Below are 144,179 nucleotides of genomic sequence, written 5' to 3' on the forward strand. Positions count from 1 at the left end.
ACTATTGTTATTTGTTAGTTATGTGATTGTTATTGTTAATTTACTATTATTATATTGGTAATGTTAAATATTAAATTGTTGTTGATGTAATTGTTAAATGTTAAATTATTGTTATTGTTATTGTTATTGTTTAATTAGGTTACACTAATTTTTTATTTTTTGTTATAGTATAGAATGATCAATTGCTGATTTGAGGATTTCTATATTGCCAGGTATAAATACAATGTGTTTTTTTTTTAAGTATAGAAATCCACAATTGTCTCATTTTTAACTGTCTATGGTTAGATAGATTGTAATCTCTTCATTTATTTCAATTTAAATGCATACATTTGTTCCGATTCGTCTCTCATTTTTTCTCTGAATATATTTCTTGTATTTAATTCTGTCATTAAATGTCTACACTTTGTGTAAATACTTGACGTTAGAATTAAATGCAAGATCAATATATCTGGAAAGATAATGGGAGATGTTGTTAGAATTTTGACGTGATATTTAAATTATAAAATAAAAGCATTACAATCTATCTAACCTTAAATAGGTGACTAATTTAAATAGTTAGGCTGGTCTAACCATTTAGGAAAGCATTACAATTTAAAATCTATAATGGGATGGTGAATATTATAATCTATCAAAACTTTTTCTTATAGATGACTAGTGAAGAAGTCTCAACTATCATTGGTGTTGATGCATCAGCCGCATCTCCTCTTATTTGGAGAAAGACGTATCTTTAACTATAACCAGATAAAAGAAAAGATTAATGGTGTGGGATGACTTTAAAGAAGTCGTGTTTAATGGTGCGGTGATGTAACTCCCTGAAAATCGGGGGTCGAGCAGGTACCCAACTCCCAAGTTCCAACGCATCACGTATGCAACATACATAATGATGATTTGATGTTGTCCATGTTAGTGCATAAAACATGAATGAGATTAAGCTAAATCAGCAGATCATACTCCAGGGACAGTTAAATTTACGCAAGCGGAAGACTGTAATCAGAGTATAAAATATATAAATCATTGTAGGTCCCCAAAGCATAAACGCATTGTCAGGTCGAATAGTTACAAGTACTGTTTCGAAATGCAAAATGTCAAAAGAGTAGTAGCCCTCTACAAGCATGAACCCTAAAGCCTCGTCGATTCAGAACGGTCTACGAGAACCCGCCTAAATACTGCATATATGAGAATGCCTCCTCATCATCCTCAAAGTCCTGCTCTGCCTCGTAGGCTACGTCATCATCTGAACCTATAACATGGTCTGGTTGGTGCGTATAACACCGTCCCGTAACGTGAGAGTGAGTGATCAACTCAATGAAACAATAAAGTAAAGGTTAACATGTTATCAATTCAGTCAAGCAGTAATGATAACGCAATACAAGCAAACATCCCTAAGTACTATGATTAATGCAAGAATGATATGAAATAATGATGCATGCCCTCACTTGCGCTCCTTCAGCGACTTCATCTCACGTCGCACATGCAACACTTCCTCAGTGCTTGACCTGCTACGCCAAATGCACACGTAATGCGGTGCATGAGCGTGATTACCAAGTTCTTATTAGTCCTTTTCATACAGCAGAATTGGGAAGCTAAGGTACCTCCCTTATATCAATTCCCAAACAATGATCCATTCTAGGGTCGTCAGTCCTAGCAAATCTCATACATGTTGCAGTTCTAGGTCACTACAAAGGGCTCGTCACCTTATTAGTGCAGGCCTAGCATATACTCTGGTTGCTACGTAAAGGCTCGTCGCCTCTACGTGGTCTTAGAATATGCTCGAGGTCACTACAAAGGGCTCGTCACCTTATCAGTGTAGGCCAACAGCTCGAATACAGTGCCTCATACCACCGTATTCAGCTCACGAGTTTGGGTTGCTCACTGGTCACTACGGGGAGGCTCGTCACCCTGGCGTAGGCTGACAACTCGACCGCGGTGTCCCATACCACCATGCTCCGCTCATGAGTCTTAGCAGATCGAGGTACCAAGGTTAAAGGGGTTCTTTCACTAGTGAGTTTAGTACCTTATATTCAAATAGTAGTGTCCATACATGGTGAACATACATCGGGTCAATCAGTTTACTTGACGAGCTCGACTAGTATGAGCGCACGTTGAGTTGATCGACATGAAGTGCATAAGCACTTCGTGTGGTCTAACCACTATCGACATCCCAAGTACGGCTCGGATTCATCGATCACATCCTATGTGGCGGAACAACCTCAGGCACCTAATCAGGATTTGTTACCGATTGTCTGGACTATATCATAGTCCCAAACATATCCAATTCCAACAAGTATTCGTATGAAATAGTCAAAGCAATAATAAACACATAATTCCAATCCTACAACCATTTGAGCATGTTATGAAGTACAACATATACAGGATTTCACACATGCGCATTTCATAAGTAAAACAGACAATATAATATAAGTTGCATGAAAAAAATCATACACATAGTCAAGATAGTTGAGAATCTTATCTCAACACTCATATAAAGTACCTAATGCCAAGTACTTGCTCATTCAGACATTTTTACGAACACTTAGATTACACCTTTTTAACATATACAACGTATGTTGGCCATAATATATACTGGGCCAAATCGTTTCACCAAAGAGTTGTTACACATACAACTAGTATAAACACACGATAATTAATCATGGCAAACACACTTTCAAATTTCATACGTATACGATCCTTTCTACAAATACATAGAATACACTAAACTCAATATAGTTCATATATATCTGAAATGCGAAACAAACATCGCATTTGGCATGTGAAATAGCACCCACATCAGTAATAAACCATTAACCGACATTGAAAGCCTTGAAAACCATAACATATACGTTTATAGTCTGCACCTTTCGTCGGTAGACTCGTAACAAACTCAGTTTAAAAGTTAAGTCTTTGTCTACGGTACCACAATAACCTATAACAGGGAATAGGTTAGCTAATTCATCTATTACACTAGTCAAAAACCCTAAAACAAGTTAGGGTTAGGTTTTCTTACCCAAGTACGGAGTCGGTAGTTAAGCCCGAGGAGCAATGGGATCGAATCCCAGGAGGAATCTCCAACTCTCTCACTTTCTCTCTCTTTCCTTTCCTTTTCCTCTACTCTCTTTCTTAGGGTTTTAGAATTCGTATGGAATATGAGAGAGAGAGAGTTTAAAGCCCTTATATAGGCCCAGAAATGATGGGAATGGCCCTAGGGCCATGGTATACTTAGGTTATATCCAAATACGGACTGTTCCACTCCAACGGAGCACTTCTGGAGCCCTATTTTCTGCGTGCGATCGGACTTAAGCTCCCTGACATTGGATCTAGGTCAAGCTGAGTTTTCGCTCCGATCGAGTTTATAGATCAGCCGTGGCGGACCAGTTTCAGTTCAACGGTCACCGTCACTCGATCAGGGCCACAAGTACATTGTCGTGTATGGGCAATTTCCCCTGATCCGAGGGTGTATTTCGGTCAGATTCTTACGGTCTGAACCCTTATATTTGGCCCGCAAACGACAGGACTTAGTTTACTTAAATTCGAATTTTATTTCTAAAGACATTCACGTTTCTCACACACTTTGTCCTGGGCTCAAGTTGTGCACTTCTAGACACAATTAAGACTTGATTTTCGAAGGGGCTGTCAAGTCCAGTAATGCCGTCATAGCCGTATGGTTTCGGGGTAATCGGACTTTCGACGTGCGGTCCAGATCCGATACGGAGTTTCAAGGTGCTCCCGAGAGCAACCGGGATTAGAGGTGGATTCTAGATTTCAGGGTAATGTAGCGTCAATGATTCTGCACGATTTGAGTCTTGCAGATCATATTTAAAATGATTAGTGCTAATTTCATAAGTACTCTAGTTTAACACTTGCTAATACTAGCCTTATTTTTAAAGGATTTGGTCCTGGGTGATTTCTGCCTGAGGTGGTACTCGGGTCTTTATACGGATTTTTCTAAGACGTTACAGGTGAAGATCAAATGTATTCATTACAAGTCATCATACAATAAGAATCCTGTAAGGGTCAACAACACATTTAAACAGACATAAGCAAATTTGTTCAAATAGACTAAGAATATCACTTCCAGGCCAACAATTGTTATTTACTAAGTCTTAAGAGGACGACTCTCATAAAAAAGTTTTCACTTATAAGTTTGAGAAGAATAAGCTGAAAGATTGGTATATAAGAAAAGCCTTTTAGAATGATAGATAACAAGATTTTTATGTCTTTTTATAAATTTCTTAACCTTTAAGTTGAGAAGGTCTCTCGTGTCATTATGAAGAGATAATACATGAAGATGTACGCAAATGAGAAGATAAAATTAAAAAAAAAAATTGGCATCAATCTCCCAAATAAGTTTGACGTCTGATTTATGGATGATGTCCAATCAAATAAAGGGATAATTTCATTAACCGCACACTACGTAAACGGATATTGAAAATTCGTTAAAAGAATTTTGAACTCCGCCACCTTCTTCCTCATATTGGTTTAGTCATCTCATATTGCATGTACAATTGTCTACGAAATTGGGGCATTGAAAATAAAATTTTTAAATAATTTTAGATAAGGCTTCAGTAAATGATAATGTAATTTCATGTCTACATAACTAATTAAAGGCAACTGAAAAGTTATTTTTTGATAGAAAAATATTTCAAATTAGGTATTATGTTCACATACTAAACTTGATTGTACAAGAATGATTGAAAATAATTGACAACATTATAAAGAACATAAAAGAGAGTGTGAAATATATAAGGGGGTCGTATTTGAGATTGAGTATATGGAGTGATATCATTCAACATTTGAATGTGCCATCTCAGAAAACATTGAAGTTAGATATATGTATACATTGAAACTCGACTTATAAAATATTGGATACGACCATAGAATTGGGTCTTGCATTTTCTGAATATGTAGTGCAAGACATAACGTATTCTTGGTTGGCGAGTGAAGATGATTGGAGCAAGGTAAAAGAAATTTATAAATTTCTCAAAATTTTTTATGATTGTATGAAGATTTTTTCTGAAAATAAATATCCAACTACAAATCTATTTCTTTCATCTCTTTGGAAGATTAATGATGCCATTAAAAAATGTCAGTAAAAGTTCATATTTTCTATGACAGATGGCAATTAGTATGCAAATGAAGTTTAATAAGTATTGGGACGAATATCATTTGTTGATGACCATAGTAATTATTCTTGATCCTCATTGTAATATGGACTCGGTTAGATTAATTTTTTATGAAGAATTATTCTTTTAAAAGGACAGTAATGAAAACCTCCAAAGTTCGTGATGCAATAGAAGAATTGTACAATTCTTTTGTTTCTACTTTACCCACAATGGGTGCTAAAGAAGTTAGAGCTCTAGCTAGATCTTCAAGCGATGATAATGCACTCAGCGAATACATGTCTTTCTTAGCATAAGAAGAAACAGACGATCGGACAAATGAGTCAGAGCTAGCTTTGATTATAAAAAAGTCAATTGTAAAGTGCTCGAACCAAGACTTTGATGTTTTGAGATGGTGGAAGATCAAAGTCAGTTAATGGAAATACCATACACTATTGGTGATGGCACAAGACATGTTGTCAAACCAATTTCAACAGTGGCATTAGAATCCCCTTTTAGCACAGGGAGTAGGGTTCTAAGTAAGAATCGAAGCTCACTTTCACAAAAATAGTTGAAACATTAATTTGTATACAAGATTGGTTGTGTCTGATTTAGGGAGGTAATATTTTTTATATTGAGAATGAAGAAGCAGAAGAGATATAGAGTCAAGATGAGACTACATCTGTAACAACAGGTAAATAGTGGTGGTTATAAATTATTTCTATTATGTTGAAACTTAAAAGTGGTGTAATGTGACTTTTATTTAATTTTCTTTACATTATGCTTGTATATTTCATTATCGCTTATTTACTTTTGTTTATCAAATTGCTTCTATTTAGCTCTTACATTAAGTTGTTCGTTTTCAATTTCTATTTTATTTTTAGAAATCTTCAACATACTATTTTTTTTCCAAAAAATGAATTGTAGATATATGTCATCTGACCCATTGCTCAATATTTAAGACAATGGTTCCTTAGTCAAATCCCAAAGTCTGGAAGAATGAAGATTGTGTGGGGTTTATGTGGGGAAAAGTTTGTTAACAAAATTATTCGGATTTGATTACACCTGACATGTCTTGGTGGTGATGCAAAACCATGTCCTAAAGCCAGGTCCTTCAAGATTCAAATAAAAAAATATTCTACTTCATCCAAACATTCTAGGAGAGTTGTAATTGATAAAAGTTTTGGTACACGGAGAATTATTAGGAAAGAAATAGAGGAGAAAGCCAGATTAAGAGTATTAGAAAAAGTGCAATTACAACTCACATTAAAATATAGTATGGAAGAGGCTTCTGGACACTATCGATATCTTCTAAAACAACATCATGTTAAAGTAGGATTGAGCATAAGCAAAAAAGAAGAAGAGTAATAAATCCAAGTTTCTCACCCGTCTTAGTAAATTTTACAAGGCGTTGAGTACTATATATAATTTTTCCTACAAAGAAAGTTTGAAAAAACTATTTCAAACTATACAAGAGAATGATAAAAACCTCTTTTCATTTCTAATTCAGAAGAGGTGAACCAATATGTATATGAAAATTTAGATAGCAACCCTAATGAATTGGACGACGAAAGTGATAGATGTAGTTCAGATGCAGGAGCCTCTAGTTATATGCTGGGAAGGCACTCCTCTTATGGAGGATATTAAGTTAATGTTATAAATACTATAATTGTAATATTTTCACTTTTCGTTTGTAAGTTTTTTTATTTTTACTTTTAGAATGGATTATATTTTATGCTAAGCTGGTCCAAGCTCAACTTAGTTCAAATAGGTGTCCAACTCTACTCGCGCCAGGTCACCCATGCAGCACCCACAACGGTCATGGACTGTTCATCACCATAAGACCACGAATGATCCGAACCATCCGTTAGGTCAAAACCCCCACAACAATCTTTAACAATTGCAATTTTCATTGCCATCGTGAGTTGTGCATCCCACAGTAAGCTTTTGAACAGTGAATCTTTGAGCCCTTATCTGATTCACCAAATCATTAACATGGACCTAACCTATCATCTTCAACAAAATTGAGAGCCTGCTCGAAACGGGACTCTCGTCCCTCTTCGCGTTTGCCGCAATGCTGCCCTTACAATCCATGTGAAGTGCTCTCCGCTGATCTAAGCCATCCAACCCTCCAGCGAACCTCCCCATTTAATAACCCTCTTTTAGTACACTTATTTGTGCACATTGTTTATCAATCACGTGAGTCATTATGTCAGAGAGTCAGTTGAGCCCTTGGAAGTTGAAGACCAAAGACAAAAGTAGACATAAGCATCAATGAACAAAGAATAGGTACATAAGGTGCCTTAGTGACCTTAACCCTTGACTCAAAACAATCTCAAACCTTTAGATGATCATGACTTAATAGGTAAATCTTGTTTGATCATCCCTTAGACTTAGGAGCCTAATTTGAACATGATAAATAAGGTTAGAAGATGTGTGAAGCTGTTATAAAATATATAACCCAAAATAATAGTTTTCGAGTGGCCTTCAATCTCATCGATAGACTATTGATAGGTCTCAATGGAATCAAAGACCGACTCGATTTGATTAAAGAAATTCTCCAGTAACCAAACAACCTAATTCTTGAATTTTTTTCAATGGGATCGATAGAGATTTTGATCCAATCGAAGGACCTTTCAATCTTATTGACATGCCGTTAACTAACCGTTATAAATCAGATTCTTATACAATGACATTTGGTTTTTGAACAAAATAAGAGATTTTTGGTGCAATAGAAGGCTAAGTTATTTAACATTGATATCTCGCTTCTTAAACCTCTAATCCCATAAGTTTCAAGTCATCTTAATGAACTTTAACATTCTAATAAGGATTCCAATCTCCTTTAAGAATATGAACTTAAACTCCACAATTTTTTTGAAATTAAACCTAATCGTCTTGGCATATCATTTGTCTAAATCCTCTAGAAAACCCTTAGAGATGAATTTCCTAAGATTTCAACCACTCCATTAGTTGTAGGAGATTATATCGACCTCCCATCACATTGGTCACCTCAATAGAGTATCGTATATAATATATTTGATCTTGAAGTTGAAGCATTAGTAAAACATCGACATCAATGATCGAGTGAGCAAAAGGGGAGCTGATTGAAGCGTGGGAGAGCACCGATCTAGCAACCCATGATGGCGCATCAAATGGACTCAATTCGACAAGTATTAATTAGTGAGTCCATACTCTCTTTCCTTATGTAAGATTATGGTAAGAATTTGTAACCCAAACTCGATAGGTTCTTAGTAGGACATACACTCTTGTGTAGGGTCAAATTCATCAGACACTAGTGTGTACGTGTTACTCTCCGTAAGAGCCTCTGGTGAGAGTAAACGTAGGTCAATAGACTAAAACTGAGTTTGTTGGTTAACTGGTAGAAAATCAACTGAAGTCTTTTGTGGGGAGACTCCAATGGGAGTATATGCTAAGTCCTTGTGTAGGCCACCGACACGGGTGAATACGTGGTAAGTCCTTGCGTAGGCCACTGACACAGGTGAGTACATGGTAGGTCCTTGTGTAGGGTTGTAAAGGTTAGATGTGAAGTTGATTTAAAACCTCTTATAGTGAAATCCGGTACACTAAGGGAGAGTGCGCCCACCGGGTGTGAAAAAATGAATATGAACCACTATATATGTTTATGTTTATGATTGTCATTTGAGCACTCTTTTAATTATGTTTAATGCGATTATTTTGTTGAATTATATGTTTGTATGATTAGATAAATGCTAGAATTTGAATAGTTCACACATTCCACTCACATGTACACTATCAATTACAGACTAGTTACATAATTGATACATCTTTAGTAGTCTATGTGATTGGACCCTCTATTGGCTTAGAAGCTTTAGAGTTAATTTCCTTCGTTGAAATTGACATATTAGGTTAAGTAAGCAATTGTATGTTAATTAATAAAATTTTATTTGATCCTAATTACCCTCTTTTAAGACATAACCTTCATTCTATAGTTCCGCCAAGCCTCCGCACATATTTGTGGTAGACTATCTCACCACACAATTACACCCTCTACTCTCCAACAATTTCCTTCGTCGAGCATCCAATGAGGATGCACTAAGCTTCCATCCTTCGTCTAGAAACCCGAGTCGAACGTGCGATAGACGACAACTTTAACGTAAAAATCCACCATGATTTTGAACCTAGACCATTAAAATGTGTGGGCTATAAGCTTTGTATTGTCTATCTGAACCATCCAAGGGCTTCAGATCAAGGAAACATACTTCCATTCCAAATTCACTATTATAAGGCCATCATCTTCTCCTTTCAGAACATGAACAACAGACTTTTGTATAGACTCGATTTTAGATCCAAAACCACCGGTGTGAGGCCTATCTGATCAAGGAATAATCACAAACATTTAATCATGATGCGACTTAACATGTAAAGAAGATTTAATTATAAACCAATTGTTGGTGGACGCAATTATTTAAATTTTGTTTAACATGAGATTTTATCTTTATTTGATAATGTGGATACATGGTTTCTAATTTTGTTAATATGTATTAACATTATTTCATTTAATGGTTGTAGATGCATTAATCACAAATATGTTTACATGCCAATTAAATTCTCGTCGTTGGATGTATTTCTTTCTAAAATGGATGTGAGTGTAGGTGTAGTTTATTATATCGAACTTGTAAATATATTAATTGATGGTATGTGTTACATGATGTTTGTCATACTTTAATAAAAAGTTAATGAATTAAAGCATGGGGTGCTTTTCCCAGGGTCATCCTGAAAGTATCATCACCGTACAGGTGCTTTGCCCAGGCATCATTACTGCACATGTGCTCTACCCTGATTAATTCTCTAAAAGTTTAGCATACACGAATGCTCTGCCTTAAGTTATACCCTAAAATATTATTACAGGTGCTCTGCCCTAGGTCATTCCTTAAAAGGATCAACATTGGTGCTCTATAGATGGTCTTTCCCTAAAAGGATCAACATATGTGATCTGCATTTGGTCATCCACTAAAAGGATTAACAATACATGGGTGCTCTAACTTGGATTATTCCAAAAATATTACGAAGAATTGCTACAATTAATTTGTCATTTTTATGAATTATTGAATGCCAATATTATTTGATTTATTAATTTATTTTTTACATTAATTTTATTTAATACATTAGGCTTACTTTTTGTACTAACATGAAATTTTCAATTTGTGAATGAAGTGATTCTATTGAGTTGTTATACTTACCTTACTTAAACATTTTAGGTATAAAGATGGAATATTTTAAAGGTGCTGAATATTATAATTGAGTTGAATCCATATTTAGATGTAGTTGTTTTCTTTCATTAGTTCTCTAAAATTTAAACTAGTTTCTTTTCTTATTAAAATTGATGTAAGGGCAGATGTGGATCTCGAATTATATATATATATATATATATATATATATATATATAGTTATTTAAATTTATATGTTATAGAATGACAATTAGTGATGAATGTTTGTGCATTGAATAAGCATGAATTTTAAGATAAAAATTCGGCATGCTGAATGTGGACATGATATTAATATATAATTTCATATCGCACGTGCTTGAGATTTGGGCCTTCATGTAACCTACTTGGATATTTAGATTTCAGGGCATGACACCAATTGTAGCAACTTCACTACTGACAATGTTTTTCTTTCATCTAAAATTGTATGACCTTATGAATAGGTTGAATGACAATTAATCAGTAGGCCCTAAAAAGGTTTATGTTTACACCTGTTCTGGTACAGTGCACGTTATCCAACGAGAAGCCACTACATATCGTCACACTCATTTAAATGACAGGAGTGAAATGTACTTGCACCAAGGAAGGCTACATGTGCTTATTTCTTGGTGACATGCGGTCTATTAAAAGGAACTCACATAGAGTCATATGCATGTCTACAACTGAAAAGGCAATCATCATTCGCAGGACACATGACCTATATACACCACACACTTGTGACTCCTAGCGTGTTAAGGAAGTTTTTAAAGACTTTTCAATGTCAGATTCCTCGTAATCCAACCTACGCACGGCATGGCCGCCTTGAATCAACTCGAAAATGAGAATTTCTTTAGGGACGTCCAAACTTTCTTAGAGACAATAAAGAATCAAGAGCAAATTTTGAAAAGTCTTCTAGGATTATTGTTATTTTGTGGACTTTTATTTTTTAAAATAGGGCTTTTGATTTTTTTCATGATTCACTATCCAATAAATGTCCACCAATACATAAGTGGTAAAATAGCAATAAATTGCATGAATTTAAGGCTAATTTGGGGCATAGATTGGTCCTTCAAGTCAACCCGAAATTGGCAACGTCATCTACCTGAATTTAATTTCATTTTTTTAAAGAACTTTTGGGAGAAAGATATTAAATTGTTAAGTATATAAATTAGATGTTTAGAAAATTAAATATATGAATTTTGTAGTCAAATTCAGGTTACCTGATTCAAAAATTAATCAAACAGTCTGATACAACTTCTAACCAAAGAGTGGACCGTTACACCACCATAAACATGTTCCAATTTATAAATGAATGCATATTTGGAATGTTTAGAATATTCCGGATTTAATCCATATTTTTTTGGCAAAAAAATAAAATAAAATTGCGCCGTTACGGCCCGTTACGGCCCCGTATCCGTATCGGTTTTAGAGGGCACCGTTACGCCAACCGATACCGATACGGGATACCTTGCTCATAAGGAAGTCCTATGCCCAAAATCTCACTTTTCAAGCAGTTAATGTTCAGGCTTGACACCGCCTCATTGCACCACACTATCTTCCTCATGTTCTCCACCAACACATATGCTGCCTCATAGAAAAGGATGGTATCATTGGCAACTACAAGTGGGAAATCAAGGGTCCCGAGCTCGAAACTTCGAATCCACAGATACGTGCCTCCTGGCCTTCAGTCAACATTTTGCTCTAAGCTTCAACCACCACAACAAATAAAAATGGATAACGGATCCCCCTACCGTAATCCTCTCAAAGCACTAAAGAATCCTTACAGTCCAACACTGAAAACAAAAACCTATCTGACACACTCGAGCAACCAAGCCCTCCATTTCTGACCATAGCCTAACCTCTCACGCATATAGTCCAAGAAACCCCAATCAACTTGATCGTAGGCCGTCTCGATATCCAGCTTACACGCCACCTTCGCCGAGCCTTCCTTATGCTTAGAATCAATGCATTCATGAGCAGTTAGGGCACTATTCACAATCCCCCCCCCCCCCCTAATGCACCTTGATTAACCAAGATGACTTTGGCAATTATCGCCCAAAATCTAGAAGCAAGGATTTTAGTGAAAATCTTATAGGGGCCCCCTATAAGGCTGATATGCCCGAAGTCCCTTCAAATTAACTTCGCCTTCGACCTTTGGCATAATAGCAATAAAAGAAGCTTCAAGTTCTTTCAACAGCCACACCTCTTGAAGAACTCAAAGACAGCTTACCAGATCTTTCTTCACCACGCTCCAAAAGACTTGGAAAAAAGCAGTCGGAAATCCACAGCTTCTTTCATTTCGTACTCGGCTACTAGACGTGCAAGAGCCCTCGCATCTATCAAGGATAGAAGATCAAACTGCATATTGTCATTGTCCAATCTTAGCTTGATCATCTTATCACTTTTCAGCAAGTTCTTGTAATTTTGTATGCAAAATGATGTCTCAAACTTGAGCCTTCTCCCTTGGAATATATGCTTGCTTCTCTCAAGCCAAATGACCCACACCGTGATTTGACACACCATCTTGTATAGAAACTTTTCCTACATTACTCCAGGCCATAGACGACCATCCAAAAACCAGCTCAGTTACCTTATTTAGCATTACCCGGGCGATGCCAAACTTCTACAACACTAGAGTCCAAAACAAGGAGATTGTTTCAACCCATATATTGCCATCTTCAACCTACAAACCTTATCTAACTCCCTGAGCAACAAACCTAAGTGGTCTCTCAATATGTGTCTCTTCCATGAGATCTCCATGTACAAACACATTTTTAACATCAAGCTGAAAAAATCGCAAACTATAATTAATGGCCACAAAGATTATAACACAGATGGCAATGTGTTTAGCAACAAGGAAAAAAAGTCTCTGTGTAGTCCAGGCCAAGAGTCGGAATATAATGTTTAGCAACCAAACGAGCTTATCAACCTTTCCACAATACCATCAGGCTGAAATCCATAGCACGCTTGCATCCATCTCTACTGGGATAGGAATAGGAGACTTCAATACAGGACTGAGAATTTTCCAACTCAATATATAACACACCACACAGGCATAAATATTACATACCGGACCCTACCCGACCACATTGCATAGCAAACGGTCTCCAAGAAATATATATATATATATATATATATATATATATATATATATATATATATATATATATATATATATATAATATTCAAAAAATCCCAAAATAAACAATAAATGTTCATCGGAAATGAAAAATAATTCATTAGCAGATATTAAGGGGCAAGAAAATACCTCTATCAAGCTCAAGAAGAGATCCAATCAATCAGAAAACTGAATATTTAAGCTTCGTAGTTATAGAGATGAGAAAAGGGGAAAATCTGTTTTTTTTTTTTCTTCGTTTCAGCTCCAATGCTCTTGAAAATACGGCAAATGGAACTTCTTGCAGGATCGATTGATCGGCCAAAATCTCCTCTTTAATGGCTTTGGAGATCGAAAGAACTGGAAAATTGCATTTAGGGCCAGAGGTGTGAGGGCATCGAGCTTTCGAAACCCTTAAAATTTTGTGGGAGTGGATTACGTGCGGCACCGGCCTTACCTAACACGGTGCGGCCCTGAGCGTGGGCCCACCTTGATGTATGTCTAGTATATCTACGCCGTCTATCCATTTTTCCAAATCATTGATCATGAGATAAAAAATGAAGCAGGTCCAAATCTTTGGTGGACCACGCTACAGGAAACAGCGGTGATTAACCATTAAAAATATCTGTGGGCCATAAAAATTTTAAATCAATCTAATATTTGTTTTTTCCCTTCATCCAGGTCGGTGTGACCTAATCAAAAAGTGGGATGGAAAATAAAAATTACGGTAGGCCCTGGAAACATTTAGGGCCTGTTTGGCCGGGCAGATCCCATGGTATTAGGAGGGATGGGATCAATTTTAAGGTAATGATAGTGGTGTTAGTGGATTGTCTTAAGATCCGTGGGATTGCTTATGTCTGGGTATGATTGGCACGCCGTGCATATCCCGGGATTTTACATTCCAATCCATCCAACCAAGGGATAGGATCAATTTTAAGGTAATGATGGTGATGTCAATGGATTGTCTTAAGATCCATGGGATTGCTCATATCCCGGGACAAGTTCACCAGATCTGCTTGGCTCGTCATGCCTATCCTAGGATATTGCTGATCCCATCCCTCCTAATACCTTGGGATCTGCCTGGCCAAATAGGCCCTTAATGGTGGCCGTTCAATCCCACTGTTTGCTGCAGTGTGATCCACCTAAGATTTAGATTTACTTCAGTTTTTATCGCATTCCCTCGAATGATATGGAAAGATGGACGGATAGCATGGATATACTGCATATCCATCAAGGTTGCCCCCCTCCCCCCCGATCACGGCCACACCGCCTTGGGTGAGGCTGGCGACGCACCTAATCTGTTCCCTAAATTTTTAAGATGTTTTTAAAAGTGCCTGTTTGGGAGCTTGGATTCGGAACCCCTGAATTTGGAACCGTGGATTTCAAACCCTTTGGATTTTGAAATCATCCTGTTATGTTTGGCACCCTGAATTCAGGAATCCATGCATTTAGAAATCTGCATGGTATATTTATAGGGATTTGAATTTAATTGCTAAATCAATTTTAATATCTTTAATTAGTGTAGTTATGTAATGTTTGACACAATGGTTGTAATAAGCCCATTGAAATATATACTTTGTTCGAAAATGGTGAATTCGAAGTCTTGGATAGGCCACAAGCACAAGATCACATCGGAGTGACTAACCAATAATTTTTAACCGTTGATTTACATGGACAATGTTTGAACGGCACAGATTATCATATTAAAGTAATTATAGTGATGCAATTGATAATCTAATTGTTTTGGGATATCATCGGTGGGTCATGTGCCCAATAGATTAATAGTCTAGTGACACATGTTACACATGCAACTCTTGAAAAGATTTTACCTGTAATCCAAGCTTTCATCTTGGATTTCAAACCCTCTCTTTAAGGGGAGTAAACCCTTTGGATTTAAAAATTAAAACTCTCAGTTATTTTATTGTGCTAAACATATCAGGGGATTTGAAATCCCCTTCAATCCCCCCCCCCCCCCGAAAAAAAAAAGAAGCATAGTGAGCCCATGGGCTATGCACAAAAGCTTGGCGGAGCTGAAGAATGATGGTTATGTCATAGGGGAAGATGATTAGGATCAAATAAAATTTTAATCAATTAAACATAATTGCTTAACTTCAAGCAATGTGTAAATTAAACTAAGTAAAGCAATTTAACATAAAGGCTTCCAAGCCATTAGTGGGTCTAACTACATAAACTAAAAATGATTTGACATTCATGCAACTAATCTATAAATGATAATCGCAAGCGCACAAAGCAAATCCAACCAGAGAACAATCTGCATTTATGTGGAATGTATATATATATATATATATATATATGGTGAGACCCATAAATGAAATGAAATGATGTTATAGTGTGGTGGGATCCATAAATGTCAGGGGTAAATGTTAAATGTATATTTAGTGGTGAGCTACACTTTCTTTAACCACATTTTAATAGGCCCCACTATATGTATACTAATATATATTTTTTGTGACATTTGAGAAACAGTTGTGAAAACTCTTAGAACCTCACTATATGATGGACCACAAGAGGTAATAATTATTTATGTGGGCCCTTCCATGGTCTATATAGAGGGAATGATTATTTATTTGGGGATGGATTTTTCGAACATGTGAGAGAGGCATGGAACTTATTAGAAGCACTTGCCCGTCTCTTAAAATGAGGGTCTTTTGGGTCATATATGTACTAATATACAAGTGTGATATAAAATGCACAATTGACTTGGATTGAAATTACATTTTTCCCCTTTAACTTGAACCGTAATAACTTGAGATTTCCATTTAAATTTTATTTCTCCATTTTATTTTTACACATTTTATATATTTAAGTGAGCATGGACACAAAACTATCATATGGGTTAGACATGGGCAACGCTTTAGCTGGTTTTTTTTTCCTTTTCTCTATTGGATGTAGGTTCTACTTGGGCTAACTTGGAGGATTTTGGGCTAGGATTGGGTAGTGTAAAGTAGTTAGAGGGCAGCGTAAAGCTAGCCCTTTAACAGCTCTAACTACTTTACACTAAGTGATAAGACTATGTTAGTGCAATGATTTTTACATCTTGTTTGTCAATCACATGAGTTCATATGTCAAGTAGTCGATTGAGCCCTTAGAAGCTGAAGAACAAAGAATTAAGAGAACACGAGCATGAAGGAGCAAAGAACATGTAAATGAGATGCCTTGGTGACCCTAGCCCTTGACCCAAAACAACCCCCGAAATCTCTAGATGATCCTTGGCCTTATCGGTAAACTTTGTTAATCATCTTTTAGCCTTAAAAGCTTAATTGAAACATGATAAGTAAGGTTGTTAGAGATACAAAGCTGTTGTGAATTTATATGCCCAAAACAACAGACTTTCGAGTGGTGCTCGTTCTCATTGAGCATATGGAACCCGACAGGTAACTCATATGTCTCCAGGAAGTTATGATTTTTTATTTGAGTTTCTTAATGGCATCGAAGACCCATCGAAGGGTCCCCTCGATGCCATCGAAGACCACTCGATGGAATCGGGTAGCAGTGAGGAAACTAATTAGCAACAATTCAGCTGAAAATTCGATTTTCTTAATGTCATCAACAGAGTCATTTTCTACTTATTTTTTACTATTAAAACTCAAACTTTATATATAGGGCATTCGGTTTTTGGGCATTTGGATGGATTTTTTGTGCAACAGAAGCATAGGTGATTCCATGATCATATCCATCATCTAAAGCCTCTAAGTCCATGAGATCTAATTTATCTTTCTTGTAATTCATCACTTAAAAGAGGATTTCAACTTCAATGTTGAAGATGAACTTGATCTCTACCTTATTTTAGATATTAAACTTGAACCTATAGTCAAATCCTTGTCTAAATCCTCTAGAACACCCATTTAGGTGAATCTTCTAGAATTACAATCTTTCATTAGTTATAGGAGATTCATCCAACCTCTCATCATCTTGGTCATCTCAAATGACCACCTCATGCAAGATATTTGATCATTGGAGTTAAAGCATTGGCAACACATCAGCATCATGATTGGGAGAGCTGGTTGAAGCACAAGAAAACATCGATCGAGCAACACAAGAAGATACTACAAAAGGAGCTCAATTCAACAAGCAAGTTGTCATTTGTAAGAAAACATATACTCCATATATATAGGATTGAGTGTAATAGTTTAAATTGACAAATTCAATTAAGTTCTTGTGTAGGACCTTGATTCTTGTGTAGTACCTAAATCTAAATCCTTGTGTAGGCTACCGAACATAGGTGTGTACGTGTTAGTCTTTGAGGGAGCCTCCCGGTGGAAGTAAACGTAGGTCTTTGGATTGAGTCCAAGGTTATTTGTTAGCCGATAGAAAATCAACTCAAATCTCTTATGGGAGCATCTGGCAGGAGTGTGCGCTTGGTAGGTTATTGTGTAGGACCGAGGTTTGTAGCGAGCTTATAAAAAGCTACATAAGTTTTTGAGGGAATCGGTCATTACGTAGAATTGTAAAGGTTATAGGTGAACCTGATTTTAAACCTCTGATAGTAAAATTAGGTACATACATGGGTTGAGTCCCACTTTCGTATATAATCATTTTAATGGTTTAAAGTAAGCCTTTGTGCATCTACAGTTAGATTTGAATATCAAATTAAGGTGTAAAGATCATGAATGAAAGTGAATGGTTCATCGTCGGTCACTAATCAGTCCCTATGTGTGATCACTGATTTATTTATTTTTTTAATTTTATTTATTTTATTTAAAGCAAGTGTTTGGTTATCTTAAGTTACAAGTTATTCCCCAAGTGTTTGATCTCTTCTTTTCTTTTTAATATAGATACTAAGAATGACATTAAGGGTAGTCTTCTTCTGCCTCCACCCTAGTGGATGAATCTTCAAATAACATCAATTAAACTTAATGGTACGAGTTATTTACATCACAATGGGCTACCTACATCAATAGAAGTATTTCTTACCAGAATTATTTCATACAACACAACACTTTGGGATCCCCCACCAAAGTTTCCAAATGGCCAGATTTCACTTCATTTTGGCGTAGATGTATCAATCGAATGGATTGGATGACATGTACACAACATGATGGCCCTCCATGTAGTAAAGGGTGAGAGGCCCTTCTCACATGCTCCCTGTGGTGTGGCCCACCTAAGTCATGGATTAACATCACGATCAAAGTGGATGTGACAAGTGTTGATAGTTTACCATGCAATTGAGTTGTTTGGGCATACCCACGTCATGTGTGCAATATCCAAGCCAACCATCAGATGCAACCTTGTGATTTTAGTTCCAGGGTCCAAAACTCAGGCGAATCCGTCAATCAAGTGGGCCACAAATTGGGACACCGTTGGGAGGGGACACCCACTTTTGACCGCACAGACCCACCTAAGTTGCAAAAATGGCTTGATTTTTAGCATGAACCTTCATCCAGGCCAAATGAACCCGAGGAATAGCCTAGATTTCATATACACAGCATGGTGAGGCCCACCTGGTCGATGAGTGGCAGGCCTAATTTTTGGGCTCAGAACAAATACATCCTGGAGCCTGCCTGACAAACACACCAAATCAATAACTCCGCATCACCGGCACAAGAGGGGCATTTAGCTTGACACATGCAGCTGCAAGTTGCACACCCCAAATACAAAAGAAGAAAATGATGATGATGCTCAAGATTCCTAACAAATGCAAAGTTTACATATGAAATTCTTTTGTGAAACTGCTACAAATCAGATAACATAGCTCAACTCAACTCCCTCATGGATATCAAAGCTAGGATAACAAAGACACAGAGCTGCAGCAAAACCATGCATGTTGTATAAGATCATGCTAGGTAACAGTTCTTTGGTGGCATCATCTTGAGATTTACTACACAGTTCATTAAGGGGGGAAAAGGCATGAGACAGGGAGCAATGCTCAGCCCACGCACGTGCAGCCTACCAGAACGGCATCACGAGGGTCAAGTAATTCCACGACCTGGCCCAAGAATCAAGTGTTGCACATTAACCAGTTGAGCTTGGGCCACAGTTACAAAAAAAACTTATATCTAGAAAATTAATGATAATAATAATAATAATAATTTGTTGGAAGATTTCCAAATTGTTTCTAACATTGTGGCCCACCTAATGCGCGGAACAAGCTTGATTTTTGGTTGAGAACGTCTAGACGGTTGGACCCACTTATTGGACAGACTGGATATTGCACCAGTCTGCCATGTTGGCATGGTATATAGATGCCAAGCCATGTACACATGCATGGGACAAGCAAACCTCTACGGTAGGTTCCTTTTAACGACGAGAATCAAAATGAGGATTGCCAAAAGGCGGAATTTTAGAATACCGAGACCAACACACCAGTTGGGCTCTTATAAGTCATCCAGGGCAATGGTTTGATGGGCCCCACCAAAAATCTCCCAATGGGGAGAGTCATAACCCTCCATTCAGTGCGTTGTAGACTGTTAAAAGATGCATCAAAGGGGCATTCAACAGGAAAAAAAACAAACGCATACACAATGATCAGATAGATCGCTAGGGTATTAGGCACTGCAGGGACTATCAGATTGATGGTCTGCTCTGGCTCGCTGAAACATGGGTTCCACTTTCATGGACCTAGTGCCCGAACCTACCATGCATATCCTATCGGAATTTAAACTTGATGAATCATTTCTTCATCAATCATCTAATAAACCAATTCAAGAAAACAAAAATGCCCCAAACAAAACAACAAGAACGAAAAAAAAAAAACTGCAGAATTATTCAGAGCCAAAAGATTCAAATATCTAAATCACACGCCAAAGTAAAATTGAAAGTTTCACTCAATATGAATGAAAATCATTTCTTTTCGGGTTCATCCTCTGTCTTTAGCCCATAACGGCGGTTGAACTTGGCAACCTGGCCAAGGCTCTGGGCAATCTGACGCCTCGCTCTAAAATGATAGACTTTACCCGTGTCATGTATTCACTACAACAAAAATAAGTATAAACAGCATTTGCGCTACTCTTTCATCGACGCTATGTAAGACCATCCGAAGGATATCTTACCATTAAAAAAAAAAAAACCCTAATGGCCAGCGCGACTCTCTCCTATTTCCTACCCCTCTCTCTCTCTCTCTCTCTCTCTCTCTCTCACGGCTGCTTTGGGATCTCTCCAGCTGCAGCAACCTACTTTGGGATCTCACCGTAGTATCTAGATCTGCTACTCTCTTGTTTCCTAGGGTTTTGGATCTATTTTCTGCACTTTGCAAGGTTTTTTGACTGGTTATGGTGGGGATTTACTAGATCTAGAACTAGGGTTTGAATTTCAGAAAATTCAAGCGAGAATATGCTTTTTCTTTTTCCATTTTTCATCTGTGAATTTCTTGTGTATTTTTCAGGACTTTCTCCTCTCGTGAGCTGAGAGAGTTAAAAGACAGATTTGGATCTCATTCCACACTCTTCCATCTCCAATTTAAGGTATTGCCCTTTTCCAACTCACTCACTCATTTCAAAACCCTAGATTTCTACTCCCTATTTCTCCAAATTTCTTCCAATATCCGGACTTCCCGACGAGATTCGACGATGTTACTTTGGATTTTGGTTTCGCTTTCCAGATTTCTGCAATTCTCTCCCCTTGATCTGATTTTTCAATAAACCTGCGTTTGCAACTGAATGGTTTTCGGTAGCAGTGGATCCAGCTCGGTTATCCATGCCATTTATCCGATGGGCCGCACTCTTGGATAGGGATGCCTAGAAAGCTCTTGGATTGGAAGATCCTGACCTTTTAACCGTTGTAATGTTTTCTGTTCGATGTGGACTGTTGCTGTACTCTCCGCTTCACAATCCATTCAAAGGCAATTTGTCAGAGGTTCAGGATCTTCCAATCTGGCTGATTCTTGTTTCTCAAGGTCTGCTTTCTGCATTTGGGGCCTTGTCCCTATCTTGACCCTTGAGTTCTCTTATAAAGAAGTGTGTAGGTCCTGCTGTATATTCTCTGCTATACACAGCCATGGGCTGTGTGTGGAGTTTGAGGATGTTTCATTTACATCTGCAAAACCAAGACAATAATTACCCTCTTAACTGTATTTTTCTCTATAAGAATCAACCAAAAATGAAGAAATGTCTCCAAAGCTTCCAAGTAAAAATATAAGTCTAATGCATATTTGCATTAACTCAATACAACTCCGGTATTATTTCACCACTCAAACTGAAAGCTTGTAGTAAAAATGACATGAAAAACGCTTATGACAACCAAATCACATCCCATGTTCATACAGCTAATGCATCAAAAATCCCCTGTTATACATGCAATTTTGCAATCCAAGAGCGCTGCAAATTGATGGTCACAATTCTTTCTCGATGATTTGTGGTGCAGATTCCTACCTCTTCTCATCTGTACTCATACAGCTTGTACAAGTGAAGACACGCACAAGGAAGACATACCTGCATTACATGCACCTTGGACGATAGATCTCTGCATTCTTCAATAAGTGCTCTTTCCCTAGCAACTACCCCAACAAGTTCTGAAATCACATGATCCACTCCTACTGCCTGTGTTCATAGAAACTCAGTCGAAATAGATATCCAAGCCAACCCAAAATAGTTGGGACAAGGCTATGGTGATGGGTTCAAAATAGATCCCCAACTGCCCAAATAGAAAAAGGCACCCATTCCTTCTACCTATATATTCACAATTATTCTTTAGCCAAAATAGATACCCAAATCTCATAATAGCTCGGACAAGGCTATTATGAAGATGGTGATGAGTCAAAATTGATAATCTGCTCAAACAGACAGTTGTAAGGTAGATTATGCATTCCTTTACACAAACTTTTACTTACAAATTTCCACAACCTTGCTGCAGGTAGCTGAGGTTTCATCAGAATTAAGATATTCCACAAGATATTGCACTGCAACATACACACGTTTCCAATTTCCTGCAAGTTGCAAACAAATTACCATTCCAAGCTTTCTGCAAAATAGTTTTTTTTCTCCAAGGTATGTGCATTAAGTAGAACATAATACCAGTTATAAACAAATTACTATTGCAAGCTTACCTGCATAATAGCTTTTCCAAGATTCCTTAGAAAGAAAGAGATGGAGAACATTTCACATGTATAGAGGAACTGACTGTTGTCTAGAATCAACCAGACTAGCATGTGCAATCTTAGAACAAGGTCAAGGTTGGGTTAAAATTTAATTCTTGTTTTGACTTAGAATACAAGACAACTTTGCATGTTGTAGACTCTAGAAATCAGAGATTTTTTTTTTTTTTTTTATGTCACAACATAAAAATTGTATCAAGGGCTTAGATGAAGCTATGGCCCTTGATAGAGTGGAATGACGGAACATGATTCATGTAGCCAACACCAATTAATCGAGAGGTTTAGATGATGCTGATGATGATGAAAGGATAGGAAGTGCCACAATAAGTGAAATATCATGTTTAACAAATTGAGTACAAGTGAGTATCTTTTCTTTCAATGCCATCCAGATGGAAGCCAGGGCTATAGGCAATGAATCAGAACTCCATAATCAATATATTTGAGAAGTGCCATGATTGCAAGTGGAAAGAAGAAAATTAAATGATTTGTTGGAAAAGTCCTGTTAGATACCAAGGGCAAGACAGCATCATGGTGGCCATCAAGACATCAGACAAACAGACTCCATATCTCATTAGAAATCAAGAAGCCACTCAAAGAATAACTAGAGATGGCCTCACAATCTATCGCAGACCAAATTGCTCATGCATCGAATCTATTTAGACAGTAACAAACCCTGGCCGCAAGGTGCACATGCCTTTAGACATCGAATCTATTTAGAAGCAATTTAGCCAGGTTTCCCCAAGATCATCAACCCCATTCTCCTGTATGTCCAGCTCAGTCAAATTCCTGTAACCCATATCAAATTTCAGGATCTTCAACAAACAGCGTAACTAGCAAAAATGTACTGTGGGACAATGTTAACCTTCCATTGTGGCCTTTGGTAATGACAAATTTTTAAGTGAAAAATAATCCACAATCTATGTAAATCATGGTGGCCCTAGAAGCAAACCCTTGGTTGACATCCCATCTCCATTCTTCCCTATGGTGTGGCCCACCTGAGTTGGGGATTATGAGTATATTAATGTGTATTTTGTATTGGATTGCACTAGCCTACAAACAGTACCTTTCAAAATGTAGCATATCACAATATGGGAGCTTGTAGCCTATATCTTTCATTCAAATGCTTCTATCTCACTTTTGCTGTCACCTTTTCTAATTTGGGATCTACCTTAACTGTTGTTTGCAAATTCAAAATGCAAGAGGTACTTCCACAACCAGCTGAAGCCGTCAAAGCTTTCCTGGACCGTGATGTAAAGTCAGCAGCAATGGTGGATACTCACAATCTCAAGGAGCTTTATCTGTTTTTGTCTCTTATGCATTCATGCAAATTTGATTAATTTACAGTTTATAGCTTAGTAGAATTGGCCATTCAAAGTGGACCTGAAATAAAGCAGGTATCTTTAAAGTAAGTTTTCTTATTTATTGTTTTTTAGTTGTTTGAGAATTAGTAACAACGTTTACTATGGTTGATATTTAGGTTGATACTCATTTTTAGGATTTGTATTATGCTCATGAGTTTCTTCTCTTTTGAGTCGTCTATTGAGAATTCATGTTCAAAATACACTGTAGTAGTGTCCAAGCATTTATTTTGAAAGAAATATTAAGAAGTGGCAGCAATTCTCTGTCAAAAGCAGAACTAATGGAAGCTGTGTCAAGGTATCTTCGTCAAAGGAATGTTTGTATTTCTTTTGTCTGAATATGCTTATTTCTGTTTTTAAATAATTAATTTGTTCCTTTCTTGTTCCCATCCTCTTTTTTTTTTTTTTTTTGCAGGCTTGGGCTAAAGAGGACCTTCTCGAGGAACAAAATCAAGAGTTGGCCACCTAACAGTATGTATTTGTTTTATGAAGCTTAAGTTGTATGACGAAATGTATATCATTGCACACCATGTATATTTGTATGTATTTTACATCTACCTGGCCATTATAGCCATATCGGATGTGGGTTTTTCAACGGCATTATAGGCTCTGCCTACTTTGTAAAAACAACCCTGCCAGTTGGGAGATATATTCGCCCTTGATTTCGATAAAGATAGTCAGTAAACATGTTTAGGTGGAAGGCCCAATGAAACAAGTCTATTCAATTTTTTATCAAAGGCATTTAATGTGTCAAGAATCATAGACAAACAAGATATGTGCCCAAGTACAAAACAGAAATTGAAACATGCATGTGTTACACAGTTACACAAACGGAAGCCTCACACCATCAATTGAAGCTCATGCAACTCATTTTGCGTGAGTTTTGGAAACTGCACTTGAGTTTTAACAAGGGAACCATAACATTGAAAAAGTTTTTAGACTTCCAAAATTGTAACTTGAAAAACTTAGTTTAGGCTATACACTCTATTGACAGTCAAATGAGTTAAAATAGAATATGAGGGTCAGGACTTGATAAACTCTTGTTCATGAGAGTCCCCATGTCTTTATCATATTGGAACAATTGAAGACAGTTGATTTCTAAATTCATTTAATTCTAGAACATGCTAGAAGTAGAGGTGGTTTAAACACAGATCACAAAGAGATTAGTGAGATCATGTAAAATAAAATCCGTGGAAAATACTATACAACCGAATCAGTTCTGTACTTCAATGATGATGATGATGATTATAATATTTTGGTAGAGAGCTGACCATGAATGTTCACTTCTGACTGTCTTCGAGCTTGCCAGACCAGTATTACTTTGCCTATGGGATAGATTGGACCATTTGAATGAGGAACCACTTTAGAACAGGATGAAAATAGCAATTGCCCCATGTGAAATGTAAGTAATGTTTGACATGTGAAATATCTTATTTTTCCAACTATGTTTCTAAATTCTTTGAATATCTTTTGCTCTTATGCTTATCTTTCTCCTTCAGCAAATATTTTGATTCTCAGGTTTTGAGTAGAAGGACTTGAGCGTCGCAAAGTCAATAACAGAGGAAGCCCGGGTAAATGGATCTCAAGCCCTTTTTTAACTCCACCAATGCTTTCAGCTTCTTAACCAAAGTTCCGGACTCTGCAGATTTGGGCACTGTATGCAAACGATTTGAAGACTTAAGGTCACAGCTTTCTTTACTATTGTCTGTAGTTCATGCTGTTTCTTTCTCTTTTTAGTTCTTATATGGTTCCTTCTCCAGTGATAATTGGTGCATAATGTTTTCTGCGTTTATGGGGCTAGCAAGCCTCTTTACATTTATGTCTGTCTGTCTATATGTATGCATTAATATTGCCACGATGGTTCTGCTAAGGAGGTTGTGTAATGTGTGTTAAATGGTGTTGGTTTCAGTTAGTGTGCAGGGAGAAAATGAATCTGTTCCTAGCAAGCAATTGCTAGGTTAGGAGGATGGGAAAATATCTTATACATTGTTTCAAGGTCATGCTGGGCCGCTTTATTCAACTACATTTAGTCCTCTTGGGGACTTTATTCTGTCTTCTTCTTCGGACTCAACAAGTATGTTTCTTCTCCTATCATCTTACTTTCTTTTCATGATAAGTGGACGAGCCTTTTTTGGGTCAGGTAAAAAAGACGGCTTGCATCTCGCACACTTGTGCCATGAGACTGTGTGCATGAAATAGGATTTACAGGCAAGTGAGCTTACAAAACTCCATTTGGGCTTCGCTATTGGTAATTATGTATGCTAATCTTTCAGGATTGGATCAAAGAAATGGCAGCTTATGTTAAATCCATAGACAGTAATCATCTATTGGAGGTGGGGATTGAAGGATTCTATGGCGAATCGATGCCCGACAGGAAGCAATTTAATCCTGGTTACCAAATTGGAACGGATTTCATCTCGAATAACTAGATTCCAGGAATCGACTTTACGACGATTCATGCTTACCCAGATCAATGGTAATGTATATTCTACTTAATATGGATCCATGAGACTCACTTGTGAGCAACTACTTAATATGAATCCTTGAGACTCACTTGTGAGCAACCACTAGTGAATGGGTCTATCTTAATTATACATTTATTGACCTTTTCCATCAAGATTGTTCAAACTCATACTAGCATTCTGCTCATGGTATCCTATTTTTCTTGTTTGATTGTTCACTCACAGGATACCGAATTCAAATGAGCAGGCCCAATCTGCTTTCCTTCAAAGCTGGATACAAGCCCACCTCCAAGATGCGAATACGGTCCTTGGAAAACCAATCCTCTTTACAGAATTTGGCAAGTCGTCTTGGATTCCAGGATATACGACAAGCGTAAGGGACAACTTCTTGGGGACTGTATATAATACCGTCTACGCCTCAGCAAGAAATGGTGGCCCATGTGGTGGTGGGCTCTTCTTGGATCCAAGGCAATTTTATTTTTTTTTTAAATTTATTATTATTATTATTATTATTTTTTAATTTCTTCCTAATTGTTTACTCAGAAACATGTAAGCATGTAGTAACAAACCATGATTAGCAAGTTTTTCCATGGTAGTAACAAACCATGATTAGCAAGAAAAAGAAGAAGAAGAGAATAATAAAAGAAAGAAATGTCAGACTTCAGTGAGCTATTTATACATCTAAACATGTAGTTATCTATGGATTTTCCACCAAACAACCTGGTTCATGTACTCGTCTCAAACATTTGATAATACCGGTGCATGCAAAAGCACATTTTCAAGGATTTACAATAAATATACTAGCTGAGCGTTAGAATTTCTAGAATTTTTATTTTTATTTCATACTGTGGAGGACAACCCACTCTTCTAGGCACCAGAGGAAACCATTAGGCTTGCTAACATGCCAACAGATCCCATCATCTTCTCCAACTCCTAATCTCAATCCAATTATATTTTGGAGCTTCTGCTCGAGTTCCTGTACCGAATTTTTTTTAATAAATCATGTTTAGAGCAAATAATGTAAAACCTCAATGTTGCCTAAACGTATACATCTTTATATCTATCTCGGTTACTTCCCATCCTTTCTATATGCATGTTTGGAACCCATCTGGTGAGGTCCTTGGAGATCTTCAAGGCTAGAACATTGAAGGGAATTAAACAATTAGATAAGTGAAGAATGAGGTAATGACAGAATAGAACAGGGTGATTATAAAACTACCCCCGCGGTTTGTATATCCTTGCACTTAAATTAGGACTTTCCACTTACCGCAATAGACACGAATGGGTTTTGTGTTGGCCTAAATGATTTCTTATTCCATTTTTGTTTTTTCTGATATGCTTAAAAATGATTTAGGGAATTCAATACCCAACTGAATCTTTGCATGTCAAATCAATCATCTGGTCCTGCAGTTTGGGTCTGTGCCAGCTGAGTCAATGCTTAGGGAAAAAGTTGGTTTGACGAGTTTTGAATTACCGATCTGCCCACTATATACTCCCTGCAGCATTTTCACATCAAGCTCCACCACAATAGTATTTCACAAACATATCACATCACTGTAATATCGTCCATTTCTAATTGAACAACAATATAACTGAAAGTGGTGGCCACCAATATCTAGGCTGCATGTACTACATTGTAGCTATCTGTATGGGGCCTTGGTGGAATGAGCTTCTTGCGGTTCATATGCTGTAGCTCGAGTTTTGTCTTGTTATCAATTAATTGATTTATTTCTTACTTTTAGATTATTTCTTTAATATTAAAGATTGGTAAATTTTGGCGCTCTATTGTTTGACACTGGGTGCTTGTTATGTTTTAAATCACTTGTCAGTCAAACTGCTTCTAAAACTTTTCGGATGTCTGCTGTTGTGCAAACATTTCTTATATATGGTGATTACTGATATGAATTACCAAACTAACTAGAAGATTCATGTATACCATTTTATTTATTTTTTATTTTTTTGCAGTTTGGCCTTGACCATACACTCACAACTGGTGTTATTAGGTAGGAAGATCTGTAGTTTAATATTCACCTCTCAGTTTGCTAATAAGAAGGAATATTCTGATTTACTCCGTTGTTTATGGCCAGGCAAGTAGGAGTTTTTTTTTTTTTTTTGAAAGATAATTTCATGAAGAATTGGCTGAAGCCTAAAGAACTACAACTCAGACCATGAAATGGGAAACAAAAAACTTCCACCTAATACATCTGATGCTGTGGCCCATTGCATTACATTTAGTTTTGCCCTATTGAACACCTCTGATACCCTCCCACACTTATTCCTGAAGCAACCACTATTCCTTCCCCCCCAAATAAACCATAGACCGGCCAATAGGAAACAATGGTGATCGAATATTAAAAAGTTCGCGTGGGCCACAAAAGTTTTGGACGAATCTATATCTTAGAGTTAATCATATTTATGTGAACACTAAGGACATTAAGGTAAATAATTATGGCTATTTTCCATTGTATGCACTTTTTAACTCTCAAGGTTCTGGAAACTGAACTTACGTGAGTAATTCCCGATTACAGGAGACAATCTACACATACATCATGCCCGAGAACATTTTGAAGAAGTTTATTTGCATAGCAGATCTTCGGACTCAAATTGCAGGATATTTGTTTGGCATAAGCCCCCCAGATAACCCTCAAGTGAAGGAAATCCACTATATTAGTTATCAATTAACATTAATATTTTGTAGCCAACTCATCAAATTGAAGATGTGTATTGTAATAAATATTATATATTTTTTTATGTTGTCAAGTAATATAAATTTTGTTTAATATTCAGTTTTATTTGTATGACATTAATTTTATGTTTCAAATATTTAAAAAATACAGGTTCCGATTGAATTATATATAATAAAAAAAATTACTGGCATGCTAGGGTCTTTCAAATCTATACAAAATCTTTTACCGGCGCTTTATCGTGAAAAAAGTGTTCAGAAACCACTTCTACTAGCGCTCGGAGAAACTTTTACCGGCGCTTATTCGCGTCGCGAAAAAGTACAATTGTTGGCGCTCAGACAAGCGCCGGTAAAACTCACCTAGTGCCACAAATTTGGGGCATAGATTGGTCCTTCAAATCAGCCCGAAATTGGCAACGTCATCTACCTGAATTTAATTTCATTTTTTTAAAGAACTATTGGGAGAAAGATATTAAATTGTTAAGTATATAAATTAAATATTTAGAAAATTAAATATATGAATTTTGTAGTCAAATTCAGGTTACCTGATTTAAAAATTAATCAAACAGTCCGATACAACTTCTCACCAAAGAGTGGACCGTTACACCACCATAAACATGTTCCAATTTATAAATGAATGCATATTTGGAATGTTTAGAATATTCCGGATTTAATCCATATTTTTTTGGCAAAAAAATAAAATCAATTTGCACCGTTACGGCCCGTTACGCCCCCGTATCCGTATCGGTTTTAGAGGGCACCATTACGCCAACTGATACCAATATGGGATACCTTGCTCATAAGGAAGTCCTATGCCCAAAATCTCACTTTTCAAGCAGTTAATGTTCAGGCTTGACACCGCCTCATTGCACCACACTATCTTCCTCATGTTCTCCACCAACACATATGCTGCCTCATAGAAAAGGATGGTATCATTGGCAACTACAAGTGGGAAATCAAGGGTCCCGAGCTCGAAACTTCGAATCCACAGATACATGCCTCCTGGCCTTCAGTCAACATTTTGCTCTAAGCTTCAACCACCACAACAAATAAAAATGGATAATGGATCCCCCTACCATAATCCTCTCAAAGCACTAAAGAATCCTTACAGTCCAACACTGAAAACAAAAACCTATCTGACACACTCGAGCAACCAAGCCCTCCATTTCTGGCCATAGCCTAACCTCTCACGCATATAGTCCAAGAAACCCCAATCAACTTGATCGTAGGCCGTCTCGATATCCAGCTTACACGCCACCTCCGCCGAGCCTTCCTTATGCTTAGAATCAATGCATTCATGAGCAGCAATGCATTCATGAGCAGTTAGGGCACTATTCACAATCCCCCCCCCCCAATGCACCTTGATTAACCAAGATGACTTTGGCAATTATTGCCCAAAATCTAGAAGCAAGGATTTTAGTGAAAATCTTATAGTGGCCCCCTATAAGGCTGATATGCCCGAAGTCCCTTCAAATTAACTGCGCCTTCGACCTTTGGCATAATAGCAATAAAAGAAGCTCCAAGTTCTTTCAACAGCCACACCTCTTGAAGAACTCAAAGACAGCTTACCAGATCTTTCTTCACCACACTTGGAAAAAAGCAGTCGGAAATCCACAGCTTCTTTCAATTCGTACTCGGCTACTAGATGTTCAAGAGCCCTCGCATCTATCAAGGATAGAAGATCAAACTGCAGATTGTCATTGTCCAATCTTAGCTTGATCATCTTATCACTTTTCAGCAAGTTCTTGTAATTTTGTATGCAAAACGATGTCTCAAACTTGAGCCTTCTCCCTTGGAATATTTGCTTGCTTCTCTCAAGCCAAATGACCCACACCGTGATTTGACACACCATCTTGTATAGAAACTTTTCCTACATTACTCCAGGCCATAGACGACCATCCAAAAACCAGCTCAGTTACCTTATTTAGCATTACCCGGGCGATGCCAAACTTCTACAACACTAGAGTCCAAAACAAGGAGATTGTTTCAACCCATATATTGCCATCTTCAACCTACAAACCTTATCTAACTCCCTGAGCAACAAACCTAAGTGGTCTCTCAATATGTGTCTCTTCCATGAGATCTCCATGTACAAACACATTTTTAACATCAAGCTGAAAAAATCGCAAACTATAATTAATGGCCACAGAGATTATAACACAGATGGCAATGTGTTTAGCAACAGGGAAAAAAGTATCTGTGTAGTCCAGGCCAAGAGTCGGAATATAATGTTTAGCAACCAAACGAGCTTATCAACCTTTCCACAATACCATCAAGCTGAAATCCATAGCACGCTTGCATCCATCTCTACTGGGATAGGAATAGGAGACTTCAATACAGGACTGAGAATTTTCCAACTCAATATATAACACACCACACAGGCATAAATATTACATACCGGACCCTACCCGACCACATTGCATAGCAAACGGTCTCCAAGAAATATATATATATATATATATATATATATATATTCAAAAAATCCCAAAATAAACCATAAATGTTCATCGGAAATGAAAAATAATTCATTAGCAGATATTAAGGGGCAAGAAAATACCTCTATCAAGCTCAAGAAGAGATCCAATCAATCAGAAAACTGAATCTTTAAGCTCCGTAGTTATAGAGATGAGAAAAGGGGAAAATCTGTTTTTTTTTTCTTCGTTTCAGCTCCAATGCTCTTGAAAATACGGCAAATGGAACTTCTTGCAGGATCGATTGATCGGCCAAAATCTCCTCTTCAATGGCTTTGCAGATCGAAAGAACCGGAAAATTGCATTTGGGGCCAGAGGTGTGAGCGCGTCGAGCTTTCGAAACCCTTAAAATTTTGTGAGAGTGGATTACGTGCGGCACCGGCCTTACCTAACACGGTGCGGCCCTGAGCGTGGGCCCACCTTGATGTATGTCTAGTATATCTACGCCGTCTATCCATTTTTCCAGATCATTGATCATGAGATAAAAAATGAAGCAGGTCCAAATCTTTGGTGGACCACGCTATAGGAAACAGCGGTGATTAACCATTAAAAATATCTGTGGGCCATAAAAATTTTAGATCAATCTAATATTTGTTTTTTCCCTTCATCCAGGTCGGTGTGACCTAATCAAAAAGTGGGATGGAAAATAAAAATTACGGTAGGCCCTGGAAACATTTAGGGCCTGTTTGGCCGAGCAGATCCCATGGTATTAGGAGGGATGGGATCGATTTTAAGGTAATGATAGTGGTGTTAGTGGATTGTCTTAAGATCCGTGGGATTGCTTATGTCTAGGTATGATTGGCACGCCGTGCATATCCCGGGATTTTACATTCCAATCCATCCAACCAAGGGATGGGATCAATTTTAAGGTAATGATGGTGATGTCAGTGGATTGTCTTAAGATCCATGGGATTGCTCATATCCCGGGACAAGTTCACCAGATCTGTTTGGCTCGTCATGCCTATCCCAGGATATTGCCGATCCCATCCCTCCTAATACCGTGGGATCTGCCTGGCCAAACAGGCCCTAATGGTCCTTTTCAATCCCACTGTTTGCTGCAGTGTGATCCACCTGAGATTTAGATTTACTTCAGTTTTTATCGCATTCCCTCGAATGATATGGAAAGATGGACGGATAGCATAGATATACTGCATATCCATCAAGGTTGCCCCCCTCCCCCCCGATCACGGCCACACCGCCTTGGGTGAGGCTGGCGACGCACCTAATCCGTTCCCTAAATTTTTAAGATGTTTTTAAAAGTGCCTGTTTGGGAGCTTGGATTCGGAACCCCTGAATTTGGAACCGTGGATTTCAAACCCTTTGGATTTTGAAATCATCCTGTTATGTTTGGCACCCTGAATTCAGGAATCCATGCATTCAGAAATCTGCATGGTATATTTATAGGGATTTGAATTTAATTGCTAAATCAATTTTAGTATCTTTAATTAGTGTAGTTATGTAATGTTTGACACAATGGTTGTAATAAGCCCATTGAAATATATACATTGTTCGAAAATGGTGAATTCGAAGTCTTGGATAGGCCACAAGCACAAGATCACATCGGAGTAACTAACCAATAATTTTTAACCGTTGATTTACATGGACAATGTTTGAACGGCACAGATTATCATATTAAAGTAATTATAGTGATGCAATTGATAATCTAATTGTTTTGGGATATCATCGCTGGGTCGTGTGCCCAATAGATTAATAGTCTAGTGACACATGGTACACATGCAACTCTTGAAAAGATTTTACCCGTAATCCAAGCTTTCATCTTGGATTTCAAACCCTCTCTTTAAGGGGATTGAAACCCTTTGGATTTAAAAATTAAAACTCTCAGTTATTTTATTGTGCTAAACATATCAGGGGATTTGAAATCCCCTTCAAACCCCCCCCCCCCCCCCCCAAAAAAAAAAAGAAGCATAGTGAGCCCATGGGCTATGCGCAGAAGCATGGCGGAGCTGAAGAATGATGGTTATGTCATAGGGGAAGATGATTAGGATCAAATAAAATTTTAATCATTTAAACATAATTGCTTAACTTCAAGCAATGTGTAAATTAAACTAAGTAAAGCAATTTAACATAAAGGCTTCCAAGCCATTAGTGGGTCCAATTACATAAACTAAAAATGATTTGACATTCATGCAACTAATTTATAAATGATAATCACAAGCGCACAAAGCAAATCCAACCAGAAAACAATCTGCATTTATGTGGAATATATATATATATATATATATATATATATATGGTGAGACCCATAAATGAAATGAAATGATGTTATAGTGTGGTGGGATCCATAAATGTCAGGGGTAAATGTTAAATGTAAGGTGAGCTACACTTTCTTTAACCACATTTTAATAGGCCCCACTATATGTATACTAATATATATTTTTTGTGACATTTGAGAAAAAGTTCTGAAAACTCTTAGAACCTCACTATATGATGGACCACAAGAGGTAATAATTATTTATGTGGGCCCTTCCATGGTCTATATAGAGGGAATGATTATTTATTTGGGGATGGATTTTTCGAACATGTGAGAGAGGCATGGAACTTATTAGAAGCACTTGCCCGTCTCTTAAAATGGGGGCCTTTTGGGTCATATATGTACTAATATACAAGTGTGATATAAAATGCACAATTGACTTGGATTGAAATTACATTTTTCCCCTTTAACTTGAACCGTAATAACTTGAGATTTCCATTTAAATTTTATTTCTCCATTTTATTTTTACACATTTTATATATTTAAGTGAGCATGGACACAAAACTATCATATGAGTTAGACATGGGCAACGCTTTAGTTGGTTTTTTTTTTTTATTATTTCTATTGGATGTAGGTTCTACTTGGGCTAACTTGGAGGATTTTGGGCTAGGATTGGGCAGCATAAAGCTAACCCTTTAACAGCTCTAACTACTTTACACTAAGTGATAAGACTATGTTAGTGCAATGATTTTTACATCTTGTTTGTCAATCACATGAGTCCATATGTCAAGTAGTCGATTGAGCCCTTAGAAGCTGAAGAACAAAGAATTAAGAGAACACGAGCATGAAGGAGCAAAGAACATGTAAATGAGATGCCTTGGTGACCCTAACCCTTGACCCAAAACAACCCCCGGAATCTCTAGATGATTCTTAGCCTTATCGGTAAACTTTTTTAATCATCTCTTAGCCTTAAAAGCTTAATTGAAACATGATAAGTAAGGTTGTTAGAGATACAAAGCTGTTGTGAATTTATATGCCCAAAACAACAGACTTTCGAGTGGTGCTCGTTCTCATTGAGCATATGGAACCCTACAGGTAACTCATATGTCTCCAGGAAGTTATGATTTTTTATTTGAGTTTCTTAATGGCATCGAAGACCCATCGAAGGGTCCCCTCGATGCCATTGAAGACCACTCGATGGAATCGGGTAGCAGTGAGGAAACTATTTAGCAACAATTCAGCTGAAAATTCGATTTTCTTAATGTCATCAACAGAGTCATTTTCTACTTATTTTTTACTATTGAAACTCAAACTTTATATATAGGGCATTCGGTTTTTGGGCATTTGGATGAATTTTTTGTGCAACAGAAGCATAGGTGATTCCATGATCATATCCATCATCTAAAGCCTCTAAGTCCATGAGATCTAATTTATCTTTCTTGTAATTCATCACTTACAAGAGGATTTCAACTTCAATGTTGAAGATGAACTTGATCTCTACCTTATTCTAGATATTAAACTTGAACCTATAGTCAAATCCTTGTCTAAATCCTCTAGAACACCCATTTAGGTCAATCTTCTAGAATTACAATCTTTCATTAGTTATAGGAGATTCATCCAACCTCTCATCATCTTGGTCATCTCAAATGACCACCTCATGCAAGATATTTGATCATTGGAGTTAAAGCATTGGCAACGCATCAGCATCATGATTGGGAGAGCTGGTTGAAGCACAAGAAAACATCGATCGAGCAACACAAGAAGATACTACAAAAGGAGCTCAATTCAACAAGCAAGTTGTCATTTGTAAGAAAACATATACTCCTTCATACATATAGGATTGAGTGTAATAGTTTAAATTGACAAATTCAATTAAGTTCTTGTGTAGGACCTTGATTCTTGTGTAGTACCTAAATCTAAGTCCTTGTGTAGGCTACCGGACATGGGTGTGTACGTATTAGTCTTTGAGGGAGCCTCCCGGTGGGAGTAAACGTAGGTCTTTGGATTGAGTCCAAGGTTATTTGTTAGCCGATAGAAAATCAACTCAAATCTCTTATGGGAGCATCTGGCAGGAGTGTGCGCTTGGTAGGTTATTGTGTAGGACCGAGGTTTGTAGCGAGCTTATAAAAAGCTACATAAGTTTTTGAGGGAACGGTCATTACGTAGAATTGTAAAGGTTAGAGGTGAACCTGATTTTAAACCTCTGATAGTAAAATTAGGTACATACATGGGTTGAGTCCCACTTTCGTATATAATCATTTTAATGGTTTAAAGTAAGCCTTTGTGCATCTATAGTTAGATTTGAATATCAAATTAAGGTGTAAAGATCATGAATGAAAGTGAATGGTTCATCGTCGGTCACCAATCAGTCCCTATGTGTGATCACTGATTTATTTATTTTTTTAATTTTATTTTATTTTATTTAAAGCAAGTGTTTGGTTATCTTAAGTTACAAGTTATTCCCCAAGTGTTTGATCTCTTCTTTTCTTTTTAATATAGATACCAAGAATGACATTAAGGGTAGTCTTCTTCTGCCTCCACCCTAGTGGATGAATCTTCAAATAACATCAATTAAACTTAATGGTACGAGTTATTTACATCACAATGGGCTACCTACATCAATAGAAGTATTTCTTACCAGAATTATTTCATACAACACAACACTTTGGGATCCCCCACCAAAGTTTCCAAATGGCCAAATTTCACTTCGTTTTGGCGTAGATGTATCAATCGAATGGATTGGATGACATGTACACAACATGATGGCCCTCCATGTAGTAAAGGGTGAGAGGCCCTTCTCACATGCTCCCTGTGGTGTGGCCCACCTAAGTCATGGATTAACATCATGGTCAAAGTGGATGTGACAAGTGTTGATAGTTTACCATGCAATTGAGTTGTTTGGGCATACCCACGTCATGTGTGCAATATCCAAGCCAACCATCAGATGCAACCTTGTGATTTTAGTTCCAAGGTCCAAAACTCAGGCGAATCCGTCAATCAAGTGGGCCACAAATTGGGACACCGTTGGGAGGGGACACCCACTTTTGACCGCACAGACCCACCTGAGTTGCAAAAATGGCTTGATTTTTAGCATGAACCTTCATCCAGGCCAAATGAACCCGAGGAATAGCCTAGATTTCATATACACAGCATGGTGAGGCCCACCTAGTCGATGAGTGGCAAGCCTAATTTTTGGGCTCAGAACAAATACATCCTGGAGCCTGCCTGACAAACACACCAAATCAATAACTCCGCATCACCGGCACAAGAGGGGCATTTAGCTTGGCACATGCAGCTGCAAGTTGCACACCCCAAATACAAAAGAAGAAAATGATGATGATGCTCAAGATTTCTAACAAATGCAAAGTTTACATATGAAATTCTTTTGTGAAACTGCTACAAATCAGATAACATAGCTCAACTCAACTCCCTCATGGATATCAAAGCTAGGATATCAAAGACCCAGAGCTGCAGCAAAACCATGCATGTTGTATAAGATCACGCTAGGTAACAGTTCTTTGGTGGCATCATCTTGAGATTTACTACACAGTTCATTAAGGGGGGAAAAGGCATGAGACAGGGAGCAATGCTCAGCCCACGCACGTGCAGCCTACCAGAACGGCATCACGAGGGTCAAGTAATTCCACGACCTGGCCCAAGAATCAGGTGTTGCACATTAACCAGTTGAGCTTGGGCCACAGTTACAAAACAAACTTATATCTGGAAAATTAATAATAATAATAATAATTTGTTGGAAGAATTCCAAATTGTTTCTAACATTGTGGCCCACCTAATGCGCGGAACAAACTTGATTTTTGGTTGAGAACGTCTAGACGGTTAGACCCATTTATTGGACAGACTGGATATTGCACCAGTCTGCCATGTTGGCATGGTATATAGATGCCAAGCCATGTACACATGCATGGGACAAGCAAACCTCTGCCGTAGGTTCCTTTTAACGACGAGAATCAAAATGAGGACTGCCAAAATGCGGAATTTTAGAATACCGAGACCAACACACTAGTTAGGCTCTTATAAGTCATCCAGGGCAATGGTCTGATGGGCCCCACCAAAAATCTCCCAATGGGGAGAGTCATAACCCTCCATTCAGTGCGTTGTAGATTGTTAAAAGATGCATCAAAGGGGCATTCAACAGGAAAAAAAAAACAAACGCATACACAATGATCAGATAGATTGCTAGGGTATTAGGCACTGCAAGGAATATCAGATTGACAGTCTGCTCTGGCTCACTGAAACATGGGTTCCACTTTCATGGACCTAGTGCCCGAACCTACCATGCATATCCTATCGGAATTTAAACTTGATGAATCATTTCTTCATCAATCATCTAATAAACCAATTCAAGAAGACAAAAATGCCCCAAACAAAACAACAAGAACGAAAAAAAAAAAAACTGCAGAATTATTCAGAGCCAAAAGATTCAAATATCTAAATCACACGCCAAAGTAAAATTGAAAGTTTCACTCAATATGAATGAAAATCATTTCTTTTCGGGTTCATCCTCTGTCTTTAGCCCATAACGGCGGTTGAACTTGGCAACCTGGCCAAGGCTCTGGGCAATCTGACGCCTCGCTCTAAAATGATAGACTTTACCCGTGTCATGTATTCTAGTCATCATAACCTGAATCAGTCTTCCACTCTGTGTCACATATGATATCCATTGCATCTGGGGGTGCAATCCTTTCCTCATCTTGAAATCTGAACAGCCACATTACAGAAATTTAACAATGAAAATAAGAAAACTCAACAATTGCAAGATGCACGTAGTTCCACTCATCATGTAGAATGGGTTGAACAATGGCTATAAGCTCACACAAGATACTTTAATGTCAGCTCTTTCAGCCAAAAATATAGAGGAGATTTGTACAAAAACAATTTAGGGTTTTCATTGCCGCATGTGCCAACTCTGAACAAGTCCAAGCACCCACTCGTTAGGTTGGCAGCACGTGTATGAACGAAAAATGAACACTTAGGGCCTGTTTGGTTTTCCAATTACAACAGTACATGGCTATAAATGGATAATGATTATTCACTCTTGTAATTGTATGGTGACGTCACTTTCCTTGATGATTTTGCCACATTGTTTGTTTCACCTAGAATCACTGTAAAAATGGTAGTTTTATGATTTGAAAATGTAAAGATTGCAATTTACTTTACCTACTTCTACAAGTGTATTTCACTCTCGATTTACGAGCCCTAACTCCTCTTTAAACAAACAGCCAGAAATGATATGATGGCTCATTTACTTTGCATTTCATAGGAAATTGGAAAACCAAACAGGCCCTTGGGAGAAATGGACCAACAGTCCAAATTCAGCATACGTGTAGTCGACAGACCAGCCTAATCATTGGGCCAGGAAATATTTGCAGTGGGCTCTAGATGAGTGACCTAGATATTGCACATGGTACATTGGCATTTGTGCCATGAAGAAACCTTTCAACCATCTTGGCATAGTTTGCTTAAACGCTCTCTATTGGAACCAGTGTTTTCAGTAGCGTACGCGTCGTAGCGTAGCGCTCCAAAAACGCTATGTAGCGTGTACAGTAGCATATATCCCCTGTAGCGCACGCTACAGGGGTCGTAGCGTACGCTACGGAAGCGTAGCGTGTATCACAGGTAGCGTGCGCTACTCTTTTTTTTTTTTTTTTTACACTACCGTAAATGGTGGTGAACTCAAACCACAGCGGTAACTTAAGTTTTTTTTTTTTTTAATTTAAAAAAAAACTATTCGAATAGTATTCGACAGCCGGCCCTAACCCGACACCCGACGCTGCTTCCTCTCCCCCTCTTCAATCTTGCAATCGAAAGGTCCTTCGAAGGGGCTTCTTTGGCCGATTGTTGGAGACTACAAGGAGCTCCATTTGGTGCAGTTTCATCAACAATGGAGAAGAAATGACAGAGAAATCGGATTTCCCCTATTCTGGTTGCAATCGGCTATGGAGCTTGAACTTTCACATATTTCATTAATTCAATCTCATCTTGAGAGAAAAAATAGGTACGCATGTTCCTTTTTTTTTTTTTGAATTTCTTTCGATGTACAATGAAAATAACTTGGCATTTTGAGTTTTTCTTATTTTTTCCCTTTTAAAATGCCGGTTACTGTGCGTTTTTTTAATTTTTATAATTTTTTTCATTTCTTTTTCAATATCTCTGTAGATGTAGATGTTTTTTTGTGGTACGGCCCACGTGGGGCCCACTGAGGTGCGTGAAGGGGTGGATTTGCATTGTTTTCTATGGTATGGCCCACGTGGGGCCCACTGAGGTGTGTGAAGGAGTGGATTTGCATTGTTTTTCTATGTTGTGGCCCACGTGGGGCCCACTGAGATGCGTGAAGGGGTGGATTTGCATTATTTTCTATGGTGGGCCCATTGTGGTGTGTGTATGTGTGCATTGTTTTTTATTGTGTTATTTAATATTTATCATATATATATATATATATATATATAAATAAAATAAAAAAATATAAGTATTGTGTAGCTTACGCTACACGCTACACAATTTCGCCATACGCTATAGAGGGTTGAACGCTACGCAACACGCTACTGCTATTTAAAACACTGATTGGAACATAAGAAATCTCCCTTCTAAAGATCAATGCAACATTTTTAGTCCAGTCATGCAATCAATGACTATGTAACAAGATTCATGGTTCTCTAAACAAGAAGAGAAACCCATCATCTAATCTGAACACCAGCTAGGCAAGTTAACCACCGTAACTCATCAGTTCCAGCTAGTAGTAAATGGCTTTTGATAATTGCTAGCACTGAAAATATGTATGTGATCAGATGGGGTGATTTCTCAAAAATAGGAGGGAAAAAACAGCATTTTCGACCAAATAGAACCCTAACTTGTTTTTATGGATATTCCAGGTGGCTCAACTCTACTTTGTGACATCAGAATAACATTATGAAATACTATATGTGGTTGTATACACCTATATTTTGATAATTTATAAAATTGGGTGTTTTTTAGTGCAATTCTCAAGTTTTTCCGACTTGCTTCTAAAAGCTCAATTGCCTTGCGCTCCTTCAATGAGACCGGCACATTGTTGGTAGAGACAGGTGCAAAATTCAGTCATTTTAAATCTGAATTTCTATGCTTCAAGGAGCCTGTCCATTGACAGGTCGACCACTCCACCTCGAACATATTAAGAATGCACCACCAAACCCCTGAGAGAATGATCAGTGAATTATGGGATAGCTAAAAGAATCCCCAATGGCAGACACTCCAAGAAGCTTCATATAGAGGACCGAACAGTAAATCCAAGTGATTTCCACAATCTGATTCTTTTATTGATTCCTGAAAACAGGATGAACATGCCTTCCCAAGAGAGAGTTGGGCAAAAGAAATGATCTGTTAATCACTATGATTCCTTTTCAAACAACTCCCCCCCCCCCCCCCCTTGGGGCACACACATGCATAGGACAACCATCCATCAAAATTACAGAGCGAACCTATAGACATCCCAAAGAGAAGTTGGAATGGGCAATAATCGCACCATGCTTCCTCCTAGAATAGAATTTCTAGGACCATTCCCTTCACCATATTCAGTTCCTTCATTGCAAAAGTCTCCACTTTCTGAATGGTTCTCCAAGCTCCTGCCGTTCTATAGGTGGGGCACGGGCAAGGACTGCACTATTATCCCTAAGGCTATATTCGGCCCTTGTAACCTACTTCCAGAGGCTATCTTCACCTAATGCAAACCACCAAAACCATTTTCCCAATGACACGTGTTCACTGTCTTCAGCCTTCTTGTGCCCAACCCTCACATCTTCCGTTCACATACTTCTTTCCATTCTACCAAATGATACTTCCCCATACCAATTACCATCCACAAACAAGAGATGAGTTACTTGAAATTTTACTTAATGGTAATTATATATTAGAGATCTTGATCTATAATAGATAATTACTGCTAACATGAACTTTGTATGTATCAGAGATCTTTATCTCTAATACATAATTACAGTTAACGAAAATGAGATGAACTCATTTTTATGCATCTACCAAACAGGGCCTAAGATGATAGTGGTGATGGTGATGGTGATGGTGAATGATTTTTTCCTTTTTTCTTTTTCTAGATTGACGGCAAGAATGAATGAAATGTTATTGAAAAGAACAAACAAAAATACCATAGCATACACACAATTTATGAATAATTGCATCATTTGAAACAATTTAGCATTCCCAAAACAGCATTGGCCTAGGCACTCTGTGTGCAGGATTTTGCAATGTGATTCACTTATTTGAATGTGTTGACAGGAAATATCCATTCTTTGACCACCCCAAAGCATCTACAACTTATCACAGAATTGGCCCCTCACTACTAAGCCGCCAAATGCATTAGTTAGACTACCTTTGGCTTTTTGAGTACCAGAAAGAGAATTAACCTAGAGTCAAACAACATGTAAGACACCTTAGCTACATCCCACAAATGCCAACCTCAACTCAACACCCAAGATCACTAAATCGGCCTTATTATTCAATAATTGGTTGCCTACCTGACATGAATCCTCCTTGCAAGGTAAACCTAGCCAAGAACTAGCTGGTGCATTGCTATGATACTTGTGTCATTATGCATTAAACTATAAATATATTGTAACAATGTCTTGATACAATGCGAATTCATAAATTTCATCATGCATATTATATATATATATTTATCTCTTTACTATGTTCAGAAATTTTCAATATCAGGTATGCTAACCCTCGAAGAGAGGGAAAAAAAAAACCAGAGAGAGAGAGAAGAAAAGAAATAAAATAAAAATAAAAAAGTAAGAAAGCAAGAAAGAAAGAAAGAAAATTTGATTTCATCTTTATAATCGTATGAATACCGCCGTGGACCCAAACCTGTTTCTGTATCCAAATTATTCAAGTTGTCGAGATGCATCATATCCATATCGATCCATATTTGTACCATTGTATCATCAAGTCCAATGACCATTGTTTTGATAAGCAAGAAATGTACAAACAACCACAAGAACTAGCACTTGTTATGGAGCAAAACAAGAAGAGAAGAAATAACAAGATGTGTTTGGATAGAGAGAAATCAAAACCATGGACGTAGAAAAGCAACAGGGAATCCTCACGAAATGGAAAGCTCATGAATTCCAACTCTAATTTTGTCGTTTGGTTTGGAGTGCAGTTTTCTATGGAAATGTCAAAAAATTAACACTCAAACAACAGCAAGAGTTGACACTCGTAACCTTGAAAATCTAGAAAGTTTTTTGATGGTCATCGTGTCCACATTTTCAAGTAAAACCTTGGAAATGGAAAACAGTTTCCATACCTCATTGTTTTCTCAAACAGGGAAATAGTAGGTTTCAATGGAAAATGTTTCCATTTCCGAAGTATTCGACGTTCCTAACATCCCTAAAGGAAGAAGAAAATAGGGAAGGGGGGGTTGTTTGTCCATCTATGGACCTAACAACCTGAAGAAACAAACAAAATTTGGGTGAGTTGAATAAACAAAAAGGTAAATTTTCCACGGGGCATGGGAGGCAATTTCAATGTCGTCCAGTTTTCTCATGAAAAACTGGGTTGTTTTAGAGTGCATATGAGCAAGCAGAGTTTTGCTAATTACATGAGAGCCTCAAGAAACCAATTTAAGCTCCTCTCAGTGGTCACCTAGTCATGTGATCTAACAATAGGAAAAAGACTGATGATATGTGAACTCAACCGGTTTTTCATCGTAGTTAATGAAAAGATGTACGAGAAAAAAGAGAGAAGAGAGTTGAGAAAGAGAATGGAAAAGGAGAAAGGGGGTTAGGGTTAGATGCCCTGCCCCCTTGCTTTTATTCACTTAAAAACCAAAAAATAAAAATACCCAAAATACCCATCACTTGTTAAAAATTGATTTATGCACCTTAGCACTCAAATATCCGCATCTCTCATACATATCATGCAAACATTAGGGCAAGCCAGAGACCACTTTTGCAGGTTACCATTGGTGAGGACCCGCTTCCTTCCAACCAGCCATACAAAAGCCACAACTCTAAGGGACACACCATATCTCCAGGAATAGTGAGTCTTGGCCTTCAATCCTGACTGTGTTTGCCGATTCAGACCATAGAAAGACCAGACAGAGAAGTAACCAAATTTGTGACTAAGCTAGACCATCGCATCCCGATTCCCTTCAATGGGGTGATAGTCTGTTAAGAGATCAAGAAGCCACACAAAATCTTCCAATTCCTCGTCTCGAAGACCCCTCCTACACAAGGGAGCCCAAACCACCTAAGCCCCACATTTATAGTAGCACTGATCAACTATAATGTTTTTCCTTGGGGAAAGACTCGCATAGATGTTTGGCTAGTTTTCCAATGCACAAGGGAAGGCTGAGATAAGTAGAGGGGAAATCATCCAGCATTACACCTAAAGACTGACACCAACCTCTTAACCTCCTCATAAGCAGGGTATCCCAAATCGGTTATGTATCGGCCGTAACGGTCGATACGTAACACTAACGGTGGGGCCCGTTACGTGATACGGGGGCGTAACAGGCAATGGGCCGATATTGTAACCGTAACGGCCGTTACGGACTCGTAACGGCTGTTACGGGCCTTGAAAAAAAAAAGTTACCTTTTTCCTTTCTTTTCTTCTTCTTCTTCTTCTTCTTCTTCCTCTTCTCGGACAGCTGCGGCTGCAACCTTCGTTTTCTTCTTCTTCTTCTTCTTCTTCTTCTTCTTCTCTCTCTCTCTCTCTCAGTTCTTTCCCTCTTTCCCTCTTTTTTCTTTTCGGTTTCCCTCTGTCCTCTATTATTTTTTTTTTGTTGCAGGTGTACCACACACCAGCTTAGTTGTTGTGTACGTGTCGCGCTAAGACGAGCGCTAACACTCCTCGAGCTCCGAGTTGTACGAACGGTTCAAAGGAGATCAAAGTTATATGGGCTCCACAGTAATGTATTTATTATATCTACACCATTCATCTATTTTTAAATATCATTTTAGAGCATTACCCAAAAAATGAATCGTATCCAAAGATCGTCTGGACCACACCAAAAATAGCAGCGGAGATGATGATTTTCACCGTTAAACAATTCGTAGGCCCACCATAACATTTATTTTCCATCCAATCTGTTCATAAGGTCAAAAAGACCTTAATGAAGAGGAAAAACAAATTTCATATTGATCCAAAAGTTCTGTGATCCCAAAAAAGGTTTCAATGGTAGGCGTTCAATCCCCCACTACTTTTTGCAGTGTGGTCCACTTGATAATTAGATCTGTATTATTTTTCGTGTCAAGCCTTAAGACGATCTCGTCAAATGAATGGATGGTTTAGATATAACACATTCATCACGGGTGGGGCCCAAAAAACTTTGACACGTGTGCAACACTTCACCATCCGAGTCCCGCCTAATTCGAGCCCTTAAAAAATTGTACACGAGACATGTTAACTTAAAATTTACCAATTAAATTATGAACTGCAATTGCTAACTCACAATGCCAAAATCAAATTATTTGAATAGTTTTGATTGTTATTTTGTGGACTTTTATTTTTTAAAATAGGGCTTTTGATTTTTTTCATGATTCACTATCCAATAAATGTCCACCAATACATAAGTGGTAAAATAGCAATAAATTGTATGAATTTGAGGCTAATTTGGGGCATAGATTGGTCCTTCAAGTCAGCCCGAAATTGGCAACGTCATCTACCTGAATTTAATTTCATTTTTTTAAAGAACTATTGGGAGAAAAATATTAAATTGTTAAGTATATAAATTAGATATTTAGAAAATTAAATATATGAATTTTGTAGTCAAATTCAGGTCACCTGATTCAAAAATTAATCAAACAGTCTGATACAACTTCTCACCAAAGAGTGGACCGTTACACCACCATAAACATGTTCCAATTTATAAATGAATGCATATTTGGAATGTTTAGAATATTCCGGATTTAATCCATATTTTTTTGGCAAAAAAATAAAATAAAATTGCGCCATTACGGCCCGTTACGCCCCCGTATCCATATCAGTTTTAGAGGGCACCGTTACGCCAACCGATACCGATACGGGATACCTTGCTCATAAGGAAGTCCTATGCCCAAAATCTCACTTTTCAAGCAGTTAATGTTCAGGCTTGACACCGCCTCATTGCACCACACTATCTTCCTCATGTTCTCCACCAACACATATGCTGCCTCCAGTGTTTTAAATAGCAGTAGCGTGTTGCGTAGCGTTCAACCCTCCGTAGCGTGTAGCGAAATAGCGTAGCGTGTAGCGTAAGCTACACAATACTTCTATTTTTTAATAAAAAAAGAAAAGAAAAATATGATAAATATTAATTAGTAAGAAAAAAGCAAAATATATAAAAGTCACATTCTTAAAAAAAAAACATGCATTACAGTGGACCCCACGCATGTGGGCCATGCCATACACACACCATAGTGGACCCGCCCATGTGGGCCATGCCATACACACACAACAGTGGACCCCACGCATGTAGGCCATGCCATACACACACCACAATGGTCCCCACACATGTGGGCCATGCCATACACACACCATAGTGGACCCGCACATGTGGGCCATGACATACACACACAACAGTGGACCCCATGCATGTGGGCCATGCCATACACACACCACAATGGTCCCCACGCATGTGGGCCATGCCATACACACACCACAGTGGACCCCACGCATGTGGGCCATGGCCGCGCATGTGGGTCATGGCATGAAACACCACAGAGGACCCCCACACGTGGGCCGTGGCATAGAACACTATAGTGGACCCCACGCATGTGTCCCACGTGATGGTTGGATGAGTCAAATCCATGCCATAGACACCACAGCCCCCATAAAAAGAAAAAAAATTGAAAAAAAAATGAAAAAATAACACAACATTTCAGTACAAATAAAAATAAAACTCATTAACAATGATTAAAGGGCTAAAACATGCCTTGAATAGAGATTTAATCAACTAAAAATTGATTTTTGGGAGTTACGTGTCCACCCAGCTGCGAAAAGAGAGATACGCGATTTCTCACTTGTTTGGGCTTCAATGCTTCTGAAATTCCAGCAAGATGATGCTCGTGTAATTCCGATTGAACTCCAAAAATCGGATTTGAGAAAGGGCTCTTCGAAATCTTGGAATCAAAGCTTCAAAAATGAGGAACCTGCAGCTGCTGCGGCACCGCAATGGGGCTGTTCGAAAGCCCTAATACGATTGTTTTAAGTTTTTAAAAAAAGTCTTATAATATGAGTCTAACACCACCTACTCAAAAGGAAAGATGCCCAGTCACCACCATTTAAAAACAAGTTTTTAACTAAAATGACTATTATTTTAAAATTCTTACGGTAGTCTTGAGGTGTACGCTATATACGCTACACGCTACTTATGTGTAGCGTACGCTACAGCCCTGGTAGGGCACGCTACTGCGTATTTATGCTATTCCGCATGCTACGTAGCGTTTTTTGTACGCTACGCTACGTAGCGTACGCTACACGCTACGCTACCACGCTATTTAATACACTGGCTGCCGCATAGAAAAGAATGGTATCATTGGCAACTACAAGTGGGAAATCAAGGGTCCCGAGCTCCAAACTTCGAATCCACAAATACGTGCCTCCTGGCCTTCAGTCAACATTTTGCTCTAAGCTTCAACCACCACAACAAATAAAAATGGATAATGGATCCCCCTACCGTAATCCTCTCAAAGCACTAAAGAATCCTTACAGTCCAACACTGAAAACAAAAACCTATCTGACACACTCGAGCAACCAAGCCCTCCATTTCTGACCATAGCCTAACCTCTCACGCATATAGTCCAAGAAACCCCAATCAACTTGATCGTAGGCCGTCTCGATATCCAGCTTACACGCCACCTCCGCCGAGCCTTCCTTATGCTTAGAATCAATGCATTCATGAGCAGCAATGCATTCATGAGCAGTTAGGGCACTATTCACAATCCCCCCCCCCAATGCACCTTGATTAACCAAGATGACTTTGGCAATTATTGCCCAAAATCTAGAAGCAAGGATTTTAGTGAAAATCTTATAGGGGCCCCCTATAAGGCTGATATGCCCGAAGTCCCTTCAAATTAACTGCGCCTTCGACCTTTGGCATAATAGCAATAAAAGAAGCTCCAAGTTCTTTCAACAGCCACACCTCTTGAAGAACTCAAAGACAACTTACCAGATCTTTCTTCACCACGCTCCAAAAGACTTGGAAAAAATCAGTCGAAAATCCACAGCTTCTTTCATTTCGTACTCGGCTACTAGACGTTCAAGAGCCCTCGCATCTATCAAGGATAGAAGATCAAACTGCAGATTGTCATTGTCCAATCTTAGCTTGATCATCTTATCACTTTTCAGCAAGTTCTTGTAATTTTGTATGCAAAATGATGTCTTAAGCTTGAGCCTTCTCCCTTGGAATATTTGCTTGCTTCTCTCAAGCCAAATGACCCACACCGTGATTTGACACACCATCTTGTATAGAAACTTTTCCTACATTACTCCAGGCCATAGATGACCATCCAAAAACCAGCTCAGTTACCTTATTTAGCATTACCCGGGCGATGCCAAACTTCTACAACACTAGAGTCCAAAACAAGGAGATTGTTTCAACCCATATATTGCCATCTTCAACCTACAAACCTTATCTAACTCCCTGAGCAACAAACCTAAGTGGTCTCTCAATATGTGTCTCTTCCATGAGATCTCCATGTACAAACACATTTTTAACATCAAGCTGAAAAAATCGCAAACTATAATTAATGGCCACAGAGATTATAACACAGATGGCAATGTATTTAGCAACAGGGAAAAAAGTCTCTGTGTAGTCCAAGCCAAGAGTCGGAATATAATGTTCAGCAACCAAACGAGCTTATCAACCTTTCCACAATACCATCAAGCTGAAATCCATAGCACACTTGCATCCATCTCTACTGGGATAGGAATAGGAGACTTCAATACAGGACTGAGAATTTTCCAACTCAATATATAACACACCACACAGGCATAAATATTACATACCGGACCCTACCCGACCACATTGCATAGCAAACGGTCTCCAAGAAATATATATATATATATATATATATATATATATATATATATATATATATATATTCAAAAAATCCCAAAATAAACCATAAATGTTCATCGGAAATGAAAAATAATTCATTAGCAGATATTAAGGGGCAAGAAAATACCTCTATCAAGCTCAAGAAGAGATCCGATCAATCAGAAAACTGAATATTTAAGCTTCGTAGTGATAGAGATGTGAAAAGGGGAAAATCTGTTTTTTTTTTTTTCTTCGTTTCAGCTCCAATGCTCTTGAAAATACGGCAAATGGAACTTCTTGCAGGATCAATTGATCGGCCAAAATCTCCTCTTCAATGGCTTTGCAGATTGAAAGAACCGGAAAATTGCATTTGGGGCCAGAGGTGTGAGCGCGTCGAGCTTTCGAAACCCTTAAAATTTTGTGAGAGTGGATTACGTGCGGCACCGGCCTTACCTAACACGGTGCGGCCCTGAGCGTGGGCCCACCTTGATGTATGTCTAGTATATCTACGCCGTCTATCCATTTTTCCAGATCATTGATCATGAGATAAAAAATGAAGCAGGTCCAAATCTTTGGTGGACCACGCTATAGGAAACAGCGGTGATTAACCATTAAAAATATCTGTGGGCCATAAAAATTTTAGATCAATCTAATATTTGTTTTTTCCCTTCATCCAGGTCGGTGTGACCTAATCAAAAAGTGGGATGGAAAATAAAAATTACGGTAGGCCCTGGAAACATTTAGGGCCTGTTTGGCCGGGCAGATCCCATGGTATTAGGAGGGATGGGATCAATTTTAAGGTAATGATAGTGGTGTTAGTGGATTGTCTTAAGATCCGTGGGATTGCTTATGTCTGGGTATGATTGGCACGCCGTGCATATCCCGGGATTTTACATTCCAATCCATCCAACCAAGGGATGGGATCAATTTTAAGGTAATGATGGTGATGTCAGTGGATTGTCTTAAGATCCATGGGATTGCTCATATCCCGGGACAAGTTCACCAGATCTGCTTGGCTCGTCATGCCTATCCCAGGATATTGCTGATCCCATCCCTCCTAATACCTTGGGATCTGCCTGGCCAAATAGGCCCTTAATGGTGGGCGTTCAATCCCACTGTTTGCTGCAGTGTGATCCACCTGAGATTTAGATTTACTTCAGTTTTTATCGCATTCCCTCGAATGATATGGAAAGATGGACGGATAGCATGGATATACTGCATATCCCCCCCCCCGATCACGGCCACACCGCCTCACCGAATTTGGAACCGTGGATTTCAAACCCTTTGGATTTTGAAATCATCCTGTTATGTTTGGCACCCTGAATTCAGGAATCCATGCATTCAGAAATCTGCATGGTATATTTATAGGGATTTGAATTTAATTGCTAAATCAATTTTAATATCTTTAATTAGTGTAGTTATGTAATGTTTGACACAATGGTTGTAATAAGCCCATTGAAATATATACTTTTTTCGAAAATGGTGAATTCGAAGTCTTGGATAGGCCACAAGCACAAGATTACATCGAAGTGACTAACCAATAATTTTTAACCGTTGATTTACATGGACAATGTTTGAATGGCACAGATTATCATATTAAAGTAATTATAGTGATGCAATTGATAATCTAATTGTTTTGGGATATCATCGGTGGGTCATGTGCCTAATAGATTAATAGTCTAGTGACACATGTTACACATGCAACTCTTGAAAAGATTTTACCCGTAATCCAAGCTTTCATCTTGGATTTCAAACCCTCTCTTTAAGGGGATTAAAACCCTTTGGATTTAAAAATTAAAACTCTCAGTTATTTTATTGTGCTAAACATATCAGGGGATTTGAAATCCCCTTCAATCCCCCCACCCGAAAAAAAAAAAAGAAGCATAGTGAGCCCATGGGCTATGCGCAAAAGCTTGGCGGAGCTGAAGAATGATGGTTATGTCATAGGGGAAGATGATTAGGATCAAATAAAATTTTAATCATTTAAACATAATTGCTTAACTTCAAGCAATGTGTAAATTAAACTAAGTAAAACAGTTTAACATAAAGGCTTCCAAGCCATTAGTGGGTCTAATTACATAAACTAAAAATGATTTGACATTCATGCAACTAATCTATAAATGATAATCGCAAGCGCACAAAGCAAATCCAGCCAGAGAACAATCTGCATTTATGTGGAATGTGTGTGTGTATATATATATATATATATATATATATATATATATATATATATATATATATATATATATATATATATATATATATGGTGAGACCCATAAATGAAATGAAATGATGTTATAGTGTGGTGGGATCCATAAATGTCAGGAGTAAATGTTAAATGTATATTTAGTGGTGAGCTACACTTACTTTAACCACATTTTAATAGGCCCCACTGTATGTATACTAATATATATTTTTTGTGACATTTGAGAAACAGTTGTGAAAACTCTTAGAACCTCACTATATGATGGACCACAAGAGGTAATAATTATTTATGTGGGCCCTTCCATGGTCTATATAGAGGGAATGATTATTTATTTGGGGATGGATTTTTCGAACATGTGAGAGAGGCATGGAACTTATTAGAAGCACTTGCCCGTCTCTTAAAATGGGGGCCTTTTGGGTCATATATGTACTAATATACAAGTGTGATATAAAATGCACAATTGACTTGGATTGAAATTACATTTTTCCCCTTTTAACTTGAGCCGTAATAACTTGAGATTTCCATTTAAATTTTATTTCTCCATTTTATTTTTACACATTTTATATATTTAAGTGAGCATGGACACAAAACTATCATATGGGTTAGACATGGGCAACGCTTTAGTTGGTTTTTTTTTTTTTAATTTCTATTGGATGTAGGTTCTACTTGGGCTAACTTGGAGGATTTTGGGCTAGGATTGGGCAGCATAAAGCTAGCCCTTTAACAGCTCTAACTACTTTACACTAAGTGATAAGACTATGTTAGTGCAATGATTTTTACATCTTGTTTGTCAATCACATGAGTCCATATGTCAAGTAGTCGATTGAGCCCTTAGAAGCTGAAGAACAAAGAATTAAGAGAACACGAGCATGAAGGAGCAAAAAACATGTAAATGAGATGCCTTGGTGACCCTAACCCTTGACCCAAAACAACCCCCGGAATCTCTAGATGATTCTTAGCCTTATCGGTAAACTTTTTTAATCATCTCCCAGCCTTAAAAGCTTAATTGAAACATGATAAGTAAGGTTGTTAGAGATACAAAGCTGTTGTGAATTTATATGCCCAAAACAACAGACTTTCGAGTGGTGCTCGTTCTCATTGAGCATATGGAACCCGACAGGTAACTCATATGTCTCCAGGAAGTTATGATTTTTTATTTTAGTTTCTTAATGGCATCGAAGACCCATCGAAGGGTCCCCTCGATGCCATCGAAGACCACTCGATGGAATCGGGTAGCAGTGAGGAAACTATTTAGCAACAATTCAGCTGAAAATTCAATTTTCTTAATGTCATCAACAGAGTCATTTTCTACTTATTTTTTACTATTGAAACTCAAACTTTATATATAGGGCATTCGGTTTTTGGGCATTTGGATGGATTTTTTGTGCAACAGAAGCATAGGTGATTCCATGATCATATCCATCATCTAAAGCCTCTAAGTCCATGAGATCTAATTTATCTTTCTTGTAATTCATCCCTTAAAAGAGGATTTCAACTTCAATGTTGAAGATGAACTTGATCTCTACCTTATTCTAGATATTAAACTTGAACCTATAGTCAAATCCTTGTCTAAATCCTCTAAAACACCCATTTAGGTGAATCTTCTAGAATTACAATCTTTCATTAGTTATAGGAGATTTATCCAACCTCTCATCATCTTGGTCATCTCAAATGACCACCTCATGCAAGATATTTGATCATTGGAGTTAAAGCATTGGCAACGCATCAGCATCATGATTGGGAGAGCTGGTTGAAGCACAAGAAAACATCGATCGAGCAACACAAGAAGATACTACAAAAGGAGCTCAATTCAACAAGCAAGTTGTCATTTGTAAGAAAACATATACTCCTTTATATATATATAGGATTGAGTGTAATAGTTTAAATTGACAAATTCAATTAAGTTCTTGTGTAGGACCTTGATTCTTGTGTAGTACCTAAATCTAAGTCCTTGTGTAGGCTATCGGACACGGGTGTGTACGTGTTAGTCTTTGAGGGAGCCTCCCGGTGGGAGTAAACATAGGTCTTTAGATTGAGTCCAAGGTTATTTGTTAGCCGATAGAAAATCAACTCAAATCTCTTATGGGAGCATCTGGCAGGAGTGTGCGCTTAGTAGGTTATTGTGTAGGACCGAGGTCTGTGGCGAGCTTATAAAAAGCTTGCATGCAATGACATCGCACAACAAGGATTCCAAATTCTACTAAAATACAATTGCTATGTGATTGAAAGATTCATATGAAAACCAAGAGGCTTATACACTGCCACCACCTCTCCAAGTCTATAAAAGTAACATCCGAATAAGAAGACGAGGCCCTCACCACAAGCAATTAATCTCTTTATAACTCAACGCTGCTCCTATCTTTTGGCCTCCATGGACCTTTATTAATTTAATTTCTTAACTTAGTCGTTCCACTTCTGTCTAGTTATGCTATAACAATTTCGGAGACATTAGATTAGTTTAGAATTGCTATTGTCTAGCACATCACTACAATACACATTAGAAGTAGGATAAATATCCACATCCTAGTCATCGGATCCTTTAGATTATCAAGTTTATACTTGATACGTTGTCGATCTCATCTTATTGACTTCACACCATGACCGTCTCATGATTGTCTGGTAGTTTCCATGGTCATTTTGCCAATACAAGCTATCGTAGGTATTTTATTTTTCTCTTTTCTTAGTTTTATTTTCTATTCACTGATTGTACTATTTTAACAATAAAATTGGCAATTCAGCCTTATTTTTAATTTTGTCCAATTTTATTGCTTTACTAACAAACTTGATATGCTATTACCTTTGAAAGAGAAGTCCTTGGTTCCAAGGCAAAAAGATCCCGTTCTGATGCACTAACCCCCCCATTCTAAAATTGCCTAATCAATGTAACAATTTGGCTGAATAGTCAAGCCAATCTTTACAAGTCTAGTCCTAATATGGCTAGTTTGTCGCCTGAGGTCACAAGCCTTTAATTGATTTGAGTCGAATATGACTCCACTACGCCCGACACTATATCTAATCATACATGTTTGACCAAATTTGGGTAATTCATAATATGTGTGGCCACACGTCTGAATTGAACAACAATGGTTTCAATGGTGGGTTTCATTATCACTACTGCTTTTTGTGGTGTGGTCTACTTAAGTCTTGGATTTGCCTCAGTTTTACTCATACCCTAAAATTATGGCAACATGGATGGGCGGTGTGGATAAAACCCATACATCACATTGGCCCCTTAGAGCTCATGCTCATTCCAAGCTTGGGATGGGCAAGGGTAGTAGTCAATTCGTGTCCCTGTCTCACATCTACTTCTATCAGGATTCCAGGACAGAATTCCAAAAATGAGGGAAGCATATTGGGTATGCTAGGGCTTTACTGAATGAACATAATTAAGGCCCTAATGTGGCAAAATTTGATTGGGCTAGCCACAACATGTGATGTACTCCACCCAACCTTTTTCAACCACGCCGTGCTTGGCCTATCATTGACAGTAGCACATAGCCCAATCAAATCTCACTACAATAGGCTTTCCCATGTTCGGTGAGGCTGCTCCCAAAAATGAGGGAACTGGATTTGGTAAGGGGAGTGAATTCAGTGAGGCCTAGTATGGCCCTGACGTGGCTAGGTTTGATTGGGTCACTTGCTATTTTTAGAGACAGGGCCATACAAGGATGTTTGATACTAGTTCAGTAGAATACGTACTCAACCGACATCACACCGGGTTAGCCCAATCAAACCTTACTGCATAAGGGCCTTACCATGTTTGGTGAGGCTAGTGCCTCACCAAATCTTCTCCCTTAAGTTTGGAAAAACATTGGGTATGGTGAGGTCCAAACGTGGTGAGATTTGATTGAGTCACGTATTGCTGTAAAAAATGAGTTCACACAAAGCATATTTGCTTTGTGTAAAAATGGGAACCAAATTTAATGAGGCCCTGGTGAGATTTAATTGGCAATGTACCGCTACGAGAGATTTAATTGGCCAGGCCATACAAAACATGTTTGTATAGATTTGTACCAATCAAATCTTGCCAGATCTGGACCTCCCTTAACTAGGGATTTTCCCAACCTCATTCAATCCAGTTTCCTTTCAAACGTGCTTTGCAGAACGATGAGGCCCCGGCCTCACCGAAGCCCTGACATGGTGAGAAATGGGGTAATGCAAAGCATGTTTGAAAGTGATTCCATCAAGTTCTCGACTGATGTCACACAGAGTGACCCAAACAAATCTCGCCTCACAAAATCTGGTTCTCATCTTTGATACATGGTCGAATCAAATCCTGCCATGTCGGGGTCACTATAGACATCTGTGGTAGCAGGGTAACCTCACAATGGATTACAAGAATGGCCTGAAACCCCACGCTGTGTGGGGCACTGTGAAGTCCAAGTTATATCCACCTCCTCCAGCGCTCTCTCCTATAAAATAGTACGGATGGAAATACCCACAGCTGAAACCTTCTTAAGCCGCCACAGAAGCTTTCGATAAGGTGATAGTTGTGTTTTTCCCTTCATCCGTTCTGTCTGGGATTGAATAACTTAACAGGGTAACTTTGGCTAACGTGGGAAACGATTGAAAGCACATGGAATCCATCCCCTTCCATCAGGTACGCCAACCTTTATTCAGCCTTTTAAAATCAGGTTGATTCAACACTCACCCAATTTGAAATTATATCAAAACCTCTAAACCTCCCACCTGAATTATAAAATACTCTGGTTTTTGGATAATCTTTTCATTCTGATTTAGGATGTCACATGAATGGATTTGGTGGAATATAAACACAATTTTCTTGGATAATCCTTTTATCCTGATGAGGCATATTAGATGAATGGATTGGATGGAATATAAACACAATGGTGGGCCCCAGGCAAAGCTAATGATGGGCATGCTATCTCAACTGTTTACTACGGTGTAGCCTACATTGAGTTTTGGATCATCATGACTTCTCGCTTCTAGGGTGAACAACAGGTAGGGCACCTGACTTCTCGCTTCTAGGGTGAACAACAGGTAGGGCACCTGATGGACAGGTTGGATCTTATGAAACTTCCACCCACGTGGTGGATGGCCAGACATCAGGAGGCATGCTAGCACAGTTCTTTCGTATGTTGATTGATCCTTAATGTGCCTTCCCTGCACCTAAGGCTTTCTGAATTCTCCAATCAGGCAATGGTCAGTCGACATAATGCAACTTACTGATAGCTTGGTCCCTAGCTACGGACCCACCTGTCAAATTGAAACCCTGTGCAGACTAATTCTTACCAAGCAACTAGCTGTAGATGATGCGCTCATGTAAACTAGTTTGCACGTGGAGTCACCACCTCAGAATGTATTAGGGTATCTAATGAGTACAGCAGGGTCACCAACCATGAAAATGGGGCACTATGCCAATCCATCAGGTGGACCATCCAAATTCACATGGGATGGGTGGATCATACTAATATTGGGAGACCCATTTTCATGGTCAGGTGACCTGCAGGATTGGTTGGGTGCCATACACGTGCCACACTAACCCCCCGTGTACCTCATTGTACAAACTTCCAAACTACACAAGATTATATTCAGAGGTGTACACAGTCGAATCGAGTCGAGCTTGGTGCAGCTTGACTCGGCTCGGCCACTAGCTGACCCCAGCTCGAACTTGGTTCGGCTCGGTCCTCAAGCCTGATTGGCCAGCTCAACTCGGCTCCGGCCAGTTCAAGCCAAGATCGATCCTCTGCATCATTTTCTCAAACACATGGAGTGCAACTTCAATTTCTCACGGAGTGTAAAATAACAGCATCGATTTACAGGTATTTCATCAAACACTCAGTAGGCAACACAAAAATCAAGATAAAAGGGTGTTTGTTTCATATCCATACCTTCCTCGCCACCAGCCAACACTTCATTGAGTCATTTCATCAAACACTTGCTGAGCAACATCAATATCAAGATAACCAAGTCACCAAACTGTTTGATCCGAGTTCGATTTGAGTTGGGGTTTGATCTGAGTCGAGTTGAGCTTGGACAGATTCGAACTCGACTCGAAATTTTTTTGAGCTCAAAAAATCAGCTCGACTCGGCTCGAACTCAGTTTCGAACCAAGTCAAATCAAGCTTTTTCAAGTCAAGTCGAGTGAGCTAACCAAGCTAACTCGGTTCATGTACAGCTCTAATTATATTATTGTATTTACCAAAATTAGTAATCCTAGTTTGAAAATCTCTCCTCTCTCTCACACCTTGCCTTTCACTGGGTTGAAATAGGACTTGGCGGATCAAGAAATGATTTTCTTTCTTAGTTATAAATGTATCATGAAATGTATAAATGATAATCATAGATTTGTAATAATATAAAAGGATCGATAAAAATATTAAAAAGAAAATATCACACAAAAAAAAAATAATAAAAAAGAAATCCATCATCATCGTCATCATCATCATCCAAGCCCCATATATCAATTAATTGGGATTGGGTACTTGAATCCTGATCTGCCATTCCACTCTATTATGGGCCATACCTTCAGTTAGGCATGACATGCAGCAACGGTTCTTGACCATCAAGATCATAGGTCTGATCTGAGATGGAACATAGCCACAGAACACATTGATCAGGTCTTCTTATTCTTCCATTGAACACGCATTGATCATCCTTCTAGCTAGGCTGTGAATATTCAGAAAAAAATACAATATTACTCTTTAACCATCCAGTGGATATCTATTAATTAGATGGTTAGGATTACTGGATCAGTGTTATTTTAGAGATAAGCTCCACCTACAATTTGCCCAAAAATTGGAGTGGTTTGGCATTCAATGGGCAGAAATTCCCTACTGATTGCTAGTATAATCTGACTGTTGTGTAGTTTCTGAACCACAGCCCATCCACAAAAGGGGTCAGATTTGAACGTCTGGCTCACACACAAAGGGTAGAAGACTGACATGTTGAAATAGTTAAGCACTTTTCTGCACTGGTTTCTTTGAGTTATTCTTGCGACGAGTCTTTACAAACACTTTTGCCAAATCCTGAATTAAAAGAAGGTACAAGTTAGTGATTCTCTTAAGAGGAATTAACAAGATAAAATGGAGTAACATTTCTAAAGAAACAAAAACAAAACAAAACAGAATATCAAGATTCATCAAGCTCCGAGTGATGCCTTCTAAAAAAATCAGAGCTCGTTGGATGATAGAGCTGTCAGTGGGACGAGTTCAGGTAGGGTCATTAATAGATATAATTATCATTCCATTGTGAGGGCAAATGGGTGGGTGGCTCGAGTGGGCCCCACCGTAATGTTTATGTAAAATCTACCCTGTCCATCAGGTGTGTCGTCCCATGTTAGGTCAAGAGTCCAAAAATCAGCTCCATCTTTGATTCAAGTGGACTGCATCATTGGAAACAACACTAGCACTCAAAACTGTTTCCATTAGTGTGGCCCAACATGAATCATGGATGGGTATGATTTTTGAGATTCATAGCTAAATATTTGTGTTGAATCTAATGATTGGAGTGGATTCCATATAATCCTCACGGTGGGCCCTGTAAAAATTAAGGGTGGAAGTCTCTTTACCAACTGATTTCTTTGGTGTGGCCCACCAAATCACAGGTCAGCCAATTATTGTCTCTTAGCATAATATTGTACTAAATATTTAATGGTTAGAGTGAATCTTACATAAACATTGTAGTGGGGCCCACCAAAATCAGGAGTAGCGCCACATATTGATGTGGCCTTGGTATACCAAGAAGCATCATATCAGACTCAAGTGTGGCTTTGAAGATACCAATGGTTACCTTGGCTCCCTCCCCTCCCCATTCAATACTCCTCTCTCTCCCACCCACCCCATTTAATCTCCATCTCTCTCTATAAATATAGTTTTATAAGTGGAGAAAAAGCATTAGTGTATTTTTCCCCTTTTTGGAAGAACATTTGGTCATCTTTGATAGTGAGAGAATCTACTTGTATTTGGGTGAGTGGATCCCTAACATTGGGTGAGTGAATCCCCAAGCAATCTAGTGTATTGCCATCTTTTTTTCTGTTCTTTTTTTTCAATTGAAGTAATCCTCCTCTCTTTTTCGTCTCTCCATCATTTGCTTGAGCATTTTCTATTTTCTTGCCCGTTGGATTGGCATTATTTGGCATCCGAGCAAGTTTAGTTTTTTGGATCGGACTTGGTTTCTTATGGCAAAAGGAAGAGGAAACTAGGTTGAATGGACGACTTCAATTCAAATTGTCCACCTTTGTGAAGAAATTAAAGAATTAAGGCATGTCAACAACAATCTACAATGCATAATGGAAGAGGTTTTGCGAAAACTTGCCGCACAAGCTGCCACAAGTATTCATTCCGATTTATGATGAAGATGCTCATGAAGTGTTTAATAAAATGATCGAACAGAATGAAGGTAAAGTGAACGAAGACCATATGCAAATTTGATGATGATGAGCCGATTTATGATGAAAATGCCCGTGAATTTTTTAATGAAATGACCAAACCAAATGAAAGTGAAGTGAACAAAGGCCATATGAAATTTAACGACGAGCCGATTTATAACAAAGATGCTCAGGAAGTGCTTGATGAAATGACTGGACTAAATGAAGGTAGAAATCATGTTATTTGCAAAGTTTTAGCTGCTCCTCCAGCACTCGAAGACTATCGACTTTGTGTATTATGTGAAGATAATTTACATGTCAACCTTAAGAAATACTCACTCATGGTTGCTAATGTAGTATTTTTGGGCTAGGTTGTCTCATCCCAAGGCATCAAAGTAGATACAGAGAAGATTAAAGCAAGTGTGGAGTGGTCAACCTTAAAATCAATTATCAAAGTGCATTGCTTCCATAGCCTAACAACATTCTACCGACAGTCCATGAGAATAAGAAAATGTATCTACACTCTATATATCTTGTTCGATGAAAAAACAAGCCCCAATACAAAATACTTGGATCAACGATAAGGAGTTACGGGATCTTGACGGAAGAATGCGGAAACGACTTAACAAGCCGAACTCGAGGACAGGTTCTTTTTATGGGAAGGAGATTGATGTAGCCCTTAGTACACCAAGAAACAACATATCATACTCAAGTGTGGCTTTGAAGATACCAATAGTCATCTTGGGCCCTTTCCCCATTCAATGCTCCCCTCCCTCCTACCCACCCATTTAATCTCCCTCCCTGTCTCTATAAATACAATTTTTGTATTTTATAAGTGGAGAAAAAAGCATTAGGATATTTCCCCCCTTTTTTGAAATCATTTGATCACATCTGAGAGTGAGCAAATCTCTTGTATTTGGGTGAGTGGATCCCCAACCTTGGTTAAGTGAATCCTCAAGCCATTTATAACGTATTGTCATCTCTCTCTATCATTTGCTTGAGCATTTTCTCAGGGCTAAAAGTCAGGTGGGTTCAACCCGACCGACCTGACATTGGGTTGGGCTTGGGCAGGATGTATCGGGTTTGGTCTCGAGCTTGGGCTATATAAACAACAACTCGATAAAGGTTGGGTCGGGTTGGGTTGAGGTCTCGGGTCGCCCAACCTAACCCGAACCCGATCGATATATAATTTATAAATGATAATTGAGTGTGGATCGTCTGTGTTAAAGGCATAGGAAATTCCAGTGCTGTCGGGTCTCATTGGTCCATACATTTTCCAATGACTCAAGCTAACAAGATATGCCAGATTTCTCTCTCTTAAATAGATTGCGTACTACACAACACGACTTTGAAAGGAGTAGTCCTATATTTTAGCTTGTTTGTTTAGAAAAAAATGAAGTTCTTTACAGTAAATAACTACATATATAATTAATAAAATCTACATATATAATTAATAAAATCATAGGTACAAAAAATAAGACGTGTATTGAAATATAATAGACTAATGTAATAACGAAAATATTAGCATGTATCCACCCGACCAACCTGACCGAGCTCGCTTGGGTTGAGAATTCCCAAGGTTCGGTTGGGTTGGGTTGGGTTAGGGTTAGGGTATATGAACCTTGGGTTGGGCTAGGGTTGGGATAGGGTTGAGCACCAACCTGACCCAACCCGCTTGACTTTCAGCCCTACGTTTTCTATTTTCTTGCCTTAGATTGGCATCATTAATGATATGGAACCCAAAGAAATGCAATAAAGAGAAGGAAAGAAGAACTTTGTTTCTATAACTTGGACAGAGTGCATAGGCCAAATGAGAATAAGAGGAGATAGCTTGGGGACTTGGTCACCCACGGGATTGTTGAATCACTCATCCAACAAGAGAGGAATCACTCGACTCTCAATGGAGATGGCAAGGCACTCACAAATACAAATTAAAACAATTCTAGAATGCCCTCTCTCATGGAATGACTACTACATATAGAGGAAAACAAAAAGGAATAAACTCATTGCATTAAATGTATTTTGAATGTTGGCAATAAATGCACTTTGAATGTTGGAGAGATTTTCCCTTGTGACCATTGGTATCTTCAAAGCTACAATTGAGTATGATTTGGTGCTTCTTGGTGTACCAAGCGCTGCATAAATCTCATTCCCCCCCGCCCCCCCCCAAAAAAAAAAAAAAAACTCGTCTTCGATTTCTGCTTGATAATTCTTTCCCACATTCTTCTGTCGAGATCCTATAACTCATTATCGTTGATCCAAGTATCTTTGTATCAAGGCTTGTTCTTACACCTGATAAGATATTTAGTGTAGGTGCCTTGCCTTACACTCATGGACTGTTGGTAGAATGTTACTAAGCCATGGAAGCATCGCACTTAGGTAACCGATTTTGGGATTGGCCACTCTATACTTGCTTTAAGCTTTTCTTCATCTACTTTGATGCTTTGCGATGGGACAACATAGCCAAAAAGACTACATTATCAACCATGAATGAGTATTTCTTAAAGTTGACACATAGCTTCTCTTCATGTAAAACACGTAATGGTCTTTGGGTGCTCAAAGAGCAGCCAAAACTCTACAAATAACAAAACTTTCACCTTCATTCGATCTAGTCATTTCATCAAGCATTTCATTAGCATCTTTATCATAAGTTTACTTGTCTTCCTTAAATTACATGTGACCTTCATTCATTTCACCCTCATTTGGTTTAGTCATTTCATCAAACACTTCATGACCATCTTCGTCATAGATCGACTCATCATCATTAAACTCCATGTGACCCTTGTTCACTTCACCTTCATTTGTTTTGGCAATTTCATCAAATACTTCATGGGTATCTTTATCATAAATCGGCTCATCATTATCAAATTCTATGCGTTTTTGTTCACTTCACCTTCATTTGGTTCAATCATTTCATCAAATACTTCATATGCATCTTCATCATAAATTGGAATATTTGTGGACGCTTATGTGGGAAGTTTTCACAAAACCTCCTCCATCATTAATAGTAAATTTTGTTGACATACCTCAATTTTTTAATTTCTTCATGAAAGTGGACATCTTGAATTGAAGTTGTCCATTCAACCCGATTTTTTCTCTCTTGCTATAAGAAATCAAGCCCGATCCAAGAATTAAACTTGCTCTGATACCAAATGATATAGAACCCAAATAAATGCAATAAAGAGAAGGAAAGAATAACTTTGTTTCTTTAACTTCGATAAAGAGTACATAGGCCGAATGAGAATAAGAGGAGATAGCTTAAGGACTCACCAAGGGATTCAGGAATCATTCACCCAACAAGAGAAGAATCACTCAACTCTCAATGGAGATAACAAGGCTCTCACAAATACAATGCTTGTAAAAAAAACTTTAGATTGCCCTCTCATAGAATGACTACTAAATATATAGAGGAAAACAAAAAGGAATAAACTCATTGCATTAAATGTAATTTGAATGTTGGAGAGCTTCTCACTTGAGATTGTTGGTATCTTCAAAGCAACACTTGGGTACAATATGGTGCTTCTTGGTGTCTCAAGGGCTAAATCACATAAAATTCGGTTTTTTCTCTAAGTACGTTGTATATAGTTGGAGAGGTAGGCAAGGATTTGACTTTTAGGGGTCGTCCATGATGTTTATGTAAGATCTACTCCGACCATTAGATGCGTAATCCCAATTTAGGCCCCGAGGCAAAAAAAAGTCAGGTTGACTAGTGATTCAGGTGGGACACACCAAAGAAAACAATTGGAAGAGAGACATCCACCCTTGACTTTTTCCGGTTCCACTGTGATAGTTATATGAAATCCAATCCAACCATTAGATGCCAAACAAAATTTTAGGCTTCGGGCCTAAAATTCAGACCCATCCGTGATTCAAGTGCGCCATAACAAGGAAAACAGTCTGGAGAGTGAATGTTGCGCTACACACTCTTTCCAATCATGTGGTTCACCTGAATTACATATGGGGGTATTTTTGGGCCCTTGGCTTACATGAGGTGACACAACTGGTGGTCAGGAAGGATTTTACATAAACATCATGGTGTGGCCCCCACAAGTAGTCGACCCATTTGTTCTCACTCCCACCCAAGTGGCCGTTCAAAAACTGTAATGGACACACACATTACTAAGCACACACGGATGTGTAATAGAGCCCGTGCACGAGCCACAAATGTGCCTACATGGCACATACATAGAATATCTAAACAATCCACCGGGTTGGTCTGACCCAGTGTTCGAAATATCGGCATTGCACAATGTATCGCACCCTTGGGATATAGATACGTATCGGTTATCGCATGGGATATATCGTTTGTATCGCATAATTTATTGCACTTTTTGGGAAACATGGGGAAACATTGGGAAAATGGTTGAATTTTTTAATGAAACTTTGGGGATTGTTAAAAAGGCCCTTAATACACACTTTTAAATCATAACATCTCAAAAAAAAAAGATGCACATAATAAATTTCCTTTGTATAGGGTCTTAAGCTATGCGATGTTTAACTGAACTAACGCAACTATATTTAAATTGAATGCATGATATAAATATATCATAGTCATGTATGAAAACATAGCCAATTCATTGAAAAGGAAAAGAAGAACTGAATAAGTAAATTTTGAGAAATATACATATCAATGATGGGGACTAGTTGTGGTCTAGACCCACATAGAGTTGCGCGGTGGCTCGTAATCATCATCTCCATCTCGACGGGGCCGGGCATAGTACTGCTGCTCTACAAATCGACAATATTGTGCCCAGGTGATAGTAGAGTGGTACCAGTTAAGATACTCCCTGACATAACGCTGGTACTCATCCTCTCTGAACTGAATCAATACGCCTATCAATGGGTACTGCGTAATCGTCACAGTCTGTAACTGATATGGATCTGAGAATGACATATATGAAGTTCCTTCGTATCCATATTGCTGCTCATATCCCTACCCATATGCAGAAGTGAACTCCTGACCATAGTTGAAAAATGATGTGCCGTAACTGCTGGAGTCACTCGTCACATATCCACTAGGTCCATATCCATGTCCATACTGTGGCACAGAACTCGAGCTACTCTCCTGTGTTTGTAATCCAGATTCATGTTGTGGCCTGTAACTCGAGCTCTCCTCCCTCGTCCGTGATCCAAATCTAGAACCACCTCGTCTGCCATGAACGCTTGTGTCCCTCATGCATTTTGCCAGCAACTCCTCAAAATCTGAAAGTTTATGAGTCTGCTTTTCTGCAATAGCTTTTGAAGCGTGTATGTCTTATTGTAAACAAGACGGGGTCGTGGTTCTCCTGGACGAGAACCATGGTCAGGGTCCTGTGTGGAATGATCGAAATTCTCCTCCCCGGTAAAAGGGCTAAGAGGCCTCTTATCCTGACTCCCACCCGCGTTGCCACCACCACCACCATTATCATCCTTACTGTCATCAGAGTCATCGTCACCCTTATCGCCGCCATCATCATCACCAGACTCATTTCCCGCATCACTCTCTGACTCAGTCTCAGTTTCAGACAATGTTTCCCCGCCACATGTCCCGCGTGATAGTGACTGCCCTCCGGACTCCTCGTCAATAGGTCGAATGCCTCATCAGGAGACCTCTGCTGCTCCACATGTGCGTCAACATCAATCCCTTGTCTCTGCTTTTGCTACAATATGTGGCTCTGGTCACCCATCCGAGGTATCTAAGTCATCCAACCTAACCCACTGGTAAACTGGGTCATCCTCCGCATCCTCAGCATATCATGTTGTCCGACCGTCATCAGGTCCAGTGGGTCTTCCTGCGCTTTTCTTCTTCCTTCCAAGCGGAGCAACCTCTCGTAACTTCATATTGTAGTGACAATACACTAGCTTCTGAAGCCTCTCATACCCTATTCTATTACGTTTATTTGTATGTATGAGGAAGAATGTACTCCAATTTCTTTCATAGGGTGACGAGGACACCGTCTGTGCAAACACACGGACAGCCAGTCGTTGTAAAACCTCGCAGTCAGTCCTGTACATGGACCACCATTCGCCTGCATATCATAAGATTCTTTCATTATCCTAGATTTTCCAAAATAATATAAAAGTTAAGTTTACTACAGTGACTCACATGCCATCATGGCGTTCCTTGACTTCACTGCAGGGTGACACCCAAACATTCCAACCACGTCGCGGAATTTAACAATTTGTTGATGTCATATAGCAACCAGAATAAGTATTTAATGATTGAGATGAAGATAAGGAGAATGTAAGTGCGGAACATATTTACCTCACCACCAAAGGTGCCTTTTCCCGGACAGTCGGGGAATAAGTGATCGTACACCTCATGTACAACCCTCTTTAATGAATTATCTTCGAAGAGGTTCTGGCTGTAATGGTATTTGGGATTCAGGAAATACGCTGAAAACCAACATATACACATCAGTACAACCCTCATTTATTATTGCATATGGAAAAAAATCCATATAAGTACTTACCAGCCTGATGTAGTGGGTGAGAAAGCGTCCTTTCCCAACGGTCATCTATTATTGCATGCACCCACTTATATGCATTGGGAGCTTTAACCATGATGGCCTCTTTCATCAGCTGTATAGATGGATACAACGACCCCATTAACGGATTTATCTCATTGTCCACCATCCTCAACACCACATAAATGGGCTCTAGAATACCCACAACACCACGCACTTTATCCCAAAAAGAATTTCCCAGCACCAGCTCCTCGATTCTATAGGTTACTTTCGTCAACCTCTTTTTCCATTCTACGTAATCATGAGGTGAAAAGCTCTCGTAACCCCTGTTTGTGTTTGAGAAGGCTACTTAAGGCGATATAATTTGTGGCGAACCGCATCGCTCCGGGGCTCACTATATCCCCACCACACCTCTCACGCATTGCGGCTAATAACCATGTGTGGTTGTATACAAAGTTTGTGATGAGCCATGCATCAGTAATTACAGTCTTCACTGACGGCCTATCCCCGATCCCCTCCAGCATGAGATCGATGCAATGGGCTGCGCAGGGGATCCAATACATATGATACTTGTTCTGAATATCCTTCCCCGCCTTAACAAATGCACTCCCATTATCCGTAACAAACTGCACAATATTTTTCCTCCTAACATCTTGCATGACGTTGTGCATTAGTTGGTAAATGTAGTTAGAATCCTTGATCTTACTACACGCATCTATACTCTTTAGGAACACCGCCAGTCCCCTGGAATAGACCATAAAATTTATAATCGACATCTTCATTAGTCCGGTCCAACCGTCACACATGACAGTGCAGCCATACATCTCCCATGACTGTCGATACGAATCAACGTATGTCTTCATTTCTGCATGTTCATCATCCAAGTATTTTTCCATAATCTGTGCGAGTGTGGGTGGTTGCACACCCTCACCCCCACGCTGCACTTCACTTAATATATTTTTGAAGTGCGGGCTTGCTGCGGCATTTGCGGGGATTTGATCGTATATAAAAATTTTGCTATAAATTTTCTAACTTTTTTCCTCACATCCCCTCCACTAAACATCTCCTTTATTTTCTTTTGTGTCCCTCCTGCCTCTTTGTACATCCTCGGATCTGAAGGTAGATTCGACACCCACATGTTACTACTCCTGCCCATGCCCCATATTCCTTCCCGCCTACTACCCTCCCTTGATCCACCCCTAACACTCTCCCTTGCTCCACTCCCCCCACCACGCTCATGGATAGACCCCTCACATCTATGCCTACTTGTGTCCCACCTCCTATCCTAATCCCTCTCCCATTGATCCCATGTGGACTCTTGAATTGCGCGTCTGTATTCGGGATCATCATCATTATCATCATCCTCACCTGCATATGGTGGCCGCCCCAACTCCTCCCTAATCTCCCTCTCCCGTGCATGTCGTTCATCTTTTGTCTTCACATTTTTTTTCTTCAATATGGTCGTCATCTGTTCTCGCACATCCTGTGGGCACTTCAGGCAATCCACAACATTGCGATACTCTCCTGCTAAATGCTCCTTTAAGCGGGTTACCCTACCACTCCTTGATACATGGCCACATAAATTACAAATACTCCCGAATTGATTATCGGGAATGGGCCGACCGTTCCTCTACCCTATATCAGGTTGCCTACCTCCTCTTCCTCCCGACATATTTTATCTGTAAAATAATATTTTATTAGTACTTGTTAGGGCCCACCTTGGGGCATGTGCTGTATATCCATGATACTCATCTATTTTGTCAGATTATTTTAAGGAATGGTCCATAAAACACCATCCACATGTACAGTTGTTCATGCATGCAACAATACCACATGTAAAGATGCCAGATACCCTAAGCGTACTAAGTAAATTTTGTGGGATCACCTTCATTTATGCATTTATCCAACCCGTTCATCCATTTCACCATATAATTTTAAGTCTTTAGCCAAAAAATGAAGCTTATTAAAAAATCAAGTGGACCACACCAAGGCAAACGGTGCGAATTGAATGTCTACCATGAAACCCTTATTAGGGTCACAGAATCTCCGCTGCCATCTATGGTGGGTCCAACTGAACTTTAACGGTGGCCTCACAAATTGTTTAACGGTGAAAATCATATTCTTCGCTGCCATCTGTGGTGTGGTCCAGCTGATCTTTGGACATGATTCATTTGTTGGATAATGCTCTAATATGATCTCTAAAAATAGATGAACGGTGTAGATATAATAAATACATCACTTTGGGGCCCATGTAACTTTGATCTCCTTTGAACCGTTCGTACAACTAGAGCTCGAGGAGCGTCAGTGCTCGTCTTTGCACGGAAGTTCCTACGTTGGAAACCTGGGTGGGGCCCAACGTGATGTTTTTGAGAAATCCACCCCATACATCCATTTTTTGAGCTCATCTTAGGACTTGAGACCAAAAGTGAGAAGGATCCAAGACTCAAGTGGGCCGCACTAGAGTAAAAGGTGGGTAGGAAAATTCCTACTATTGAAAACTTTCTGGGGTAGAAAGTGATGTTTACATGACATCCATACCGTTAGTAACGTCATTCCTACTTGGATGAACTGAAAACATAAATATTAGCCTGATTCAAAACTTGTGGCCCACGAATATTTCAACTTTGTACATTCAATACTCACATTTTAGGTCAACTTGAGTATTGGATACGGCTCATTTTAGGCCTACTATGTTAAAAATATCTCAAAAAACGGATAGCCAGGGCAGATTTCTCAAAAACATCATGTTGGGCCCCACCCATGTTTCCAACGCAGGAACTTCCTGCGAAAGGCTTTCGTAGGAAAGGGGCGTTGTGCGGTGGCTCGTAATCATCATCTCTTTTGCTCATATCATTTTAAGGCTTGAACACAAAGCTGTCAGTATCTGTACATCCAAGCTGTCAATCCCTTTTGCTCATATCATTTTAAGGCTTGAACACAAAAATGAGGTAGATCCAACGATCAAGTGGACCACACCAAATACCAAATAATAAGTTTGGTTGCATTTAATAACCATGTGTGTGGTCCATTTTAGCGTTGAATCTGCCTCATTTTGTTTTCATGCTTAAAATAATCTGAGAAAAAGGGATGGATGGCTTAAATGAAGGGAACAAACAAAAATCAGCTTGATCCAAAACTTTAATGGCCCCCAAAATGTTTTTAATGGTCAACGCTCATTCAACACTGTTTCCTTTAATGTGGTCCACTTGAGATTTGGATATACCTCATTTTTAGTTTCACACTGTAAAATGATCTATAAAAAATAGATGGAAGGCATGGATGAAACACACACATCGTGGTGGGGCCCATAGAGCACTAACCACCAGCGAAAGGCTGGTGTTGCGTGGAGTAGCCAATCCGTTTCCGCTATAAATCCTGGCGCGAATTAATCGCTACTGAAGCGACATCACCAAGTTATGTGGGTCCCACCATGATGTATTTTTTCTATCCACACCATCCATCCATTTGAATAGATCATTTTAGGGCATGAGCCAAAAAATGAGTCAGGTCCAAAGCTCGAGTGGACCCCACCACAGAAAATAGTGGAGAGAGTGACATTTACCATTAAAAATTTCTTAAGGGCCACAAGAGATGGATGGTCAAGATGATATTTGTGTTTTCCATTATTCCATATCTTCCTAGACTTGTGAACAGATTAGATCACAAATAAACATTACGATGGGCCCTCAAGAATGCTACGAGTTTCAATGGTGGGCGTCACTCTCTCCGCTTTTTTCTGTGGCGGGGTCCACTAAAGATTTAGATCTACATTGTTTGTGTCATACCCTAAAAAATTATTTCCAAATTAATGGACGGTGTGGATATGACACACATTACTGTGGGACCCACAGAACACGGACACCACTTTATGCGATTGTACAGTGAGTAACTCACTTCACTTAGTGTACTGTGTAAACTCATGTGAGGTCCACCACGATTTATGTATTTTATCTGCTCCGTCCATCCATTTTACCAGATAATTTCAGGGCTTTAGCCCAAAAATAAACCATATACAATGTTTAAATGGGCCACACCTTACAAAACAGTTGAATTGAACCTCCACCGTTAAAACACCCTTTTCGGCCATAGAAGTCTTGGATGATTGGATCAATCTTAAATTCGTATTTTCCCTTCATCCATGTCTATATGATCTTATTAATGGTTTGGATGACTGATAAACATCACTATAGGGCCCAAAAAGGTTTCAATGGTGGAAATCAGTATCACTATCACCACTATTTCCTGTGGTATGATCCACTGCCCGTCTCTAAGTTTTGGGATCAACCCCTTAATTTAGATGGGAAAACAGATGGACGGCGTGGATAGACCACATGCATTAAAGGTGGGCCCAACTAAGTTTACTGAGTACGATAAGAGCGTGCTCAATAAACCAGCTCTTGCGCGATCCCCATTTCACCCCTCCCGCTCCATGTCCTCCATTTTCCCTTTCCGTCACAAGCGCTTTCCCTCTCCTTCATGCAGCGAGGGTTCCGGAGGAGGATTTTTCGTTCCGTTTCCTCAAATCCGGCCTGATTTCTCACCGAATCTCCGAGAAATCCGCACAGGCACACTCCAATCAGCGAAGAAAGAGAGAAATTGAAAAAAATTGTGAGAAAAATTCGAAGAAAGAGGGATACAGATACTTACCTGTCAAATGGCCCACCTCCGATCACCGCTATTAGTCTCTCTCTCTCTCTCTCTCTCTCTCTCTCTCTCTCTCTCTCTCTCTTTTCTAATTCAAATTTTTTTGATTCTCCACAACCTACGGCATCGGCTTTTTATTGTTGTGGGTTGTTGGCTACAGTGGGACTCGTAAGTCCCCTGCAAACGCACCCGTGAGTGTCCGTGACTCTGTTTGTCAATTTCTAACAATAATGGAGGCAGATATACCACGATATCGCACGGTGTGGGTTGTATCGGTGATATCGACGATAATATCGTGTGATATCTGAATTTTTAGATTTTCGGTATCTTCCGGGGGTTATCGGAGGAGTTTCGTCTCGCTGGGGCCCGATACCGATAATATCGGCGGATATATCGGCCGATAATATCGATATTTCGATCACTGGTCTGACCTTCTACATGTTTTCCCAAAAATAAAGTACTGCCCAATCAGTATGTTGGCCCCAATATTACAAACAGGTGGATGGGTTAGAAAACTTCAGCCAAGGTTTTTGAAGCCATACATTTATGTTGCAAAATGTGGCCCACCTGACCGGCGCATCGACCTGATTCCTGGACTAGGAAATAAATAGTGGTGCCAATCTGATAGATGGATTGTATCTAGGAACCATCATGCCATGCTGACGCGTGTGGCGTGTACGTGAGCTTTATTGCACACCCGTATAATATCTATTAGTTAGATTAATTTATATGCTACGATATATCATATTAAAATTTAAATCAACCGAGAAACTGACAGGTACCCGATTAGGTAACCAACACGACCCAATTTTAAAATGGGTCCGAAAATTGGATCCAGACCCATTTAAATCAGATCAGGCTCCCCAGGTACCTGCAGATTCAAGTACCCATAGCTAGCCCCATGGATGACTAGCTTTAGCTCATGTCACATCTGTTAGTTGTGTGACTAATTTTCTTCTAGTAGTTTTAAATATCCAAGTTCTTAAACTTGGTTGAGAGGCTGTTTGTTGGAAAACAGAGATACAGTGAAATGTTTAATTGACAAAACATTTAGGGCAGCGTTTGGATTGTAAGTTACTTTAGACAAGCTACTTACACCTCCAGTAGCTTATCTTGGTTTCTACTTGTCAAGTAAATACACTTATTTCGTAAACAACAAAACTTGTCAGCTATCTTGACAAACAATGCTTTTCTACTTGTCAACTGACATGTAGAAAAGCATGTTTTATTTCCAACATCAAATAAGTATTTATCCCTCTTGAGTTTGTTTGGCCCACCCTCATATGCACTGCCCATCTTATGGGGCCAACCTTTGATGTGGACTGTTCATTGTGTGGGCCACACCTTTTATTGGGCCGTCCATCATGCAGGGCCCACCTTGGACATGGGCTATTCATCATTCAGGGCTGACCTTGGATGCGCACCGTCCATTATATAGGGCCCACTTTTTTGGTCATCCATCATGTGGGGTTCACCTTCAATATCCACCGCCATCATGTGGGCCCCACCTCTGATGTGGGCCACTCATTGACAGGGTCAACCTTTGATGTGGACTATCCACCATGTGGAGCCCACCTTGATGTGGGTCATCCATCCTGTGAAGCCCAACTTTGATGTAGACTGTCCATCGTGTGGACCCCACCTTCGATGCGGACAGTCCATCATGTGGGGCCTCTTTTGATACGGACTATGAGAGGGAGCCTCCTTTATGGACCGTGACTGAGAGAGAAAAGTAGAAAAGTAACAGGTCAAAAAGCTATATAATAAAATAAAATTAAAAAAAAAAACTTGTTGAAACAAGTAGCTTTTGGCATTAAGTTACTTCTATAATGATGCTTACCAAACTAACTAAAGTGAAAAAAATAACTTAATGACTTAAAATAAGTTAAAAAGTAACTTATTTGGTGGTATCCAAACAGGCTCTTAGTGCAGAGCCATATGCTGCCTTGTTCAGCCCCATTTTCACCCAAAAACAACCATTTTCTTGGCTTCCTGCCACATTAAAGATAGAGATTTGCTAAGAGCACACCTGTGTGCAATAAAGTTCAAATGCACACCACACGTGCTAGAATGACGCATAGGTGCGTGATCCAATCCATCCATCAGGTTGCTCTGACCCTGCACATGGTTTCCCAAAAATACATCTGGTCTACTCAGAATGTGGCCCCTAGTATTGGAAAGAGGTGATGGGCTAGAAAATTTCAGCCAAGTTTTTCAGAGCTGTACATTTGTTTTGCAAAGGGTGGCCCACCTGACTGGTGGATTGACCTGATTCTTGGCATAGGGCATCAACGTAAAGGTGCCTTTCTAATGGATGGATGGATCTCAGACCTATCATGCGATGCTGATGCATATGGTGTGTACATGAGCTTTATTGCATATTTGTTTGCTTAAGCAAAGCTCTTAAAGAAGTAAAGGTTGAAACCATTACATATATCATAGCATTGAATGCACCATAAACTCAGAATGGTATGTAAAGTTCATAGACGACAGTTCAGAAATAAATATCATAGCATTCAAAACTTAGGAGAAGATTTTAGTTCTACTCATCAATCGAAAAATAAGTTCAAATCCGATTTAGCAAATCCAATAAGATCTTTTCAAAAAACTTTCACATCTTTTTTTTCTTCTTGTTTTTTTCTTTTTTTCTTTTTTTCTTTTTACATTCCTAATTCTAAACCTAATTGGCAAATCCACGATGAAAACCCTCCCTTATCAGCACAATTCCAGAAAATATCTGCAAATCAAAAGAACAATGATGCGCATAAGTCCAAAGAACGTGGGGAAACTTTCCCAATCGTCACTCTCATCTGAGCATATTATGTTTCTTTGCTTTTTTGGTTCTCAAACAGCACTGATCATTGTTTATGAATTTCTTGAACCAAATGCCTCATGTAGGCTACTTTTAACTGACCAAACTTGTTTACTATTTACTTCCACCAAAGCTCCCACATTTTGAAATATTACTCAGCTCCCTACATCAATGAAAATTGTCGGGACCATTTACATCCTATTCCAATTATGAACCTGTTTTTAAAGGATAATAAGTCAAATTTTAATGAAAGACAGCTTGCCAACAACAACAAAAAAATATATATACAAAGAGAAATACAACTAAAAAAGAAACTCAAAATTATATCCCAACCATAGATACTTTTGCTCCTCCTCAGTGAGCCACGTACTATCTGAAGCTGGGTGTGACTTCCACTTAACCAAGTACTTTTGAAACCCGCAGTCCGACGTTGATACTATCTGATGGTCCAAAATATACTTTATCTCCTCTCTGGGTTTAGCTTGACTTTCTTGCCCTCAAAACCAAGATGTACACACATTCGAACGACCAAATATGGTGACATCTCTGTCATAGAGCCAAGGCCTACCCAGAATGATATGGCCAACATCCATGGGAATAACATCACACCAAAGTGTGTCTTTATATGATCCAAACTGAATAGGAATAAGACAACGGTGTGAGACTGGAATGGAAGTTTCATCAACCCAAGACACTCTATAGGGCTGAAGATGGGCTTCAAGCTTTAAGCCCAAATGGCTTACAGTGCTAGTTAATGCCATGTTGGTACAACTACCACTATCCATGATCATTTTACAGATCTTTTCACCACATTTTGTATTAGTATAGAAGATCGTGTTATGGCATCAATCGTCAGTATTCTTGGCTTGTGCAAAGGCGCAACGCACAACTGCGAGGGTCGCAGACTCTTGCGCTCCCTCTTCCTCATCATTAGGGGTTTCTGCTGGCTTATATTCTTCTCCTTCACCGTCACTCTCTGGGGGCACTACTTATACTTGCCTATCAATAAGGAACATCTTGGTGCCTTCTTTCGTGCCACACTGGTGGGCAAAGTGACCAAATCCCTGACATCTAAAACACCTAGTTGCTTCACTTTTGCACGAACTAGACCCAACAACCTCTTTACCTTTATCATCCTTGAGCCTAGATTGAGAACTACTGAAAGGTTTGTTTTGGTATCCAGTGCTAGGCTTAGCCCCAAAAAGGTTGGTCTTAGCGCTAGAATCGCGAAACTCAAACCGCCTTCCCACAGATGTTTTGAGGTATCGCTCAACCTCCAACACTACGTAATACAACTGTTCAAGAGTGTCTATGTCCTTGGCGAGCAACTCTCTCCTAATGTCGGAACGGAGGCCCGTATTAAATCGAGCAAGAGTGAGTACGGGGTCCTCATCAACTTCACATCGGGTCAAGTACTCTTCGAATTTTTCAATATATTCGGCAACACCGATGGAACCTTGTCGAAGAGACTGTCATTCCTCAACCAACCTCAAGTGATAAGAGAAAGGGAGGTACTTTTCTTTATGAGCCTCTTTCATTTCTCCCCAATAGACTATTGGGAGTTCCCTCGACCTTTCTTTCTTTCGCTCTACAGTAGCCCAAAACCTCTTTGCTTGGCCCACAAGCTTTATCTTGGCGAATCAGACCCAACAAGCATCCGACATATCATACCACTCAAAATAATGGTCCATATCCGCCAACCAATCTAGAAAAGCCTTAAGGTCCAAGTGGCCATCAAACGTAGGGGCCTCTACTCTAACTCCCCGAGGAGTTGCGCGTCTGGGTCATAATGATCACGATGCTCCTCGCGGTGTAGGTGCACGGGTACGTGCCCATGATTGGTCACCTCCATTTGTTGGTCTATCCTCCTGACCACTTGCCCGAGCTTGGGCATCTTCCCCAATGGTGGGGTTTGCTCGGGCGGAGGTATCTAATTGGGTAACGCATACATTAAGCTATTCAAAGTGTTGGTCAATACGTTGTTCCAAGCGCTTACCCAAAGACTCAAACTGCCGGATTATATTGTTCATTGATTCTTGCAATTGCTCCATATTTAGTGTAGGGTGCAAGCCAAAACCACGACCAGTACGTGTGGGCATACAACTACTCACTCAACTCAAAGACCCTCTAACACAACTATATGCACCTAAATGGGACTAAATGATCCTATTGGACGCTATATGAGGGAAGCTACACAATGCTACTAAAATTCCAGCAACCTATTTGCCCAAAGAGTCTGTCAACAGAAAATTCAACCAAGAAATTTGGGGATTTTCTGACAGCAGAAAATTCAGCAGCCCCTAATGTGAATGATGGGTCCTAAACAGCCCTATATGATGAGATTTAATGCAAATTAAACGTGAGTAGACTAAACCCTAAACATGCAGTACAATCCCCTATGAAAAACCTAGGCTCTAATACCAAATTTGATGCAGGACATGGAAATTAAATATGATATGCAAGATTTCAGACTTTAGATCATACTAATTTAGAAACATTCACAAAACTACCACATCCCACATAAAGTCAAGCATTCAACAAGGGGGATCTACAAGGGATCAAGCCTACACATGTTAGGGCTGGATCAATTAAAATTATAGACCAAACAATGATAAAAGGAGAATAGATTCATCCGCACATGCAAAGGATTACTTCCCCAATCCAAAGGATTCATACGTTTCAATTTGGGAAACCCTAGTGTTGCAAAAGTAGAATAGAACTTCGGGATTTGGGATGATCTAGGGTTAGGGTTATAGAAATAAGGTGAGAGAGGAGTGAATGAGGAGGGAAAGAACCTGTAACCAATCCGCACGCGTGGGCAGCAAGCGGGCTTGACGCACGTGTTTGGAGTGTGGCCCGCACGTGTGTGGGGCCCACAAACCCAAAAAGGGCCAACAAGGGGTGGTCGGCCAAGGATGGGCCACCCACACACCAATTTTCAGATCGAACAAATGACTGGTTTGAGCACGGTATTGTGCCGAAGTTTCAGCCCTCCTGCAGGGCCTGATTCTGGAAATTTGTTGTAGAGAAGGATTGTGATGCAGGACATGGAAAATTAAATATGATATGCAACATCTTTTTTTCCATCTTCCCCCACCATCCGTACTTCGAATTTGTCCTTTTGTTGCATCAGATTGACTGCAAAATAACGATGGATTTGAAGGTTAGATGATTGTAGGAGAAGATGAATATGGATGGTAGGAGGTGGGGGCGAATCGGGATGGGTGTGGCTTTCCACCATGATAGTTAGCCCTTCGAAGAAGGGAGGGTTTCACACCCAATTAGGCTCCCACAACTCAGAGATTTAGAGAAGCAGAAAACGCGGAAATTTTATTTCAATCTTCAATGAAAACATCCTACAAGAGGTTGCCTATTTATAAGAAAAACCTATATTCCAAAAGCCACGCCATGTGCGAGACGAAGTAATAAAAAATAACAACTAATCAAAGCAATCTAAACTGTCAATGATATTCCTAATAACAATAATAAGCAAAACCCAAAGTATTAGATTATTTAGAGTAGTGGGCCACGATTATGAGACCCAATGGTGGGATCCCCATGACGATCGAGTCCACTCCAAGGAACCAAGACACAGTCTTTTAACTAGGAGGCCCTCCCTGGACATTGTCATCAATCCAGATCGATGGTGGGGCCCTCTTCCTCCTTGCGTACGTGCGTAGGAGGGGGGCGTGTGTGTGCGCGAGATGTCCACATCAAGACTCCTCACCGGGGGTGATTAATGCAGGGGCACACTCAGGGTGGGCGGCCCGTGTGAGGCGGGTGGCTAGTGTGAGGCGGTACCCATGCGATTTGGGGCCCATGAGAGGGGTTCGGCCGAGGTCCTAACCCATGAGATGTGAGGCCTAAGCTATGAGATAAAGGGATTGATTCGCCATGCTTAGTTCGAGCTTTTAGAGCAAGTGGTTAATTGTCCTGCATCAAAAAGCCTAAGGGGTCATTTGACACCTTGGATTTGGAGGTAAATGGGTGTATTTCAAATCCAAGTAGCTACTTCTTGCATTTAGCAGCCTTGGATTTGGCGGTAAATGGAACCAGAGGGTGTGATTTGAAATCTCAGCAAAATGCTATGATTTTGGTGTAATCCAAATTAAATGCCTTTTTTAGCTCCTTTTTAAAGGTAGAAGAGTCGCATGTATAATAAAGGTGTCACTAAGCTACTAATCTACTATACATGTGGCACTCTGATGATACCTCAAAACAATCCAATTTTCTGATGCAACACCAAAATCACATCAATAGAATGATCCGAACCATCCAAACATTGGAAATCTAAATGGATGGTTAGAAAACGTCGGTGAGTAGCTTATTGGTGATCCTTACATTTGTGGCCCACTGATGGGGACATCTCACGCATACATGCACGCACATCGCCTCACCTACGCACGTACGCACGGAGTAGGAGGGCCCCACCATCGATCTGTCTCGATGACGACGTCCAGGAAGGGCCTCCTACCTAGAAGACGAAGTTTGATTCAAAAGATTGGGCCCGATAATCAAGAAAAGTCCATCGTGGGATCTCATGATCGTGGCCCACTCGTCAAATTGATTTCATATTTTAGGTTTTGCTTATTGTTATTATTTAGAACATTGTGAACGCTTTAGATTTCTCTGTTTGGTTTTTATTTTAGTTTACTTCATCGCCAAGTAATAGGTTGTGCACATGGTGCGAGTTTTGGGGTATAGGATTTTCCCTATAAATAGGCACCCCTTGTATTTCTTTTGATTCATTGAAGTTAATAAAAAAATTCCTACTTTATTTTTCTGCTCTCTTCGTGAGTTGTGGAAGAATTCAAAAGTGGGTGCGAAGCCCTCCCTTTTCGAAGGGCTAACTACCGTGGTGCGAAGCCACATCGATCCCGATTCACCCCCATCCTCCATCATCTTTTCTTCCATCTTCCCCCACCATCCGTACTTCGAATTCGTCCTTTTGTTGGATCAGATTTCTTCATTACAGTAGGTTTCCAGATTTTGGCCCGCAGGCGAGCTGAAACTTCGGCGGAGCACCACGCACAAACCGTACATCGGATCGAGCTGAGATTTTGGAGTTTTGGAGACCATCCCTGGCCGACCAGGGCCAAGGTGGCCTTTTTCTGAATAGTGGGCCCCACACACGTGCGGCCGGGATCACACGCACGTCCGTCTGGCCATTGTTGCTGTCCACACGCGGGATCGTCTTTTGGCTCAGGTTTTTATCCTCTTTTATCCTCTCATAGCCGTTTTTCATGAATCCTAACCTAGATTACGTTTTCCCTAAGTTATTTGCCAATTTTCTTACCCTAGGGTTCCCCGACTTAGAATTTCTAAATCCCTTGGATTAGGGACTGATTACTATGTATGCGTAGATGATTATTTCTTATCTTTGAGTATTGTTTGGTTCATATTTTTTATTGATTCAGCCCTATCATGTGTAGGCCTGGACCCGCATAGATTCCCCTTAATTAAATGTTTAGACTTTTATGTGGGATATGGAATTTGTGTAATTGTTTCTGAACTAACGTGATCTTAAGCCTGAAATCTCGCATATCATATTTAATTTTCACGTCCTGCATCAAATTTGGTATCAGAGCCTAGGGTTCTTGTAGGGGAATTCACCATATATTTAGGGTTTAGTTTGTTTGAGTCATTAATGCATCCAGTCCATCATATATAGCTGCTAGAAAACTGTAGTCCCTGATATAGATAGCTGAATTTTCGTAACGGTGTGTAGTCTCCTTCATATAGAGTTTCGTAGGGTCATTTAGATTTTAGATGCATATAGTCGGCATAGAAAGTCCTTAGGTTGAGTTAGCCAGTGTATGCCCACACGTACGGGTCATGGTTTTGGCTTGCACCCTACACTAAACATGGAGCAACTGCTAGAGTAAATGAACAAGTTATCCCAGCAAATCGAGTATTTGGGTAAGTGCTATGAACAATATATAGACTAACGCTTTGATCAATTTGATGCGCGCATTACCTAACTAAAGGCCTCTGCCAGGACAAATCCCAACATTGGGGTAGATGTTCAATCTCAGGCAGGTGGCCAGGAGGATAGACCAATGAATGGAGGTGACCAAGGAATCAGTCATGGGCATGCACCCGTGCACCCACCCCAACAGGGGGCATCAAGACCACTATTTTGAGTGGCACAATACGTACGGTCTTGTGGCTAGAGAGAGTACCCCAGAGGCTAGTATAGAGTTACCCACTGAGGCCATTCTGGTAGTAGATGAGTTTCGTGATGTCTTTCCTGATGATCTATCGGATGAGTCTCCTCCTAGGAGGGATATAGAGCACACCAGAACATGGAACACCGTGATACCTACAGCCGAGTTTGCGTTTAATAGTTCTGTCGATAGGTCCACAGGTCTCAGTCCTTATGAAGTCGTTACTGGTTATAAACCTGAGAAACCTATTGATCTTTTCCCTATGTCACTGTCCCATAGGCCGTCAAAGCCTGCAGAGTCTTTTGTGCATCACATTCATTCATGGCATCAAGAAATCAAGCAGAAGATCACTACTAGTAATGAACATTACAAATTTTCTACAGACCAGCATAAATGTTTCAAAGAATTTAATGTAAGGGACTCTGTGATGGTCCGCATCAGGCCCGAGCGGTATCCTCCGGGGGACGTTCATAAGTTACACGCGCGTAGTGCTGGACCCGTCAAAATTATAAAACGAAACGGTCTCAATGCGTATGTGGCAAATCTTCCACCCTCCATGGGAATTAGTTCCACATTCAATGTGGAGGATCTAGTTGCATCTCAAGGGGTCATTGATGCATTGTCTAGCCTTTCGCCTAACCATCCTGATTCATCAGACCTTTCCATTGATCCATGGCCCCCTCTCGACCCATTTTCCCAGCCTCTACCTCTCATACCTATCCGTCCTGACCCATCTTCCCAGTTACTACGTCCCATATCTACCCCTCCCGACCCATTTTTCCAACCTCTACCTCCCATACCTATCCGTTCCGACCCACTTACCCGTCCCGACCCATTTTCTCAGCCTCTACCTTCCATGCCTATTCTTCCTGACATTTCTTCTCAGTCACTCCCTGCTATACCTAACCTTCACACACCCAGAGAGGAAATAGAGGATATCCTGGACCACCAGATAGTTTTAACATCGGACGACAAGATTCAGAAGTACCTGGTCAAGTGGAAGTCACGCCCAGCTTCAAACAGCACGTGGCTCACTGCGGAGGAGCTTCAGAGACTTGATCTTGACGTCCTGGAGTGGTTCAGGAGTTTTATTTCGCTAGTGGCGAAATCTTCGCAGCCGAGGAGAATTGATGGGGACATCTCGCGCATACGTGCACGCACGCCGCCTCACCTACGCACGTACGCACGGAGTAGGAGGGCCCCACCATCGATCTGTCTCGATGACGACGTCCAGGGAGAGCCTCCTACCTAGAAGACGAAGTTTGGTTCAAAAGATTAGGCCCGATAATTAAGAAAAGCCCATCATGAGATCTCACGATCGTGGCCCACTCGTCAGATTGATTTCATATTTTAGGTTTTGCTTATTGTTATTATTTAGAACATTGTGAACACTTTAGATTTCTCTGTTTGGTTTTTATTTTAGTTTACTTCATCGCCAAGTAATAGGTTGCACACATGGTGCGAGTTTTGGGGTATAAGATTTTCCCTATAAATAGGCACCCCTTGTAGTTCTTTTGATTCATTGAAGTTAATAAAAAAATTCCTGCTTTATTTTTATGCTCTCTTCGTGGGTTGTGGAAGAATTCAAGAGTGGGTGCGAAGCCCTCCCTTTTCGAAGGGCTAACTACCATGGTGCGAAGCCACATCGATCCCGATTCACCCCCATCCTCTATCTTTTTTTCCATCTTCCCCCACCATCCGTACTTCGAATTCTTCCTTTTGTTGCATCAGATTTCTTCATTACAGCAGGTTTCCAGATTTCAGCCCGCAGGCGAGCTGAAACTTCGGCGAAACACCACGCACAAACTGTATATCGGATCGAGCTGAGATTTTGGGGTTTTGGAGACCATCTCTAGCCGACCAGGGCCAAGGTGGCCTTTTTCTGAATAGTGGGCCCCACACACGTGCGGTCGGGATCACACGCACGTCCTTCTGGCCATTGTTGTTGTCCACACACGGGATCGTCTTTTGGCTCAGGTTTTTATCCTCTTTTATCCTCTCATAGCCGTTTTTCATGAAACCTAGCCCTAGATTACGTTTTCCCTGAGTTATTTGCCAATTTTCTTACCTTAGGGTACCCCGAATTGGAATTTCTGAATCCCTTGGATTAGGGACTGATTACTATGCATGCGTGGATGATTATTTCTTATCTTTGAGTATTATTTGGTTCATAATTTTTGTTGATCCAGCCCAATCATGTGTAGGCCTGGACCTACATAGATTCCCCTTAATTGAATGTTTGAACTTTCATATGGGATATGGAATTTGTGTAATTGTTTCTGAACTAACGTGATCTTAAGCTTGAAATCTCGCATATCATATTTAATTTTCATGTCCTGCATCATCTTATGTCTTTAGTCTACCCAAATGTCCATGCTAATCCTCCTACGCGCGCCCATCTCCCAAAACCCAAATCTCTCTCTCTCTCTCTCTCTCTCTCTCACACACACACACACACACACACACACACACACAAAAAAAATTTAGGTTATGAAAGTTGATTTAGTTAATCAGATCCATGCCCTATGAATATACTAAAGAATTCCAATGCATTCCAAATACAAGCTCCCAAATGTAAGATTTGGATTCCGGTGCATTTCAACCAAACACGACTGAGGATTCAGAATCACCTTAATTTCAATGTAATTGTGATTTGGATTCCAATGCATGCCAAATCCCAAGCTCCCAAATGGACCATAAAAGCCATGTGAGATGTGACAACTCTTCTTTCCACTATCTCCCTACTTTTTCCTTACACGAAGAATCTCTCTCTCTCTCTCTCTCTCTCTCTCTCTCTCTCTCTCTCTCTACTCCATGCCTTTCCTCTTCTCTACCAAAATCGACATTCAAGGGGAAACTTTTTCCAATCACTCGTTTGTGCATTTACATTTCTTCCCCTTTGGGTTCTTCAACGACACAGATCCTTGTTTATTAATTTCTTTGAACCAAAGGCACCACGTAGGCCACTCTAACTGACCACCCTTCATTTTACTGTAGTTCTAGTGAAGCCCACACATTTTGAAAAATTCCTCAGCTTCCTACATCAAAGAAAATTCATAGCCGGTGGTTAGTTTTATATCCTTTTCCAATTATGCACTTTTAAAAGCTAACAGAAATAGTATAGGAAGCCTAACACCCTCATTAATTTCTCCCTACTCTTTCCATGTTAAAAGAATCTATATCCACCCCATGCCTTTGCTCTTCCCTCCCAACATTCAAGGTGAGCTCTTCTACCCAAACACAACATCAAGATGAGCTCCTCTATCTAATAGGCTTCCATCCAATATGAGCTCCTCCACCCAAATACAACATCAATAGGAGCCTAATAGGCTTCCATCCAATATGTGCCATACAAACGGAGAGCTAACAGCATTCTTCAATGAAATCATTCGAAAAATTGAGTCTGTTCAAAGACTCGTGCATTCTTCCATTTTATATTGGCCAATGATAGTGAATCAGTGCCAGCCATGCAGTTGAACTTGTTGTAGGCATTCCACAATTCCAACTTCAAAACTCTCACCTATCAGAAGACCTAGTTATCATTTTACTCATTTTCCCCTCTTTAGCATGACATTCACCCACAATTCTTCCACTCTTGGAGTTGATAAGAGTATGACGCCACCAACTCAATAGAAGTATATTAACAGAAAAAAAAAGTTACAAATAACACCTGACAACTTTCTTTTTAACAAGCTCCTCACAAACTGTGACAATTTTGATATGAAGAAGATCAATCATTCATTGATTAGAGTATTCAAATTTTAAAAATGCAATTCATACAATTTCGAACTGACCTGATTAAGTACTCCCTTTGGTGACATCTCTGTTGTCCAAAGGCTTTCCAAATTGTAATAAGATCTTGCCTTCTCATCAAGAGCATGAACTATCACAGTGCCTGAGTCACAAGATACAGAGGAAACGTAAATGACAAATACAGATACGCTAAACAGCAAAACAACAATAATGATTAAACATAACAAGCAAATAATTCAGGCGACTCCTACCGCAACAGCCATAAACTAAACCAAAAATTCTCCATAGGTATGTGAATGGCTTAGGATCCAGGGTGCATCCAGTGCCAGTCATTAAATGGCTTGACTTCATAAACCCTTGACTGGTGGAATATGGCAGTCCTCTTTGTTGATGTATGGTTACACTCGTTATAAGTCACAACCATCCATTTCATCGCCAGTTTCAGAAAGCAAGTATACTCAGACCAGTGGTCCAGAAGAAAGAATAAATGACATAGATTAGAAACATCCCATCACTTCAACTTCTTAAAATCAGCCCATCCAAGAAGTGGCCCACTAGTTGGTCAGATTAAATTGATCAACAAGCTCACCAATCTTATGAGTTAGGGTTGATAACATACTATAAATGGTGCTAGGTGCATACTGGATCCGCCATCCTTACAAAGCTGCCCCTGAGACTGGCACACATTTGCAGAAAATATTCCACGATAAAAGAGACTCCAGCCCAGATGTAATTATGTCAATGCAATACATACCAGAATCAATGACAATCCACTTTCCTCCTTCCTGGCCTTCCACACTAGGTAACAGGAGCCGGTCAGCCCCTTTTTGCTTCTGTTTCACCTGATCACAAAATAACCAAAGATAAGTTTCAGTGATGAGAGAACTTCGATTCATGCTTCCAAAGAAAGAACATAAAATTATGAATCCGTGATATCTGTCCCCAAAAGTTAGTACAGAAAAAGCATCAGGAGTTCTTGCTAGAAGGCATTATCTCAATTGTATAATACATCCTAAGGAACCAAACACAGTGGCAAGTATGATTGTAACACAGCAAGCCATATCCAACCAAACACATGTGAGATGGTAATGCAGGGGCATTTTCACACCAGGCTCAAGTGAGGTGACCTGTGGGATGCAGGGGCACACTCAGCGTGGGTGACCCGTGTGAGGCGGGCCCCACCCATGCGAGGTGGGTGGCTCATGTGAAGCGGAACCCATGTGAAGTAGGGCCCACAAGGAGGGTTCGGCCGAGGTCCTAACCCATGCGATGTGGGGCCTGGGCTATGAGATAAAGGGACTAATTCGCCATACTCTATCGGTTCGAGCTTTTAGAGCAAGCGGCTAATTGTCCTGCATCAAAGTGGTATCAGAGCGGGGGTGTCTCGTGTTCGAGACTCCTCACCGGAGGTGATTAATGCAAGGGCATTTTCACACTGGGCTCGAGTGGGGTGGCCTGTGGGATGCAGGGGCACACTCGGGGTGGGCGGCCCGTGTGAGGCAGGTGGCTCGTGTGAGGCGGGCCCCACCCATGCGAGGTGGATGGCTTGTGTGAAGCAAAACCCATTTGAAGTGGAGCCTACAAGGGGGGTTCGGCCGAGGTCTTAACCCATGCGATGTGGGGCCTAGGTTATGAGATAAAGGGATTAATTCGCCATGCTCTATCAGTTCGAGCTTTTAGAGCAAGTGGCTAATTGTCCTGCATCAGATGGCCTTCCACAATGATTTTTGGAGCATGCCCCTGAACTGGGTACCAGTCTGAACCAGCAGCCAGCATAAAGCTAACAGCAACTGGCAACCTCCAGTGTTTTAGGCACTGTTTGGAATAGGGTACAAATTGCCATCGTGTCATGTTTAAACAGCCCAACTCAAAAGTCGAAACTGGCTCTTGCTTGCGAATTGCAAAATCCCATATTAACTAGAGCAAGCTGAACAAGGCCTAACTGGGATGCCTAGCTAGAAAGCCTAACCACAGTCCTGGGACTGTGTATTTAACTCACAGACTGGCCCTGGACAAGCCTCAACCCAGCCCACCCTGGCCCTTTTACATGCGTCATTGCAATGCCTGCTACTGCTACTTCTGCATGAAGTGCAATATGCTTTGTTGTATGTAAAAGCATGGTCGCTACTACTTTGCACTGACACATCCATCTGCTGCTGCAACAACACCATGACTATCCTATATTCTCAAAGTAACTGCTGCACTAATTTAAACTTTAAAATGGCTTCATGTGTGCATGTGCCACAACTCATAATTTTATAAACTAATTATTATGTAATCATACATGAGAAGGTGTGTCAAGTCCAACCAGTTGGACCACAAGTTCCTGTCCACCCAGTAGATAACATCCAACTTTCATGTGTGTGCAACATCTGACCCATCCGATAGGTTGTCTGCAACTCTGCATCATGAGGATCACATTGTGCAAAAACCAGTCACATCCACTCACTGAGTGAACCACACTTGTATTTTGTTATTTATCAATGGCTAGACATCACTTTCTATGTTATAGCTTACCTGATGAATGGATGGAGCTGAGTTTTGCTTAAGGTGGTCCTCATGGTGGGACCAGCTTCTTGGAAGAGTTAGATGTCGCACACAAATGATAGGTTGGAATTTATTCATTGGGTGAACCGTAAATTATGGTCCATTCAGTTGGACTTAAGTCATTCTCTTCACATTATCCATAAACTGCATTATAAACTGGAATTAGTGAAAAGATAAGACACCTTAGAAATACACCCTCGCCAATGATAACTTTGTAGTTTCTTTCTATTTCTTTTTCTTTTTTTTTTCTTTTTTCTTTTTCCCTCTTTTTTAGGGTAAGGTGGGCAGAACCCAAGACCTCAACGTTGAAACAAACCATCTGCCATGAGTACAAGCTCGTACTTAGTTCTTCTTATTCTTCTGATGATATAACCCTTTATAACCTAATTAGAAAAGAACTACCACAAACACTTCACATGCTAAATGAGCAAATGATAAGAACTACACAGATTTTAAGTTTGACACAAAAACAAATGTCAATCATTATCATAGCCTTGTCCCAGCCAGTGTTTGCAATATCGATAATATTGGCTTATCGTTATCGCTGGCCAGCAAGACGAAACCCATCAAAAGTCCCAGGGGAAAAAAAAAAGAACAAAATTCTTTGTATTGTGTGATATATCGCACGATTTTTTGCAAAATCCCCGATATTAACGATACTATCGCACATCACGGAGTCAACAACCAATCGAGGAGAGAATTTCAATGATAAAAGGCCAGGAATGTTAGGTTTGCAATATTACCGAAATTTTGAAAAAAAAAATCCAAATGAAAAAAAGAGGGAAAAGCTTTCAATCAATGTAAGAGAGGGGAATTCGGTACTTGCAGAAGATGCGAGCATGATTGGAAGCTGAATTTGGTGGGCCACTCGATCGAGAGGTAGCGGTGCACCATAAGTGAGAAAAAACCTCGATTTTCCTATTTTTTTGTCGAATAGGGGAGAGATTTTCTGCGAAATGGAGCTTTTGGCAAAAAATCTACCAAAATGATGGGGATTTGGGATTTAGGGTTCTGGAAGGACCAAAACCCTTTTGTGTTGTGAAAATGGCTTCCGATGCCATTTATGGAAGCGGATCAGGTGGTGTACCACACACCAATGACCTGGCTGGTGAGTTGACAAGTTCTGTGGGCCCCACCATGAGGTACGTGTTATATCCAAATCGTTTGTCCATTCTGCGAGATCGTTCCCAGTGTTGAGCCCAAAAATAAGACAAATCCAATGACCAAGTGAACCACACCGCAGAAAGTAGTGGGAGATTGAATGTCTTCCATTGAAACCTTCTTGGGTCATAGAAGTTTTCGATCAATCTAATATTTGCTTTTGCTCTTCGTGTGGCCTTATGAACAGATTGGATGGAGAAAAAACATTACAGTGGGCCCTACGAATGTTTTAACGGTGCGAATAATTGTCCCGCTACTATTTGTGATGTGGTCCACTTGAGCTTTGGATATGACTCATTTTTTGTTAATGTCCTAAAATGATCATGCCATAAGGATGGTCAGTGTAGATATAATAAATACATCATGATGGGGCCCACGGAGCTTTGATCCTCTTTCCATTGTTCGTACGTACATACATCACTAGTGTGCAGTACAACAGCTAATTCGCTTCCTTTACAAACGGGCTCTGTGGGGTCCACCTTGATGTATATGTTTTAACTAGGCCGTCCATCCAGTTTTTCATATCACTTAAGGACGTTACTTCAACAAATCTCAATCGCAGGTGGACCACACCAGAGAAAGTGGTGAATGACCTTTAAAAGCATTTTATAGGCCATGAAAGTTTTGGGTTAAGCTCATCTTTGTATATTCCCTTCATCCACTTCTGGTTGACCTTATCAATGGGTTGGATGACAAATAAACATTACGGATCTACTTAAAGTGGGCCTTCATATGTTTTTAATGGTGAATGTTCAATCATCACTGTTTCATGTGGTGTGGTCCACGTAAAATTTGGATGTACTTAATGTTTGGGACAACGTCCGAAAATGAGTTGAAAAAATGAACGGACAGAGTGGATATACAACATATCATCATGGTGGGCCCTACAGTAAGGGTAACACCCACTAAGCTGTTACCCGCGTAACACCTAATCCACGCCCGTAAGGAGTGTGGATTCCGTGCGATTGGCTGCACTCAAGACGGTGCAACCCTTGGGGTCGTTCCCGCATTGATGTATGCATTGTCTATCCATTCTGTCCATCCATTGGGAGAGATTATTTTAGATCATGAGACTAGATCATGAGACAAATAATGTGTCAAATCCAAAGCTCAAGTGGACCCCACCACACAAAACAATGGGGATTGAATGCCTACCATTAAAAACTTTGTGAGGGCCACAGAAGTTTTCGATCAAGCTGATATTTGTGTGTTCCCTTCGCCCATATTTGCATGAACTTATGAACAGGTTGGATCTCAAATAAACATCATGGTGGGCCCCACAGAAGTGGTTTAAAGTTTCAACAGTGGCGTCATTGTCCCCACTATTTTCTGTGGCAGGGTCCACTTAAGTATTGGATTGGCCTCATTCTTTCACTCATGCCCTAAAATGGTCTCTCCAAATGGATGGTCGGTGTGGATACAACACATACATAATGGGTGGGGCCACAATCACGGTTCCACGCACACATCGTTCTCTAGTTCATACTCTAAAATGATCTCTTAAAATGGATGGATGGTATGGATACAATCCATACATCATCATGGTGGGGCCCATAGTCAGGGTCCACCCTTGTTGTGGCCCTGAGAAGTTTTTGATGGTGGGCGTTCAAGAACCACTGTTTCCTATGGTGTGGTCCACATGAGATTTGAATCCGCCTCATGGTCTTGTGGGGCTCGTGATGGGCCCACCATGATGTTTGTGAGAAATCCACTCTGTCCATCCATTTTTTTCAGGGCATATTAGTTGTCCATTATGCATCATATTTGAATATAGTTGTCTTAGTTCAATCAAACAACATATAGCTTAGGAACCTATGCAAAGGAAACCTATTATGCACACTTCTTTTTTGAGATTTTATGATTTAAAAGTGTGTATTAATGTCTTTTTTAATAATCTCTCAAGTTTCATTGAAAAATTCAACCATTTTCTCAATGTTTCCCCAAGTTTCCCAAAAAGTACGATAAATTACGCGATACAAACGATAAATCCCGTGCAATAGCTGATACGTACATGTATCCCAAGGGTGCAATACATTGGTGATACCGACATTTCGAACATTGCTCCCAGCTATTTAAGGCCAGCTTACAAAGACTGTTCGCTAATCTTTCCTAAGCCCTATCCTCAACAACAAGAGAAGAACAATCAATATTCATTACCCTCATTTTTGGCAAAAGTTTGATGATCATCTTCTCACTCGAATTGATACCACTCACGTTCTAGTATGGTTCCACCTATGTTCGAAATATTGTTATCGCGTTACATATCAAACCCTTGGGATACAAATACATATCAGTTATCACATGAGCTATATCGGTTGTATTGCATAATGTATCGTTGTTGTTGGAAACATGGGGAAACATTGGGAAATTGGTCAAATTTTTCAATGAAACTTCAGTGATTGTTAAAAAAGACATCAATACATACTTATAAATCAAAACATAACAAAAACCAAGTGCATATAATAGGTTTTCTTTGTATAGGGTACTAATATAAGCGTTGTCTAACTGAATTGATGCAAGCATATTCGAAGTCTATTCATATAATATATAAATGTAAGAAGTGCGGGAAGACAATAAATACATTTAAAAGCAAAAGAAAAATCACTAGATCAGGTTACATACATGTTTGATTTTATGTTTGGACACAGATTGCAAATGATTTGCGAGAAATTGATTTTATTTTCAATTTTCTGCAACCCGGCCCATCTCCTCCAAATCTTGAAATTGAAGCTCTCGATCCGTGCTTTTTCATGCAAAAATCATGGATTTGTAACAATTTGACACTAATTTAACATGATTTACAAAAGAAAAAAAGGGTCAAAAATCGAAAATGCTCACCGGATCAAACATGTGGGATATATCGCACTACTTGTGCGTTTCGTATTGCACAGGTGGGATACAAGATATATCGTGGGATGTATTGGTTGATATTTAAAACACTAGTTCCACCCAAGGTTACTTGGATTGTAGGCCGCTTTGGTATGTCGTGTGGGAATGGATACATGGTATGCTACTTCCTCCAATATGTGGTATGCTAGGGGAAGAATCATATGTGTCACTCCAATATATACACTGTATATGCAATATAGTTTTACATATGAACTCATGTGTGTGTGTGTGTGTAACATTGATAATTTATTTGATAAAGGCAAAAGCCAAAAGAATACAAGGAGACAACAACTAAGCAAATTACAACTCATGCAAACAAACCAGAAACTGAACTGTCACTTTAGACAATGCTACCCAGTCCATTACATGAGATTTAGCCCTATTAAGCACCTCCGAAACTTGCCCCTTTTGGTTCCTAAAACATCGCTCATTCCTTTCTAGCCGTAGAAACCAGATTCCCGCCAATAAACTAAGACGCCAAACTCTGCTCCCAATATTCTCTTTCCCCCACCATGCCACCACAAAAAGAAGCATTTAATGGATATTGGCAACATCCATGCTACCCAAACAACTTGAAGAAGCAATTGCACAAACCTTTGGTAAACAAGCAATAAATAAAGAGATGATCTACCGTTCCTTATCCTAGTAGCACATTAAACACATATTCAGGAGAATCAACTTTCTCTTAGGAAGGTTGTCTATAGTTAGCACCTTCTTTCTTCCCACTAGCCAAGCAAGAGCCGCCACCTTTGGAGGGGCTCCGTAGCTACACACGAATGAAGATGGGCTGATCTTATCACTTGAAATAGAATCGCTTAAAAGCTTGTAGAGGGACTTCACTGAAAACTTAGCAAACTTATCTTTCAACCATTTCATCGTATCTACTTCGGATACCACAGGACAAATCTTAGACAATAACTTAAGAAGACTTACGAGTTCTTCGATCTCTTCATCCTCTAAATTTCTTCTACATGGAAGAGCCCACAGTACTAATTCTCCTTCAATGGAAAAAACATCAATCTACCTTCATGTTTGCCTCAGCCGCTACCCTCACTAACCATCGAAAAAGTTCATTTAATTTTTTAATTTCCCACCCATACATCATCCCAAACCTAAGTTGATTCCCATCTCCCAAATGGAATCCCACCCCTTCCCAAACTACTTTTTACTGACACCGCAAAATTCCAAATAAATGATGATCTATATAGAGATGACGACTTAATCCATCAACCCCTCTTTTATATATATATAGAGTCATGCTCCCCTGCGCACCTACGCACTTGCGCACCTTTGCACACTTGTCATGGGTGTCTAATCTGAACGGTCCATGTGATGCGGAATCCCATGAAACCTCCTGCAATAAATTTTCACCCTGATCTAAAATTCTGGTGGGCCATAGCAAAGAGAAATGCAAATCAAGGGAGGAAATTGTTTTCATTTTTCATGGCCCATCAAACTTTTAGATCAAAGTAAAACTTGGTCCTGGGGGGTTTCACGAGGTGCTGCTTCACATGAACGGTTCAGATTTTGGATCCACATCACGTATGATGGGTTCTCAAAAAAGTTCGTATGTAGTATGTACGAACCAGTTCGCAGGTGAGCGTTTTATATATATATATATATATATATGAGAAACGATGAATGTTAATGTTATAGATCACACATGGTTAGTGTTATATTATAACTAAATAAATAAAGGTATAAATTTCTACATTGTAAATATAAATTTGCATTAACTTACCCAATGGTAATAACAAAGAGCACTAATTGGGTCGCTAAAAATGGAGATTTGGATTGCAAATGACCCATAATCTGGAAGGCTCAATCTGGAACGTAAAATGTGGGGAGTTTTGCGTTTTCAGTTAACATTAGTTCCACCTCATAATAAACCCCAGTACAAGCTTACCCCATTGGGAGAGCAAGCAAAATAGGGCACCATGGAGGACTAGTTCCCAGGAAAATTGTAAGCAGTAAATACGAAGCACCCATTCAAATGAAAGGTCATGCTCACGTAATTAGTTGCTCAAAATAATAGTGAAACCATGATACAGGGACATGTGATGACTGATGACCTATTCTAGATGCATGTATAATCAAGTTAAAGAATGTTCAAATAAATACATGAATCAACTAACCGTTTCCAATCAAAGGGATTAGGTAAATTTCAACACAAAGATGAAGTCATTCCGTCAAGATCATACCCCTTAGCGTAAAATCGTGTAAACAGTAAAAAGGGAGGACCTAGGAATATGAGGATATCCCAGATCTAGCATAAGTCAGTCCACAATCAAGTTTGGATCTGATTCTACTAATTAATCATCCCTCTTTTCCATTCAAATTAGTAAGGGAATATCCAAAGAGGAACAAAAGGGGTGAAGAATGAAGGGTTCAAGATGAAAAAAGTACAACAGGTCCTTTTGTCGTTTTTAGAAAAAAAAAGAAAAGAAAAAAGGAGGATGATTCTTACCTTTTCCTATACCTCAAAGATCTAGAAAGAAGGAAACCTTAAATTGGGGTGGAATCCTCAACACTCAAGGACCAATCCTGAAACATTAATCTCTTGAATAAAGAGGAAGAAAATAAACGAATTTCTATTCATTCAATAATAATGAAAATAGGGTTTCTCACAACGTATATATAAGCTATGGAAAAAGTAAAAGTGCACTAAAGCCCTTGAAAACAAGAAAAATAACAAAAAAGACGAAAAAAATAAAGAAAGTGCAATAAAGCCCCCTGAAACAAGAAAAAAGAACAAAAACGCCTAAAACTAAAACATCTGTGTGGTAGGGTGTGAAATCCGACCCATGGATCCATGGTCAGGGTGTGGTTAGAAAATGGGTCCAATGGACCCAACGTCCATCCACATCAACTCTTCCGCTTCGATACTTTGTCGGCGACGCCTTCTCCTCTGGTACACTCTAAAGGGTGCACCACTGATGTCCGCGTCAAACCACCTATACATGATGACCAACACGGTCAAGGCTCCAACCTTCAGGCTGCAACATAGCATCGCATGTTACCCGCAAAGGGTTTAGGAATAGTTGATGTCTAGAGTATGCAGTGGGAGAACAATAAAAGAACAAGCTACAAGAAAATCATTAAGGAAAATTTTTATTTAGAAATAGGTTACTTACATAAATGTTAGAGTATTTGCAAATACCCACATAAAAAGAATGAGTTTGCAAATAACTACATCATTAATTTGCCGTTATTGCTAATATTCATTTTCTGTTAGTTTTGGCACATGACTATTAACTATCGGGCCAACTTTTTTAAAATGACAAAACCACCCCCACCTAAAATCCCAACACGGCTAGATTGCATCCTGAGATTGATCTAAGCCATTCATTTTCTCAATACCACCATATACAAGCTGTAGTTTAATAATTATGCTCCATTGATGATCCTGACCTTTGAATGTTGGATTTGAATATGAGCCATTAAATATTCATCTTCATACACAATCACCCATTCAACAAAAGTTTCCTACCACTAATATCATCAAAATCGTTATTGTATCACAAATTGTAATAGGGGCTGAATCATATCGAATCGAAAATCATAAGATTTTTTATGATTTTCTTAAAAAATTAAGAAAATATGAAAAAAATAAATAAATAAGAAAAATAAATAAAAACTCATCAATCATCCTTTTGCCATTAATATGCACCAAGTAGTACAGTGTTACAATAGTGTTAAAGGATTCTTATCTTTCCTTTATTTTTTTGTCTTTCAAGAAATTTCCCTTAAAATACATACAAGGATCCAATAATAATTTATATTCTTGTTACCTTTCTTGAATGTAGAATCATGTTGGAAAAGCGGCATTTGATTCTATAGACTGACAAAAAAGGTATTTTCATTTCTAAACATTATTCCACAATACATACAAGTCAACATGATCATAACCATCCATAAAAACATTCCAGATAAGTAGTACATCAATTCGGTGTTTCAACCAGTTAAGAAGTAAGAAATCATAAAAAAGGCTCCTTGATTTAACGCTGAAGAGAATATATCATTAATCCCTAATAAAGAACTCACATTTTGGGTAGCATAGAATCCAAAACATGAAGGATTCATATCATCATTTAAAATGCATGCAATGGTGAAAACCAGCCGCCATACCATATTATGGCATGAGTAGAGTTGTACACGAGTCGAGCTTGGCATAGCTCGACTTGACTCGGCTCGGCTCGGTCCTCGAGCTTGACTGGCCAGCTCGGGCTAGTTCGAGCCTGTGCGACATTTTCTCAAACATATGGAGTGCACCTTCAATTTCTCACAGTATGAAAAACAACAGCAGCAGTTTATAGACATTTCATCAAACACTCAGTAAGCAACATCAAAATCAAGATACGAGGGTAGTTTTATCATGTAAAGTTTTTTTTTTTTTTTGTAGTGATTTGTTTTGTATCCATACCTTCCTCGCCGCCAGCCGATCCCGCAGAGAATGTATGCACCCAAAACAATATTTCGTTGAGTCATTTCATCAAACACTTGGTGAGCAATGTCAATATCAAAATAACCGAGTCACTGAACTGATTCGATTCGAGTTGAGGTTCGATCCAAGTCGATTCGAGCTCGGACAAGCTCGAACTCGGCCTAAAATTTTTTCAAGCTCCAAAAATCAGCTCGACTCGGCTCAAACTCAGTTTCGAACCAAGTTGAATCGAGCTTTTTCGATTCGAGCCTAGTGAGTTAACCGAGTTAACTCAGTTCGTGTACAACTCTAGGCATGAGGCCACCATATTCTAGCAAAACCTCTCTCTCTCTCTCAAATAGGTAAGATTGAAATGCCCCTTGTGGTTTGAGTGAATTACAGAAGTGCCCTTGCTGGTACTAGCATTTTCAACCGTTGCTTCAATGGTGGTCACTTGCCGACAGTAAACAATATAGACCATTCAAATATGGGCTCCTTTGTAGTAGAGGATATCCTGCAACCTATGGTTATTGGATGGTCCAAATTTGTCGGTTGATTTAGTTATGATGTGATTTTTGGGATATAATCTGCAAATGGGACCCAGCATTTGTATGGTCCAGATTGACTTACATGGTGCCATGGTATTGTGAACAAATCACCCCCATTTTGAAATGCGAGAAAACATGCATGGTAGTCTAATAGCCCTACATATGGGAAGTATGTTCCTTCCAAAAGGAGGACATGTGGAGGAGATGGAGCATCTTATATCCACCACAAGGCCTACCTTGTGAGTGGTTTAAATCAGCACAAGGTTGGCCTGTATGCAAAATTTGTTGGACAAAAAAAAAAAAGAAAAAGGATCGACCCAGCATCCTACATATTTCAATTTGCCTTTGTCGCATCTCAGGATTCCCCATATGCATCAGCCACATTATTCCACATGTTGAGATGGCCTGATGATTTAAAGAGTCTATCCTCTTAATAATATCATAAAGAAGCCATGGTTCCATTAGAACATGATGATCCTGACCTTCGGTTACTTAATTCCAATCTGGCCATTGAAAATTTTCTTTTTATTATTAATAATCTACATTCTCAGAATCAACCATTTCACATGAGCCTTCCCTGATAGAAAGTGAGGCATAGAATCCAACAAATGGATGGCTATGATCATTTGACATTCCACTAAAAAGGTTAAGAACATTATACATTCAATTGAAAAAGGCAGTCATATTGGCTGTTGGATGTTCCATCCTTAGTAAATATTTGGGACATTTTGCATCCATACCGACACACAATAGACCAATGTTCTGGATTACCTGACAATGGGTCAAACTTGTAGGATAGAGAACTCATCTATGCTGTGCAAACATGCAGACCATGCTATCAAATATTCCTCCTCGACACAAGGGTCACAGGTTCCAGATAGTGTATTTGCATTCTCACTTTGGTTTTGGAAGAAACAAGTTTTACAGCTGGGGTAACCCTGTCATTTTTAGAAAAGATACCCCAAAAGTTAACACTTGTTGGCAAACACTAACAAAACGTGTGTATTTGCAGTGATGGTGAATTAATGATGTAGTTATATGCAAACATTTTCTTTTTATATTGGTATTTGCCAAAAACTTATTATTTATGTACGCATTGATCAAAGCCCCTCTAGAAATTATATGCAGGCTAGTAGAGGATCCTCAGCAAGCTCTACGAGCACTACATGCGATAGCCATCAACTATTCACAAATTCCCTTTCGCAGGTAAGACAGCAATAATTGTGCAAAGGTGTATTGTAGAGAGACACCGTATTGTTATGTGATTTCTGTTGATTATCATGTATCAGTGGTTCCCCGCTCTTTTGTGAAAGAAAAGAAGAAGAAGAAAGAAACTTCTCAAACGCATGGATTCTTCAATCATTTTGGTTTGTGGCGCAACTGCCCCTTGCAACAAATATCGCCAAGATTTTCAAAACATTGCTTATTTTCAAATATCGCGATATTTTCACGAATTATTCATTAGATGATATTATCGTGATGATATCTGATATTTTCAAAACCTTGGTTGTTTTGAATTTTATTGTGATTTAATGCAAAATTATTGTGATTTAACATAAAACTTATTTAAGAGTTACGATAATTCATTTATCACTAAACTAGTTAATGCATTTGCCTTGTATATGTAGGATGCCCATTCCATTTGTATGCGACAACTGAGATGGTTATGATTTGCTCATTAAACAGGCCACAATATCTGGAGGAAAAAAAAAATGACAATGAAGATTTTTTTATTTTTTATTTTTGCATTGTTTTTAGTTATTGTAATCAACCTATGTAATAGATAGTTGGATAGCACTTGATTGTAATCAACCTATGCAATAGTCTATTACATTGCGCCTGTAGGAGTTTTATTCTCTCATTATGGGTCCCCATCCTGGGATAAAGGAGGGTTGCGTCAGCTTGGGTGTTCACAGTTGATAAAACATGTGATACAGAGGAGGAAATCAAATATCAATGTGTGGGTAGATGCATTGGGACACGGATTGGCTGAGACACCCGACTACAGGAACTTCCTGTGGTCGGAAGCTAGAACGGGCCCACCGTGACATTTGTGAGAAACCTACCATGTCTATCTGTTTTGCTAGCTCATATTATGACATGAGCCCAAAAATGGGGAGGGTCTGAAACTCAAGTATGAGTCTGAAAATGAGAAGGATCTAAAACTCAAGTATGAGCAAAAGTGGGGTTGGAACACCCAATATTGAAACATTCATGGGACCACGGAAGTTTTGTATCAAGTTAATATTTTTGTGTTTCTAGTTCATCCCAGTGGGAATGACCTTATGAAGGGTAGTGTTTGTATCATGCGATATCACTGATATAAACCATGATCTATCGGTTATCGCAACTAGGCGATATGAAACCGAACTTTAACATCCATTTTTCATGGTATCGTGCAATATATTGCACCAATCGTGATAGATCATGGATATTGTTGGGGTATAAAATTTGGTTAAGGGGAGAAGCTTCAAGGAGGAAAATTGGTGAAAGAAATAAAGGATAACGGTGAAAGGCAGGTGTGTTGCGCGAGAGCTGAATTGCACGGGTCCGCGCAACTCGTCCATAATCATTTTAGGCTGCGCAACTCTCACCAGAGAAGAATGGATTGGGAATGCGAAGTGGGGTCCACGGCACAGGATTTAAGGGCTCACACATGTGAAAGCCTATAAATACCCCCCTACCCCCCTCATTTAGGATTGAATGTTCAGAAGACTAGTGCCTCTGACAAGTATTGGAGACAAAGAGAAGGAGAGGGAGTGCGGAGTGTTGAAGGCCTAGGCCGCGCTACTCCTGGCGAGTTGCACCGGCTAGCGCAACTCCTTGGCCCGCGCAACTCATCTTTGAGGCAGCTGCTATGTTGCAATTTTCCAGATCCTCAGGCTATTCCAGATGTTTCAAAAGGATCCAAGCACTCCTTTATCATGCCAATATGGGACGAAATGCATAGGAAGCCCGCACAGCTCATCTCCCCTGGAGATATGATCAATATGAGCTGGAATGCTACTAAAATTCACATTTCGAATTTACTTAGCTTTCGTATTTCTAGCATTTCTAAGAGATTCTATCCTAGAATCAAAGGACCAAAAGGATGTAAATGAATTCAGAATAAATGAAATTGATGATTATTTTTCTTCGTTCTATCTTTTGTTAATATTAAGTGAGATATTCCTCAAATCAAATGCTTTTCGTTTCTGGTCGAAACAGATATCACGATATTGTGTGATATATCCATACTCCCCCTTTATAAATTCTTAATGTATCATACCATATATTGATACCGAGTGCAATATCGAAAGGGAAAAAAGGAAAATGACGTTGTTTTGTCTAGAAAATCCTCAAAATTTTGGAAAATCTGATTATTTTTTTTCACAAAAAAGAAAAAAGAAGAAAAAAATCCTAATACATTGGAAGGTGATTTCGACCAGTCCATTTTAGTTAGTTGGAAGAAAATCTTTGAAAATTTTCCAAAATCACATTTGGAAGCTTCTTGGGACCATATTCTAAAAGGTGCGTATTTTTTTAGTTTTGATTCATTTTTATATGCTATAAATAGTGTCAAATGATAAGAAATCACGAAAATGCCCACCCGATAGAGTCTATTGTGGAATCTGTTAAGGGGTGGATTTCTGATTGGAAATCCTTGCCTTGTAAAGGATAGTGGTCCTTAGCCTGTTTTTTCTTCTCTAGGGCTTTTTGTTTTCTTTCCTTGCCTTTTGTAGGTTTCGTTAATAAAAAATTATCAACCTTAAAAACAAATGGTAAGAAATCCACGATTCTTCATATTTTGCGTTAAAATTTATGGATTTGAAACTTTGATTTTGAGATTTGGGGGAGATATGACGAGTTGCGAAACATTAGAAGAAAAGAATTGAAAATTTCCCATTTTTTTTCCAAAGCAGTTGCAATCTTAGTATCCAAAAATCAAATCAAATATGTATAATACCTAATCTCCACATTCTTGGCAATTTGGGGCCCTTTCGAGAAAAAAATTAATTAAAATAATTTTAAAATGAAAAAAATGTTCTTTTTTCAAAATCCACAGGTATATTTTTAGTTTTCTACTTCTTTTGCTTTTAAATGTAATGCTTGTGTTTCCATGAATGTCTTCTTACATTTATAAATTATATGAATTGACTTTGAATATAGTTGCATCCAGTGTTCGAAGTATCGGTATCGCTATAAGTTTCGCTAGCTAGGGATACGGAAACATATCGATATCACCGATAATATCGTTGATAATCGGAAATGCAGGGAAACATGGGGAAAACGGTGGACTTTTCAGCGAAACTTTAGGAGATGTTAAAATATACATATTTGTATATTTAGAAATTAAAAAAAAAAAAAAAAAGTAAAAAGAATGCATACATAACAAGTTTTTATTTAATGGGGCCTTAAAAGCATGTGTTGTCATAAGAAATCAGTTCAACCATCCCATCCGGCTTATTTAACCATCTAACCTTCCATCCAAACATCCATCGACATTACAAAATATCAACAACACATGATATTTCACCAAGAAATCATCAACAATTGAAAAGAAAACGAAAGATTGTGGTATCAATATCGCACATGTTGCGATATCGATAAGATCGAGATATTATCAATATTATCGATGACAAATTGAACACTACATACAACCATGTGCCCATGAAAAAAAAAAAAAAAAGATTTGAAATAAAAAATTCTAATAAACAAAAAATTGATGATATCAATACGTTGGCAATATTATTGAAATATCGTCGATACACTTATGATACAAGTATTACCTATAATTTACATAGTGAAAAATATTGGTGATATATTAGCGATATTGATGCATTGGCAATACAAGCGGCACCTAGAATTCACGTATTTGAAAATATTGGCGATTATATTAGTGATATTGATACGTTGGCCATATTTAGCGATACATGGCTAATACCTAGAATTTCTGATACTGCCAGCGTTATCAATATCGCTAACAGTGTTATCGGTATCACTGAGCTACAGATAAAGATAATATCGGAGATAATTCGAACACCGGTTGCATCAATTTAGTCAGACGACACATAGATTAGGAGTTTAGGACCTTATACAAAGGAAACCTCTTACGTGCACTTGTTTTTAGTATTTTTTTTCTAAGTGTGTATTGGTGCCTTTTTTTTACAATCCATGAAGTTCCATTGAGAATTTTAACCGATTTCCCAATGTTTCCCCATGTTTCCCAACAACAACAATATATTACACAATTATATCCTGTGCGATAATCAATGTGTACCCGTTTCCCAAGGGTGTGATACATTACACAATAACGATACGGAAAACATTGACGAACGGTTTAGATGGCATATAAGCATCAAGGTGGCCCTGGGAAGGTTTCGACGGTAGGCATTTCCCTCCCCACTTTTTCGTGTCATGTGGCCCGCTCGAATTATAGATCCACCTCATTTTTGGGCTCATGTCATAATATGAGCTGGCAAAAAGGATGGATGGGGTGGATTTTACAAACATCATGGTGGGACGCAACTAGCTTCCGACCACAGGAACTTCCTGCAGTCGGGAGTTGCAACCAATCCGTGTCTGATGCGAACTTCCTGCAGTCGGGAGTTGCAACCAATCCGTGTCTTATGCCTTGGATATTTACAGGGAATATTATCATTTGACGGGGGTATATTGGTCATGCAATCCTGAAAAAAATAAGCTATGTTTGAGTATTTTATCAATTTATAATAATTATTTTCAAATATATAATTTTCGGTGAGATTTTCGACCCATCCCGGATCCACAACTAGGATCACAAGATGAACGGTCTGGATCAACAAATAAGGGGGCCCACTGGCATCAAATGCTGGCGCGGGTAAAAACACATCATTAACTCGGCCAGAGCTCGAACCAAAAACAGCATCATCACAGCCGCAGAAAACAGAGAGAGAGGGGGGAGACGAACCTGCCTTGTGAATTAGGGCTTGAGCAATGTTCCTGACATGCCACGTGGATCTGCCGGTGGCGATGACCATGAAATCCGTCCAGTCGCATTGACTTTTAACCGGAATCACCTTCACGTTGTCAGCTTTCACGTCGCTCAGTACCTTCTCCACTTCCTGCAACTCCAGGAACCCTGGCTTATCCGACGGCCAGGATGAAGACACGTGTCGATGGATGATGCCATGGAACCCTATCTTCCATGAGCGTTGCACGGGAAGAATGACTCGAGATCTTGATAAAGCTGCCGCCAGCATGAGTGCTCCGTCGGGTTGGGGCGGATTTAGGATTCTCTTCTGGGCTCTGATGAAGAAACGTTCTCGTACTTGAAGAAATGCCAACCGTGCTTGGCCATAACGAGCCATCGTGGCGATTAGCCGTTCATCAGCGTGTCCTGATGTGTTGATTTTTGGGGAAGCGGATTGGCTGGTGTACCTCACACATCAGCTATATAGCTGCTGTATTGACGTCAGCAAGTTATGTGGTTCTGATCACGAGGTATGTGTTATATCCAAGCCGTCCATCCATTTGACGAGCTCGTCTTAAAGCTTGAGACTAAAAATAAGATAGATCTAACAATCAAGTGGACCACACTGCAAAAAGTAGTGAGGGATTGAACGTCTTCCATTGAAACCCTTTTTAGGGTCATTGAAGTTTTCGATCAATATGAAATTTGTTTTTCCTCTTAATTCAGGTATTTGTGAACTTATGAGCAGATTGGATGGAAAATAAACCTTATGGTGGGCCCTATGAATTTTTTAACAGTGAAAATCATTATCTCCGCTGCTATTTGTGGTGTGGTCCAGATGATCTTTGGATATAATTCATTTTTTGGATAATGCTCTAAAATGATATCTAAAAATAGATGAACGGTGTAGATATAATAAATACATCACTGTGGGGCCATGTAACTTTGATCTCCTTTGAACCGTTCGTAAACTCGGAGCTTGAGGAGCATAAGTGCTCGTCTTCGCACGACACGTACCAATAGTAGCTATATAGCTAGAGCTAAGCATATCTGACCCGATCCGGTGGATTCGACTCGACCCGACCCGATCTAATCCGAACCGATGGCCTGGATCGGCGCGGATCGAGCTGGGTCATTCAAATCCGAATGTTTTTCAGATCGAGTTCAGATCGTGGTCAATCTGAACCAATTCGATCTGAAACCTGATCCGAATAGATCCGAGCCGACCCGATCCGATCTAGAGTGGATAAACCACGTGCATTCACATGGACGATGATATCATACAGTCGTATTATCACATTCGGTAAGAGAGAGAGAGAGAGAGAGAGAGAGAGAGAGAGAGCTTTCATTTTCAATAAGAGAGAGCTTTAACGAGAGACGGAGCTTTCGTGAAAGAGAGACGGAGCTTTCCTGAGAGAGAGAGCGCTTTCATGAGAGAGAGACCGGAGCTTTCCTGAGAGAGAGCTTTCATGAGAAAGAGACCTGTATTCAGACGGAACGGATTGGCTACTCCCCCTGCCACCAGCTCCGTTGCTGGTGGTGAGTGCTATGTGGGCCCCACCATGATATATATGTTTCATCCATTCCGTTCATCCATTTTTTAAGATCATTTTAGGTCTTGATCCCAAAAATGAGATGGATATAAATCTCAAGTCGATCACACCACAGGAAAACAATAGTGATTGGATATCCATCATTAAAATCCACCTAATGCCCACTGTACTGTTTATTTGACATCCAATCTGTTGATTAGGTCATGCAAGCCTAGATGAAGGGAATAAACAAAGATCAGCTTTATTCAAAACTTTTATGGCCCCTAAAAAGTTTTTAATGATCGACGCTTATTGAACATTATTTCCTTTAATGTGGTCCACTTAATATTGGGATATACCTAATTTTTAGTTTCTTATGTTAAAATGATATGGACAAATAAATGGACGGAATGGATGAAACACATACATCATGGTGGGGCTCACAGAGCACCGAGTTGTTGTAGAGTTATAGGTACGTGTACGGTGTAGCTATAGCTGTAGTTGTCAGGATTTCAGCAAGATTTTAGTGAAAGACGAGTACTAACTCTCCTCGAGCTCCGAGTTGTACGAACGGTTCAAAGGAGATCAACGTTATATGGGCCCCACAGTGATGTATTTATTATATCTATACCGTTCATATAATTTTAGATATCATTATAGTGCATTATCCAAAAAATAAATAATATCCAAAGATCATCTGGACCACACCACAAATAGCAGCAGAGATAATGATTTTCACCGTTAAACATTTCATGCGGTCCACTTGATAGTTAGATGTAATGTCCTAGATTTTTGCCAACCTGGAGTTAGACGTCCTTAGGTAATGGATCGATCATAACACTTTATTGACTTCTTAGAACTCAATCCCAAAGTTAAAAATCCATTTTCAACCCATTTCCTTCACAAATCTCACCTTTCACCACCTTATTCTTCACATTTTTCTAAGTACTTTCATAGTAGACGTTAATCCTAACATTTAAATGATAGAGAATAATATTTAAACATAAATTTACTATAATAGTAAATATATAAATAAAAATGGGTTTTGGGCCATTAGTCTTATGGAATCTGACAAAATAAATAGGTGATTTTGATAGAGCAACCTAGTCTGTCGTAATTGGGCGACACGTAGTTAAGTACTAAACTAAACAATCGATGGATTTGGCTTGAACCACTTTCTATACAAACTACAAGACTCAAAACCATTAAAATCGTTAATTCAACATTACTTAAAAACCTAGGAGCAATCTCAAAACCCAGTTGCTCACAGGAGCACATTGGAACTCCGTATTAGACCTAAACCACGTGTCGAAAGTCCGATGACCGCGAAACTATAAATTTATGACCACCTTACTAGGCTTGACAACTATCGCGGGAATCGAATCCAAATAGTATCTAAAAACGCACAACTTGAGCCCGAAACGAAGTGTGTGGGAAATGCGAATATCTTTAGAAAATGAACTCAGATTTGAGTGATTTTGGTCATTCGCTTACGGGCCAAATTTAAGGTTTCAGACCGTCAGATTCTGACCCAACTACACCCTTGGATCAGGAAAATTTCCTTACACAGGTCAGTGTACTTGTGGCCCTGATCGAGCGACGATAGCCGTTGAACTGAAACTGGTCCTCCACGGTCGATCCACAAATCCGATCGGACCAAAATCTTAACCTGCCCTAAATCTATTGCCAGGGAACTTACCCTACACCGTAGGTGAGTAATGGACCTCCAGATGAGCCCTGTTTATTAGAAACAGACTCCCTTTGGCTATAACCTAAGTATACCATGGCCCTGGGGCCATTCGAACCAGTTCTGGGCCTATATAAGACCCTTAACCAACCATTTCTCTCTCACATACGAATTTGCTCCAAACCCTAGGAGAGAGAAGAGAGAAAAGAGGAGAAAAGTGTGAGGAGAGAAGAGAAAGAGTGGGAGATTGTTGCTGGGATTCTCTCCCACAACTCCACGCCTCGATTCACCCTTCCACATCGCTTCATGATCGTCTCGAACTTCGATTTGGGTAAGGAATCCTAACCCTAATCTCGTTTTAGGAATTCAAGTAGAAGAATCAGCGAAATTGCTAACCTCTTTCGTGATTTAGGTAGCCGTTGTGCCGTAGACAAAGATGTAGGGTTCGAACCGAGTTCGTAATCGGCATACCGGCGAAAGGTGCAAACTATAAATGTTTAAGTTATGGTTTTCAAGGCTTTCAATGTCAACTAATGATTTATGTCTGACTTGATTGCTGCCATATGATCTTAGTTACGACGTTTTCACTATATCATATATGTGTAAACTAGGTTGTATACAAAATGCATTTCATGTGTTTGTTGAAATGTTTGAATGAATATGAAATCACGATTTGAGCTTGCCATGACTATTAACTTAGGATTCATGTTTATTGTATGTATGACAATCTCTTTGTGACAGGACTTTCCATAATGCATGTCGTAACTAATTTAGTCTATGTATAATATAAAATGCATTCCATGTGTTTGTTGAAATGTTTGACTGAACATGAAATGGTGAATTGTGCTTGTCATAATTTCTAATCTAAGATCGATGTTTGTTATATGTGTTATAGCCTATGTTGTGTAGGAAATTGTTATAGTTCACGTCATAACTAATCTAATTTATGTATTTGGTAATGTGTAAGCTACGTGTTTAATAAAATGCCTGAATGAGATATTGTTTGTGAATTGTATTTAATAAAGGTGTTGAGATAGAATTCTCAATTATCTTATGTATATGTATAATTTTCTTCATGTAATCTTAATTTCAACTATGCAATTTATGGATGAATTGAAATATTCGGTAGCATGTTCAATATGTTGATAAAATGCTCAAATGAGTGTTGTACTTGGATTGTTTGTTAAATGCCTATATGATTATCACACGTCTCCACATGCTGCATTCGAGCTGTCGGCCTACCCCGGCGCAGCCTGGTTGTGGTCCCCAGTAAGGGTTGGTGACGAGCCTTCGAAAATAGACTGCCAGTTGGTAGGGCATTGGTGGTGTGACCTCGAGTACAAAATAGGCCTACGCTGACAGTGACGAGCCTCTCATAGCGACATAGAGTGTAAACTCTCGAACTTGCCTATCGTATGTGATTAATTATGATTGACGACCCTAGATGGATCATTGGTTGGATAAATGATATAAAGGGGGGTACCTTAGCTTCCTAAACCTTCTATATGAATATGTCTAATTAAGAACTTGGTTAATACGCACATGCACCGCATTGCATGTGCCTTTTGCGATGGAGTTGTGCACCGCGGGAGTATTGCATGCGCGACTGTGAGATGATGTCGCTGAGGGAGTGTAGGCAAGGGCATGCATCATTATAACATATCATCCCTGCATTAACAAGGGTACTTAGGACATGATTGTTGTATTGCTTTATCATTACTGCTTGACTGAATTGATAACATGTTAACCTTTACTTTATAGTTCCACTGAATTAGTTACTCATTCCCACCAGGGACGGTGTTTTAAACATCACCCAGACTCTGGTTTAGATGCAGGTGATGACGAGTTTTATACAGGAGAGTTGGACTTCGTAGGCAAGGAGGAAGAGTTCTCCAACGTTTAACTATCGGGCGGATCTATGTAGATCTCATACCGATGCGCAGGGACTACTAGGATACTTGTTTAGTTGAACACATTTGCTTTTCGCATTTATATGGCTAGAAACAACACATGTATATATATATTATATAGCCCGGTTTCATACTCATACTCCGAATTTGTGAAACGTTTTCATAGATAAATGGATATATTTCAGTCTTTCGCTTGCCAAATTATATTAACTCTGGAGTATGATATGCTATTTTAGTATAATCTCGCTCATGTTTACTGCATTGCTAATGGACGACATCTAAACATCATTATCCATGTTGCATAAGTGATGCGTTGGAACTCGGGAGTAGAGCTTTGCTCAACCCCCGAATTTCAGGGCGTTACACGAAGGTATCAGAGCATGATTTGGATTAAACTGGACCTGGGTTATTGTAACACAACGTATTCTAATGCACTTTGACTTAGGAGGGGGCGATGAAATCTAGAAACCACATTAGAATCTCAAGTTTCGCCGACGAGTGAAACTGACAGTTGAAGTATGCACTTGTGATCATGTGAGACGATTCCAATTCCTTTCTAGGCTATCAATCGACGGGTTTAAACGATAATTCGGCGTATTCCACACTCATAGGACCCGGAAAGCGTGAATATACGCGAGATGGAACTCGAAACCATATCAAACGGACTCGGGGGCTCAAACGACATAAATCGAGGGAACCCGAGGTGGGTCTTACACATTTTCGCCACCTCAGGGGGAGATGCCATCACCCCCAGGGCGAGTCATCGCCCCAGGGTCCAGCGGACCAGGATGGAATCGCGCTTACCGCGAGGCCTCGCGGTCCAGCAGGCTGGGCGGCCCGTTTTCTGCAATATTCGTCCGATTTCAAAAAGTCATATCTCCCTCGTTATAACTTTGATTTAGGTGATTAAAAAGATAGATTGAAGCTTGATAAGTCTAGTTTCATATAAAAATAAGTGAAGATATAATAAAATTTTTAATATAGATAAATATAGGTCATTGTGACAACTGTCTGATAATCATTAGTTTGGACAGCTGCTGCTTTTTATAATTTTTAGAATTTATCTACAAGAGGAAATTTAATGAAATCTGATGGAGATGAAGTAGAATTAATGACAAACTACTAGAAAAATAATTAAAATAATATACTAACTGAAAGTGCCAGAAAAGGATATAGAACTACCCTAGGACCTTGGGAATGAGGATTATATAAAATCTAATAGTACAGACAATATAGAAAACCCAATATATTAATAACGTGAACCTTAAGACTTTTCTAGCTGGTATGGGTATATGTAAAGTGCTCAAGTGCAATTAAATTCAAGTTCGGGCAACTCAATTCCAATCAGACAATTTTTGACCCTAAGCGATAAAACAATTTTTTGTATTAGAAATGGTATGAAATCATCTAGCGTATAAACGTATACTTTGGATTACAACTATTGGATTACCGCTACTCCTTAATTAAGACTAGGTTACTGGTTATACTAAGGAATGTAAAAGAATAATTATGCTAAGATAATTGAATGATAGACTTAATTAGTCAGCTTGATTAGGTTGGAGTGAGACCTCATTCTTTCGTTGGGTCCCCTTGATACTTATAGACTTCTTTAATAACTCTTAGGAAAGTTGTTTTAATTTAGAAACTAGTCACGCTTAGAGAAAACTTATATATCCCTCGTATTGAACGTTAGATCAAGTCAAAACACCCCTTAAAATTGCCTTCCCAAAGACTTATTACGATCGGGAACACGGAGTAGAGGAACTATATATAAGCGAAGTATTCGTGGTTTGAATCGAATTCTAAATCCTGTCAGTTATTAATAAACTCAATGCTAGGATTAAAAACTAATACGACAAATTTTCTGTCATAGACTAGGCAGAAGGTCTATGTATCCGGCTCAGATCCACTACATAACTTTCCTTCCGTGTTGGCCCGGCCACTTACAACCAAAAGTTTATTACTTCGTCTTTGAGAAGTGTTAAGAATATATAGCCAATAGAGATTTTTTTGTTATTAAGGCCTAAGAAATTTCTCAAATGGGCAACAGACAGTTAGGAATTATGTCCCAAATTACAGACCATTCTAGCATACATATTGTGCATATGAACTTAGAAAGATAGTCTGCCCGTTAACCTATTTTGCCCAAATTCCTTATGTACTAATAATGTATAGATCATCTTACAGTATTAAACTGGGCATAATTAAAGAAGGTAATTCGGGACTGTGGAAAAAGTCTTTCTTTGGTAGAATTAGGCATCTTGCCACACACTCATCGTCCCTTAAATCAACCACAACACCTATCATTTTTAGCTCCTTTCTATGACCATAAGTACCAATGCCATAGTACACATCATCGATGGAAGAAAGACTAATGTATTGAGAGGTCGTTTCCCATTTTATGTCAAGGATACGTCCTAAGTTACACCTTGTTCTGACATATGGATTGGGACATAGATTCTTGAGCCTTGAGAGTAAAAATCATTTTTAAGGGGGTAGAAAAGTTATGAACTCAATCGGGTTAAGTAGGTACACTTATCTACCCACTCATAGGCGCAATGGAAGCTTGGTGGGCTAATAGCTCACTGGCCTAGGATCGAAGGAAATTAATCTAGGTTATACATAAGTTTAGGTCACTAAATAGTATCTGAATCTTCCTTAAAATGTCAATAATGAAGTCACTGAAGGAAAGCAATTAGGGTTCGAGTATTAAACCAATTCATATTAAAGAATAGGCCTAACAATGAGTACGAGCTGAATTACAAATAGCCAAGGTCACTTTATCCCCAAATGTGCTCATTAAATATGGACCCAATAGGAGCCTTAGCCAATTTCATGGTGAAAAAGTTTTAAGGAGGGTAGACTAAAGTGAGCCAGACTAGCATAGTAAGTATACACCCTACCACGTATATAAACTTGAATCAATAAAACTTAGGCAAAAAGAATAATAAAGTCTTTACTTATTACCCTTAGCCAATTTCGGGGAAGAAATTATTTTTAAGGGGAGTAGATTGTAATGTCCTGAATTTTTGCTAACCTGGAGTTAGACGTCCTTAGGCAATGGGTTGATCATAACACCTTATTGATTTCTCATAACTCAATACCAAAGTTTAAAATCCCTTTTCAAACCATTTCCTTCACAAATCTCACCTTTCACCACCTTATTCTTCATATTTTTCTAAATACTTTCATAGTAGACATTAATCCTAACATTTAAATGATAGAGAACAATACTTAAACTTAAATTTATTATAATAGTAAATGTATAAATAAAAATGAATTTTGGGCCATTAGTCTTATGGAATCTGACAAAATAAATAGGTGATTTTGATAGAGCAACCTAAACTGTCATAATTGGACGACACGTAGTTAAGTACTAAACTAAACAATCGATGGATTTGGCATGAACCACTTTCTATACAAACTACAAGACTCAAAACCATTAAAATCACTAATTCAACGTTACTTAAAAACCTAGGAGTAATCTCAAAACCCAGTTGCTCACAGGAGCACATTGGAATTCCGTATTGGACTTGGACCGCGTGTCGAAAGTTCGATGACCGCGAAACTATAAAGTTATGACCACCTTACTGGGCTTGACAACCATCGCGGGAATTGAGTCCAAATAGTATTTAGAAACGCACAACTTGAGCCCGGAGCGAAGTGTGTGAGAAACACAAATATCTTTAGAAAATGAACTCAGATTTGAGTGATTTGGGCATTCGCTTGAGGGCCAAATTTAAGGTTTCAAACCGTCAGATCTAACCCAACTACACCCTTGGATTAGGAAAATTTTCCTACACAGGTCGGTGTACTTGTTGCCCTGATCGAGCGACGATAGTCATTGAACTGAAACTGGTCCTCCACGGTTGATCCACAAATCCGATCTTAACATGGCCTAGATCTATTGCCAGGGAACTTACCCTACGTTGTAGGTGAGTAATGGACCTCTAGATGGGCCCCGTTTATCAGAAACAGACTCCCTTTGGCTATAACCTAAGTATATCATAGCCCTGGAGCCATTTGAACCAGTTCTGGGCCTATATAAGACCCTTAACCCACCCATTCTCTCTCACATACGAATTTGCTCCAAACCCTAGGAGAGAGAAGAGAGAAAAGAGGAGAAAAGTGTGAGGAGAAAAGAGAAAGAGTGGGAGATCATTGCTGGGATTCTCTCCCACAACTCCACGCCTTGATTCACCCTTCCACATCGCTTCATGATCGTCTCCAACTTTGATTTGGGTAAGGAATCAAAATTCTAATTTCGTTTTAGGAATCCAAGTAGAAGAATCAGCGAAATAGCTAACCTCTTTCGTGATTTAGGTAGCCGTTGTGCCGTAGATAAAGACGTAGGGTTCGAATCGAGTTCGTAATCGGCGTACCAACGAAATGTGCAGACTATAAACGTTTAGGTTATGGTTTTCAAGGCTTTCAATGTCAGCTAATGATTTATGTCTAACTTGATTGCTGCCATATAATCTTAGTTATAACATTTTCAATATATCATATATATATAAACTAGGTTGTATACAAAATGCATTTCATGTGTTTGTTGAAATGTTTGAATGAATATGAAATCACGGTTTGAGCTTGCCATGACTATTAACCTAGGATTCATGTTTGTTGTATGTATGATAATCCCCTTGTGACAGGACTTGCCATAATGCATGTCGTAACTAATTTAGTCTATGTATATTACAAAATGCATTCCATGTATTTGTTGAAATGTTTGACTGAACATGAAATGGTGAATTGTGCTTGTCATGATTTCTAATCTAAGATCCATGTTTGTTATATGTGTTATAGCTTATGTTGTGTAAGAAATTGCTATAGTTCACGTCATAACTAATCTAGTCTATGTATTTGGTAATGTGTAAGCTAAGTGTTTGATAAAATGCCTAAATGAGATATTGTTTGTGAATTGTATTTAATAAGGGTGTTGAGATAGAATTCTCAATTACCTTATCTATATGTATAATTTCCTTCATGTAATCTTAATTTCAACTATGCAATTTATGGATGAATTGAAATGTTCGGTAGCATGTTCAATATGTTGATAAAATGCTCAAATGAGTGTTGTACTTGGATTGTTTGTTAAATGCCTATATAATTATCACACGTCTCCACATGCTGCATTTGAGTATGATTGGGACTACTACGTAGTCCAGGCAATTGGTAACAATTCCTGTTTGAGTGGCCGAATTAGTCTCGCCGCATTTGATGCGCTCGGTGAATTCGATTCGTACGATGATTGTCGACAATGGTACCATGTTGATTAATTCAGCGTACGCTCGTACCAGTCGAAGTTGTCTAATAAACCGATATGCCTATTGTGTGTTTATCATGTACGAACGCTACTGCTTGAATGCAAGGTACCACTTACCAATGTAAAAGCCCGTTTCAACCATGGTACCACGATCCCCTAAGACTCATGAGCCGGGCATGGTGGTATGAGACACCGTGGTCAAGCTGTCGGCTTACACTAGGGTGACGAGCCTTCCCATAGTGACCAGTGAGCAACCCAAAACTCGTGAGCCGAATAAGGTGGTATGGGACACTGTATTCGAGCTGTCGGCCTACCCCGGCGCAGCTTGGCTGTGGTCCCCAGTGAGGGTTGGTGACGAGCCTTTGAAAATTGACTGCCAGTTGGTAGGGCATTGGTGGTGTGACCTCGAGTACAAAATAGGCCTACGCTGACGGTGACGAGCCTCTCGTAGTGACATAGAGTGTAAACTCTCGAACTTGCCTATCGTATGTGATTAACTAGGATTGACGACCCTAGATAGATTATTGGTTGGGTAAATGATATAAGGGGAGGTGCCTTAGCTTCTTAAACCTTCTATATGAATATGTCTAATTAAGAACTTGGTTAACACGCACATGCACCGCATTGCATGTACCTTTTGCGATGGAGTTGTGTACCGCGGGAGTGTTGCATGCGCGACTGTGAGATGATGTTGCTGAGGGAGTGCAGGCGAGGGCATGCATCATTATAGCATATCATCCCTGCATTAACAAGAGTACTTAGGACATGATTGTTGTACTGCTTTATCATTACTGCTTGACTGAATTGATAATATGTTAACCTTTACTTTATAGTTCCACTGAATTAGCTACTCATTCCCACCAGGGACGGTGTTTTAAACACCACCTAGACTCTGGTTTAAATGCAGGTGATGGCGAGGTTTATACAGCAGAGTTGGACTTCGTAGATGTAGATCTTATACCGATGTGCAGGGACTACTGGGATACTTGTTTAATTGAACACACAGACTGTGGGCCTGCTGTGACACACACACATGTATATATATATATATATATATATATATATATATATATATATATATATATATATATATATATATATAGCCCGGTTTCTTACTCATACTCCAAATTTGTGAAATATTTACATAGATAAATGGATATAAATCAGTATTCCACTTGCCAAATTACATTAATTCTGGAGTATGATATGTTATTTTAGTATAATCCCGCTCATGTTTACTGCTTGCTAATGGACGACATCTAAACATCATTATCCATATTGCATAAGTGATGCGTTGGAACTCGGGAGTAAAGCTTTGCTCGACCCCCGAATTTCAGGGCGTTACATTAGATCTTTCTTATTTTTTGTTTCAAGCCTTAAGACGAGCTTGCCAAATGAATGGATGGTTTGGATATAACACATACCCTATGATCAGACCTATTGTAAGTGTTATGGTCTCATGCTCCTTTGATTGTCAAATTTTGTAGTGCCAAAACTATAATCTGTGTCTTGTGTAGCACATTGATTTACATGTATTAGGACAAAACTTCAAGGCAAGACCAAGATCCACTTCAAAGATTTTCAAGAAGTACATTGTTCACACCTCTAAGCTATAAAGCTCAATATCTTCGAGTGACATCGAAAGACAAGTGAACGTTCTTTCTTAAGACTCAAGATGAAGTACAACTCAAGTACGACAAAATCAAGCTTCAAAAGATCACAAGTTCAAGCTTCATTATGTGACGCGATATCAAGCTTCAAGAACTTCAAAGATCGTCTTTCATCTGATGAAAAGAAGCTTCAATGTTCATACTTCATGTTTAACACATGAAAGACCTTAGATTGACCTTAGGGTAGGTCATTTTGGATACATAATTCAAATCGAACCAATTTATAAGTGTTTGGTCTGTTCTTAGACTAGTCCTGAACTCTGTTCGACTAATCCTAGCACTGGCTTGACCAGTCCAAGAAATTTCAAGACCAGTCTTAAGTTTGTTGTAAAATTTTAGAATTTTTTGGTGAGCCACGACCAGTCTTGGAGACTGCTCGACCGGTCGTGTGAACAGTTCACGACTCGTCCTCGACCAGTCCTGCAGCTACGACTCGAACTCCAGGAACTATTCCAGGCTCCACATGATTAGTTGTGGGAAGGTCACGACCAGTCGTGGAGACCTCACGACTGGTCTGCAGTGCCTACGACCAGTTGTGGAACGGTTTTATCCGATCGCATTCAAAATTTTAAAAATCTGTTGGTCCTACGACCAGTCGTAGTGTCCACAGGACCATTCGAAGGTGTGACTTCTTCACTTATAAATAGAGCACGATTTTCAGAGTTTGATATTTAATTCAAGTAAAATCAAGGCATCACTCTGAGAGATAAGTTTGTAAACTTCTTAAGCTATATCGTGCTCATTTAATATTCTCTTGTATTAACTTTTTATATTTGATTTTGTATTCTGCATTCCAATCTGATTTGAAAGAGGAATTGAGGTATTCCTACTTCTTGGAATCAAAATCAAATAGAGCTAGCCCAACTTGATTTAATTTAAAATCAATTTAGAATCTAGAACCATTTAAATTGTGAGTGTGGACATCAAAATTCTATTAGAACTGCTACTCCGATTTGGTTCTTCCGGGCTGCAATAAAAGGAGAATATCTAGGTATTTTACATTTGTGTAAATCTTCTATTTTTTGTTTGTTTTGAGATTAAGTTAGAAAAATCTCATTGTGTTGGTTATCTAAGGAGAGCCAAAAAACTTAGAGAGTGGGGTTTTTAAATTGTGTAAGCCCATTTGAAAGACACAATTGTGAGGGTTTTAGGTGAACCTGGAAAAACCTATTTTGATAGTGAATGCTAATATCCACTGTGTGAGGATATTAGGAGTGGAGTAGCTATGTGGTTGTTATTTAACAGTTGGTGTACACACAGGCGAACCACTATAATTCTTTGTGTTTGGATGTGTGATTTATTTTCTATATCTTTTATCATTCAAGTTTGTGGGATGCATTTGTAGATGTGAATGTTCTAATCTTTTACATTTCAAGCATTGTGGTGAATGTTGTAATAACTTATATTTCCTTTCAAGCTCTTTCTTTTTATTCATCTTCAGTTTGAGGTATTGATACTCATATCGTTCTAGTAAGGTTGTCCTGCCATAAACCTTTGGTTTTTATGGTGCAAGGTTGTCCTTAGAACATTATTTGTATCAACTTCTCAATACTAGAACTTTGAGGTTGCTTTACATTTTCATTTTGTGGATTGTTTATAGTGCTATCTTTCATTTGATTGATTTAATTCCATTGTTATTATTTAAATTTGGCATAGTCCTATTCACCCCTCCTCTAGGACATATAGCTTGGCCTTTTCACCTATAGAACTTACTAACCTCAATATGACAAAGTGCACCTAAGTATTCACTTTCGTGCTGTGCACATAAGCCTATGCCTCGAGCTAGTTGTACGAACGGTTCAAAGGAGATCAAAGTTATATGGGCCCCACAGTGATGTATTTATTATATCTACATTGTTCATATAGTTTTAGAGATCATTTTAGAGCATTTGAAGAAAAAAAATAATCACATCTAAAGCTTAAATGGACCACACCGACAATAGCAGCGAGGATATTCGAACCTTGCCCAATCCGATCCGATCGGTTTTTCTGACTGAGTTGGACTCGAATTGGATTAGGCCATATACACTTCAAAGCGGTTCAAGTAAGGTGATCGACACTCAGTCCCGGATCGGATCGAGTTCCGGTCAGGCCGTTGAGATTTAGGATCGGATCGGGTTGGACCCAATCCGGTCCGACACGGTCCGATGCCCAACTCTATATATAGCTGGTGTGAGGTACACTAGCCAATCCGCTTCCATTTTTGGGCCTCAAAATTAACCTGTGGCCCATTTGCACAGTTGTCAGGTGAGACGCCCAATCAGATCGTGTACTGAGTAAACTCTATTGGGCACACCGTGAATGTACATGGTTTATCCGCATCGTTCATCTGTTTTTCCAGCTCATTCTGGGGTTGAGCTCAAAATTGAAGAATATCCAGAGCTCAAGTGTATCATACTGCGCTACGGGGCTGTTTGATTTTTAACTTCCATTGTAAATACATGGAAATAAGTAATTATTACTTACTCCACCTGTTTGAAATTCGCTGGGAATTCCGTTTCGAAAATCGGTCCATAAAAACCTTGATATTGCTAATTTAAATATGTGGGCCCCGTCATGATAAATGTGAGTTATCCATATCATCCATCCTTTTAAAAAACACATTTTTAGCAATGATTCCAAAATTGAGGAAAATCAAAAGCTTAAGTGGACCACACTTTAAGAAACAATGATCATTAAGATGTTAACGGTTAAAAGCTATTTTCTCCCTATGGCCCACATTTATGTTTATTTGTCATCCAACCTGTTCATAAGGTTACACAGTCATGGATAAAGAGGAAACAAAAATATTAGTTTGATCCAAAACTTATGGGGTCCTCGAGAAGCTTTCAATGGTAAGAGTTCAATTCCCAATTTTTTCCTATGGTGTGGTCCACTTGAGGTTTGGATCTGCCTCATTTTTCGGCTCATAAACTAAAATGAGCTGTCTAAAAGGATGAACGGTGTGGATAAGACACACACATCATTGTGGGCCCCACAATTTAACATTTTTCTCCTCGGGTGATGTGAGGAGTGGTATAAATGAAAGGTGTCCGTCAACATCACCTTGGAAATCTAACCGGAACTACAAATGTAAATAATTATTACCCATTTCTCTTGAATTACTACTGTAATTAGAAAATCAAACAGCCCTTGCTCGAAATGGGAAATTTCCAATCGTAAGACCCATCTATGGCCCATTTACCTTTTTAAGCCCACTTCTTTTTACCTCACCAGAATAAGCCCCATACGTACGGACGTCTTTCCAAAGGTTGAAAATGCCCCTACTTTATCAATTTCACTACATTCTCTCCTTTACGCCCAAATACACTCCGAACTCATCTCTATCATCCCTATTTCTTATTTTATCATCCCTATTTCTTATTTTCACCCATTTTCTTCACTAAATCTCCATATAATCTTCATCATATTGTCACATTACATCTTCCATGTTGCATTCTACTCAAGCCTAAGTGCATTCTTTTTATGAGAGGACGCGAATGCATTGATAAACATGAAATCTTAAAGACCTTTCTTTGAAGAACGTGTTTCACATCAACGCACTCTTATTCTTTTTCTCGAACACGGATTTCACTGAGTGTTAGGGAGTGATTGGAGTTCGCGGTCAATTACCTTAAAGTTTAAATTCTAGGTAAATTCTTAAGTGTTTACCTAGAAGTTTGTGGTCAATTTCACATGGTCAATATCATGCATTGCTAAGTCAATTTTACGTGGCTATCCAATTTGATGAAGTTTCGTGGTCAATTTCACTTAGTTCCCGATCAATATACTGAATTGATTGGTCAACTTCATGTACTACTTGGTCAATTTCATGCATTTTACCGTCAAATTGTGGTGCATTTTTGTAATACGATGGTGAATTTGTAGTGCATTTTTGGTAATACGACTGTGAATGTTACATATTGAATACATTTGTTGCTTTCTTTGAAATTACGAATTTTTATCACTATAATTCAAATTTCCAATAAGACATTCATTTCGCGGTCAATTCCATGCATTTCACTATCAATCCCCTTCACTTCACGATCAATTCTATGCATTTTTACGGTTAATTCCATGCGAATCCCCCTAACTTCACGGTCAATTCAATTCATTTCGCGATCAAATCCCTTCACTTCACGGTCAATTCCATGCATTTCACTGTCATTTCCATTCACTTCACATTCAATTCAATGCATTCCACAGTCAATTCAATTCATTTCACGGTCAATCCCCTTCACTTCATGGTTAATTTCATGCATTTCATAGTCAATTCCCTTCACTTCACGGTCATTTCCATTCATTTCATGGTCAATTCCCTTCACTTCACGATTAATTCCATGCATTTCATGGTCATTTCCCTTCACTTCACGGTCATGTCCATGCACTTCACAGTCAATTCCCTTCAATTCACAGTCATTTCCATGCATTTCACGATCAATTCCGGCGATTCCGCTTCACTTCATGGTCAATTCCCTTCACTTCATGGTCAATTCCGGCGATTCCGCTTCACTTCACGGTCAATTCCCTTCACTTCACGGTCATTTTCATGCATTTCACGGTCAATTCTGGCGATTCCTATTCACTTCACGGTCATTTCCATGCATTTCACGGTCAATTCCAACGAATCCTCTTCACTTCATGGTCATTTCCATGCATTTCACGGTCAATCCCCTTCACTTCACGGTCAATTCCATGCATTTCACGGTCAATTCCCTTCACTTCACAGTCAATTCCGTGCATTTCATGGTCAATTCCCTTCACTTCATGGTCATTTCCATGCATTTCACGGTCAATCCCCTTCACTTCATGGTCATTTCCATGCATTTCACGGTCAATTCCCTTCACTTCATGGTTATTTCCATGCATTTCACGGTCAATTCAATTCATTTCACGGTCAATCCCCTTCACTTCACGGTCAATTCCATGCATTTCACAGTCATTTCCCTTCACTTCATGGTCATTTCCATTCATTTCACGGTCATTTTGATGCACTTCATGGTCAATTCCCTTCACTTCACGGCCAATTCCCTTCATTTCATGGTCAATCCCTTTCACTTCACAATCAACTCCCCCTTCACTTCATAGTCATTTTCATGCATTTCATGGTCAATCCACTTCACTTCACGGTCAATTCCCTTCACTTCTCGCGGTCAATTTTGCCGTTTCCCTTTCACTCCATGGTCAATTCAATTCCCCTAGGGCCTGTTTGATTTTCCATCATACATGTAAATCACATACATCACGGTAGGCCCCACATTAATTTTATAAATTTCTCAATTTAAGTGTTAAAAAAGTAAGTTGTCACATCTACATTGGGAAAGATGTGGTAATTACATAGGTAAAAAATTATTACCCATTTACATGGTAATTACAAGTGATCCCAAAAATCAAATAGGCCCTTAAGTTCACTCACTTTGCAGTCATTTTCAATCACTTCAGGATTGAGAAGTGAAAGGAAATTCATCGCGAAGTGAGCGAACCTGCCCTAGAAGTGAGTGAAATTGACTGTGAAGTGAGTGAAAATCATCGCGAACTGAGTGACATACATCCCTATAATTTAGAACTTTAAAAATCTGACTGATAAGTTGGTCATATTTGAGCTAGCACAATGGTAGATTTCCTACTATTCGGTCAAATCCATCATATACATGTGAATACTAAACGAGTTATATTATTGTGTTTGTTTTTAGAAAATGGCTTCGGTAATCATCCTATGCTCATATGGTGGGGAGTTAGTTAGCGAAAACGATCGATATACGTACAAGGGTGGAGACTCGAAACCTATAGCTACAGGCGTTGACATTTCATATGAACAACTTCTATAAAAAATGTACAAAATTGTGAATAGTAGACTTGAGGATTACGATATAAGGTTAAAAGTATTGTATCATTGCACAAACGAATCAGTTCCTCCAGCTGTAATTGAAGACGATGAAGATGTGAGAATGTTCTTGACAACACAACTGAAGCACCTGGATCACTACATCCCTTTATTCATCGAGATAATGCAGCGCGTTAATGAAGCAATACTTGAAGACCCGGTGGGTTACAGTGGGTTCAAACATGACGTCCCAATAGTAGGAAGTTTGGGTGAGGAACATATCTTAAATTATGAATATATGGCATCACCTTCACAGGTTCCTCTAAGCAACACTCCAGTACCCGAGCCGGCTCAGACATCAAACTTCATGACAAGTCAAGTGAGGGCATCGACTGATGTGAACCTCCGAAGTGAATATACGGTATCACCTTCATTTATGAGAGTAGATTTGCCCTTAACATCTAACACCGAAAACGTAAGTGGAAGCGACATTCCATTTTTCGATTAGGCTCAAACATCAGACTTCACCACTAGGCTTCCCATTGTGCCTTTTGAGGATGCTGGTTTCACTAATGCAGACCTGTCACTGTATTCATATCCACTTGATGACCTTATTGATATAGCTGTTGGCCAAACGTTTAAGGACAAGAGCCGATGTAAGTATGTTTTGAGCCAATTTGCAATTTGCAACAACTTTCAATACAAGGTGTTGTATTCCACATCCAAGAAATTTACTATGACGTGTATGGAAGATAAGTGTGAATGGAGGGTACACGCATCTAGGGTGAATGATGTAGGAATGTTCAAGATTAAGACTTACAAGTCCATACATACATGTCGAATGCCATGGATTAAGAGCGATCATCGGCAAGTAAGCAATAAGCTGGTTAGTAAACTGGTTGTTAATCGCATTGAGCAACGCTTGGGGTTAAGGCTGAAGGACATTATATTCTTAATGCAAGAGAAGTATAATATTCTTATTAGCTATAGGAAGGCATGGTGCCCTAAAGAGATTGCAATTGATTGCATAATGGGGTCTTACGAAGACTCTTACAAAAAACTTCCGATGTACTTGCATGAGTTAAGGATGGCGAACCCAGGGATACCGACTTCCTTGCTTGTGAATAAATAGACGATGAGGTTTGAGAGATGTTTTGTTGTGCTCGGAGTGTGTTAGAAGTTTTCAAATATCTCTGCGAAGGGTCTTGGCTGTTGACGGGACATATCTAAAAGGTAAGTACAAGGGTGTTCTGTTCGTTGCTACGGCTTTGGATGGCAACAATAATATCTTTCTAGTCGCTTTTGGAATCGGAGAATCAGATAACAGCAACAGTTGGAGTTAGTTCCTTATATACCTTAGCGATTCGTTAAGGGATCTACTTGGTCTTGTGATCATAATAGATCGGCATAAAGGTCTAATGAAAGAAGTTTCCCAGGTCTTCTAAGCAGCATTCCATGGCTACTACGCGTACCATATATACTGAAACTTGGTAGGCACGTTTAAAGACAAGTCGTTAGAAATCTACTACTGGTAAGTTGTAAAGACTTGTAGGAGGGTTGAGTTCAAAAAGTTAATGCATGATATTGAACTTGTCAACCCCCCGGCACATGTATGGCTGAGGGAAATAGGTTATGAAAAGTGGGCATCTTCGCACTTCCCAGGAAAAAGATTCAATTTGGTCACTACAAACATAGTTGAGTGTGTTAATGCTCTATTTAAAGAAGCACGAGAATATCTGGTGACTATGCTAATAGAGACGGTCAGATTGAAAATTCAAGAGATGTTCTATAAAAGAAGAGAATCAGCATCATTATTCATTGGACCGTTGACACCGTGGGCCGAGAAACAATTAAAGGATCTCATACCGAAGGCACGAGATGTTCGTTGCCATGCAATTTCCCAGGATGAATACTATATTATAGGAGACTATAATGATACCGACAACTCAATGAGCTTTCATGTACATGTCGTGAGTTTGAAGTACAGGGATTGCCTTATTTTCATGTTCTTTCAACATGTATAAACTATAATATTCCTCGTTATTCGTATTGGTCCTCGTTATACATGGCGAGGAATTACCAAATCACGTATAAAAATTCCGTGTACCCAGTACGAGACAAGAGTCAATGGAAAATTTCTTTTGGATTCAAGGAGTATTGTTCGAGTATCAAGCCCCCGCTACATATGAGGTCAGCTGGAAGATCGAAGAAGGCACGTATCCTTTCTTGTGGAGGAACGAACAACAAAAATATGTGGACGTTGCAAACAAACAGGGTATAATCATCGGAGTTGCAAATTTTCAATACCTCCAGAATAATGTAATTTGAAGTGCATTTTTTATAATACGACTGTGAATGTTGTATATTGAATACATTTGTTACTTTCTTTGAAATTGTGAGAGTAATTGAACACATTCATTCCACGGTCAATTCCCTTCACTTCACGGTCAATTTCCTTCACTTCACGGTCAATTCCGTGCATTTCACAGTCAATTCCTTTCACTTTAAAAGAGTAATTAAGGAAATAATTTAATAAAATCAAATTGGTATTTGGAATTTAATAAAATCAGATTGGTATTTGGAATTCCGTTTCATTTCACGGTTATTTCCATGCATTTCACGGTCAATTCCCTTCACTTCACGGTCATTTCCATGCATTTCACGATCAATTCCGGCGATTCCGTTTCATTTCACGATCATTTCCATGCATTTTACGGTCAATTCCCTTCACTTTACAGTCATTTCAATTTATTTCACGGTCAATTCCCTTCACTTCATGGTCAATTCCATGCATTTCATAGTCAATTCCCTTCACTTGACGATCAATTCCATGCATTTCACGCTCAATTCCAGCGATTCCATTTCACTTCACGGTCAATTCCATGCATTTCACAGTCAATTCCCTTCACTTCATGGTTATTTCCATGCATTCCACGGTCCATTCCAGTGATTCCATTTCATTTCATGGTCAATTCCCTTCACTTCACGGTCATTTCCATGCATTTCACGGTCAATTCCCTTCACTTCACAGTCATTTCTATGCATTTCACTGTCAATTCTGATGATTCCCCTTCACTTCACGGTCAATTCAATGCACTTCATGGTCAATTCCATGCATTTCATGGTCAATTCCCTTCACCTCACGGTCATTTTCCTTCACTTCATGGTCAATTCCCTTCACTTGACGGTCAATTCCATGCATTTCATGGTCAATTCCCTTCACTTGACGGTCAATTCCATGCATTTCATGCTCAATTCCGACAATTCCACTTCACTTCACGATCAATTCCATGCATTTCACGATTAATTCCCTTTACTTCATGGTCATTTCCATGCATTTCACGGTCAATTTCGTTTCATTTCACGGTCATTTCCATGCATTTCACGGTCAATTCCCTTCCCTTCACAGTCATTGACCGTGAAATGTATGGAATTGACCGTCAAGTGAAGCGAATTGACTGTGAGTGAAGGGAATTGACCATGAAATGAATTGAATTGACTTGAAGTGAAGGAGAATCGTCAGAATTGGCTATGAAATGCATGGAATTGACCGTGAAGTAAAGAGAATTGACTGCGAAATGCATGGAATTGACTGTGAAGTGAATGGAATTGACCGTGAAATGAATTGAGTTGGCCACGAAGTGAATGAAATTGATCGCGAAGTGAATGAAATGAATGAAATTGATCGCGAACTGATTGAAATTGACCACGAAGTGAATGAAATAGATTTTCGACCATCGACCTGATGGAATCTTGGAAAATAACCATGTTGGTTGGCTAAAGTAGCTTCTCTTACCCCAAAATCATACATGGTACGTCAAGTAACTAATTTTGGTTTAGAAGATATTCTTGTTAAATGAATAAAGAAAGAAATGAAAAAAGAGAGATTTTTTTTTATATGCTTTAATATACATATTTATGTAAATATGTATTAGAGAAAAATGTAGGTAGAATAAAATTCTCCATGTAAAAAAAAGTGCATTGCACTACGGTTATTGCTACGGTTATAATCCGTAGCCATAGATAGCACTAGCTCTAACTTAGTTGATCGGGTTGACCCGGTCGACCACAACTGGGCTGATCTCAAGAGGTGGACATCGAGTTGGGGTCGACTGGGTCAGTGGGACAGTGACTCGGGATCGATCAGGTTAACCTTTACTTCTTCTATATGGCACATCACCCAACCTATATCTTCACCTTACCCTCTTTGGTTTGCAAAGACGAGCAAACTGATCATCATCGATGTCAGAATATGTAATGTTTCAGCTTGGTCAATTGTTCATGTGATTTTGGTTTAAGAAAGCTTGGTCCATGGCTTGGACATGCTTAGCAGCTATCTTCAATCTACGTGGTTTAAAGTTGAAACATTAATAAATCTCATTGCTGTTTATTCTCTATAAATTATTTAGTTTTTGTTGTCATGCTTCGTAACTTTTTGAAAGAAAAGTGCTTACCTAGTGGAGCTACTATTTTTGAGAGAAAGCTTGGTCAATTTGTAGATACATATATGGATTTGGTTCGTCAGGTATTCTAAGGGCTGCGTGTTGTGTTTCTTCAGTGTTTTTTGATGTTTGACACCCACCCACACTCAAACACCAAACATGAAACATGCTTGGACAGACCACCCATTTTTGCACACACATGCACATCAATGTGCTACCCACGCATGCGCGCGCGCACACATTCACTCTCCAGGCATGGACATACACATACAAATTGAAAAAAAGATACATAATGGACACATCAAGGAGGATTCATCAAATTACATATAGTTAAAGACCACTTTTCAAATTGGAAGAAATGATGGGCATATCAAGGGGGATGTATCAAATTACATATTGTTAAGCATCACAAAGTGAAGGATACCCGAACATGATACTTCAAACCTTCGTTGCAGGAACCTTGAAAGGTCTTGCTTTTGCTTCAAAATTATGCTCACATTTGGCTTTCTCCAGCTTGTTAGATGAGCTGGTAGAGAGTGTAGTGTGTGAGTGATCCAGGGTTCAATCCTGTCAGATTTACTTTTCAAGAACTTTTTTTTTTTTTTTTGGAGGATAGCTGCTTGTAACACCCCCGCACCTGAATCTGCTCCTGATCCCACTTTGAGTCACACTTGATACAACTAAAGCTCTGAGCACTGCTTCTAATTATTTCATCTGCATCCAAACTGTTTTTTTAAAGAAAAAAAACTGCCAGTATTTGTATAAAATGAAGCTAATTTCTTGTTGGACATTCTTATAACTTGTACAGTTCTTATAACTTGTACAGGTGATGTGAATAGCATCAGTGTTGGATCTGGAACTAACATACAGGACAACTCCCTTGTACATGTGGCAAAATCCAATCTAAGTGGGGAGGTCTTACCAACAATTATTGGAGACAATGTTATTGTAGGTAAGAGTCATGCTGTTGATTTCAGTAGAAATGACTCATGAATCACGTCACGACTTTTAGGTCTCTTCATGTTTGTTTCTCTTGGGTGCACGAAGAGTTAATGATCATACTCCTGTGGGGTTTATTAATAACAATGCTCATTCTCAATAAGACTACATGGTTTAAATTCAATAAATTGAAAATATCAACAAACTACTGCACCAGAAAATGAAGTATAGAGGCAAATTCTGACTATACGAACTATGAACACAACAAACAATTTGCTTTGAACCAGTATCATGCAGTAGATTTCTTACAAACAAACAACACACAATTCATAAACGAAAGAGGAGGCAGAAGGTTGAAGAAAAGTCTACTCCCGAACTCTGTAGCTCTAGAAAGAAAATTCCAACCTTAATAGGCTACTCCATTCCCAACAGTTCTAAATCCTCTTTTTTTTTTTTTGGTATGTTGAGGTAAGCAGGGATTGAAGCTGCTACCCATCTCAAATAACTTCCTAGTACACAAACAGTACTATACTAGTGCTCATGTACTTACAAGTTACAACAACATTATCCCAACTTCCATGCAACCTTAGCATATTGAATAGCCAAACCTCGATCAATTTGTTCATACATGAGTCAGATAGAGTTAGCAAGACCTTATTTGAGCTTTCATTACCCTTTTTTTTCAATGGATTATTGACCAACTCCTATGCAATCTCATCATATTTGCATGAATCATAACATATGAGTAAGTGCATTCCATGCAAACCCATATTACAGAGCTCGGCACAAGAGTTTTTCATCACACAATGTGCAGCTTGACGGTTTCTACAGTGTGCTTGGGTTTTCAGTTTCTACACATGGGTCAACCTTTTTAGTGATCCAATAGATTAATCTTCCAATACAGTGAGAGGCCAGAACAGTGGAAAGTAAATTCATCCATCCAGATATTTTGTTTCTTTGATTGGAATTACGATATTGTAATATAATTGGCGCGAAAGTGAAAGGAATTGACTGTGAAATGTGTGGAATTGCCGGAATTAATAGTGAAATGCATGGAATTGACCGTAAAATGCACGGAATTGATCGTGAAGTGAAGGGAAATGACCGTGAAATGCATGGAAATGACCGTGAAGTGAAGTGAAGCGGAATTGTGGGAATTGACCGTGAAATGCATGGAAATGACCGTGAAGTGAAGCGGATTCGCTGGAATTGACCGTGAAGTGAAAGGAATTGACTGTGAAGTGAAGGGAATTGACCGTGAAATGCATGGAAATGATCGTGAAGTGAAGCGGAATTGTGGGAATTGACCGTGAAATGCATGGAAATATCCATGAAATGAAGGGAATTGATCATAAAATGCATGGAAATGACCATGAAGTGAAGCGGAATCGTCGGAATTGACCGTGAAATGTACGAAATTGACCGTGAAGTGAAGGGAATTGACCATGAAATGCATGGAAATGACCGTGAAGTGAAGCGGAATTATGGGAATTAACTGTGAAATGCATGGAAATGACCGTGAAGTGAAGCAGAATTATGGGATTTGACCGTGAAATGCATAGAAATGACTGTAAAATGAAGGGAAATGACCGTGAAAGAATCGAAATGACCGGAATTGACCGTGAAATGCATGGAAATGACCATAAAGTAAAGGGAAATGACCATGAAATGAATTGAATTGACCCTGAAGTGACGGGGAATCTCCGGAATTGACTGTGAAATGCATGGAATTGACCGTGAAATGAAGGGAATTGACCGCGAAATGCATGAAATTCACCGTGAAGTGAAGGGAATTGACCGTGAAATGAATCGAATTGACCGTGAAGTAAAGGGGAATTGCCGGAATTGACCGTGAAATGCACGAAAATGACTGTGAAATGCATGAAATTGACCTTGAAGTGAAGCGAATTGACCATGAAATGCACGAGAATGACTGTGAAGTGAAGGGAATTGATTGTGAAATGCATGAAAATGACCTTGAAGTGAAGAATTGACCGTGAAAAGAATGGAAATGACCGTGAAGTGAAGCGGAATCGCCAGAATTGACCGTGAAATGCATAGAAATGACCGTGAAGTAAAGGGAATTGACCGTGAAATGAATTGAATTGACCGTGAAGTAAAGGGGAATCACCGGAATTGACCATGAAGTGAAGGGAATTGACTGCGAAATGCATGGAATTCACCATGAGGTGAAGGGAATTGACTGTGAAATGCATGAAATTCACCATGAAGTGAAGGGAATTGACCGTGAAATGAATTGAATTGACCGTGAAATGAAGGGGAATTGCTGGAATTGACCATGAAATGCATGGAATTGATCGTGAAGTGATTGAAATTGACTACGAAGTGGATGAAATTGACCGCGAAGTTAATGAAATTCACCGCGAACTGATGGAAATTAACCGCGAAGTGATTGAAATTGACCGCGAAGTGAATGAAATGGATTTTTGACTATCGACTTGATGGAATCTTATAAAATAATTAGGTTGGTTGGCTAAAGTAGCTTCTCCCATCCCAAAATCATATATGGTACGTCAAGTAACTAATTTTGGTTTAGAAGATATTCTTCTTAAATAAATAAAGAAAGAAATGAAAAAAAAAAGAGAATTTTTTTATATGCTTATATGTACCTATTTATATAAATATGTATTAGAGAAAAATGTATGTAGAATAAAGTTCTCCATGTAAAAAAAACAAAAGAAAAAAAAAAGAAAAGAAAAAATCACACTATGGTTATGGCTACGGTTATAATCCGTAGTATCCAAACCATCCATCTATTTGGTAAACTCGTATTAAGGTTTGAGACTAAAAATAAGATAGATCTACCTATCAAGTGGACCACACTGTAAAAGGGAGTGGAGGATTGAACGTCTACCATTGAAATCCTTTTTCGGGTCACAGAAGTTTTGGATCATTATGAAATTTGTTTTTACTCTTCATCCAGGTCTTTGTGACCTTATGAATAGATTGGATGGAAAATAAGTGTTATGGTGGGCCCTACAAAAATTTTAATGATGAAAATCAATTTTCCCGCTGCTGTTTGTGGTGTGGTCCAGTTGATCTTTGGATATGATTTTTTTATAGATAATGCTACAAAATGATCTCGAAATATGGATGAACGTTATGGATATAATAAATACATAACTGTGGGGCCCATGTAACTTTGATATCTTTTGAACCTCGGAGTTCGAGGAACGTCAGCGCTCGTCTTCGAGCACCAGGCCATCCGCTCAGTAAGGAAAAGTATGGGCATTTTCGACCTGAGAAATAGGGCCGTATAGCTGAGGCTTATTCTCGTAAGCTAAAAATAAGTGGGTTTAAAAAGGTTGGTAGGCCATATATGGCTCGTACGGTAGGAAATTTCTAACGCGAAATAGTGGGTTATTTTCAGTCGGCCTACCACTTAAGCTATGATCAGGGTGTTATTTCCCATCCAACCTCTTCATCGTATCACATAGGTATAGATGAAGGGACATTATATAAGATCATATGGACATGGATTAAGGGAAAACATAAATATTAGCTTATCCAAAACTTCTGTGGCCCCCAAGAATTTTTCAACCGTTTACATTCAATTCAAACTGTTTCCTGTGGTGCGGTCCACTTGAGATTTACATGTGATTCATTTTTGGGCTAAAGCTCTAAAATTACCCGGCAAAATGGATGCATGTAGTGGATAAAATACATAAATCTCGGTGCCCTTGCAGAGTTTACGCAATCCGCTTCCGTGGAAGCAAAGTCGTGAGCTTCGGGTTTTCAATGATACAGCCAGGTTGAGAGACTCGCTACTGAAGTGACGTCACCAAATTCCATGGGCCCCACCATGATGTATGTTTTGTATCCACACCTTCCATCCATTTGGATAGATCATTTTAGGGCAATATACAAAGAATGAGTTAAATCAGAAGCTCCAATGGACCCCAGCACATAAAACAGTGGGGACCATGACGCCTACCATTAACAACTTCTAAAGGCCACAAAAGTTTCAGATCAAGCTGATATTTGTGTTTTCCCTTATTTCATGTCTTTTTTAACTTTTGAACAGTTTAGATTTCAAATAAACATTATGGCGGGCCTTAGGATAGTTTCAACGGTGAGAATCACTCTTCCCACTGTTTTCTGTGGTAGGGTCCACCACAGTTTTTTATCTGCCTCATTCTTTGGCTCATGCCCTAAAATGATATCTCAAAATAGATAGGCGTGTACATACAACACATACATCATAGTGGGGCCACAGAACTTGGTGACGTCACTTAAGTAGCCCCTGGCTACTCACCTGTCAGTATCTAATCCGCGTCCCTATCAACGGCAGAGCTAGGACAGGGTCGAGGTCTTTGCAAGCCAATGCAAGATGGAACCTTGGCCCGAGACCGGCCTAGACGCGCGACAGGTCAAATCCAGTAACCTGGAACCCAAGCACAGCCATGTGTTGCACTCATATACAATTACCGAGGCCATCTATATCGTGGGTTCCATTGTAGATAAATCTTCATACTGATCAAACTATTCTAACCATCCAACTCATGGCTATTATTGATGATTAAAATAAATAACCTTCCAAATTAGAAGGTGCTAGAGGTCTGAAAGGTCTAAACCTCCTCACGACTATGGCATGTGTACGTAGTCACCTCCATTTTTCAAATGCTGCAAAACTAATATTGGAGTGTAGACTAAGGGTGGCAATGGGCCAGCTCCACCCAGCTTTGGGCCAGGCTTGGATCTACTAGCTTATATAGCTTGGTACATTGGCCTTTTGCTTTGCATTCATGGCTCAATTGACTTTTAGGTTAGGCTTGGGCTAATTGATTTCGGTTCAACCCCACCTGACCCAAAGGGCATGAAAAGAGTCGTTTTTGGTCATGTGTTATGTTGGGGACAAAAGATACGGAGTTCGGAGACTCGGACTCTATGCCTCGGGTCGCCAAAGGATGTGTCAGATCCGAGGCATGGTTTACTGAACCGAGACAGAAGTTGAGCCGGCTCGGACTACACATCGGCAATCCGGGCATGCGTCGGGCCGGTCTTCTTATCGGATCGGCCAGCGCAAGATAAAGCCTCATCCCGAATACCTTGGGACAAGATCCCCGACCCCGAAGCTCACGGGATCGGACGAAGACTGGGGATAGACACGATCCTGTCTCCGTGATACCAGGAGAGGATCTCGCACGCGATATCAGGAGAAGAATCCTCGTACAAATAAATGCTCCAGCAGCTATAAAAGGAGGACCTCCCTCGTCTGGTAGGGTAAGGCAAAAATTCTATCTAAAAATCCCTCAATACGCTTAGACCCAGAATCCAGGCCTGACTTTGGCATCGGAGGGTCCCCTGCTTAAGCCAGGGTCTCCTTTGTCTTCTTTTTTGCAGGTACACGAAGGTCTGAGAGGGCGAACCAGATAACCTCATCAACAGTTTGGCGCCACCTGTGGGAACCGTACAAAGAAGCCATCTCATACTTCTATATTGAGTTCCATGGTGATGACTAGAAGGACGGTCCCAGAAGAAGATTTGAATGAGATTGCGATTACAGGGCCAGCGGGTCCAGTCGCGGTCCCCGCAGCCCAGAACCCACCTAACAACCGCCAACGAGGAGCGACCAGAACAAGCAACAATCAGCGGGGTCGCGACGATGGGCGGTTGGACAAGGAGGTTCAAGAAATCCGGTCTGATATGAACATGATGAAGCAGATGCTGGAACGAATGTATCAGCAGCAAATGCAGCCACTCCCGCATCCTCGAGGGGAGACAGCGCACGTACCGACTGCGGCGGTTGATCCTCAACCTTCCGCGTCGCAGTCTTTGCGGCCGAGCCAGCCCCAAGGCGAGTCGGAACCATCTCCAGCGCAGTCGGCCAACGCTTCCCTGCCCCCGACCGATCTTCGACACGAGATAGAGCGAAGAAGGCGCAACCGCCCTTCTATGGAAGGCACGGCTGAGAGCAGTGAACCTTGGAAAGTCGATATTCAAAATTTTAAAAGAGAAGTGCGGGAAGAAATGGCGAAAGAGATGGCAGACATAAAGCATGGCCGGAATATGTACTCGGCCAGATCCGAAGCAAAGGCGTCCCCCTTTGTGGACTCGGTAATGGAAGCTCGGTTGCCCGAAAGGTTTCGCTTACCTCAAATCACTCCTTTCACCGGCAAGACCGACCCGACGGAGCATATCGAATGCTTCAGAACCTATATGGAGCTCCACGATGCCTCGGATGCGGTAATGTGTCGGGCCTTTTCTCTTACATTGACCGATATAGCTCGACTGTGGTTCAAACAGTTGAGACCAAAGTCCATCAGCTCATTCGTTGAGCTGAGCGACGCCTTCCTCACAAACTTCATCGGCGGAAAAAAGAAATTAAAGCCCCCTGCACATCTGAACAACATAGTTCAAAAGCAGGGAGAGCTATTGAAAGATTATATCAAGCGTTTCAATTTCGAATCCCTTCAAGTTCGAAAATATTCAGAAGAAACGGCTCTCAATGCGCTCATGCAAGGAGTTAGAGATAAGCCATTCCTGGCGTCTCTAGATAAAACTCCGCCTGATACTCTGGCAGAATTTATGGCACGGTCAGATAAGTATGCAAACGCCGAAGAAACGCGAATTCTGGGTGAAACCAAGACTTTGGTCAAAGAGTCTGCCAAAAAGGAAGCCGACTCGGCCGGAGGAAGGAAACGCAAGGATGATCAAGCGCACGATGAGCAAAGGTCAGGCAAACGGCCAGATCGAAGATTTTCCGTATATACCCCCCTGAACAAGACTCAGGAACAGGTATTGATGGAAATCAAAAGCGAAGGCTTTGTCAACTGGCCCAGTAAGCTCAGGAGTAATCCTAATCGGCGGGACAAGGATAAATACTGCCATTATCACCGTGATCACGGGCATAACACAAGTGATTGCCGACACCTAAAGGAAGAGATCGAACGACTCATAAGGGACGGCCGACTCAAAGAGCATGTGGTTAAAGCCGAGGTAGCTGAGGGACGTCCGACCGAGAGTCAGCCTATGGAAGAAATCCGGACAATTATCGGCGGCCCGCGAGGTGGAGGCGACTCAAACAATGCTCGAAGGAATCACACGAGGAAGCTCAGTCAGCCTAAATCCGAGCTTATGATTATAGATCGGCCACCAAAGGAGAAGAAAAGGGAAAGATATTGCATCTCGTTTACAGAGGAAGATGCCCGAGGTATCTATCACCCCCACGATGACGCATTGATTGTCACCCTGACTATCGCTAACCGAAAAGTGTTCCGAATACTCGTCGATACGGGATCATCTGCAGACGTGTTATTTACACAGGCGTTCGACAAAATGGGGATCGAACGATCCATGCTACGCCCAGTTCGGACCCCGTTGATCGGTTTTTCCGGAGGACAGGTACTGCTCGAAGGGATTGTCTCGTTACCGCTCACTGCTGGTAGTGCCCCACATCAGCCGACGATGATTGTTGATTTCTTGGTCGTCGATCAACCCTCAGTATACAACGCAATACTTGGCCGACCTTCATTGAGTCTCCTCCAAGCCGTGGTATCCACATACCATCTTTCGATGAAATTCCCGACTGAGTCGGGAGTAGGAATTGTCAAAGGAGACCAGCAAGATGCGAGGCGTTGTTACATGATAGCTGTAAAGGGAACCGCCGACAAAAGTCCGATCAACATATCAACGATCGAATCATTGGACCCTCGGGGCGAGAATTATGAACGAGGGCAGCCGGTCGAAGATCTTATCTCAGTCCCGTTGGTCGAGACAGATGAATTCAAGACGGTACGAATTGGCTCGTCTTTACAGTCCCCCTTGAAAGAAAAGTTGATAGCCCTGCTCCATAGGTACGCCGATGTATTTGCCTGGTGTCATGAAGATATGCCCGGGATCGACCCCCCTGTGATGACTCACCGACTCAACATCGACCCATCATATCGACCGATCCGACAGAAGCGACGACCGCTCGGCCCTGAACGATACGCTATCATTGAAGAAGAAGTCAATAAACTCCTCCAGGCTAATTTCATAGAAGAAATACACTATCCAGAATGGGTCGCGAATGTCGTGCTTGTAAAGAAATCCAGCGGGAAGTGGCGAGTCTTTATTGATTATACCGACTTAAATAAAGCCTGCCCGAAGGACAGCTTTCCGCTTCCGAGGATAGACCAGCTAGTAGATAGTACCGCCGGGCATGAGCTCCTTAGCTTCATGGATGCATATTCAGGGTATAACCAAATTGTAATGCATCAAACAGACAAATCAAAAACTACCTTTGTCACCGACAAAGGCCTTTATTGTTACCGAGTGATGCCCTTTGGCCTGAAGAATGCCGACGCAACTTATCAAAGATTAGTTAACAAAATCTTTGCTCGGCTCATAGGCCGAACCATGGAAGTATACATTGACGACATGCTTGTCAAAAGTATACACGCGGCAGATCATGTGGATGATTTGGAAGAAATGTTCCTCATCCTACGGAAGTTTCGGATGAAGTTGAATCCGAGTAAATGCGCTTTTGGGGTGGGCTCTGGAAAGTTCCTCGGTTTCTTGGTTAGTCAGCGAGGAATAGAAGCAAACTCTGAGAAGATAAAGGCTTTGATTGATATGGAATCTCCTAAAACCATTAAGGACATCCAAAGGTTGACTGGACGAGTTGCAGCACTTAATCGGTTCCTGTCCAAAGCCACGGATAAATGTCTCCCTTTCTTCAAACAGTTGAAAGGAAGACAAACAATGGGTTGGACGGAAGAATGTGAAGCGACATTCCAACAATTAAAATCATATCTCGGTTCTCTACCTCTCTTATCAAAACCCGCACTAGGGGAGTCCCTGCTCCTTTACCTAGCAGTATCCGAGGCAGCGGTTAGCTCGGCTTTGATACGAGAATCCGAAGGAAAGCAACTGCCGGTTTATTACGTCAGCAAAGCGTTATTGCCATCAGAAACGAGATACCCAAGCTTGGAAAAAGTGGCCTTGGCTTTAATAACTTCCTCTCGCCGACTCAGGCCGTATTTCCATGCCCATACCATCGTCGTGATGACCGATCTTCCGCTTCGCCAGGTATTGCAGAAACCAGAAGCGTCCGGCCGACTCACAAAGTGGGCTATCGAACTGAGTGAGTTTGACATTCAATACAGACCGAAGGTAGCAATCAAAGGGCAAGCCGTAGCTGATTTTATTGCTGAGGGAACCCCACCAACCGAACTCCCGGTCAACGATATGCCAAAGGATGTTGCAGTTCCAACAACAACCGCTCCCCCGACCCTATCTTGCCCTATTCCCTGGAAACTGTTTGTCGACATTTCTTCCAACTTGAAGGCAAGTGGGGCTGGGATTGTGCTGGAAACCCCCGATCATACCTATATACAGTATGCCTTACGACTTGGATTCCAAGCGTCGAACAATACAACAGAATATGAAGCGTTGTTACTTAGCCTCCGACTCGCCACTAGCATGGGAGTCACGCACCTAAACGTTTTCAGCGATTCTCAATTGGTTGTTAATCAAATTACTGGTGCATACCAGACACGGAAAGACCAATTAAGAGCATACATGGAGAAAGCGAAAGAACTTATCAATGGATTTCGACTCTGTCGTGTCACTCGGATCCCTCGTACAAAAAACGGCAAAGCCGATTTATTAGCAAAGCTCGCCTCCGCCGATGAAGATGATATACCCAGGTCCGTCCCTGTCGAATACGTCGATAAGCCAAGTATAAATGAACCAATTAGCGGGGCCATTAATACAATCGACTCGGAACCTTCCTGGATCAATCCAATCCGCCAATACCTTGACGAGGGAAAGCTGCCTGAAGATCGTGCCGAGGCTCGACGAGTTAAGATCCGAGCCTCCCGCTACACCATACTCAATGGAACCCTCTATAAGAAAGGTTACTACGCTCCGTTGCTGCGGTGCCTCAAACCCAGTGAGGCGAATTATGTATTACGTGAAATCCATGAAGGAATCTGCGGAAACCACTCTGGAGGGCGATCTCTCGCCCACAAGGTCCTACGACAGGGATATTACTGGCCCACTATTCAACACGACGCTCGCAAGCTCGTCCAAAAATGCGACAAATGTTAACGGTTCGCGATAATTCCGAGGCAAGCCCCCGAGGCACTGACGCCGATGACTGGTCCCTGGCCCTTCGCACAGTGGGGTGTCGACATCATAGGTCCACTCCCTATGGGAAAAGGTCAGACGAAGTTTGCTGTGGTAGCAGTGGATTATTTCACGAAGTGGGCCGAGGCAGAGCCATTAGCTAAAATAACCGAGCAGAAGATCACCAAGTTTGTATGGAAAAACATTATCTGCCGATTCGGAGTACCCCGTACCATTATTACAGACAATGGAAGGCAATTTGATAATAGGAGCTTTCGCGAGATGTGCGACAACCTCGGAATCAGAAACGTCTATTCTTCACCGCATCATCCTCAAACTAACGGACAAGTTGAGGCGGTTAACAAGATTATCAAGCAACATCTTCGGACCAAGCTTGACCGGGCCAAAGGAGCATGGGCCGAAGAGCTCCCGAAAATTCTTTGGGCTTATCGAACTACAGCGCGAACCGCCACAGGAGAAACCCCCTTTTCGCTCGCGTATGGCTCGGAAGCCGTCACTCCCGTTGAAATCGGATTACCTTCGGCTCGAATCACTTCGTTTAATGCGGAAGAAAATGAAGAACTCCTTGCACTCGGGCTCGACCTTCTGGATGAACAAAAGGAAGTGGCGCGGCTGCGCACGGAGGCACCGTAACGACAAGTGGCTCGGTTCTACAATACCCGAGTTAAGATCAGGAGGTTTCGAATGGGAGATATGGTTCTCAGAAAAGTATTTTCCAATACTAAGGAATTTGGATCGGGTACGTTGGGGCCCAATTGGGAAGGACCCTATATCGTCTCGGGCACCATCCGACCAGGAACGTATCGGCTAGAAGATCTAAACGGACAATCGTTGCCTCATCCTTGGAACGCTGAGCACCTCTAGATTTACTATCCTTAGTACTCAATGTTTAAAAACTCTGAACTAAGAAAGAGTGAAGCCGAGTCAAATGAATAAAACTGAGCGTTTCCTTTCATTCATCAATCGCATGCATGCGAGTACAACATGTGAGTACATCGATTGAAAAAAAAAAAACACAAGGGGCCCTGGCTACTGTCTTCCGGAAGGAGCGGCACCCGAAGCGTCCTCGCATATACCGGCCTCATCCCCAGCAGTGACTTCAGCGGCGGCGTCCGGATTCTCGGATTCTGAGGCTCCTCCCTCGATTTCTGAGAGATCGAGGTCAGGAAAAGATTTCTTTATGTCTTTGACACATTCCAGATATCCTCTTTGGAACAAGCGATCCCTCTCATCCTCGAACTCCGCTGACTCAAGGAAGGCTTGGACGGCTTGGTCCCTAGCCTTCTCAGCCTCTCGAGTCTTCTCGTTGGCCTGCTGAATGTGCTCCGCCGCCTCAAGCTTAGCCCGAGCCAAGTCATCTGCACAAGAAGCATGGGCTGCGAGAACTCGTCGGTTCTCTTCTTCAGCTCTGGCAAGGAGAGCCGACACCCGAGCGACCTCGGCCTGCGCTTCATCAAGGGCTCCCTTAGAGAAAGCCGCCTCTGCTTTCGCGTCTTCAGCAGCTTTTCGAGCAAGGGCCGCCTCGCCTATCACAACGCCGGCCCGAGTTTCGGCTTCCTCGCGTCGCCCTTCGGCCTCCGACAGAAGAGCCTGCAGCCGATGAGTCGAAGATAACTCCTTGCTGGCCTTAATCAAGCAGGGAGCGAGTTCAAAAAGTACCCTTGCTGCATGGCCGACGGTTTGCGATGAAGGGGCGTTGTAGAAGCTGATGAACTCTTTTTCGCCCCCATGGGCTAAGGCCCAGGGAACCATCCCCGACACCACCTTCTGCAGGACGGACGGCCCTTCTTGATTCGTTTCCTCCCCTCTGGAGGATGCAGTCCTCGTCTCTTCTTCCCCTCTGGAAGACGCAGCCCTAGCCTCTTCCTCCTGTCTCGGAACATCCGTCGCAACGTGTCCCGAGTCGGGTGCCGCCTGAGGTTCCGAGGCTGCGGCCACCGTCGCTTCCACCCTTTCTTCCGGGTCAGAAATTATGACGACAGAAGGGGCGGAAGAACTCGCGGGCTCCTTCTCCTTCCGCACCACTCTTTGCCTCTTCGGCGGCCGAGGCTCCGACAGAAGAACTGATCGCGGAGGAGCCTTTAACTTCGTAACCGCCCTAAGAGGAGGACGAGCTCCAGTCATTTCCGAGGGAGCCGGTTCGGGAGCAATCCTGAGATTGGGTCGAGCTTCGGGCAGATCTAAAAATAATAAAATAAAAAAAAAAGAAAAAAAAACGAAGTAAGTCGGGGAAAATTCAGAAGATGCATGAAGATACATTCTCAATTACCTGTGACGGCCGAATCTAGACCTGCGAGATGAAGACGCTCCGACTGTAAAAGCACCTTCCAGGACCTATCTGCTGGATCCAACGCCCTCAACTCTTTGATCCGAGCTCAAGCACTGGAGCCGAGCTTTGGCCGCTTCTTCGGAATATCTGCCAGACACAAGCCCATCAGACTCAGAATATTACGAAAATAAAAAAAGGGCAAGGGAGAAGACCCAAGTCACCTGCTCTCTGGAACGCCCGAGGAACACGAGCCTCGCAGGACCCGGACTCAGCCGTCTCCCAGCGACCACAGGCCCAAAACCAACGTTCTCTCCAATGTTTGTTGGAAGTGGGAGGGTCAGTTATTAGGGAGCCGCCTCCGCCCCGCCAAGCAGCAAAGACATAAAAGCCGGGGTAGTTCGGGTTCACGCGCACTTGGTACAAGTGGAGAAACTCGTCGACTGTTAGCAGTGGCTGTTCCATCTCAGCCCACAACACCGCACACCCGAATAAGTTCCTCCACCCATTCGGAACTATTTGCCCCGGGGCAATCTGAATCCGAGATAAAACTCCCCGGACAATGGCCTGAAGGGGCAGACGCAAGCCGCATTGCATTGAGACTTGGTAGATCGCGACCGCCCCAGCAGGAGGATGATCCGGCAAGTCATTCGGACGGGGGAGATAAGTAATAACCGATTCGGGGATGTGATACCCGATTCGGATTCTATCTAAATCCGCCTCAGTCAAAACTGAAGGAACCGGGCTGCTTAGATCATCCCCCGATCCTTCTCCTTCAGACTCGGCGTGTGCCGACTCATCAACGGGAACCGACCCAGAGGTTCCCTCGGCAATCAACATCTCCTCTTCTTCCTCCTCTTCTTCCTCCATGCCCCTTGGAAAATTAGGCCTTCCCGGGCGGGTCAATAAAGACGACCCACCACGAGAAGGATCAACGGAAGCAGGGCGCTCTGCCGCAGCTTCAGTAACCCTCTCAGAAAGAAAAGCAGCGTTTGCATCAACTGCTATCTCTGTCAGTAAGGAAGGCGATTCCGCAACATTCCAAAAACGTTGTGCTTCGCCTTCATCTCCGGAAACTCCCTCCTGGGGACTTCAAGGACCTCTAGCCGCCATTATCGCTAAATAAAGAGGAAGGAGAGACTCACCGGAGGAAGAAAGGAAAACGAAAATGGCGAAAGGAGGCGCTGGCAGTTAAGAGAGAGGAAAGGAAGAAGACACAAGACCGAAAAAGCTCCAAAGGAAAAGCAAAGCGGGAATGGCAGTAGAAGTTCGAAATGCGGGACCCCCACCATTTTATATGATTGCCATGTAGCAGAAGCAATTAATGGGAAAATGATTCGACGCCTGCATCGACTCCCCACTCGACACGTGGCGCACGTCTAACTGACGACAATAATGCCCTTGCTACGTGTCCAACCCTCATTGGCGGGGTGAGCGATTTGACGGCTGACGGCGCATGCGATGTCAGAAACTGAACCGTCTCCCGTCAAAGGCGACACAGAACGCATTAAATGACTACTTATTGCCTCGGACTGAGCTATGAACCGACTCAAAATTCACTACTCCTAAGTGTCATATGAAACACACGGAGTAAGGGGGCTTACTGTTGGGGACAAAAGATACGGAGTTCGGAGACTCGGACTCTATGCCTCGGGTCGCCAAAGGATGTGTCAGATCCGAGGCATGGTTTACTGAACCGAGACAGAAGTTGAGCCGGCTCGGACTACACATCGGCAATCCGAGCATGCGTCGGGCCGGTCTTCTTATCGGATCGGCCAGCGCAAGATAAAGCCTTATCTCGAATACCTTGGGATAAGATCTCCTACCCCGAAGCTCACGGGATCGGACGAAGACTGGGGATAGGCACGATCCTGTCTCCGTGATACCAGGAGAGGATCTCGCACGCGATATCAGGAGAAGAATCCTCGTACAAATAAATGCTCCAGCAGCTATAAAAGGAGGACCTCCCTCGTCTGGTAGGGTAAGGCAAAAATTCTATCTAAAAACCCCTCAATACGCTTAGACCCAGAATCCAGGCCTGACTTTGGCATCGGAGGGTCCCCTGCTTAAGCCAGGGTCTCCTTTGTCTTCTTTTTTGCAGGTACACGAAGGTCTGAGAGGGCGAACCAGATAACCTCATCAACATGTTATATGCTACAAATATGCCATTTAAATCCCTGTTTAGGCAATTCATCCATCTTGAATCTAGATCATTTGTTTCATCCCCATAAAAACGTGATGCCTGGAATGTTCAAGTGGGAAATATGGATTTTGTCAATTTTGGGGTCAGATGAGTCAGGTTGCGTTTGTTTTCAAGGCTTGGGTTTGGCTTGGACCTTGAGTCTTAATTGTTGGGCCTAACCCGGACCATTTCCACCCTAATCTAGTCCAACCAGAATCTATCCTTTGGAATAAAGAATTACCGGACCAGAATCCTCCACTTTCTTGCAGGAAGTTGGTGTGGCCTGCTTTCAAGTGTGTTTGACTGCACTTTGTCCATCAATTAAGCCTTATTATTTTCACCGCGTATGAAAAGAATAAGCATGATCTGAGTCTCCGGTGGGCCTCACCATGGAACAATGTAAAGCAACGTTTAACACCACTAAATTCACATGGTGTGAACGTTGCTGAGTTATGGAATGATTCTTGGTGTTCATGAGTCTCAGCTGATGAATGGTTTGGATGGAATATAAATAACACAGTGGGCCCCAAGAAGGATCTTATGGTGGTGGGCATCACATTACTATCGTTCCTTGTGGTCTGAGCCATCTAAACTTTGAATTGGTGTCGTTTTTAGGTTAAGCTCCAAACATGAGGTGCCACAATTGATGGACAAAATAGGTGCCGCACAATCACTACAGTGGGCCTGTAGGGTTTGGGTGTTACAGGGCTCTTCCTAGGGCAGAGATGCACATCTGAAATGTTGGCCATCTCTCGGAACGAATTCCAATGGGAGAGAAATTTCATAATTTATATTATGGGGAAATCTGAATAAGGATAATCAGGGTTGGTCTGAGCTACCTGAGTCAATTATTGAAGCCTCGGAAGAAGAATATCACATCAAGCCTCGGAAGGAGAATATCGCATCAAGTGTGAGCCGACCTCTGAGTTACGACTATTAGCAGGCCGAGGCGAGATCTCGTCCTCTTCCTCGTCCCCGTCTAGGGACGACATCCTATGAACTCCGACCCCGAGCATTCTGACAGTAAACTCCAACTGCTCGGTCTTAGGCTTAGACAAGATGAAGTCAAGCCTGGGCTGACACTCTGAATATTAGTACTCGGCCTCGGGTCCGGACAGGTTAAGGCTGAGCCCGGGTAAGGACACTCCGTGTGGTGAGCCTGGAGACTAACCTAAATGCGGATGTGACCAAAGATCTCGCCCAAGGATATGTGCCCTTAATACACGATACGCCACACGACTCAAAAATTGTAGATAATATCTCCACGATTACAATATTCGCGTGATTGAGTAAATCGTGCTGAGATTAACGGACGCGATCCTCTCTACCCACAAGTATAAATACCAGGGGATCCTATTACCACATGTACGCAAGATCTTGTACCCTCTCTCTACATTACACGACTTAAGACGCAGATTCCCTAGCCTGACTTAGGTATCGGAGGGTCCCCGGGCTAAGCCAGGGTCTCCTTTGCTCACCCCTTTTGTACAAGACCAGGGCTCGTTGGAGGTTCGTAGCATTGAGTGGAGGGTGGTCCAGATTTTGACCTCAACATTTTTTGGCACCGTATGTGGGAAACGCAAACAAAAAGCTAGGAAGTTTTATCAGATATGGGGAGAGGAAAGAAAAAGATGACAGCGGTGGAGCCCGAACCTAGCGGACAACATTAGTTTTCTTCAATGCTGCATACCGAATCGGCTCCAATAGCGCCAAAAAAATGTTGAGGTCAAAATCTGGACCACCCTCCACTCAATGCTACGAACCTCTAACAAACCCTGGTCCTGCACAAAAGGGGTGAGCAAAGGAGACCCTGGCTTAGCTGGGGAACCCTTTGTGCCTAAGTCAGGCTAGAGAATCTAGGTCTAAGTTGAGTAATGTAGAGAAAAGGTGCAAGATCTTACGTACCTGTAGTAATAGGATCCCATGGTATTTATACTTGTGGGTAGAGAGGATTGCATCCGTTAATTTTGGCACGATTTACTCATCACACGAATATTGTAATCGTAGAGATATTATCCATAATTTTTGGGTCGTGTGGCGTATCGTGTTTTAAGGGCACGTATCCTTGGGCGAGATCTTCGGTCACGTCCGCATTTAAGTTAGTCTTCCTCACTCGGGCTCGGCCTCAACGTGTCCGGATCTGAGGCCAAGTACTAGTATTCAGAGTGTCAGCCCAAGCTTGACTTCGTCTTGTCTAAGCCTGAGACCGAGTAGTCAGAATTTACTGTCAGAATGCTCGGGGTCGAAGTTCATGGGATGTCATCCTTAGACGGGGACGAGGACGAGAGCTCGCTTCGGCTTGCTAATAGTTGTAACTCAGAGGTCGGCTCACACTTGATGCAATATTCTCCTTCCGAGGCTTGACGTGATATTCTTCTTCAGAGGCTTCAATAACTGACTCAGGTAGCTCAGACCGACCTTGATTATCCTTGTTCAGATTTCCCCATAACAATTTACAACATTGAAAATCGGATATACATACATACATACATATATATATATATATACATATATATATATATATATATATATATATATATATATATATATATATATCTATAAATGATACTATGAGGTCGACCTTATGGGAACTTCCCATGAGGTAGAGTTGTGTGGGCCCCACCGTGATTTGTGTTGAACATCAACACCATGCATTTGATGGGTCCCCTTTAGGTTATAGGATATCCAAAAAATCAGCCATATATGGAACTCAGGTGGGCCATACCATTTAAAACCACACGATGACATGCCAAAAACATATAAAAGCACTTGGTGGGGCCCACCTGAGTTTTGGATGCAGTTGAAACTTGGTCTGACCCCTCATCCAAGTGGGACACACACAAGGGATGGGCAGGATTTGTGAACCACATCTCGGTGCGCCCAGTAAATGATTATGAATGTTTAATGGGAGGATAACCCCTCTCAACTGTTGTATGTGGCGTGGCCCACCCAAGTCATGGATTGACTTGATTTTAAGTTCGTGGCCCACCATGGAATGGTGCATCTGACTGATGGTGTTGATTTCGACACACAGCACGCTGCCCCCCCCCCCCCCCCCACACACACACACAGAGGGAAATGGTACTATGAGGTTGCCTCATGGAAACTTCCCATGAGGTTGAGCTGTGTGGACCGCACCGTGATGTGTGTCGAACATCAACACCATCAGTCAGATGCACCATTCCATGGTGGGCGACAGGCTTAAAAATCTAGTCAATCCATGACTTGGGTGGGCCACACCACATACAACAGTTGAGAGGGGTTATCCTCCCATTAAAACATTCATAATCATTTACTGGGCTCACTAAGATGTGGTTCACAAATCCAGCCCATCCATTGTGTGTGTCCCACTTGGATGAGCAGCCAGACCAAGTTACAGTTGCATCCAAAACTCAGGTGGGCCACACTAAGTGCTTTTATATGTTTTAGGCATGTCTTCACATAGTTTTAGATGGTATGGCCCACCTAAGTTATTTATACAGCTGATTTTTGGGATATCCTATAACCTAAAAGGGACCCATCAAGTGCACGGTGTAGATGTTCAACACACATCATGGTGGGGCCCACACATCTCAACCTCATGGGAAGCTCTACTTCCCATGAGGTCGACCTCGTAGTGTGTGTCTATATATATATATATATATATATATATATATATATATATTAAAAGATGATCAAATAGTGAGTTTTTGTTATATGCCAAAAACCTCCTTTCTTTCTTTATATTGTCAAGGAATTCCTCTCTTTTTCTATATTTAATCATTAAAATTCATGGGGTTAAATTCTATCAAAGTTAATGATAATAAAAAAGATTGTTGATCTTGAATTTAACTATTAACCATATGAAATGACAATTTCAATTCTAATTTTAGAGAAAAGAGAAATTCCAATTTTGCTCATATTCAATTTTATTTTTTATTTTAAAAAAGACTAATGATTTATATCACATGCCATTTATGGCCTGGTATTAGACAATCTAGATCATTTTGTCATGCTAGGGCTCACATATCAACAATGAGATCTCAATCAAAATTATATAAACTTTTCATGTTTGATAGGGGTAAAATAGTAATTTCCTTTATCTTTATAAATTTTAGGGGCAAAAGCATCATTTTGTATCATCAACTCTCAAATTTAATGGTCAATGGTCCCTTTAATGATTAACTCTAATAGGAGTTAACCCGGCAATATTTTATAACAGTATATGGAAAAGAAAGCATGTTATTTGATAAGACTTGAAAGGGAGGAGGTTATGTGGTATGTGGGAAAAAAAGGAAGGTAGGATATGTCAAAAACTCATTAAACAAATATAACTAAATATTTATCCTTTGTGTGTAATGACACCCATGGGTGATCGGATTTGGGCAAAGGAAATCTATATATCGTGTCAACAATTTTGGATGATTTGCCCCCACATTTAGCTTTTAGGGGAGCCTTTGTTGACTCTTCTGGTCTCGATGCTTGTACCACTTATGAAAAAACTCAAATCAAATTCAATATATTTAACTTATCATTAGGCTTTATATATATATATATATATATATATATATATATAAAATGCTTACATACCCACCAGCTCTCCCTAGAACTTGTGAGAACTTTTTTGGAACTCATCACACGTGATGTGGGCCCAAAATCTGAATTGTCCATGTGATGTTGCATCCCATGAAACCCCCTGACCTGACTTTTACCCTTTTCTAAAACTTTGGTAGGTCATGGCGAAAGAGAGACAAATCAAGGGAGGAAATTGTTTCCTTTTGCCATGGCCCACCTAAGTTTTGGATAAGGGTAAAAGTCAGGCCTTGGGGGTTTCATGTGGTGTTGCATCACATGGACAATTCAGATTTTGGGTCTACATCACGTATGATGAGTTCCAAAAAAGTTCTCACGTGAACTGGTGTGGTGGTGAGCATTCATATATATGTGTGTGCTATAAGGTCGACCTCATGGGAACTTCCCATAAGGTTGATCTATGCGGGCCCCACCGTGATGTGTATCAAACATCTACCGTATTAGTCAAATGCACCATTCTCTGGTGGCACTACACCAAAATCCCTCTTTAGAAATGGTTGAAAACCATTCCTGAACCATTTAGTCAATCCTTAACTTTGGGTGGGCCACATACAACAATTGAGAGCAGTTACCCTCCCATTAAAACATTCGTAATCATTTATTAGGCCCACCGAGATGTAGTTCATAAATCCTGACCATCCATTGTGTGTGTCCCACTTAGATAAGGGGTCAGACGAAGTTTCAGCCCCATCCAAAACTTAGCTAGCCCCCACCAAGTACTTTTATATGTTTTAGGCATGTCTTCACATGGTTTTAGATGGTATGGCCCACCTAAGTTCCGTATATGGCAGATTTTTAGGATATCCCATAACCTAAAGGGGACCCATCAAATGCATGGTATTGATTTTCGACACACATCACGGTCGGGCCCACACACCCATGAGGTCGACCTTATAGTGCCATTTCCTTATGTGTAGTGTTATTGCTTAAGTATGGCTAGTTAGGTGTAGTCGCCTATAGACATGCGGGTACCTGCATCCACCATATGTAAAGGACAATAGGGGTGTCGATTATGGCCGGGGGACCCTCTGATGCTTAAGTTAGGTGGGCAAACTAAAAGTAGACGTGAGACTTGAGTTAGGGTTTTGGTGCTTACCTTTCTCTAATTGTAGTGGGTGTACTTATAAGATGTTTAGGCGGCTTTAAGATTTGCATATCCTAGTGGGATATGCTGAATTCATTAGTGGGTCCTTATTTAGCTGGGGATCTACTTCTGAAAGTATTGTCGAGCTTGCCTCGGTCGGCCTGATCCTCAGATAGAA

General features: G+C 40.1%; 1 protein-coding gene and 3 long non-coding RNA genes across 4 annotated transcripts; 2 read left to right on the plus strand and 2 right to left on the minus strand.

Annotated features, from left to right (window-relative positions):
• The first annotated feature begins 23,231 nt into the window (after positions 1-23,231).
• LOC131239950 (uncharacterized) lies at positions 23,232-26,757 on the plus strand. Its single transcript, XR_009168522.1, has 8 exons — positions 23,232-23,252; positions 23,588-23,890; positions 24,259-24,314; positions 25,153-25,245; positions 25,343-25,414; positions 25,489-25,525; positions 25,753-26,319; positions 26,531-26,757. It is a non-coding gene; the product is annotated as an uncharacterized LOC131239950 (long non-coding RNA).
• Positions 26,758-27,988: 1,231 nt separating this feature from the next.
• On the plus strand, positions 27,989-29,085 carry LOC131238510 (uncharacterized). Its single transcript, XR_009167881.1, has 2 exons — positions 27,989-28,743; positions 28,834-29,085. It is a non-coding gene; the product is annotated as an uncharacterized LOC131238510 (long non-coding RNA).
• Positions 29,086-38,072: 8,987 nt separating this feature from the next.
• Positions 38,073-49,257, minus strand: LOC131239951 (uncharacterized). Its single transcript, XR_009168523.1, has 2 exons — positions 48,845-49,257; positions 38,073-38,390 (listed from the first exon to the last, which is right to left on the minus strand). It is a non-coding gene; the product is annotated as an uncharacterized LOC131239951 (long non-coding RNA).
• An 8,045-nt stretch (positions 49,258-57,302) lies between these two features.
• LOC131239952 (protein Iojap-related, mitochondrial) lies at positions 57,303-100,977 on the minus strand. The gene is made up of 4 exons (XM_058237908.1): positions 100,555-100,977; positions 83,808-83,895; positions 83,095-83,195; positions 57,303-57,891 (listed from the first exon to the last, which is right to left on the minus strand). Exons 1-4 carry the CDS (start codon positions 100,948-100,950, stop codon positions 57,820-57,822), a joined length of 657 nt encoding a protein of 218 aa, XP_058093891.1. The 5' UTR covers positions 100,951-100,977; the 3' UTR covers positions 57,303-57,819.
• Positions 100,978-144,179: the final 43,202 nt, after the last annotated feature.

Source organism: Magnolia sinica, chromosome 3 (genome assembly GCF_029962835.1).
Source record: "Magnolia sinica isolate HGM2019 chromosome 3, MsV1, whole genome shotgun sequence".
Classification (NCBI taxonomy): Eukaryota; Viridiplantae; Streptophyta; class Magnoliopsida; order Magnoliales; family Magnoliaceae; genus Magnolia; species Magnolia sinica.

Excerpts from the sequence above, each read along its gene's own strand:
- LOC131239952 (XM_058237908.1), bottom strand. The coding sequence starts at position 100,950 with ATGGCTCGTTATGGCCAAGCACGGTTGGCATTTCTTCAAGTACGAGAA. Across the intron at positions 83,896-100,554 it reads CTCAAGCCCTAATTCACAAG|GTGAAACAGAAGCAAAAAGG; the intron begins GCAGGTTCGTCT and ends TTTTGTGATCAG. Across the intron at positions 83,196-83,807 it reads GTGGATTGTCATTGATTCTG|GCACTGTGATAGTTCATGCT; the intron begins GTATGTATTGCA and ends CTTGTGACTCAG.